Source organism: Centruroides vittatus, unplaced genomic scaffold, assembly GCF_030686945.1.
Source record: "Centruroides vittatus isolate TY-2023 unplaced genomic scaffold, ASM3068694v2 scaffold_752, whole genome shotgun sequence".
Classification (NCBI taxonomy): Eukaryota; Metazoa; Arthropoda; class Arachnida; order Scorpiones; family Buthidae; genus Centruroides; species Centruroides vittatus.
The window spans coordinates 1762829-1884724 of record NW_027122716.1 but is presented as its reverse complement, the minus strand read 5'-3'; the positions used below and the strand labels follow the sequence as shown (position 1 = coordinate 1884724).

General features: G+C 30.7%; 2 protein-coding genes and 1 long non-coding RNA gene across 6 annotated transcripts in view; 1 reads left to right on the top strand and 2 right to left on the bottom strand.

Annotated features, from left to right (window-relative positions):
- Positions 1 to 6006: 6006 nt before the first annotated feature.
- On the bottom strand, positions 6007 to 48931 carry Rcd1 (Reduction in Cnn dots 1). Of its 4 annotated transcripts, none has more exons than XM_067287930.1 (13): positions 48616 to 48931; positions 36403 to 36626; positions 33935 to 34093; positions 31515 to 31689; positions 25339 to 25440; positions 24929 to 25057; positions 21674 to 21892; positions 17198 to 17269; positions 14284 to 14358; positions 13149 to 13370; positions 12617 to 12817; positions 8749 to 8875; positions 6007 to 7912 (listed from the first exon to the last, which is right to left on the bottom strand). In XM_067287930.1, exons 1-13 carry the CDS (start codon positions 48721 to 48723, stop codon positions 6387 to 6389), a joined length of 3339 nt encoding a protein of 1112 aa, XP_067144031.1. In that variant the 5' UTR covers positions 48724 to 48931; the 3' UTR covers positions 6007 to 6386. The 4 variants fall into 4 exon arrangements, with proteins under 4 accessions (XP_067144031.1, XP_067144029.1, XP_067144030.1 ...); XM_067287928.1 differs by having other exon boundaries at positions 6007 to 7915; positions 48616 to 48930; XM_067287929.1 differs by having other exon boundaries at positions 6007 to 7915; positions 36403 to 36623; positions 48616 to 48930.
- An 18417-nt stretch (positions 48932 to 67348) lies between these two features.
- On the top strand, positions 67349 to 107571 carry LOC136989674 (uncharacterized). Its single transcript, XM_067287896.1, has 10 exons — positions 67349 to 67844; positions 79083 to 79226; positions 87519 to 87661; positions 90861 to 90988; positions 97278 to 97424; positions 99871 to 99936; positions 101499 to 101570; positions 101638 to 101773; positions 102712 to 103112; positions 107312 to 107571. The coding sequence occupies exons 1-10, from the start codon at positions 67620 to 67622 to the stop codon at positions 107374 to 107376; spliced, it is 1527 nt and encodes a 508-aa protein (XP_067143997.1). The 5' UTR covers positions 67349 to 67619; the 3' UTR covers positions 107377 to 107571.
- Positions 107572 to 111327: 3756 nt separating this feature from the next.
- LOC136989685 (uncharacterized) overlaps positions 111328 to 121896 on the bottom strand; it is a 14882-nt gene continuing 4313 nt past the window's right edge. Inside the window, exons 2-3 of the long non-coding RNA XR_010882940.1 lie at positions 119541 to 119773; positions 111328 to 112501 (exon numbers count right to left, since the gene is read on the bottom strand). This is a non-coding gene — a long non-coding RNA (uncharacterized lncRNA). The remainder of the gene's footprint in view (positions 112502 to 119540; positions 119774 to 121896) is intronic.

Here is a 121896-nt window from a genome sequence, read left to right as displayed (position 1 = left end):
TCATCTATCTGAGAAAATGAGAAAAGAATTGATAATTCTTCCTTATTAACATTATTTATAATAATTCACAAATTAGCCTAATAGAGTCAGGTTGAAATCTTTCAAAAATCGTTTCCATTGTTACACTTTGCGATGAATCATTTCTAACACGGCAAATGGCTCGAATAGATGGAAAATACTGACAAATACGTCACTGTTCAAACTGCATCTTGTCGTAACAAATCCGATGAGAATACGTATAAATGCAAAAAAAAATTATCGCCGAATATCAATAACGTTTGAAAACGTCTTTTTTAAAAGACGTTTTCAAACGTTATTGATATTCGGCGATAGATTTTTTAAAGCATTTATAATGAAAAACCATTTATTTAGCATTTATTCGAAAAGAAAAAGATTTAGTGCTTCACAACAAGTGCGCGAATTACGCTATTTTTACATTTTGGATGCTCGATAGTAAAAAATGGTCATTTTTTGGTGTTAGCTGTGGAGACTGTCAGGACCACTAGAACTAAAAAATATTAAAGATTCGGCCAAATCTTTCCCATTTCTCAAGTTTTGTGCGGGGGTCCTTTTCAAGTCGCAAGTCAAGTCATCTTAGTGATATTAGAGGTTGAGGCGCACGTATTCAGCCCAAAACGTAAACGGCGGACGGACGAACACCGCCATCTGGCAATTCTATACGGTCGATAATAGCGTTCGCTACGTCTAGCATGGCGAGCGGAAGATCGGTTTAAACTTCATTTTTTTGTGTTTGGAGTTAAAATTATGACGTATTTTATTAAAATAATGATTATTTAAGCATTTGTGAATAATATTGAACAGACGATTTTAATCCAGAAATTATTTAGTTACTCAATTTTTAGCAAGTGATGCGAAGTGGCTATAGAGTTTACATATATTTGTCTTCATAATAGCTTATCTTAAGGTAGGTTTGTTCTTCCACGGCATCTTCTACCATCGACAGCGTAATACGTTTGTAAAATTTCTAAAAATGAATTTTCCAAGCTGCTTTCGAATTTACTTAAACCACTACTTCCCTCGACAACAGTATGATGTAGTCCTATCGTCCGATCGTACGGTAGGAGACACCACGCTAATTAAAAATAATTATTTAGTGTTATTAAACATCCTATAAATACTTTAAAATAGTTTGTTTATTTACCTTCGGTGGTAACATTCCTGGTCGTTAAACGTTTCTGCCATTTTTCAACAATATCCCATGAGTCAGTGCACGATGTTCACGTCGTGCACTGACTCATGGGATATTGTTGCGAAGCTGCGCCGCGATATATTTTACTTGGAGTTCAAACATCAAACGTGTACTTCTGATTGCCGTACAAGTTTAACGTTTGTACTTGTGCCTCAACCTCTCTATTAATTCGACTCGATAACACTAGTCAGCTTATGAATTCTGCTTCTAATTCATTTATTTCAATAATTAACATCCTATGTGCAAGATACAGATAATGGAAACACCTTACGTTATCATTCTTAACTAAGTAGTAAAGCCCATTAACATGTTCTACCGCCCTCCCTCTATCATACCCCACTGTGTAAGTCAACACACCAATCTTTCAGTGTATGATACAGGCAGCGCCGGATTAAGCCTCTAGCGGGCCCTAGACAAAATTTAAATTGGGGCCCCATTTAAATAAGTTGCATCTAAACAAATCTTATATAAAGTGACATTAGCGTAGCTAGTATGGGTGACACCCGGTGCGGATATCGTAGTGTCACCCATAACTTTTTAACTCTTTTATAAAACACTATTGAATTGTAATATCTTCGCACTCGAGCAACTTGAACGCTATATCGAATATGCGATGTCGCGGCGTATAGGTGTAGATTATGATTTATTTTCTAAACCATCCATACATCAGTACTACCACGAGACGCGGCCGTAGGAATATTTGTAGATGGCGCGAGAGATCCCGTGGCGTACATTACTTCTGACGCATGGGTGGCTGTTGACCTTTTTTTTTAGGTAATGGCTAGTCGAACGGAGCTTAGTAAGAATTGTTAAATACAGCCTTTTCTGTCCTATCGAATTTCGAATTCGAAACAGAGCAGTCTTCTGCACTGAAGCCGGGCCCCTCCGGATTACGGGCCCTAGACATTTGCCTACTTTGCCTATTCGATAATCCGGCCCTGGATACAGGGAATACTCACGTCTTTTTAACCTCTCCTATCTTGTCTATGTTCTCTGTACTGTACTGTACATCTCATCAGAATTATTTCACACCCTACAGGTATTCCGTTATTGATTTTATAAAAATTCCACCTCTTAATGTATACTTAATTTTAGATTTAAATTTACCTTTTTTTATTTAGCACATGTTATACTGTCCTAATGTAAGTGTGGAGCCAAAAGAATTTTTAGCTCTAATTTTCTCTCCTTTTTTCAACTACGTGTATATCTTCTCACGAGTCATGTTGGTTTGGCCGGATGGCCGAGCGGTCAAGGTGGCAGCTTACCGCTCTGGGGGACCCGGGATCGAACCCGAACGGGTCGAATAATCCCCAGGAATTTTTCGGGGGGTGGTCCGTTCGGATATGTCGGGCCCCGTCCCTCACCACCCGGTCGCCCCATTGTGGGCCTGGCCGAACCCATAATGGGCCTACTAAAAAAAGGCCCTCTTAGTGCCCACAGCGCGGAAAGAGTTAAAAGAAAAAAAAAAGAGTCATGTTGGTTTAACTCTCACTATCTCAAGTAATTAAGTTTTATTGTATAAACTCTTGTATGCGTATCCTAATTTTTTCAATGCATTCTGTAAATTTGTAAAACTGTAATCAGTTTGCTGATCAATATGTAATAGGACTGAAGAGGGACGTTAAGCCCGAAATGCATATCCGTTCACACCAATAAACTAACCTTTTTCCACTGAAAGTGTTTCCTGTGTGATATGGTCTCAACGGCAACATTGTGCTAAGAAAATACAAATAGAGAACAAGCAACTAAGATCTTCAGTTGAATTTATCTGGAATGTCAGTCCCAGTATCTCAAATATACTTTCCTTATTATGTTTATAAACAAAGTACAGTGGAACCTCGCTTAATGAGCATAATTCATTCCAAGATCTTACTCGTAATGCGAAACATTTTTTCCCCATAGAAATTAATGTAAAATACGATAATGCGTTCACTGCCAAAAAATACTCAAATATTTCATGTATAACGTTTATTCAAAGAAAATTATGCAATATACATTGTTAAGGAGCGTGAATCAACATCATCGTTTTTTTTAGTGCGGAATGAACCAACCAGGAATGCGAATTCGATTTGCCGAAAAAAAAACACAGATAACTTCGGCTGCAACTTCTATTTTCATCTCTAAAACGTGAATGTCAAACGTTGAGCGCCGCCATCTTGTAAGCCTAGAAGTTTGACAATGGAGTTTGGAACGTCATTGGAATCATGCTCGACGTTCCAAACACCTTTTGTGAAACTTTTAGGCTTACAAGATGGCGGCGCTCGACGTTTCACATTCACGTTTTAGAAATAAAAACTTCAACCGGCCGCAACCTCTCCGATAAACACGCCAAATGATATGCCAAATTCTTGGGCTATCATTTGGCGTGTTTATTATATAACGGACTATGGTTGTTGATGTTTATACGTAAATGTCTGAACACAAGTGACACTAAGATGTTGCTGGCCGGATAGCCGAGCGGTCAAGGTTGACAGCTGCCGCCTTGGGAGACCCAGGATCGAATCCGTACGGGTCGAAAAGAAATTTTTCGGGGGTGGTCCGTGCTGGATACGTCGGACCAAGTCCCTCACTGTGGGTACTAAGAGGTCCTCTTAGTGACCACAGGCCAGAGTTAAAAAAAACTGAGATGTAGCGAAACGAGTGCTAAACAGTGACTGATGGAGCATGTGCACAATCCGGGACTTCCCCTCTCCTCGTCACTCATTACGCGAAACATCGCTCGTTAAACGAGTCAATTTTACAATTTGTTTTGATCGTTCACTGTACTTATATTCTTTCAGTAATTTGACTTTTGTTGTTAACATTTAAAATCAAAGAATCCATTTTTAAAATTATTATTTAAGTACCACCGATGATGTTAATAATACAGGGTGTCCCAAAAAATGTACACACACTTTAAATAATTATAAAGTCGGTGTTTATTAAAATATATTTTGTAGATTCTATTACATTTTGAAAATAGACATTGTTTTTTTAACGCGTTTTCAGACTGACGTCCGTTCTGGACCAGGCACTGCCGACAACGCAAAACAATAGAAACACAAACATCACGATACATTTCATTTGGTATTTGTGTGCATTCTCCTTCAATAACTGCTCTCAATTCAGCAACTGTTGCAGGTTTCATAGCGTAGACTTTTTTATGGGAATACAGTCAAACCTGTTTTTATGCGCTCTTTTTATGTGCGATTTTTTTAATGCGAATTTTTAATTTGTGCGGTATAGTTGGCGACTAGTCTCGTGCGATTCGTCATGTCTTACGTTGACTTATTATAGCTAAACAAACTTATTATAGCATAAATGCACTTAGTATAGTAATATTATTGCATGAATATGCGAAAAATAAAATAATTTACTTTTTAAGTCAACAAAACACCACCTGGACAAAAATATGTAAAACAGACGATAGACCAGACGATGCAGTCAAGTGCTGACATCTGTTGTCAATAAATTCTATTTCGTACGGTTTTGAGTTATTTTCTATGTGAGACTTTTTTTATGCGGTCCCTGTTGACCGCATTAAAAAAATATTTTTTAATTGTGTCGCGAAAACTATTATTTACAGCCATTCGTGAAGTTTCGTGAGATTTTTTTTAATGCGGTCCCTATCCCCCGCATAAAAACAGGTTTGACTGTACTTAAAAGACAGTCTAGAGATGTGAGGTTTGGTGAACGCGGAGGGTATTCTACGAAACCCCTTCGTCCGATCCACCTGTTTGGCAAGATCTCGTCAAGGTAGGATCTAACATCGTGATCGTGGTGTGAGGGTGCCCCATCTTGCTGAAAATAAAACTCATCTTCAAAGTCCTCTCTATGCCAAAGTCTGTCATGCCAAGCATTAGAATGCCTGGCATGACAGACTATTGCAAGAAGTTCATGTAAATGGGACCAGTCACAGTAGTGTCAAAACAGATTAATTGGACCAATCCTCTCCTCTTGATGATAAGCCACACCACGAAACTCCTGGTAAATTAACTTGATGTTCCAACGTAACATGCAGATTATCAGGTCCCCAGTAGGTGCAATAGTGGAGGTTAATTGTACCATTTAATTTGAATGTAGCCTCCTAAACTGTCTTTGCACACTTCCAGTAGCATTTTAGAATGAATTTCTTTTGTTCAAAGCTTAGTCTGACTTCCATTATTAATTCTAATGTTTTTTATTTCAAGGTTAAAACCATCAACCGAGCTTGCTGTTAAAGTGTGTACAGTATACATTTTTTTGGGACACACTGTACAAATCTTTACAAGATAGCACACAGCATGTCACTATATTTCTATTTTGATTTTCTTATTTTGAATGAAGCTTTGAATAATTTCTTATCAATAAATAAACTGAAAATAATTTTATTAGATAACAATTTAAGATATAAGTTTAATCTCAGAACAAAGTTTCTTAATGCAAATAAATTCATACTGTAGATAAAAATGACTTAATATATCTATTAGAAATGCTTTTTTTTTATAAAAGAAAATTACACACACATATAAGATGATATCTGACAAATAATAAATTCAATCATCTTTTTCTTATATTGATAACACTACTTTATTTTCATAATCACTACAACGTTTTATACATTGCAAATTTTAAGTCATTCAAAATAATTTTAACTAGAACTAGAACTGCAACAAAGATAATGTAGTAATAATTTAACTAATAAAATTCAGAATTTATTTGAAAATATTAATATAGTAAATAAATTTTTAGAACTTCAAAAACAATATTGTTATAAAATAATTTCAACAGTTTCAAAAATATTTATTTTAGCATATATATATATTTTTTTTTAACAAAGAAAATTGTATTTCTTAATACATTACAGGTATTTCATTGGAGAAAATATATTTCACAGATACACTAACATATGATGATATATATTATTATTTTTTTGCAATCATCAAGTCTTTTGTTTTGTAAATATGATGAAACACAAAACACATCAAACTAATGAACAGTAATGATATATACTTGAATAAAATTTGTTTGAACATTGTATGAACTGAAATGATTGGAATAACTCAGAAAATAATTTTCATATGTGTAGAATTTTCTTCTGGATACAAAGTCATTATTTATGTGCAATATAATCATTAAATGCAATTCAGATGGATGACTAGAAATATCTGATGGTCCATTTATTGGATTTTATGTGCAGTCTTCTTGGCAATAAAATCTAATTTATATTGTCTTTAATATTTTCATTGATTTCAACTTCTTGAACCCTTTGTGATGTGTTCAACACATTCATTTTACATTTTGAAATAGAAAACTTATTATCTACTGTACTAGATAATAGAGTATTATTAATAATATTGTGCTGTTGTATCACTATGTCATCTTTCATATCATTTTCTTCAAGCATACCGTCACACAAATTACTTTTGGAACTTATTTCCGATACTCTTTCGTTTATTTTTTTGCCGGCATAAATTGCCGAAGATTCGTCCATTTTTTGATCGTCATTTTGTTCTTTTATAAATAAATATTCTTCGACCAAACTTTTACTTTCTGGATCCTGGTAACTTTCCTCCTTTTCCATACCAGACATCTGACTTTCATTATTCTCCAGTAAATTTGATGTATGACTTATAGATGTAATCAAATCGGTTTCATTCTTCGTACAATTTTCTATTTTTGATGCCGTTGATACCTTTGTAGTTGTTAATGCGGTCCCTTTCAGAATCATACCTTGAAACTGAAAATTTTTCCTAGATTTTGAATCACCAGATATCACAAATGTTGTGGGTTCTAAATCGGTAGCTGATAATAAAACAGTTGAAGACGAAGGCAGAGATGAAGCTATATGTATGTCTGATAAAGAGGGAGTTGACTGTTGATTTCCAATATTTTTACAAGGCAAATTTGTTTGCATAATGCTGTGCAACTTTGATAAATTTAAATTACCACTTGTGAGAATTTTTGCTTGGGTAACTACGGGTGATGCACCAGAGTTCTTTATAATGCAAGTTGTAGTAAGTGGAAAATCATGATATTGCAACTTTTGAATTGCTTCTACTTGTTCTTTATCAGGTTCTACAAAAGATATATCTTTGGAGAGCATATCAATTTTTGATAGTATGTCTGATTTGTCATCAACTACATGGATTGTTGTGGATGTTGCTGAATGAGAAGTGACCGTAGGAAGAACAACCGAACTAACAGTTGACGAACTAGGAAAAATGAGAGTTGCCGCCTGTTTAGAATTTGATTTTCTTCCAACATTTGTTACAGGAGTTAAAGTAACTGTACCAGGGTGTCTAGGGCTATTAAACATTTGTGAATTACTTGAAAGTGAAGAAGATGCAGTAAAATTGGTCACACTGCAGGGAATAGAAAACTTGCCATCTTTGAGTGAATTATCTAATGGTATGCATCCTAAATCAGGAATCACATTGCTTAAACAAATTTGTCCAGAAGTTGCTAATGCTTGTACTTGTCGAAACTGACCAAGACTAGAAATGGAACCTATATTTAACGATAAACCACCAGATATTTTAGCCGATGGATTAACAGACGGTGAGTTCTTGAAGAAAGATATTTCTTTTTCCTCTTTTGCATTTTTACAACTTATAGGAACAGAATGTTGAGTATGTTTTTTAGTAAATTCATTTCCTATAAAATCTGCATTTGGAGTTATTTTGTGCTTGTGAATATTTTCTTCCGATGCCTTTGTTATTTTTCGACCAGTGTTTTTCTTTACTGCTGATGGAAGAAGGGATGAACATCACTTCAACACAAAATGAAAATACTTTTTAAAACTTAATTGTATACTTAATATATATTTAACCACTATGAATACTGTAATAATAATATAATAATAATAGTACAAAAATTCATCTTATATATTTTTTTCATATACAAAAATGACACAGTTTACTGATTTAATAAATTTATTTGGATAATAAAATTTTTAATATATATATTAGCAAGAATTCACACTTGCCAAGTTGAGTATGTATGTACTGTTTAAACATTAATTAGAATTAAAGTTTACAAATAAAAAATTACCAATGTATTATTGTAACACTATGAAAAATAAAACTTATTTTATAATTACAGTTATTCTTAAAAACTTAACAAATTTTAATGCATTACTAATATTTTACAGGTCAAAACTAGTTAAAATTTCAATCTTTATACAAAAAAAAAAAAATTTGGTTTCAACAATGTTTCAATAGTTTCAACAATGAGAATTTAGTAAAGAAAAAAATTTAATTTCTAATTTTATTAACTTTTTTTTATTAAAATTTACTAAAACAATTTAATTTTACATTATAATCACATCTGTTTACTATTTTGGTAGCTTGGCAAGCATGCTTAAGAAATACTGTAATTAAATAAGGATAAAAAGTGAAGGGAGATAACTGGACAAATATGAAAATATTGTAGTCAAAAATATATATTACATAAATAATAATAGAAATATCATGCAAAACAATAAAAAGTGATCAGTTTAAAACATTAAGTGCAGAAAGAGAGATATGAAAAGATAAGGGAAAGAGTCAGATGTCACAACCACCAGTGCTGACGCTTACTCTCTGACGATGTCCTATTATTGGTGGTAGTGGTAGTATCACTGGCGCTGGACCCAGTGCTAGATGAATCTGTTGAACTTGACGATGATGAACTGCATCCTTTTGGCAGAACATTACATGTTGTACTCTATAATGCAAAAGATGGGGATTGTTTCTAGTTTTCATGCTTTAATATGTTCATTTATAAAAATGATTTTTCATTGATATGCAAACAAAAATAAAATTGTAGATTGGGAAAAAAATTAAGAGAATTTTAAAATTAATAAAAGATAAACATAGTCACTTAGATTAATAAATAATATATGAATATAAAATAAAGCCTTCAACATCTATCAAATAATCTTTGATATACCCAATAGATACAGGTATTTGAATGTAACTCTTAAGCATTAATTATAACAAAAATAAAATTACCATCCAATGATATTCTACAAGTAGAATTTTGTTTATTAAATTTTATATATCCATAATCCACAATAGATGAACTATTCATGTACTTTATTTAAAATTATTTCTAATTGCCTTGTGAATTAACAATATTTGGAATAAAATCATTGTAATGAAATACTTACATAATAAATAGAAGTATAACTTTGAAATATATATAATAAGAAACTAAAAACACTAAAATAAACATAATTATTAAAACTTACTACAGTATTCAATATCAGCAACACCAAAAAAAATAATAAAAAATAAATAATTTACAGTTAATTTTATTTTATTTTTGTATTGAGACATTAGTTTTATTAATATTTAATGTGATTATAGATATTAATAGTGAAAAAGTTAAAAATTCTTAGTTTGAAGTTATGAAAATGTAATTCTATATAAGTGCAAGCATCCCATTCCATAAAAACAGTGTAATTGGTAAAGATGTGGTTACCAAAATAGAGATTATATGAACAAAAGGGGCTAGGAGAAGGATTACCTTAACTCTAAAATTTTTTTAATATGTATTGTTTACAAAAATTTTCATTGGACTGCAATTTAAAAAAGTTGTAGACCTATAAATTTCCATTGTCATCCCTTAATCTCAAGAATAGTTAGATAGATGAAAGCCAAGACCAGATAAGAAACATTGGGGGAGGAGACCTCAATTAACTATATAGGAACTCCGACAAATAAATTTTTTGATAAACATTGCCAAGTGTCCGTGTATCTAAACCTTATGGAGTTTATGAATCAAAAAAAATATGTATATATATAGGAACTTTTGATGCAAACTAGAAGTCATGTTATTTCAATTCAAAAATTTTCCCGAAATGAGTTAGATGGATGACCAGCATAACTATTGCTAACAGGAAAAGTATGATATATAGGGGCAAGACACTACTAATTTGATGTGGAAAGAATATATTTTAAATTAAATAAATTTTAAAAATTGCAGCCCAGCATTGTGACAATGTTGTAATAATTTAATATAAAAAATTTAATTGAAGATTTTTTACCAATAAATTACTTTATACTGAATTTCAGATTAATTATTACGAAAAAGTTTCCATCACTGGCATTCAGATGGCATTAGTTAAAGTGAATGTTTAGACCTGTTTCAATGTGTTTGTATTTTATGTCTCTTTCAATCAACCTAAATGAAAATTATTGCATGAAACTCATTACTGTTAACATAAACACATATTTAACATCTTTTGAAAAATAGAAACTGATAAAATGCATATTTGCCACTTTATGCTCTGTTTAATCAGTGCAGAACTGCAGCAAAAGCCACCAAATTAATTTGTAAAACTTAAACTTTTAGCTATAGAATCCTCACTATATGTTGAAAATTTAAAGCTGGTGATTTTATGGGAGATGAGTTCAGATGATTCAGGATTACTGCAAGATTTGACCCAATCAAGGGTAGAATTTACGAAATTATTAAAGGTTAACTAGAGTATTCTCATTCAAGAAATTACATGACACAAGAAAAATACAAAAGGAAGGAAAATGGGTCCATATGTAAGGTCTGAGAGCACCGATGTCAGCCAAATCATAATTTGTTTTTCACTGCTCAAGTGACACAAACAAAAGTTCTTTTTACATCAAATTGTGACTGGAGATGAAAAATGGATTTACTACAATAATCCAAACTGTAGAAAGTCATGGTGAACCTTTCAAGGCAAAATGGAACATCCACAGTACCAAGATACTCTTTTGGTGCTTTATTATGAGCTATTACAACCAGGCCAAACCATCACTGCAGAACACTACATCTGACAATTGGGGCATATGAATGAAAAAATTGATGGAAAAAGCAACTGTATTTTGCAACTAGACAAAAAAAGAATTATCGTGAAGGAGAATAACCAAAGCCCTTGTAGAACATAAAAAACTTGAAGGACTTTCCATTGCAGTTTCATTACACACCAATCACTCTCTCCAGATGTGGTCCCTTTGGAACACCACCACTTGTTTCATTTAATGCAGTATACCTGTCCAGTAGTTTTGAAATTCTGAGAAACAACAACGAGTCAATAAAATCATATGCTCTACAAGCAGACACTTTTATCTTAGTATCCATCTTTTGTCTAAAAGGTGGCAGATAACATTTTCTACTATTTCAATTAAAAAAATGTTTAATCATGAGATACTAATAATAGAAGCTGTCTCTAAAACAATGGAAACTTTAGATTTAATGGAAAGTAGACTATAAAAATGCCTCTATGTTGCCTAAATATAAATTAAGTGGAAAAAAATAAAGTGGTGTACCTCTAAAAAATACATTAACATAAAAATCAGTATGTAAAGCATTTCTAGTGTTACATTTTCAATTAGTTAAATCATAACAGAGACAGGAAAGTAATAAATTTATCAAAGGGAAAGCATGATCAGTCAAAAATGATCACCCAAGATTTTTACATTTTTGGACCTTGAAATATTAAGAAATGCAAAAAATATTCAGGGGAAGGACACGATTTTGTTCACCCTCTTTTAAGCTCAACAACTGCTGTGCTTTTTCTTGAAAATTTCTGAAATTTTGCAAGGACCTTTGTGTATTAGGAGATTAACTACCAAAATTTAATAGCATCAATGCTCAAGGGAATGGGAGATGAAATATGACACATGACATCCTTTAAATAGGGTCGAACTTAATGACAATTTTACTCATTATTAGCATTTACAATTTTTAAAAAATCAATCTCTACCCTCAAAATTATATTTTTAATTATTATAAAATGACAAAAAGCTTAAAGTCTTTAATAATAAAATATCATAAAAGATATCACCACATTCAGTTTTAAATCTTGCTAGGAAAGTTAAGCAACTCATTGCTGAATTTTTTTACAATGTTATATTAACCTTTTATAATATGACCTTTTTATAAAATCAATCCCTACCCTCAAAATTAAGCTTAAGTTCCATCTTTTAAGCAGTCTATCTTAAACAAAACACACAAAAAAAATTTGCTTTATACAATGGAACTTTTCAGTTCTATTATATATAGACATTGTATTGAAAAAGTTCCATTTAATCTAAATTGTAAAAATTATCTAAAATTAAAGAATTAATGTAATATTTTCATTAATTCAATTCTTGGTTATAAATTGCATCATTCAAAAACTGCAATTGATAAAGTTTAAAATATAAATACCGGAATCCCTTAAGTTATAACCCTTGATCTTAATTTGAAATAATTTTCACTTTCAATTTGGATTTCTTAATTTAGTAGAATTATAAAACTTTAATTAAATTAATATAAAAATAATGAGACTAATTCCATGTGATTCATTTTTAATACTAAGCTAAAAAATATTTTAAGCTCAATACATCATCTCAATACCAAATAGAATGTGTGTAGGCATAAGCATTGTGTAAAACTTATCATAAAAATGAAATGAAACAGTAATAATAAAATATTTACTTATACCTGTCTTCCACTAGAAATTCTTGGTTTCCGTTTAGAAACCGGGGATAAATCAGCCATTTCTATGTCTTTAGATGATTTTCTTTTCTTCTTTTTGGTTTCATTTTCTAAAGCATTATTTGATTTTCTTGAATGAGGTGAAAATGAAACAGGAGTGGATGGTGGTTGTGTTAATACTGATTCTAAGTAATCCCCAATTTCATCCTAAATTTAAAAAAATTGTTAATTTAAATTTTATTTTGATGACTGAATTTATTAGCAGTACAATTAATTATGTTTGTTTATAATTCTAATCTTTTAATCATTTTATCATTTTAAAAAAATTAAAATCCCTATTGTATTACTTAATACCATACACTGCATGTTCATTACATTTTAAGAGTAAAAATAAATTTATTCAGTATGTAAATGTAAAGTATAGTATAAAAAGTATAGTTTATAAATTATAATTTTATATAATAAAATTTGCAAATTAAATATTATGTTTTAATATTTTCAAATACTTATTACTATAATTCACAAAATAAGATAATACCAGTAAACATCTATCCACCATAACTTGTGTAATTCCTTCTAATTTCTTTTTTATTTGTGATATTCTTAATGCATCATCAGCACCTCCTACCACAACCAATCCACTTTCTGCTCTCATATGCTCTCGAAAATCTTCAATATCATCTATCATACACATATTTGAATTTTGACCAATTACAAATAAGGAAGGCGTCGTACTATCTAATAAAGGATCGTCTAAATCCTGTAAGTATTTTAAGTAAATAAATGTAATAATTTTATTCTGCAATATTATAAAATAAATATAATAAATATAAATGTTTAAGTAAATCATTTGATAAAATTAGTTAAACTAATCTCAGATTCCTAATTTGAGATAAAATGGAAATAATAATATAATAAACTAATTTAAAATTCTGTCAAATTTTATATTTCCTAGATCAAAGCATATTGGAAAAAAAATACAATGTTAATATTATAGAAAATGTAGTTACTGTTCTGATAAGTGAAATCTAAAAATTTTCTTTAAGATATAAAATATCTTAAAATGAAAATATTCTTGCTTTAAACTAAAAATGATGACAGTAATTTTCTATATTTTCTCCACTTAAGGTAAATAAAGATATCAAAGAAAAAGTACATCCCTCAACATTTTAGTGATAAAATGTTGAGGGATATCATTAGATTAAATGCAAAATAATTTTACTTTGAATTAAGAAATGGAAAATTTAATTTGAGATTGTATTTATATTCAAAATAACTTCTGTCGAAACTAACATCTCAAATACTATAGTAGAGATAACAGACTTATCACACTGCTACTGATAACATCAAAACGACATTTTTATCATTAGAATGCAACTTTATTACTGGTATGCATTTTGGTATACAAGACCCTCGTCGGCCATACATAAAAATATAGAGATATCTGTTGTAGAACAAATTATGCAGAGAAATTGTCAATTTGTCTGCATTCTAATGATAGAAGTGTCATTTTGATATTGTCAGTAGCAGTGTGATAAGTCTGTTATCCCTACTATAGTATTTGAGACATTAGTTTCAACAATTTTTGAGACAAAAAGCCTTTTTATTATAAATACAGTCATTTATTTGAATTAATATTAAAATATCTCAACATAAATATTGCTGTTACTTACACCACGAGGACCATTAATTCCAGTTAATGGAAATCCAAGACAAACTACAGCAGTAACACTTTCCACTAATGCAACCTAAAAAATATATTATTAAATAAAATTATTTAGCAAATGATTTGGTTATGTAAACATAACATTTATAATATGATATTTGACATGCAATGCATATACAGGATGTTCACTTAAACATCTATCCAGGGGCAAGAAAGATCTTTCCAGCATTGATTAGGTTAGGTTATGACCTCTGCAAACACAAATACACTGGCTATTATGTCACCTTGACAAGTATCCATTTTCTTGCTATTTGCAACTAGCATAACATGCAGATGGTGCCACACAGCAATTTGGGTGATACAGCACAATGTTAAAGTTACAGATGACAAACCATAACTCCTTAGCACATTTTATGGACTGACAAGGTACTGTTTTCTTGGAATGGAGTAGATTTTATGGACTCCATTCCAAGAAAACAGTGTCTCATCAGTCCATAAAATGCATCACTGGGCAGAGCATGCTCCACAATTCATGCAACATTTACGATACCAAGTGTATTTTACTCTAAATGTCTGATGTGGAATTTTGGGTGAGCAGCTTTTTGATTCATATTCATTAACAGCACATTGAATAGTGATTGATACATGGACATCCTCATCATAATGAACAAATGGCTTGATTTTCCATTGGCACAACTACAACAGGTTTGATACCAATATGATAGCACACTACCTTATTCACAGAACACATTTATCAGCGACTCAGAGTGATTTGGCAACTGCTGGATAGGACACACAATCCTGTTCCATGGCCATCTTATTCTCCAGACAACCCCTCTGGATTTTTTCCTTTGGGACTGCCTACAAGAATTAGTATATGATATGTACCCAACAGCACTGTGTGATGTTGGTGATCTTGTGGAAAGTATAAAAGATGCCCATGAAATGCTGACACCAATAATAGTGTGTGTCATCTGTCTTGCCACACTTATCAGGGGTGGCAAATCTGTGGCACATAAATTGAAATTGCATGATATTCAAGATGATTTCTTCTTATTTGTCTTTTTCAATAAGCTTTTTTACATTAATTCTAATTAAAACATATTCTTTTAATTTCTTTAAATATTGTTATTTGAAGTTTAAAACTTCAAATAACAATATGTTTATAATATGGGGGTGTGGACTCAAAAAAGTTTGCTATCCCTGGTCTATATTTTTGTACTGCTGCTGAAGGCAGTTTTTTTTAACATATTCTCTAACAAAATAAAACTCACTTTTCATATCAATTTCTACAATGACAGTAAAAGATAAAGACGACAGAGGTTATTTGTATGTCATGCTAAACTGTCTTAAATGATTTCCTAATTTTAGCACTGGAAACATGCACCACATGTATACACTTGTTAAATGTTGGAAAGATCCCTCTTGCCATTGGATAGATAGATGTTCAGGTGAATATCTTATGTACAGCATGCTTTAAAAAGATTTGACACTACCAGTTTATTACTGTATAAAATATTACTGTGTATAATAGTGGTGATCACCAAAGAATAGAACAGCTATCAAACTTTCACAAGATAAATGTGTGGGCATTTTTCTTTGTGGAGGACATCAATGAAATGACATGGCTGATGCCTCAGTCTACAACTCTCCCTCTTTCAATTTTCTCCAGAAAAATGAATTGAATGTGCTGGAAACAATGACCAACTTTCCTACATTTTCACCAGATCTCATACTTTGTGAGATCTGACAGCCAATGTAGGAGAGTGATTCCTTTGAGATATATGAAAGGCTTGTATTTATACTACCACTACTCCATGATTTCAATGAACTGAAGAATTGAATAAGTGAGGCATTAGCTACTGTCACATGGAATATGGTGCTGCAAGTTTGGGAAAAACTAAATTATTAGTTGGATGTCTGCCTTGTGACTAGTGGTGCACATGTAAAATCATTGTAATGACTGCAAAAAAACTGAGTTTTTCTTTCATGTAGTGTAAGTTTCATATTGCCAATATCTGTAGTTGTCCAAATGTAAATTTTTGAGAAGTGCAAAATCTTTTTAAAAAACATATTGAATATACATAAATAATTTAAAATTTTAAAGGATAAGTGTTAATTATCAGAAGTTAAAGATTTTTTTATTAAGAAAAATTCTTTATAAATTGAAATTATTAAAATGATATATGGAATATTGGTAATAATTAAAACTCTAGAATAGTCTTCAGATAATACTAATTAACAATCTGAATGAAGCAAAATGTGACAGACATGTAAAAGATGACATCAAGTAGAGAAACAAAAAGAATATAAGTTCTGTTACCATTAGGTTTTGTATATTTCAAAAATAACAGGTATGAAGTACAATTAATGGTTATTAATGTAATCATGAAATGCAAAAAGCATTTCAAAATAGTAGACTTCTCATGATACAGAAACAGCAACAACTTTTTGCTAAATTAAATTTAATGTTAATGCACAGTTTTTTTTTTGTACAAATCACAAACTACTTTTTGAATTGTAGCAAATCTGTCCTGCTAATATAATCATAAATTTCATATAGTTGCTGCATTTTTCCATAATAATTGCAATTTGATTTATACTAAAAAAGAAGTATGGTGAGAAATAAAAATTTTTTTCTTACTTGTAATTATTGAAATGAATTTCATTTTATTCTTATCTTTTAAAAGCAGTTAACTTCCTTGCAACTACATTTTATTATATTCATACACAAAGTATTGCTAATAGTTTATAAATTCTGTTAGTTTTGATAGCATAACTATTCCTCATTGTCTTAATATTTTCTTAAATACAAAATATTTTAAAAGTTTTACTATGAAAAGCTTGAAAACATATTTTCTTATAAAATTATTCTAAAGCAATGAATTTTAGATCTTAAATTCAAGAATATGTTCACTTACATGGCAAGCTATTAAAGCTCCAATTGTCCAGCCTATTAATACAATTGGTCGATTTGGAAAATGACTCTTCAGCTAAAAGTTCAAAAAATTAATATTAATTTACAATATTTTATGCACATTTCAATCACCAATTATTATATCTATAACCATTATCATAAAATTCTTAGCGTGTATACATAAAATAAAATCACTAAGAAATTTTTTTTTCAATTTAAAAGCAACAACATTATTTCTTAAGATACAAAATCTTAACAAATGATATTGATTGCATTTAAATTACTTTCTTGCTATAAACATCTATATTTAAAAATCTCAAAAAATGAAAAAATATCTTTCCATATATATTGCTATTTGGTGATTTTAACTCCAGGATTGCACAGATAATAGATACAGAATACAAAGGGCCAAATAATCTGATTCACTTTAACCGAGAATCAAAACAAAAAGCACAACAGATTGGGACTTCAATTAATAAAAAATACTCAACAATCACTATTAAAAATTTTAAACGGAAGAATAAAAAATGATTATCCATCTGAATTCACTTGTGTTGCTAATATTGGAAGTTTGGTAATAGACCTAACAATGTGTTCTGAATTGCTGTCTGACCTATGTATAGAAATTCAAGTACTAAATTGTGACCTATCTGATCATTTTTCAGTCAAGACTGTCTTTGAAGTGGCAAATATCCAAGTAAATAATAGAGAAGTTCAACCTTATCAAAAAATAATGACTATCTGAATTTTCAAATGCAAATTAGTGAAAAAATTAAAAATTTGTCTAAAATTATACCAGGAAATGGACTAGAGTTATATTCCCAATTGGAAAATCTAATAAAAAAAATTCATTCATATATAAAAGATTAATAATATAAAAACCAATAATTTTAAAGAAACTTTGGTATGACTTTACTCGCTATATCTCTAAATTAAAGAAAAATAAAGCCTTAAAGAAGTTTAGGAATATGTCAAACAAACAAATCTTATAAACTACAAGAAACTTAAAACAATGTATCATAATTTGTTAAAATCTAAGAAAATAAAATATTTTAAAAATCTAGATCATCAGTTAATGTTAAATTAAGATAATACTCTGTTTTGTCAACAGTATGAAAATTACGTAAACAGGATACTGAGAATCAATCGCAAATTGACTTTTTAACCTGGTCACTCTATTATAAAAGAATAACTGCTATAACTAATATAAAGTCGCTAAATCTGGTAATTACCTATGATGAATTGGAGGCATCAATCAACAAAATGAAAACAAAATTGTCACCAGGTAGTGATCTAATTACAGTTAAATTCTTAAAATTACTACCATCATCAGGAAAACAAGTATTGCTTGAACTATTCAATTCATTCTACAACTCAGCAAACTTTCCAGAATCTTGGAATACAGTAAAACTGCTAATGATCTATAAAAAAGGAGACAGAAAAGATCCCGGAAACTATCACCTATAGCATTATTACCAACATTACGAAAATGCTTTACTTCTATACCGGCACTACGATTTCAACGATGGATTGCGGAACTTAACTTAAACTCGAAATTTCAATTCACATTTATAAAAACAAAAGAAACAGAATTGGCCTTATTCTTCTTATTGTCAATAATACAAATTTACTTACTAAAAAAACATAGAAAAATATATTCAGCTTTTATCGATATATCAAAAGCTTTCGATTCAGTTCCTGTCCAAACTTTGATAAATAAATTGAAAATCTGTGGCTCTGGAAAAAACTAAATTCTCAGATTCAATTGTGCAATTATTTTCAATATATAGAATTAACATTATTCATGGTAACCAAATATTCCCAGATTTAAACATAAACCGTGGATTACTACAAGGAGAACTGCTATCACCATATTTGTTTAATTTTTATATAAATGATATGGATAAACTATTTCTACTCGATACTGAAGGAATTCAAATTTCTGGAAGAATTTACTACTATATATTATTTTCAGATGATCTAGTAGTACTTGCACCAACAAAATCACCTTGCAACAGAAAATAAATATAGTAAACAATTATCTGAATTCTGTTTTTAACGATCAATATCTCTAAATCCAAAATCATTATATTTAGAAATAATGTTAAACTTCCAAAACAAGAAAAATCATTCTATTTAAATAATCAATCTTAGTAAATGAAATAAAATATTTAGGCATATCATTCAACTGGAATTGCAATTTTCAATCACACTTGAAGAACCTATCTACAAAAATAAATACTTGAATAGATAATGTTATCTATTTATGCGCAACTTTAAAAATTACAAATATAAAACTACAGATGAAACTATTTAACCTTTTGATCATCCCTTCAATATACTATGTAAGCCCTATATCAGCACTAGATTTATTATACGATTTAGAAAAATTCCACGTTATTTACTTACGAAAACTATATAAAATAAAAAAAACTGTTCCAGGGTATGCAATTCGATAATAAAATGGATATAGTTGGAATCTATTTGTTTTTGCTCGAATTGAGCAGAAACAAGTAGATTCCAACTATATCTGTTTTATTTAAAGAGACTAAATTTTATTATAGATTAAAAAGTACTATCAAACAAAGATAACATAAGATTCTTACATCAAATAATGCTAAATCAAAATAATAACTCAGATAACAATAAAAATCTATGGCAATATAAATTTAATAAATTATTACAATCTTTTAGTGTATCAAACAGATTATTTGATAATTCAGAAACAGATTGGCAATATGGCTACTCATTAATGATCCAATCAGCATTTTCTCAATCAATAATAATGGATAAAAACTTATTAAATCATTCAGTATACCATCCATGGTACATCAACATTCTAAATATCCCGTCTACTTCGAATATCATAACCGCTAATATCAGTATGAATATAAAAAGATTATTAATCCAATTAAGACTCAATAAATATTCATTGTTTATTAATAATACTTATTTGCATTTTATCAAAGACAGGTGTTATTGGTGCGACTTAAGCAACTATTCTTTGAACCATTTACTAAGAGAGTGTGAAGGACTAAATAAATACAATCAAATATATGAAATTAAAGAACTAATATCTACAAAACAAAGTCAAGACTTTAGAACTAAACTAAACAATCTTATATTAAATCAAATGTATAGAATTAATGGTTTTTTTTAATCAAATCGCTAAAGAATTAAAAAATATATTAAAAATTAATTGAAGTAAAATATTATTTACTAATTAGATTACTTAAAGTAAAATATTTAAAAATAAACTAATGACAAAATGTACTACTAAATGATTATTGTAATGTTACTTGTGATCTTTAAGAAAATGTACGTACATTGAATGATTGTCATGTAACAAATGTATACTAATAAATTACTGGAAAAATAACCCCCCATAACAAGGCTTAGTCTAAATACAAATAAAATATTTATTATTAAAAAAAAAAAAAAACTATTAAATATACCAGAAGATGGTGCCAAATGTCTACTTATACGCCAAATTACTTGGAATTTAATTAGTAATTAGTAGCATTAATATAACTTGTTGTAATCCAGCAATCATTTAGCTTTAGTTATGTTAATTTAAGACGTACTTATCTATTTAGATATTTAACACTTTCCAGATGGGGGTAAGTCTTTGCATGTGCCTCTACAGACTTATTATTTTTTTAAAATAATAAATACTATGGGTTCTTTGGGGTTTTTGTCATAATATTTTGGGATTTGTTACTTTGTACTTTTATTAACAGGAAACAATTAACAAAATAATCATTAAGCAGACAAAATGTTTTTAAACACAAAGATATTTTTTGAATTAAATAAAATGTCCTAATATATATATGATTCCATGTGGCTTGTGGCTCTTTAAAAAAAGATTTGAGAATCAAACATTTTTGGTAGTCAGGAACATTTTTTAGTCAGGTTCCCAAGTTTTAGTTTAATAATAAAAATAAAAGAACTAAAATTATGCCTGTAGTCAGGATCATTTTCAGAGTTATTCATATGAATAGTTCTCAATTTTTGCATTTGAATATTCCCACATTACTTGGAATAACTTTAGATTAAACCCAGTAATAAAAAGTTTCTCCTGTATTTAATAAAAGTGATTTTACTATTAAAATGAACGTAACTATATGACATATATTAAAATCTTTAAACTGTACCAATAAATTTAAAAAAATTTTTAACCTGTCAAAGCTGAAGAAAAAATTTTGTACTATGTAATCCCAGTTTACACAATTTTATTGAATATACAAAATTTCAAACTAATTTATTAGTTTGAAATTTTGTATATTCAATAAACTCTAGTCCTAATGTTTATTAGGACTAGAGATATATTCTGTGTCCAGAAAGATTGTTCCAAGCTTATAACTTTGCATTTAACTGAAAGTTTGTAGAAAATGCAATAATTGAAATTTCTTATGTCAAAGACAAATGTGATTTGTTTAATGAAATATAATCATTAAAATACTATAATAGTTTATATTACCTCAAGAATTTTAGTGCGAACAGCACCTATGATATGTTCTAGACATTGATTAACAGACATTCCACTTCCTCCATTTGCAGCATGGTATGTTACTGGTACAACTTTTCCCAAAGCAGAAAGCTGAGTTTGCCAAAATCTCATGCGTCTAGAATGACTGACAGATGGTTGACTTGGTCCACTTGGTATAAGGACTAGTAAAGGTGCACATGACAATTTTTTCTATTCAATAAAATTTAATTAAAAATATTAGTAAAATCAAGTCTAGTTAAATTTTAAAATTATCAAAATATTCTGTGTTTTGTATTATCAAAAACATTAAAAGACAAGTAAAACAGCAAAGCCGTATTTGGGACAAGACTATGTCTCGGAGACTCACTACTAAGAGGAATCACTTTGATGCTCAAGCGGATCTTGTTCTCATTCTCCAATCTTCTTTGGTATCGCTGGTTTTGAGCGCAATCGTTCAAACTTTGCTGGCCACAACCACAAGGTCGTCCACGATGCATTTTTGGTAAAATTAACCTATCCAAGTATACCCTATGGTAGGGTATGGAATCGCCTAGGCAAGCGGTTTCCGCCCTGTTTTACTATAACGAACTTTCGTAACGGAAGAACTGTTAGGAGGACCGTTGAGTTTTAAGTCGACGATAGACGGACGATTGGCTGGCGGAAAGTGACCGTTGGCCAGATGTTGTAGAAACATTTGAATTTGATTGGCGGAAGATTTAAACGCCGACCGCTATATAAGCAACAGTTTTGGCGGGAACAGAAGATCAGATCAGATTGGATCGGAATCGTCGTTATTGAAGTGCTAACTATCTCTCTCGTTGGATGTTACGGAAATCTGGAGAAAGTGAACTCCAGTGGATTATTACGAACTTGTTCCTGACTTGGAGGTGTTGTTAATTATAAGTCTGTTGGTTGAAAGTCGTAAGGAGTTTTTCCGACAAGCTTGTACGAATAGAGTCGGTTGTCGTGTGGATTAGTGTTTGTGCATAATTAATTGTAATGCTACTTTGTATCATTTTGTACATTTGTATTATAAATATAAACTTGGTGTTTCGTCAAACCGACTTGAGTGGTTATTTTGAACATTACTCCTATCCAATGTCGAAATTTCTTTCCTTGCGTGATGGCCAGGGTTGAATTTTTGTTGATGCGTAACAAAAATTTCCCGTTTTTGAAAAAAATAAACGTGGCTATTGTATTGTCTGAAATTATTTTTTTATTTTGCACAAACAATATACAGTTTAACCTGATTACAACATCATTGGATGTAACAACAATCCTAATATAATGTCTTTAGTGGCGTGGCTAAAATCTGTACTTGGCACATTCTACCTTATCCACGATGTCCCCATTGACCTCGATCATGTGTTCTGTGTCTTTTGTTCTGCCAATAAAAATTAACTGAGAAACTGATAATTTATTTAATTTGTATCAGCTACGCGATATTTACAATAGTGTCGAGATATAATATAAATCCAAGATTAACACGGCTGTCAAATCGAAAGGTTAACTAAATGAAGTAAAAAGATATTTCTCCTTGTTAAGAGTTTAGGAGCAAAGTGAGGTCAAAGGGTGAAGGTCACGTGGTGGCACCCTGTGCCCTACAGGTCAAATTTTTATTTGTCCTACGATTTTACTATACTAGATAATGTTAAAAAAACCCACTTGTAACGACATAAAACCGTTTTAACATCATATTTGAAGCACTCCCAAATTTACAAAATTAGATTACAAATTTTATTTAACATAGAAGATACTACGTGTTCAGTCCTAAGGTCAGAGTTCACTTCTTAGAATGACTGTGGGTGGTACTCTCTCCACCTGACTTCGGTGGGTGAGGTGCCTGTTTTGCCTGTTTGTAGAAGAGGGTCGCCATTTTGTATTTTATTTTGACTCGGTTCTCGATCCCCTGACTACCTACAAGTCTGGATATTTTTATGCGCAAATGATTTGGGCACCTAATACTCTGTGCCAAATATCAACTCTTGACATGTACTCCTTTATACCTCTAAGCTGGTAACAAAAACGGCAGTACGATTTTATAAACAAGACATAGTCTTGTCAATAAATAATGTAAGAAAAACTTTAGAAATATTGAAATAAGAGTGATTTTCATTTTTCAAGAGTGCATTCACACTAACATTAAAAATAGATCCTAATTATCACATTCATGCAGTAGAGTAAGTTTTATTATAACAACCTAGCAATCTATGTTATGCATACGCTTAAATTTTCTGTAGAACAGTTAGTATAATGTAGAATATTTTTTATATTTTTGTTTATTATTATTATTAAAAACAATATTTTTAAGTTATCAACTCAATCTATAAAACTTTATATTCATAAAAAATAAATTACAGTAGAGCATCGATTATCTGACTCAATTCGGGACTGGGGTTGGTCAGATAACCGAAAAGTATAAAAAAATGCATTATTAGTATAGTATATTAGTATATCCCATGTAATTAGTATATCGCTATTAACCTACTTCGCATTGAATTTTCATTGATGTTAAGCCTAACAAAATTTTTTTTAAAATAATAATCGTCACTATTGTATCGTTAAAAATTATTTCTTTATTTTGCACAAAATAAATACAAAAATAAAGAAAAAAATAGAAAATTAACCACTCAGCAGTGAGGGATGTATATATATATGTCGAGGGCGATCGCGTGGCAGTGATGAGGGACGTATATATCCGCTAAATTCTTTTGGGGGTATCGTCAAAAACTACCACAAAAAAAAAAAAATTCACATAAAAAATGAATTATGTAACAAAAAGACTTTTCTTTACTAGACATAACTGTTTCGGAAAAAGATTTTGCAATGAGAAAAATCACATGTAAAAATACTTTAAAAATTTTCCAGGTATATTCTCCATTACTAAGGGATAGCACCATACCTGACCTCCCACTGCTGAAAGGTTAAGCCTGGTTTAAATACTGGCCTCCCTTTCATGGTTGAGCCAGTGCTGCCAGCTAAAACATGCAAACATCTAACAAAAATAATATTAAAGTAGCCAAGACATAGCCAAATATTGTAGCGCCACATCACTAGCGGACATTCAAATTTGCCGACTACAATGCAGTCAGTTAACCGATGTGACAGTTGATCGGGGGTCGGATAATCGATGCTCTACTGTAATAATTTATCAATTAATTCTTATGGAATAATATGATCAGTTACATTTGAATCTTTCATTTGCCACATGGCAGTAAGCTATAAAATTAAATAATTAAAACTTACAGGTTTATGCTGATTTAAAAGTGAAGCTACAGGATCCCATGGACGTTTAAGTAGTAAATTTAATGCTTCGTTATTTCCTGCTTTACTTGATGGTGGCATTGTCAGCAATTTATCAATTAAAGTAGGGATCTAAAATTAAATTTTAGATATTTAAGTATAATAAAAATGTTTTTTTTTTTAAATCTAAAAATTACATTGTTTTTAATTATTGCATTGTTAATATAAATATTTTTGAATATCAAATTATATATGAAATACTGTATGTTTTATGACAATATTTTGTTTGTAATTTAACTTATTAATTTAAAAAAAATTGTTTTATGCAGTTAAAAGTTAAATCTGTCTAAATTTAAATAATTGACATTTGTCATTATATTTGAATGATTAGCAAATAGATAGATTAAATATACCTTTGACTTTAATGTCTGCAATACATCAAGATAAGCTGTTAAATATGAAAAGCTTAGGTTTTCTAAAAATATTTGATGTAACCACTGTAAGAGTTTCATATCCTAAACAAAAAGAAAATTAAATTGTTAAAATTTTTAAACGTTTTTAAAAAGTATTATATGAAATTAAAATGATATTAATACCCAGAATGATATAAAAAATAGCCATTAAAAATATTTTCAAATTTTACAAAAAACTGTTTTAAATAATCTGTTTTAAAAACATTTATAAACTTTGTGTGAGAATCTGGACTAGATGGGAAATTTTATTCAACAAAAAAAATGTTTATATGATTTTTTCCAATGCTTAATAAAGATTGGAAGATGTGATTGTATCTTTCCTTGGACTCACTTCCATTCAAAGGTAACACATCTTCCAAATGTGTCAACAGGAACCAAAATTCGTCTATTGGACATGGAACTTTACATTACCAAAGACAGACATGAGAATAAAAAGGAGAAGACCCCAAATAAACGCAAAAAATCAAAAATGCAATTTGCTGTTTCCAGAGTTCATCACTCATCTCTCTTGGGACTCAGATACATCGCCCATCTTGCCGATTACCACCTAGATTGATCACCTTGGATTCAACACCCAACTACCTAAACTTTCATCCCATCAACATATCATAAAGTGATCCACATCAATCCTCTGGATGTTCAAGGTACCTGGCACTCTACGGACCAGATGTCCTCCGAACTACCTATTCACAGGTATCCTTGACATTAATGTCTCCAACAAGGAATTGACCTCCTCGGCTAGTTAAATACTCAAGGTATTCATCAGCATGCAATCGAATGTAAACTCTCTCTCTCATGGTTATGGACCTGCTACAATAGTCCTAATAACTCTATATTGAAATCCCAAATAACCTCCTATATATGTATAATCCTGTGTATATACAGGTATTCATTGATGTTAACCCTGTAGTTGAGTGCACTTCTTTCGGACGTGCTGTCTTTCAGACCTCTTACATCCCGAATCTGACCACTCACACATGAAACAAAGCATAACTGCCATAACAATTTCTATGTCCCTACAGACACAGTAATGTCAGTCCTGATGTGGCATCTCAATGTGGTGCTGACCCTGCAGTCACAATTGATATTTATTATATGTTTCACATATAAATTTTAAGCAAGAATTTGCTATTATTATTGTGTTGGTGGAGAGTACCCTATGCATCACATATACCAATGCTTAATGCTATGCTAGACCAAAGTCAAGACATATACAGTATGTAAACATAACATTTGTTTTCAGTAGTTGAGTATATATTTGTGTTTAAGAATTTCCTGACTTTATGACATGCTTAGTATAGCAGCCTTCTGTAGTGTGATGCTGCTTTGAAGCCCTAATGTTTCAAGACTTTTATGTAATGTACAGTACAGATGTAAGTGGTATGATTACTGTACACTATCCATTCTCCACAGATGCTTTATTTTATGGATGATTTCAGAGTATTTACTAATTTTACTTTTCCAGCTGTTATACATAACAGAGGGAAAGTATGGTGATCAGTCAAAAAATGACCCGCCCCAAAAAATGAAACATCAAGAAATGAAAAAATTGGGTTTTTTTTCTGTATGTGTGGATGTTAGTGTGTTTTACAATTTTTTTTATAAAACTCATCCCTACCCTTAAAATTAAGTGTTTTTACCATTTCATAATAATTAAAGATATAAAAAGTTCTTTTAACACAATATTGTAAACAGATAACTTTTCCAACAACATTTGGTGGTGCTAAGCAACTGCTGGTTTATTTTTAGTGTATTTATTTTGTATGTTGAATATTTGGAACATCTGTGTCTATAATGTATATGATTTTCTTTTGTTTGTCAATAAATGTGATGCTTGGTCTGTTGTGATGAATTGTTTTGTATGTGATTATGGCTCAGTCAGAAAATTTTCTGTGCTGTTTTCCATGACTGTCAGAGTTGTGAATTTCAGTGTGATTCCTGAGTTTGTAGTAGTTTGTGTTTGTGTGTAAGCATTTGATACATTATTATATTTGCTATTTGATTGTGTCAACGTTAGTAGTAAGTTTGTATTAAAAGCTTGCAACCCAATGTTGTGTGTTATATAGTCTTGTGGATCATGCCTTTCCTGTAAGTGTTGTCTATAAGTATTGTGTCCTTTATGATATTCTTTCTGTTGTTTCTTGTACTTTTTTTTTATCATCATCATTATTATTATAACCAAGCAGTCTACATACTTCTGTCAAATTTCTGTTAAATAATACAAAAAGTATCTGCATGACATGGTTTCAATAAATTCTTCACTACAGGTCCTTATTGTTTGAAAAAATAATTAAGGAATAAAGGCGTAAAATGACTAAAATATAAATATTATACACTAACAAGGGAACTGTCGGAGTGTCATCTAATAGATTTTAATAAAATTTAGTTAATAATTACATTAAAAGTATACGAACTCTATGACAAATTTCTAGTATTCACTAAAAGTGTTAATCAGAGTTATTAGCAATCAAATGTTGTGCTATTTTATAGTACTTAAACACAAATATGCAAATTTTTAGAAGTGAAAGGGTCGCGGAGGAAAACGGTAATATTACATTTAGAATAAATTCTGGGATTTTCGAAAATGGGAGAAGAATTAATAAAATTTAGTTTAATCACGTTAAAAGTATACAAACTCTATATTAAATTTGTAATGTTTACTAAAAGTGTTAATCAGGATTAATAGCAATCAAATGTCGTACTATTTTATAGTAGTTTAACACAAATATGAAAATTTTTAGTAGTGAAAGGGTTGCGGAGGAAGATATGGTAATACCTCGACTTTCGTTGACTTTGGTTTTCGTCGATTTTTTGCAAAAAATTTGCCTCGGATTTCGTCGGCGTGCCACATGATCTCGTTGCTAATTTTGCGAAAACAAAGAGCGACCCACGCATTTTTCTGCTCACAAGTCCTCGTGGCGGTGTTTTTTGTTGTACGAGCATTACTCCGCGCGTCTAGCCAAACAATTCCATTGCTTCTATTCTTTTTAGTTCCATCGTGGGATCAAAAAGTTTTTAGAGCCAGTAGCCCTCGAATAAGGCCAGGAACACGATCGAGTTGAAGGAAATCATTACAAAATACGTGACTGGCATTAAGATTGCTGAAATCGGTCACATGTACTGTACGGGAAGTCGGCATCCACGATAAGTTTCGTTGTGGCGAAAAAGGAAGCAAAAAGGAGGCTAATGTAGCGAAAGGCGTAAATGTGCTAATGAAACAGAGCCGCAAACAATTGAAGAGGCCGAACAGTTATTATTAATTTCAATCAATCAAAAACAGTTAGATGGCGATTCTGTTTCGGAGACCATTGTATTAGTTTTTTATACTCATTTTATATTAATTTCTTAATTTTTTTAGTATTAAACACTACGAAAACAGAGGTATCACTGTATTACATTTACAGAGTAGAAGAAGGAAATAACTCAAATAAATATTATAAAAGATTAGATATATATACTAGTTTAACAATGAAATTTAATATAAAAGTATTGATAGAATAAATATAAAGAAAACAATCGAAACGTAATAAATAAATACATTTTAATAGATATATTTAAAAGTTATTATATTCACAAATTATTAGATGGGCAACTATTTACATGATATTTTTCAACAAAGCAAAATAAGCAAAGAATCTGTTGGCATCGTGCACATTTAACAAATCGAAGATTTTCGCAATTACTCTCGACACAATTTAAACTGTCAGTGTTTAAAAAAGAAAAACAAACTTGTTTTACATTTAAGAATTGACACTTTTCATTTATGAGTCCAGAAGCGAACCATGCATGTTTAATCAAATTATTAAATATTGGCGCAGATAATTGATGATGGAGAATCGAATGTAATTTTATAATGCCATTTCTAGTTGTCCAAAACAATTTCATCGAAGAATCATTACAGAATAATTGTATAGCATTTAAAATTTCTTTAGCTAAAAGTTTTAATTGTCTATGAAATCCGACATCTAAAGGTTGGCATATAGACGTACACTTTGGTGGAATAATTAATATTTCGCATGAATTTTGATTTGTAGATGTTTGAAATACTGTATTATAAATATTAATATTTGTTTGTCCACTCCACGAGTCAATTATTAATAAAGAGTTTTCTGTTATATTTGGAGATAATACGTCTTTTACATAGTTTGTAATAATTGCTGTAGATAATTTGCCAGATGAGCTAGCTGTAACAGTTACGTTTGGGGCATTGAACAGCGATGCTTGAACTCTACGTCCAAAGGTTCCACGAGCCTCTTGTAAGCAAATAAATACATTACCTACAACTTGTCCGTTAGCATTAATTAAATATTGAACAGTGTAGGAATGCGTAACTTTATTACTTGGAGAATGTGCAAATCCAATAGTATTTTTTTCTCCTTTATATGAAAGTGTTCTTGGTGAAATCATTTCGTATGAAAAACCACACTGATCCGTATTGAATATGAAGTTACGCGAATAAGATGGCAATAAATTTTTTACTGTTGTTTGAAATTGCGCAGCTTTTACTAAAATATCCTTTTCGTTCACTATTTCTGTTTTATTTACAAGTTTTGTAATCTTTCGAGATACTAATCTATATTCTTTTTTAAATTTTGCAACCCAAGAATCACTAGCTGTAAACTTAATTGAACTATTCAGTTGAAGAAATTTCTGTAATGCCCATATTTTTAATTGATTTCCTTTAACAATTTTATAGCTGCCTCGAGCTTCGTCAAACATTTGTTTAGTATGTTCTTTAATGATTTTTAACGTTTCAATTCTATGCTTTCGAGATTTAAATTGTTTTTCCCATTTATATAAATCACTAAAACGTTTTAATTCTTTAGCTCCTTTCCGCTGTAATGTGTGTAATTTCCATTTTGGGTGTTTCTTATGCAAGTTAAGAATTTCTTCTTTTCATTTTGTTGAGATTATATTCTTATCGAATTTTTCATCATCTGAATATCTCGATTCACAGTCAGTGTCTGCGTTATCAATTTCTTTCTCTAGAAGCAGACGTGTTATTTTATTATCTGAAATAGGCCTATCTATAATCAAATTATTATTTTCCATCTGACAAAACTCTTCGTCATCTCTACTTACATAACTACTTAAAATATCGCTAAATGCATTAAAAAGCAGTTTGGCTACCTGTTTATCAACGTCTGAAATATTAGGCCTACAAATATTTTCTATAGGCCAAACATTATCACAAAACGTTTAAATTCTGCTATAATGTTTTGAATATTTACATTTAATTCTCCCATTTTCGAAAACTAGAATTCATTCATAAATGTAATAGCGCTGTGTTCCTCCGCGACCGTTTCACTACTAAAAATTTGCATATTTATGTTAACACTTTTAGTAAACATTACAAATTTAATATAGAGTTTGTATATTTTTAACGTAATTAAACTAAATTTTATTAATTCTTCTCCCATTTTCGAAAATCCCAGAATTTATTCTAAATGTAATATTGCCGTCTTCCTCCGCGACCCTTTCACTTCTAAAAATTTGCATATTTGTGTTTAAGTACTATAAAATAGTACGACATTTGATTGCTAATAACTCTGATTAACACTTTTAGTGAACACTAGAAATTTGTCATAGAGTTTGTATACTTTTACCGTAATTATTAACTAAATTTTATTAAAATCTATTAGATGACACTCCGACAGTTCCCTTGTAAGTATGTTTCTCTAAATTATTTTTGGATAATATATGCAGATATACCATGACAATTTGCATAATCTTGTAAAATCAAAAATAATCATTCTAAGCTATACTTTTATTTGAACTACTGCTCTATATGGTATAGTGACCTTTATTCTAACAGAAAGAAATGCATTAAAGAATTGTTCTGCTAGACTTCTGCAGAATCAGCTTTGTCACTACTAACTATTTTCATTTATCAATACTAATGCTATTTTCTTTATAATATAAAATAAATACTAAGTGGTAAGTTTTTAAACTTTGTTTGATACAAAATTATTTCCAATTAAGATCATTCAGTTATTGATTTATACTTATTTAAAGACATCAGGACTTTTAAATTATTTGTAAATATAACATGACAAAAAATAATATAAATGCAACAATATGAATGTAATGAACATAAAATTAGTAATATTACATACCCAGTTAAAAGATGAAAACACATGCCTCATACGTCTTGCAGTTTTATCAACTGCTATTCTACGTAAAACAGGTTCATGCTGATTACTTTCATATGCAAGTCTTGCTAATCTATCAGCATGAAGAATTTTCACTATTTTGTTGAAAAGACGATTTTGTGAAGTAGTCCATCCATTCCTATTTAATAACATTAATTTTAAAATCATAAACAATAGTTTACATATATATTTTTAATTAAAATTTTTCAAAATAGTATTTCAGCAACATTTTGCAATTTGTATCATTATAATTACCTTTTCTATTTTTAAAAACTTGTTTTAACTTTATATTATTATTAATTATAAAATTAATTTAATGTACAGAAAAGTGAAATAAATAAAACATGACTGTTCAAAAATGCATAAGACATTCACACAATAAAACTAATTTCTGTAATGAGGAAAATGCTTTAGTTTTTCATAATCATTAGGGGAATTCATGACAAAAGCCATCAGCTTAATGGAAAGCTGCCTTGGAGTAATAATTAGAAATTAAAAATACAACAACATTGTTGATGGATTTTGAAAAACTTACAGAAATGGCATCAAATAGTTCTTCTAAAAGACAATAATGCCATCAATAAAATGTCCAATAAAGATAAAACGAGAATTCTGATGTTTGCAGTTGACAATACAAAAAAGTTTTGTTTCTTCAAACTTCTAAAGCATCAAACATCAGATTTAAATACTTCGGATCTGCATTTAAATTTTCATAATATGTAGAAATATCTAAGATTAACCATTCATTATTATTTTTTTTTTTTCTACATAACTATCTGAAAATTGATCATTCAATAATCTTATTGCATTGTTATTATCTGGTTCATATGTGTATTCACAATTAATGGTTTTTGTATAATTAAGCTCTTTTAAAAGTGAGTAATGCTTTCATCATGAATACCACCCATAATCTAATTACGTGAATTCTAACATTAACATTAAGAAGAGGGCTTTCCTATTTCCCAAATTTTTCATTTTTGGGAAACTGAAAATCAAAATATTAATATCCAGAATTCCAAGAGCAAGAAAATTTGGCATAGTTTAAAGATAAAACAATTATACAAATAAAAGAAGATATATTAAAGATCTCTAAAAGTAAAATTAATGCTTTGTAGCCTATTCCAGCAACAAGTTTTTATTTATCAAACATTTTTCTGCTATCTTAGCAGTCATCATAAGTATCGAACAAACATGTAACAGAATTCTTTTAAAATATGTTTCAATGCTTTTAAGTGTTCCAAACACTTGCTGGGTACTATGCCAGACTAGAGTCAAGGCATAGTAACCAAATCAAGACAATAAATAAGTGTGTCAGTGTATATGTCTGTATTCAGAAATTTCCTAATTATTATTAATTAAGAAATTCCTGAATACAGACACACATTCAACAAATTTTGTGGTGAATTATCATAATGTTTTTGTATTTTATGCTTGCTTTATTATTATTTTATTTTTTTTTTGTATTTATAAATTTATGTTATTTGTTATTTATCATAGATTCATGTTTGAAACACTGTTAAGAACATTGAAATTTACATTTTAAAAGAATTCTATTATATGTATGTTCGATACTTATGATGACTACTAAGAGAGCCAAAAAATTTTTGATAAATAAAAACTTCTTGCTGGAATAGGCTATGACTCTTAAACTGGAGTTATGTGTAAAATTAAAGAAGTTTATTAATGATCTCTAAAAGTTTCTAAGCCATTTATTTAGTCACGAACAACAAAACAGAAAAAATTATAACTCTTGTAGTTACATTCATAGATAGAACAAATAAACTTAATAAAATATAGTTCCTATTAAGCATAAAACTGCTTAGGACAACCTATCACACAGGAACTTTGGCCCAATAGTAACTGGAGTCTGTTGTTAAATGCTAGCACTTTATGATAAAAGAAAGTGAATTACCTAAGGAAGAAAATTTCTCCTATTTTTTGATGTATTATATTTACCAGAAACTGAAGAAAGTAAAATTCACATCCGTAACAAAATTTGATTGTAAATAAGAAAAAGCTTCTCAAAGAACAACGAACTACTTGTGTTTAAATATCAAAATTTTGAAAAAGTGCAATAATTTTCAAACATAAAAATAATATTTTTCAAGTGAACAATCTTTATAAAAAACAACTTATAAAAAACTTTACAAAATTAACAAAAAATCATCTTTTATAAACATATAAAGAGAATTTGAAATAAAAATGCTTCAAAAATTAAAAAAGAAAAAATTTCATTTGCCTGATGATGATGAACATAAGTTCTTTGAAAGCATTAGCAAAAATAAAAACCTTAATGCTGCACTCAGTGTATATATTTACTTTAAATGAAATTAAAAGTTTTTTATAATAAAAAGAGAGTTTCTATACATTTAAAATCTATTTACCTTTTAATCCTTTCTTCCCAATCATCTGATGTATCGTCTGAACGAATAAAACTAATATGCCGTTCACATTCATTCATGAGATTCCGATTTTTTGTTGTATCATATGGTGGAATATGTTTAATAGGAATAGCATCAATACCAACTGTTGTATCTTGATCACTAAAAATAAATATAATAATAAGAAAATTAAATTTATAATTTTTTTATTCTAAAGCAAAACTAAAATAAATATTACAAACTTTGAAAAATAGACATATTTAAAAAAACACCTTTTCTGAATTATCAAAATATTGATTGATTTCATAAAAACAAAAAAATTCAGTTTAATTGTGTTCAGTTTAATACTCATTTCAAGATGGTAGTAGTTATATCAACTTCATAAAATACAATTTAATTAATGAAATTTATCATTTATATTTTATTTTTCTTAAAAATTAAATTCAATTGGTTATAAATCAGTTGCAAGGTGAAATTTGATTTGTTCTAATTAATATACAGCCATCTAAACATTCTATCAAGGTTCATGCTGCAGTAAACAATGTTACTTAGTATCCATTACAACATCCAATTAAATAATACCTATTCACAAAACACATTTATAATAAATTTGAAAGTCATACTAGTAAAATATATAGTATCATTACAATATTTTTATTACTTTACTACATATGAAAGAAAACACAACGCATATACAATTTCTAATAGGAATTTCTAAACAAGTTAACTATTGTTTATGACTGTATTCTTTAATGACTATTAAGTGTTTTAGCAAGGTAACTAGAATTTGTAAGATTTAGTACCATGCTAAAAAAAACATAGATTGATAGGTACGTAAGTTTTTTTGCAGCATTTTACTGCCATTTAGGAAAATTGATTAAACTTAATTGAATAGACATTTTTTTTAATAGGTGAAAGAAATTCCTACTCATAAAAAGAAGTAAGAATTTCTCCCATAAAAAAAAAACTTCCTAATATCCAAATTCCTGATATTGAAATTGTTTAGAGAATGTTTACATGGGGTTCCTACCTCATATAAGCATTCTGTAAACAATGTGTAAAGAAAAGAATGTATATATAAATTAAAAATTTTAAGAAAAAATATTTAACATCTTATATATAAAAATTAATTTATTAAACTATTCATATTCAAACTTGCATGTTAATAATAAAATTATTGTATATTATTATAAGTATTAAAATTATAAACACATTTCAGTTACCATAATTTTCTGCAGATAATTTTTTTTGTCAGAAGATCTCAAAATATTGACATTTGCAAAATACATGGAGGATTAAACCTGACATGATTACAATACTTTCTGGTTGGTTGGTTGAATTTGGGGTTTTGTGGCACAAGGGCCCAGTTAGGCCAGAGTGCCAGGTCTATCCCATTACATACAATACTTTCTCATGTTACGTTATAATAGCCAGAAAAATGAAAATTATATTTTATTCAAACTTATGCTTAGAAAAAATTTTTATCAGTATGAAATCAAATACAGCAGCATCTCAGTATTTGAACTGCTCTGAACTAGAATAATTTAATATTTGATCACAAGTTAAGAAAAAAAATCTGTACTTGACTGAACAAACGTGACCTGCTAGCACAAATTTTTGATTAATAACAAATATTTTTATTTTAACTTTAATTTTGTCACTTATAAAAAGTTCTCTATGATAAAAATGAGTAACTAATTTAAAAATAAAATAAAACCCTAGAGTTATCTACTCTCATCAGACAAAATTATATTTGACTCAGTTGCTTTTTCCCTTAATACATGCAAAACCCAATCATCCTGTTTTGCAACCATTTTAAGTCAAAGCATTTCAACAATACATATCTAACATAATTAATTTGTAAACTTTGCAACAAATCTTAATGTCAATTTTTAACAATTTATTCCTGCCATTTTTCTTTGTTGATAGTTTTTGAGCACTCTTCTATCATGTATCATTTAGTTAAAAATTTCCAGAATTTCCAGAACAAAACTTTTAAAACAACATTTGACACATTCAAAGTTTAAGACCATCTTCCTCATACACATTTTGAATCTTTTTACAGTTTGCACAGTGTTATATTCTTTCCAAAGCTCGAAGCATAATATGTATTTTATCTGCAGCTATTTTGACTTCATTTTATTTAAACAAAACATGAAGTAAAAAGTTTAAAATAAGCTTCTAAACAAAGAATACAATCTCACATTAGCAATAATGTGTTAAATTTCACAACTGTTATAATGAAATTCAAGTAAAAAATTTGTTTATAATATATTTTTGGGGTCTGGAAAAGATTAATCTAAATTACGTTATTCCTTACAGGAAAAGTTCATTTGGTATGCAAGCATATTAGCACTCAACAGCCTTCTGGAATAAATTAAGTTCAAGTACTAAAATATTACTGTACAGTACATGAAAAAAATTAAGACTAATAATTTTGTTTACTAGTTTATAAACATTCAAAATCTTACTTCAATGGTTCCACTTGATAGCGAGGTATTCCCTTCATAAACAGCATACGAGCAGGTTTTGCATGACTTGCATCAGGATGAGCATTCCATGGTTTTGCATAACAATGATCTAACATTACAATATCAGGATCTTTTTCCTGGCCAGATAACTGATGCAAAAACTGTTCGGTTGGATTGGACTTAGATGACTCATGTTGATTGGACTGAGAATGCTGTCCCAACTGCTAAATATAAAAAAAAAATTGTAATTGCTTTTTTATTAAGATTATTTCTCATAAAAAATAAAATGCTTGCAATAATTAATAACATACTTGCAGGATATTTTAATGGATTTGCATAATTGTTTTTATAAAAAAAATTTTGTTTGCTGACATGTAAGATGATACAGTGTGAGATACAAATAGAATTTTATAATTTTGTTAACCAGAAGAGAAGAAAAATAACTTATAGTACAATAGCTCAGCAAAGTATCTCTTATTATATTAAAGAGCTAAATATTAACTAATTTAAAATTTCATGCTAAAATGTTTTACTATTAGAGTTATATTGAAATTATACATAATTTTTATTCTAATAAATACTTTTTCATCAAGAGAAAAAAGTAAAAGGTGTGACTTTAAGAAATTTTAATTTATGATAGTTTATTCATTATATAAACACTAGCTCTAACCTGTAAAAAATATCACAGAAAGAAAAGAAACTTGCTAAGATCCAGCTTAAAACTGACAAAGTAATTTATTTTCTTAAATGCAAGAGAATTAAATTTATAATAATTCTTGAGTTTCAATAGTTAATCACTTAATCATTAAAATTTAAGAAATTTTTCTTGGAAAAATTTCTTAAATTGAATGCAGTTGTCACAAAAATGCATATTCCATCAATAACACACAGTTTATATAGACTATTTATGTACAGACAGGATATATTATTAAATATTTTCAGAAATGTGGTTCACAGAGACCATAAATATTCTTTAAAGAAAGATGTTATTATTAACTCTAACAATAATTTCATACTTTGTATGATGATAGTAAATTTATTTTACTGAAAGTGCTTGCAATTTTTTAGCTGTACTTTTTTATTATGTAGTCATTAAAATAATACTAAAAGAGTTTTCTAGTTGTATTTATTCTTTAAAAATAAAATTTGAACACTTCAAAAGATGATTCTATTTGACAATACAAGTTAAACATAATCCAAATTAAACAATTAATTCATTGTTTTTGAAAGTCACTTCCATGTACCAAGAATTTCTTTGATAAGAAATATAAATCCAAATGCTTTGAACAAGATTAAGTTGTTATTATACTCTATACTCCTATGACTCAAATTTGATAAAGTTATATATTATAAAATATGATGTGAATAACTGAATAACCATTCACATTCTTAAACACCCATGTTCCAAAAAGAATTATCAAAATGATTTAGTGTACAGTAGACCTCCCTATAACATGGGTTCATATAACACAGATTCGTATAACACAGCGAAAAAATTGTGATTGTGTTCATATAACATGCTAAAAGAGACTCATATAACACAATAAAACGTCATCGCCGACTCATGTCACGACAGGATTGGTCGAATCTCGACCAATAGCGGATATTGTACAAACTGCAGTTTAAATGAGCACTGGACCTATTAAAAAACATTTATTATTCAACGGCCATAAAAATTATATTTTTATTAATGATGTCTTCAAAGTTCAGCGAATTTTTCGCAGAAAAATAACTTATTGGGAAACACGTGCCCACCGTTCGATGAGCCACTCCGCGACGAAAACAAGCTTAAGCAATGGCATCATTGAATAGTGCAAACTCGATAAGTAATCCTACAATTTTTTGTTTATAGCATAGTTTATATGAATTATTCCCAAAAAATTATACGTGATTGGAAATGTTGAGTCAAATTAGTCTAGAATCAATTAATTTTATGGAAGAAAACCTTTCAAACAGCCGTAGCCCTTAAACTGCACAAGTGCCAGGCTGTGATTGGCTCATGTATTTAAGTGACTCGTACAACACAGATTCATATAACATGTAATGTATCTACCGTGTTATGGGGGGTCTACTGTATTATCAAAACTTTGTATATTTTTCCACAAATTGCAAATTATGAGTGCTCCTTGTAATAAATACATACTTAAATATGTTTAGTATTTATTTTTACCATTTCCTATCAAAATTCAGTGAATAAAAACTTTTTGCAAGTCAAACTCTATATCATATCATATATTGTAAATGATACAAGAGATAAATAACATAAATAAAAAGAAAAACATATCCTTTTCTCTCATTTAAAGTGCTTTATTGTTAAGAAAAAGAATAATATGACATTTTATTCTAAAGATGTATGCAATACTATCACTTTCCATATCTACTACAGCAAAATCATATAAAACCAAGAAAGATTCCAAATTATCATAAAAAAAAAAACAAACTGTATTGAAATATTGAAATGCAATACCTAACGAAATAAGAAAAATATAAATTTAATTGCCTTACTGTCCTTAATTGTACTTTCTTTTACTAAGTTCCCGAGAAACAATGTTTAAGTAAGTTTGTTAAATATGTGATATTTATTTGTAATTTTTTAGAAATATAATTTTAATATAATTGCCTTTGTTTTTAATATAGCAACATGTATGTATGCAAATTTAAAATAATACTCCTATGTATGATTTATGCATATTTTAAAGTAATTGGATACAAAAATTTTGTACGTTTTTTAATGTTTTATTGTTGGGATTTTATTGTAATTTATTTATTTATTGTAATATACATTTTTAGAACATTGTGGTAGTAACACTGCTGAAGAGGGACCAATTAGCCCGAAACACTTATGTTATGTGTACAGGAAAAACTACTACAGGTGATAAAGATTTTTTGATTTTTTTGATTATGAACTCCTCCTTGTGTTGATAATCAATAAACTGATGTAATAGTCCTATTAATCTGATAAATCCACATACACAATTTTTTAAAATAACGAAAAATATAACTTTTTCATACAACTCTATAAGAAAAATAGAACCACTAACCTCATAGGGATTAGGGGTTCTATAAAAAAAAAAGCTCAAAAATCAAATTTAAAATGCATTTTAAAATAACACCATCAAAGATAATGTCTTTCATTTTGATAATTACAAAACTAACTTTCCATGTAAAAAGATATTATACTAAACAAGTATCAGCTTCTTTATTTTTCCATTTCTACAAACCAACAACTCTGCCCAAAAGTTGGAAATCAAAGCCAATTTGCACAAAAACACTGAATATTTAGTGCAAATCATGAAATCCCAGTCAGAGTACTTTCCAGACATCAACATGAACACTGATTGGATGCAAAATTCAATTCTCAACCAAAATAAATCTCACATGCTGTCCATGCCACTGAATGACTTAATTTACAATGAATTATATACAGCTTATTAATAAAACTCAGTGTATCTCTGCCTTAAGAACAAAATTCGAATCTGCCATTGAATTACTTTTGAGTAAGATTGATAGACCATCAGTAAAATCAGACACAGATTTCCACAAAAAAGTCTTCTAAAGGATTTCACGAGAAAAAAGTTTGAGAACTGCTGGAGTAGACAATATTCTTTCTATTTTTATTATTGTAGCCCTTTATGGCTGTGATCAGGCAAAAATAACATTCTTCATGATTTACTGGCTCCCACCATATCATTGCAATAGCAATGTTTACTTGCTTACTAGTTTACCTGCTTTGACTCCATTTTCTCAGTTGTTCAAACAAGCACGTGAAAAAATAGATATATGACCCCTTCTTGTCCTGGTCACCATGTTTTATGTTGAAATATGCACGATACACCTTTTAGACAAATCATTATATTATACTGTACATAATCATATACAGTCAAACCTGTTTTTATGTGGTGGATAGGGACTGCATAAAAAAACGCATTAAAAAAAATTAAAAAAAAATTTGCACAAAACTTCACGAGTGGCTATAAAAAATAGTTTTCGCAACACAATTAAAAAAATATTTTTTTTATGCGGTCAATAGGGACCGCATAAAAAAAGTCTCACATAGAAAATAATTCAAAACCGTACGAAATAGAATTTATTGACAACAGATGTCAGCACTTGACTGCATCGTCTGGTCTATCGTCTGTTTTACATATTTTTGTCCAGGTGGTGTTTTGTTGACTTAAAAAAGTAAATTATTTCATTTTTCGCATATTCATGCAATAATATTACTATAATAAGTTCATTTATGCTATAATAAGTTTATTTAGCTATAATAAGTCAACGTGAGACATGACGAATCGCATGAGACTAGTCGCCAACTATACCGCACAAATAAAAAAAATCGCACAAATTAAAAATTTGCATAAAAAAATCGCACAAAAAAAGACCGCATAAAAACAGGTTTGACTGTGTATGTAATATTACACTGCCTCTTTTCACCACAAAACTATATCATATACTGTATAACAAAATGAATCTGGACTATTAACACATTCTTTTGATGCTATAATGCATTAATGAAGAACAGCACAAAAGTTAAAATAAGCAAAATATACTTCTGTGTTGTCACCTCAAACACAGTTCCAAATAACATTTTCACATAATATGACAATCATTAATAGTAGCACTATTTATTGTTTCACTGCTAAAATACTGTACTTTTATATTATTGAACTCATAACATTCAGTCAAAATGCATTTAATGCTTAGAACATTCTAGAGTCACAAACTTGACATACCAATCTGTTCCCACTCTTCAAAAGTATTGCTGAGATGGCAATATACGACCAATTTTCAAACAAGAATAGTTCCATATCTCTCTTACACTTCATATGGTGTCTAATTTTTTATCACTGGCTTAATCTCAGGCAATTTATTATAGGTTTTTTAATTCTACACATTTTGCCATATATCTGCTAGTTGTTCTTAATTATTGAAATCAATATCTTCACTAGACATCAAATGTCCAGAAAAGAACTGCATTTTCATACAGATATGGCCTAGGACAGGGGTGGCAAACCTATGGCACGTAAGAAATCATCTGGCACGTAATGTATCATATGATTTCTGTCTTTTTCAATCATCCTTTCTGTTTATCACCTAATTATCTTTTTTTTTTTCAATCAGATTTTTTACATTTATTCGAAATAAAGCATATTCGTTTAATTTCTTTAAATATCATTATTCGAAGTCTAATACATTGGCACGCATTACCATCTTTAAAGCTAAGTATGCTTACAACATGGCACGTGGACTCAAAAAGGTTCACCATTCCTGGCCTAGGACAACAAAATTTAAAAAATCATTAAAGAAAAAAGAAAAATTATCATATTTTATAGCATATTAGACACACCCCATTTCAGCATAATATTTAGGGAAAAAGTATTTAGTGTATTTATGCTAATCCAGTGACTTTGACAGTCTTTTATCCAACAGTTGAGCAAGGTATGTACAAGCCTTTATTTGGGGTTATATACAGCCTACTGAAAGCAGTTTGGAAAATTCATTAGCCTATACATCACAACATCACAAATAAGATATAGGGCAACTTTTTGAGCCTCTGGACAAAAGTTTCATCTAATTCCCATGCTATAAAATATAGTAATTTATAAATTTTGACTAGAATAGAATATGAAATGAATTAGATCATCATCATACTTTTTTTTTCACTAAATGAATCAGAATAAATAATGCAACAATGATGACTTTTCCCCATAAGGGGTATTCATGATCCATAGCTTTTGGCTATACCAGGTTTTGCAACTTTAATAAAGTAATGAAAGCACTTCTTTTCCCCAGGCCTCATTTTCATTAGTGTAGGTTCTATGGTAAAAGCCAACAGCTTAACAGAAAGCTTCCTCAGAGTAATGTTCCCTGACTGGTTCCTCGACTGACAGATTTTGACATGATTGCTGGATTAAATTGGGCTATATTACTACTGTTATTAATAATTAAACATTGAGTAATTTGGCACTAGAGATAGACATTAGATGCCATCTCTTATTAAATTTAATTATTAAACAATTCAGAAAATTCTGGAAGAAAAGAATCAGCCTGAAGCAGAACTCAACCCACAAATGCTGCATGCATTGTCAGTTATGCTACCCAGACCTCCATTGATCCTTTGATTCCAGACATATTTAATAGAGGTAATTTAGCCTGATTTAATTCAGCAACCATTTGACTTTAATGTAACTACTGGACTTAGAGATGTTTTATGTTATCTCTACAAATGCACTAGCTACTTTTGCTGTGATAATGACATTCAAGTTAAATTTGATAACGCCCATTTATTACACCACTGTGATGACCCAGCCAGCCTGAAATCTCTTGAACGAATAGAATTCAAAGCCTTTAAAAGGGATATGGAGATTAATAATAAGGATATGGACTCTCCTGTATGGAGGGCATTCCATGACCTCCCAAAAATCTTGAATTAAGACACATTTTGTATTCTGTAAAATTCTTTTATTTTTATATTGTAAAACCCTTAACAAATTATTGGGACTGAAGCACAAAGTTTAACTTTGCAATAGACATGCATGTGTTTCATGACATTTCCAGCTTTTAAATTTATGTTCTATTTTTAAAAAAACACAAGCATTTACATCTGCATTCTTTAAACCTGAGGATCAGTGTTTAAAATGGAAGAAAACATTTGTTTTCATTTTATTACTTTTATTTTTTCTGGTTTAGTGATATTTACATCTAGCTGTGGTTACTTATGTTTTTGTTGTGATTTAAAAAATGACAGAAAGAAATCCTCAAAAGGCAATGCCAACCAGTAAGGGTCCATTTACAGACAACAGTGACATAACCGTGCAGCATTTGTTTCGTGCTCTCGGTGAGTGGTCATGGACTTTTCCGAAAATAAATTGGCTACAATAGCTATATGTTTGGATGAAGAAGAAAAAGAAATTCAATCAAGAAAGTGCTGCAAGTGGGTACATCAAGCATGAACAAAAAGGTCAACAGAAGGGAGTTTTATACTCTTTATAAAGAATTAATAGATGACAAATCTAAATTTTTTTGAAAATTTTCGAATGTCCCAACATGCATTTCATGTTTTATTGAACAAAACAGAAATATTTGAAGAAACAAGACACTCATTGGAGATCAGCCATAACACCAAAAGAACGTTTAGCAGTTTGTCTCAGGTAAGTAAGTAAAGAAAAATTCAGACTTAACTAATTTAATTATTTTATTTATTTATTAGATAAACCTTTTTTCAATGAAATACATAAATGTAAATCTAGCAAGTTTAGCTTTCATCAAATTATTGAATTTAGTCCTGAATAATATGGTTTTCAAAGCTTTTGGTAGATGGAGACAAGTATTGACATTTAACATTTTCTTGTTTTATGGACATTGGTATTAGTAATGTAAATATAAAACGAATATAACAAAATTTCATCTGGATTGGACAAAAATTGCAGGAGTTATAAGGAATTCATATATACACACACACAGATGACAGTTTTTATATTAGTAATAGAGAGAGAACTGTTTTATGCTTAGTGACAGAAGTGGATTGAATGCATCAGTACAATATAAAGTAGAACTTCAGTATATGTGGTTAACAAGTTATAAGAAAAAATATGTGCACAAAAAACAATTATTTTACTAAAACTCAAATGCTTCCAACATTACACAATGCCTTCTACAGGATTTTAGAATACTGAAAGAACAGGACATTGACACATTTCTGACCAATCCCTCCAGGAGAGCAAGATGAAAGGCATAAAATCAGATTTTCCACTCAGAGTTAACTTTCCAAAATTTAAACTATAATTTTGGATCATATTTCAAAAATAAACCTTTAAATCCTATAGTTAAAAAACAAGATCAATGATAAAATTTAATATAGCCATGAATCTCTTTGTTTACATTTGTAGAAAAAAATGCTAAGAGTTGATGTTATATTCATTCAATCTCTCATGTTTTTTATTTTTATATATTATCATTACGTATTGAACAAATAAAAAATGGAAGTTAACAAATGTAAAATTACTAATCATTCAAAAAATGCTTTAAATACTATTATCAAAATACAAAGTCCATTTTATCACAGTTTTTTTTCTTTGAAATATATTGAATACATTCATTCATATGCATGGTATGTTCAAAAAGATTTTGTGGAAATGATTCTTATTGCCTTTTTTATTGATGCTATGTAATATACATTTAGAAAACTTTCACTTCTTCAAAAAACTGGTTGTATGTAATGAAAAACACCAAATATACCCAAAACCAGTAAAACTATTTAATATGAATATCTGTCCATGTATTAGATTGGTATGTACCAATGCACATATGCTCAATTCAAATCACTTTAAACCTTTATATTTAAATGTGTTCAATTTCTTAAAGTTGTTCTGTTTGGTATTTGTTAATATATATCCAAACAAAAATATCTAAGAGGTAAAAAATTTTGCCAAGTAAAAGTTTTTGACAATTTAGACGAGTCAAAATTTTTCTTAGTAGTTCTTCTTGATAAAAATAAGCTTGGCGCTTGGAGGCAAAATGTAAAAAAATAATAATACGAGCAAAAATCTTGTGGGTACTGCTTCCAAGTGTCAAGTTTATCTTTACCAAAGAAAAACTCCTAAGAAAAATTTTGACTGTTGTCTAAATTGTCAAAAATTTTTACTTGGCAAAATTTTTTTACATCTCAGACATTTTTGTTTAATAACTGTATTATTATGTCAAGATATAAGATCGGTCAGCACTTGGTGACTGCCAACTGACCATGTTGCTGACCAAATGTGTTGCCAACCGAACGCTTTCAATGTTCATTTCGGTCAGCACCAACCAATAAATGAATAAAACTCATTTCTTTCTGTTAGGCTCAAAGACCAAAATCACTCATTGATCAAAAAAAAATAATAAAAATAAAAAATAAAAAAAAACTGCAACAACGTATTGTCATTTCAAAATGGCCACAACAAGTTGTGGCTAACTCAAAACAACCACAAAGCGAAATTACTGTCATGGCTTTCATGATATTTGACCACAACGCATTCTGGTTAGGTTAGGTTAGGCTAGGTTACTCAGACAGGTTGAAATTGGTTCGAATGTTTTAGTTAGGGTGCCTGATGTTGATTGGGTATGTGCAGCTCCCAGAAATGTTTTAGTTGTTGTTATGAGCATTAATCCATCAGTCTCTATCAGTTAAGAAACAAGGGTCGTCTTGACCAACTTTATGTTCGTAATGAATTTACAATTTTTGAGAATAACTTTATTAACATTCAGGATGTACCTTCAACTTCACACTTCACTCAGCATCCACATTAACATCTGGAAGTAAGCAAGTTTATAATGTGTCACTGTAAAAGATACTGTATTGATAAAAAAAATGCAAATGTTGCTTAAAGAACATAAAATGCAACTCAAAATGTCATGGTAATAGTTCTTGTAAAAATAAATAACTCTGAAACATTCTTGATTCTCATAAAAAAGACTGATTTATTAATAAAAGTTCCTGACAAAGTAATTATTTTTAGTAAATTAGTTGTTAGAAAATGTTGACATATCGAGCACCACAACAGATTTTCACAAATGATTACATGTTGTTGAAAAGTAACCAAGTAACTTAACCTATCTAACCAGAATGCATCATGTCAAATATCATGAAAGCGATGACACGAAATTCACTTTGTGGTTGTTTTGAGTTAGTCACAATGTGTTGTGGCTGTTTTTACAAATGCTACCTGATCGTTTTTTTCGCTCAATGAGCGATTTCGGTCTTTGTGCCTAACATTTCCATGTAATTTTATCCTAATAAGCATACAATTAAGAGGTAAAACTGAGTTCTATGGAAACCCCTGTGAACTTTGACCTATTGACCCAGAAGTTTGGCCATCACCTCAATGATAACAAGAAGAGCTTAAGTTTAAAATTTGAGCTTTCTAGACCCAGTAGTTTTTCTCTAAGAGTGTCTGCAGTGCCAGATGAAAACAAAAGAAGGAGAAGAAAATACAGCTTTTTTGACAGTTTTTGCACTTCTTAATTATTTATATTTCAACAACCGCTTTATAGAAAAATCTTAAAATTTTGCTCACTATCTAAGAAAACAATTTTCTTTCAAACTAATTACTATAGGTGTTTGGGGCAGATAAATCAACCCCAAAAATCGGCAACTCTGATTCCTGTATATGTACTCAGTCTTACTTGGCAGAGACTGCCAGGACTCCTGACCTGATGTTTGTGGATAATGGATGAAAACATTCATATTTTTAAATAGTTTTACTGAGTTTGGATATTTTGGGGTGTTTTACAATTAGACAACATTACCTTCAAAGTATTCACTTTCTGCAGCAACACACTTCATCCAGCAGTCATATAGTTTTTTTGGAAACATCCATTTGCAACCATCTGAAGTGCAATTTTCACAGTGGCAATCACATCATCTGTGTTGACAAATTTTCAGGCTTTCATGTGTGTTTTCATGTGGGGTAAGAGGTGAACCCTGTAAGCTGTAGATAACATTTCCAGAGTTTATTGAGGTGTCTTCTTGAAAAGAACACAAAATTTAATCTTTCTTCAATACAGAACACTTTTTTGTTAAACCATACTCCAAAATCTCACTTTCAATATGTCACAAAAGGCATGCGAAGACACATCACAAACCAACTGTAATGTCGCTACCTCAGGTATTTTGACTCAGTACATAGTTGACATGTATTTTAAAAAGATCTGAGTCATTCTCATTCCACCTATACACATTAGAGACATTTCCATGGGCATCTTGAGCATACTACATATATTTGTATCAATCATTTAGAACTATTCATAACTTAATAGTTTTCACTCAATTTATTTATAATTTTTGCAATAACAAGCTTACTATAAGTTTAAAATCATTGATGATACAAGACAAATCAATTCATTATATAACTCTGTCACTTTTAAAGTAAAATCATGCAGACTTTATAAGGCATGAATAATCTTTTACAAATTATTAAGTATATAAGCTTAATCTAATTACATTTCTGTGACTATTGTGATAATTATTAATGGATTAAACATTACAGTAATTATAGCATACTTGCCAACCTTTAGAATGGGGAATAGCTGGGACATTGGTAGAAAAATGCTGATTTTTGAATAAGAGTGCTGATAGCATATAAAGCAAAATAATTCTTTATTAAATTATTTCTTTAACTTTATTCTTATTTAATATTGCACAATGCTTATATTAAATACCTTTAATAAACAAAATTTAATGTCGTCTCTGTATGATGTCTTATAAAGCTATTGCCATAAACACTGTCAAGAATATGACAATAGCTTTATATTCTTTCACATCACAAGTTAAGAAAGGTCAAATATTTTACAGGACATATCATAAATCTACACCTATATTTATGATGTGCTCCATCTTGACATGTCATGAATCTTGATATTGCATGACAAGTGTCTCCTGTGCAATGTTTTGTTGTTAATTTCTTTTATTACAGAATAATGTACTCATGACAGTTGCTATCAGCCAGTTTATGACTTTTACTGTAATTATTAAGGAGAATAATTTTTCTGGTTATTTATTTCCTATTCTGTCTTTTTTTTTTTTTACCATACTGAAGAATATCTTTTCCTTTTGCCACACAGAAATGCTATGTGGTAAAACCATCATCAGCATTACTATTTTACAAAGATTACAAATCTTCATAAAATAGAAAGGCTGATGACAGTTCTTTGAGATTTGTGGGACTTTACAAAGATTACAAATCTTTCTAAAAACCTGCAAATCTCAAACCACCATCTAGTCTCTTTTCTCGAGAAAGTTTGTACCATACGGCCCGTGTATTCTTAAGTTATAATCAGATGTTTCTTCTTTTTGGGCATTGAAACAATAGCGCTGCTCAATAATTTGGTATAACTGTAAAAGTAACTCATTTCCTTCCACCTACATGTCGGCCATAACCGACTTAGGCTCATTAAATAAATGTTTATACAACAATATCAAATTCTTTAAAAATACTGACAAAAGGGATAAGATGGTTGACAATTATGTTATAACCAAGCAAAAATGACGAATTTCTTGATTGTCAATAGCAATTCATTAACACTATTCTGCATGCTATCTTTCACTATAAGATTATATAATGTTAACAATCAAACTATATATTCAAATTAACCCATACAAGTGTATGAATGACAATTTAAATTAATTGTGATTAACATTTTTATTATAATTAAGAGAATATATAAAGAAATTACCTGAGAAATTGCAGTTTTTCTATCACTTCCATATTCAGGAATCTTTTTATATTGTTGCTTCGGATAGGAATTAGCCACAAAAGAAACAAATCGTGAAGCGTAGGACATTATTCGACTTATTCCTTCAGTTTAAAGTCCTTTATTACAATCACGATTAGTTTCCGATCATATACTTGAAATATTCACTTCTAAAATCTTACTTAAACTTATTTACGCAGTAATTAAGTGCAACAAAACCAAAGCCTAAGTCCCTACGCCATACTTAAAATTCCCCTATTGTTGCCATTTTAAGTGAAAAATAAGCTTCTTCCTTTTTCCTTCTTATCATAAAACCGCTTCTAATTCATTTCGTACGTTAGATTTTATAAATTAATATAAATATTAATCTAATTCAGATGTAGTTAAATAATTTAACAACTTATATAATAAATCTTTCGTGTTTAATTAAGTGGCGAATAGTATATTAATTAAATTGTTTAAATATTGATTATATAATATCAAGTCGGGCATTATATATAATATTTTAAAGTGAAAACTAGAATAAATTATTCGTTAATTAATATAACTGTGTTTTATGACGTATATATATATATATATATATAAATCAGAATGTTTATTCGTTTGTTTGTTTGTTCGCTATACATGCCTAGGCCGTTCGACCATTTGCTGCGAAACTCGGCAGATACGTTAACAAACCCCTAACTTAGATAATTTTGTACATTCCACCCCAAAACGTCTATTAAATTTCTGTAAATCGATTAATTTTTATCTACATTATATTTGCTGATTTGCACTTAGCGCCATCTATTCGCAAAAATTTAATACAATAAACTAAATATAATTCTTATTTAAAAAAAAAAGAGGATATAATTTTAAAATATATTATATTCACTTAATTACTGCAACAATGATATAGCGCGCTATATAATTACTGCGACAAGTAGCACATAGCACTTGCCTGTGTGCAAAACGAGTGTTACCCTACGAAAAATCTATATAAATATTTAATTTTCCACATTTAACGACTCGGGTTTTTTAATTTCTGAACGGTACTTTCTTAAATTACTTAATCTTTGCTGGTGCATTGTTGATCTTAAATAGTTTTTTTTATAATTTTTAAAGCATTAATTTCATTAATCGTATCGATATCGTCAATGTATGTTTCACTACTTGAATCATCTTTAAGCTTCAGATTTAAATCTTTACAATGTTTCATTAATTCATCATTGGAGTAATTAAATAAGTTATTTGATGACTTTGTTTTTTGATTATTAGTTATTTGATATCAATGACTTTGAATATTACGTGTGGCTTTATTAAACCTTATTTATTTTCTTTTCTTTACTTTCCTTATACTATCTTCCTGTAGTAACAATTTTACTTCCGTTTTCTATTTACTTAACCACGCGGTAGTTAGTCGACACATGTGGCCTGGACGGTAATAAAAACAAAAAGGGTGTGACACCGAGGGGTCGAGGGGTTACGTCAGAGGAGATAGGAGGACAGGAGCGAGAGGAAGGAAGATTTTTCGGAGAGAGAGAAAAACGGGACGAACAGAAACAAAGAAAGTTATTAAGGAACGGATCCGAGGTTTTTTTTTCTTATTTATTACCGCCAGTCACCCCTTCGAACCAATTTTCAGTCTTATCATCTCTGTTTAATTCTCTTCCACCTTATCTTTCTCTAGGGCCCTGTACTTAGTTAAGCTAGATATAAGTTAGAATAAGTTCTTTGTCTTGTCGGCACGCGGGGACTAATTGATGACATTGTTACGCGCAGTCCCAAATGTATTTGTATTAGTAATTAGTAAGTGTGTGTAATCGTTTCTTTGTAAATTATTTATGTTCGCTGAAATTAATAAACCTTTTTTTTTATTCTATCAAAGCCGAGCGACTCTCAGGGTCTTGTTATTTCATATACTCGGCTAACAATGGCGTCCGCGACAGGATTCTGTTAGTAACGGGATACGGTTTTTATTGTATAGAACGTAGCATTGTATTATCGTGCCTGTAGATTTAAGGCCCTACAATTTGTAATCAATTGTATTATTTTTATATCATTAATTATGGATGATTGTAACCAGAACAATCTTGCTACATCCTCAGGAGGCGAGGGTGAGGGGATCCCTCCTGTAGTCACAGGGTTTCTAGGAATGGTTCCCATTTTTTCTAATAGTGGCAGTGATTTGGTTAATGTCCGCCAATTCTTCAAGACCATAGATAATATATCTCGCCTGGCTGGGTGGAACAGTGAAGTGAAATTGGCTGTCTTACAAGCTCGGTTAAAAGGGGGGCCATTATCGACGTTCTTCAGCTTGGCTGACCAAGATCCTTGTACTTTTGAGGGAATTAGGCAAAAATTAATTCAATGTTACGAAAAGCGAGAACTTAAGGAAAAGAATGCACTCGACCAACTCTTAAGTATTAAGCAGAACCATGATGAGACGGTATGTGACTATGTCATCCGCATGAATACACTGTTGTCGAAGGCCGCTTCCAATAACGAAAAAATTGGTGCCTTGAGGGATGACATTATTAGAGAGAGATTTATAAAGGGCCTAAGGCCCCAGCTAAAGGGATACGTATTAAGGAGAGAACCCCAGACCTTAGATCAGGCAATTAAGGAAGCGGAGAGGGAAGAACGGGTCGAACTCGAGTGTAACGTTAGTAGAGAAAATAAATTTGTACACACCATTGAAATAAAGAACCCAACCGCTAATGAGGATCCGAATGGTGTGATGAATATTGTGAAAACAAAGGAAGACGATAGACTTGAAAGGTTGGAAAAAATGGTGGGGTCGTTATGTAGTACTGTTAATGGTTTGGTCGAAAGACTGGGTGGAAATCTAGATAAAAATAAGGATAGCCCGAACCGATCTGTCCTAAAAAGGTGTTACATTTGTGGGAATCCTCGCCACCTGGCCCGCCAGTGCCCTCAACGGAATATAAATGATTTAAACTAATTACGGGGCGTGATGATAGCCAGTATCACGTCCCATGCATCGAGCTAACCCTGGCCCCTAATGTGTTCTTCTCTAAAAAGGGCCTTCCCCTCATTCTTGGTGATGCTTATGGTACCAGTATCAAGTTTCTGGTCGATACGGGTGCGGAAAGGTCCGTGCTAAGCCTGAAGATCGCTCAGAGCGAGATATGGAGTAGGGGACCGAACGGTGCACTTCACAGGAGTTGGAAACGACTACGAGGAATCGGTGGGGAGGTTATCGAATGCGAATGGGAGTCTAATATCAAGATCGAAAGAGGAGGGAGAACTCAAAATGTTCAAATGACTTGCATGCACTTGCCATCCGAAGTCGAATACGAAGGAGTATTGGGTATGGATGTGTTAAACAGGTTCCCGGAAGTATTAATTGAAACAGGTGAGAATGTAACATCTTGGAATAGAACCGAAATTGATGACTTTTATCAGTGTTGTGGATTCAGAAGGGAGGAATCCGATAATACGATGGAGGTTAATTTATCCCATTTGAAAGACTACGAAAAAAAGGAAGTGGAGCGTATCTTTAATGAACACCCCGGATGTTTCGCACGGAAAATAGAAGATTTGACCGGTACTAAGGAATTTCTTCATACACCTATCATTAAGAGTAACCAAATAATTAATACAAAACAATATAGAATACCGCAATGTTATTTGAGTGAACTAAAGAAAATGATAGTTTCATATCTGAAGGCGGGGATTTGCGAGGAGAGTACTTCTGAATGGAATTCCCCCCTTCACATTGTCCCGAAGGAGTCCGGCGAGTTAAGGGTTACTCTCGATCTACGAAGAATTAACGAAGTAACCCAGTCCCAGGAGTTCCCTCTAGCCCGTGTGGATGAGATCTTAACGAAGTTTCAGGGAAGCAAATTCTTCTCGGTAATCGACCTAAAGTCTGGATATTTCCAGATACCCATACATGAATCAACACGTCATTTCTTTGCTTTCTCTACTCCTTGGGGAAAATTCCAGATGTGCCGCCTCCCGCAAGGTGGAAAGAATAGCGGGAGGTATTTTCAATACGCCATGTCTAGGCTGTTGGGGAGATTCATAGATATCAATTGTTTCGTCTTTCAAGACGATATTGTGTTGTTCTCCCAATCCTTTGAAGATCACGTGAAACTCCTAAGGGAGGTAATCTCTATATTAGACAAAGCCAACTTGAAATTGCACCCAAAAAAATCGAAATTCATGGTGAAAGAAGTGCGGTATCTGGGACACATCATCGATAGTAAGGGGATACGACCTGATCCCTGCAACGTGGATGCGATTAAAGAAGTCCAACCCCCGCGTAATGTGAAAGACGTCAGGAGTTTCCTCGGAATGGTGGGATTCTTCCGCAACTTTATCCCAAACTTTGCCGAGATTGCTCTTCCTCTTACATATCTGACTAAAAAATATGTAAAGTTCTTATGGGACGACCAGTGCCAATCAAGCTTCGAAAAATTTAAAGAACTATTATCTAAACCCCCTGTGCTATCTCATCCCGACTTTAAAATACCTTTTTTCATGCACTCGGACGCTTCAGATACCTGGGCTGGTGCGGTCTTAGAACAGGAAAGCGAAGGGAAACTCATTCCCATTGGCTACTTTAGTAGGAAGTTCCGTGGGCCCGAACTAAAATATTCCACTATCGAGAAGGAATGCTACTCAATAATCTTAGCCCTCCGCCACTTTAAACATCTTATTCTTGGTCAGAAGGTCACTGTGCTTTCCGACCACAAACCTTTAACCTTTGTGAAAAATATGAAAAATCACAATAACCGCCTCATGAGATGGGCCGTAGAATTATCTAATTTTGATTTGGTCATTACGCATGTTCAAGGGAAGAGTAACCCAGTGGCTGATTTATTGTCTCGACCACATGGTAGTAGAGAAGAAGCCCCCTCAAACAGCGATGTCATTAATTGCATCAGTGAAGAGTTGTGGAAAAAGGTAAAGAAGTCCCAGATTGGGGACAGAATTTTTGGTCCAATGAGAAATCATTTAATTAAATTCCCACCCTCTTACAATGATTACCCGAGTAGTGGCATACTTCCTGAGTATCAAGTAGATGGTGATGTATTAGTCCACGTACGACCGGGACGGTTTGGAATACGTCAATGGAGGCGTGTTTGTGTAGGGGAAACAGCAATTAATGACGTAATTAAAGCATTCCATGAATCACCATTAGCCGGACACTACGGCAAAGAAAAAACGTGTGACCTGATCAACCGTTACTACTACTTCAAGAAGATGAAAAAACTCGTCGATAGATTCGTGAAGTTCTGCAAAGTTTGCCAACAACATAACTTACATCAAGGAAGAGCCCCCTTTCAAGAAACGGAAGTCGCTAATTATCCGTTTCAAAAGGTGTCAATCGACATAATTGGCCCTTTAAATCAAACACATAAGGGTAATCGTTATATTCTCACCATAATTGACATGTTTACTCGATACACAGAAGCCGTCCCTTTAAGGGACCAATCTGCGGCCTCTGTAGCCAATGTGTTTTTCGAAAGGATAGTCTGCAGATATGGCAGTCCCGAGATCATCATCTCTGACCGGGGCACGAATTTTACGTCCTCCATCTTTAATGAAATGTGCAACATCCTTACCGTCAAGCACAATGTTACGACATCATATCGCCCTTGTTCGAACTCAGTTTGTGAACGTGTGAACAAATCCATCAGTAACCTTTTGGCCAGAATATCAGGCGGCAGCAACAACAATTGGGATACCTTCTTACAGACTGCTGTGTTCGCTTATAATAATGCTACACACTCCTCTACTAGTGAGTCACCTTCATTTCTTCTTTACGGATTTGATCCTAAATTCCCTCATGCGTTCCCTGTTGAACAGACAAATGACTACCCGGGTATTCGGGAGTATCGTGATTTCCTTATGGATAAGCTACGATGCATCCGTGAATCGGCATACGAATTAAGTCGCAACCGTAACAAACTTAACCGTAACCGCATCAACACAGGGAGGAAGGTGAGGAGCTTTGAGGTAGGGCAGAAAGTTTGGATGTTAAGGAAAGGGAAGAAGCAAGGCAAGTTTTCTCCAAAATATTTAGGTCCTTTCCGTGTCTCTCGCCTCCTGGGGCCTGTTAACGCGGAAATCGAAAATTGTAATAAAAAGGAAAAACTTGTTGTACACATAGACAGACTAAAACCGTGCTTCTCAAACTTCCGTGAGCCTAGACGGAAGCGTAACATCCCAATTGGACACGAAGGATCACAATCCGGAGAGATCGAGGAGATTGAAGAGGAAGAAGACATCCCTCACCTACCCACTGCGCAACGGGCGAGCTACAATAGGTATAATCAACATAACCAGCAGCATCAAGGAGACCGCAAGGATTCGGGTAATGAGACCATGCTGGAACAGAGGGGTAATATCTCCCACCCGTATAACTTACGGGGGCAGAAAGTGGACTATCGCCGGCTTCACTTTGGAAGATGAACTGTAGTTCATCATCCATTAATGGTTGTGTATATCCATATTAATGTTTCTGTTAATTGTTAATATGTCTTTTGGTGGGGACGTATGTGGCTTTATTAAACCTTATTTATTTTCTTTTCTTTACTTTCCTTATACTATCTTCCTGTAGTAACAATTTTACTTCCGTTTTCTATTTACTTAACCACGCGGTAGTTAGTCGACACATGTGGCCTGGACGGTAATAAAAACAAAAAGGGTGTGACACCGAGGGGTCGAGGGGTTACGTCAGAGGAGATAGGAGGACAGGAGCGAGAGGAAGGAAGATTTTTCGGAGAGAGAGAAAAACGGGACGAACAGAAACAAAGAAAGTTATTAAGGAACGGATCCGAGGTTTTTTTTTCTTATTTATTACCGCCAGTCACCCCTTCGAACCAATTTTCAGTCTTATCATCTCTGTTTAATTCTCTTCCACCTTATCTTTCTCTAGGGCCCTGTACTTAGTTAAGCTAGATATAAGTTAGAATAAGTTCTTTGTCTTGTCGGCACGCGGGGACTAATTGATGACATTGTTACGCGCAGTCCCAAATGTATTTGTATTAGTAATTAGTAAGTGTGTGTAATCGTTTCTTTGTAAATTATTTATGTTCGCTGAAATTAATAAACCTTTTTTTTTATTCTATCAAAGCCGAGCGACTCTCAGGGTCTTGTTATTTCATATACTCGGCTAACATACGTGATCGATCGCTCGATTTGCCGCCCCCTGGACCTACCGCCCGCGTGTGGTGCACGTCTTGCATGCCCGCTTACGGTGGGCCTGCCTAAAAGACCTAAAAGATTAAATTGGAGAAAACTGGTTTGAAATGGACTTTATTACACTTACATATAATAGAATGACTTTTAGCAAAACTTTTGTAAAGGTTTGGTGGGCATCAAAGCCGTTTATTTTGAATTCTTACTAGTATTTTTTATTTTTATTTTATATGCATGCAAACAAAGCCAATAAGAACAATTTATTTTAGTAGATGTGGATGATCGAACTGTGGAGATTGGATGGATGAATTGATGGAATATTTCGGCGTTATTCCACGAATAGTCCTCTTGAAACAGGACTTTCTGGAATAACGCCGTAATAAATGGGTATCCAAGGGATGTCTTTCGAGGGGAATCTGGTCTCTATTAAGGTGTTAAACTACTTATCAATATATCGACATATACACTGATGTATTTTGCAAAAACAATAAAGTACCATACTAAAAGATCTTTATTTTTTTATCCTTAGTTCATTAAAGAGTCTTAATAAATATTACGTGTATGACGAATAAATTTAACACTATTTAAATTTTTTAAAAAAAAATTATTTTCTACGTTATTGAAAATTTTTATCTAAGAACCCTGTGAACACTAATAGTGCGCTATTCGCATACCCACCCTTGGTCCAGATTGGAATAAGAATGGATTAAGAATTATAACGAATCGCACTTCTGCTTCAATGACTTAAAAGAAATATTCGTCTGAACTTTTCATCTTGCTCGGCGACATATTTTCCCCGTGGGAAAACTTTGAAAGTAAAAGTTTATTGCAGTGGCGTAGCGTGGTTGTCAGCCGCCCGAGGAGGAGGAAAATTTCGCAGCCCCCTTATTTAGGTATTTTTACAAGATATTATTATTTATTGTGAAATTTTTCCGCCCTCCTATACGTGCCGCCCCCACTACGCTACGCCACTGAATTACCGGTATATACATATGCCTATTTACTGACAACTAAACCTCGCTAACAGCATTTTCATGGTCATTCTCGAATTCGGTGCACAAGGTAATTTCGCACCGGAGGCAAGAAAAAGTTTTAACGAATCTAAAAATGTGGAATTTTAATATTTATTTCGATAAATATCGATTCTTTAAATATTAAATTTTATTAATTGCAATATAAAAGTTGTAGTACTATTTGTTCATAAATATGAAAAAGTTGTTATAAAAATGCACAGTATGGCTGATAATTTGATTTCACTTTCGCGATTTTTTTTTGGGCCAAGGAAATTTATCATAGAAAAATGATATCAAGGTTCAGACTTATTTTTCGCTAATCTATCAATAGTTTGCAGGATTTCACCTCGTACTAAAACACCCTGTATATCTACCTACGTAAAAAAACAACGTTTTTACGTAGTTAGATTATTAACTGTAGGTAAATTATTTAACGGGCGAAAAAACTCACGTCCAGGGAAATTAAAACATCACGAGTAATTATTAACAATATTAATTCAAAATAGCTACAGATAAAGACAGATTTAGAATTTATTTTATTATCTTAACATTAATGGGAGGACTGCGTTTGCATGTCTCTAACCAAGGAGTCATAATTAGATGTATATCCTGACGAAGATAATAATAATGAGTCTTCAATATGGGAATTAGTCAGGACAGAACGTTGTTTAGTCTTCGTTAACTTTAAGTATGAAAATGCCAATTCACACAGGTATGTAGATCCGAAACAAGAATAAATATATTCGCTACATTCGGTGATAGTGGGCTATTTTTCTCGGTTGACGTATTTTCAAAAATCTCCTTCAAATTTTCTGGCTTGTAAGATTAAATCAGTTTGTAAAATTATAATTTCATTTTCTAATGCCTTTTGCTCCACATGAAATATGTCTGAAATTTTTTGGCTAATACGTTTCACACAAATCTCTGTTAAAAGGAAAAGATATAAATTCCACAATTTATTTTTTCAAGAAAAGAAGCTACCGTATGACAGTAACAAATATCCAAGTTAAATGGCTGTTTTTCTGAGTCCAGTCACAACTGCATGCATACTGTTACGTTTGCGCGTTATGTTCGATTACAAGTGTAACACATTAAGTCAAGACATCGCGAGCAAAATTGGATTCGCGATCGACTTGTTGGCCACCCCTGCTATATACAATATTATATTATATATAATATAACCTCTTATATAATTATTAAAAAACATTTATTTAAGAGCAAAAAGAAAAATGTGTAAAATTTTAAATATTTGCAAAGTCTTAGCTATCCCCGCAAACTTTCATCGACCCCTGAAGAGTCAACCCCGTCAAGAAAGCCGGAGTTATTATAACAGAATGTATTTAACAAAATACTCCGGTTTTAGAATTAATAAATCACAGGAGGGACAATCGTAAATTGCTTATTAGCAGTTAATGATAAATTTAAATTTAATTTCGTACTCGAAACACCAATACACTTTGGGTTTCAACGTCAAACTGCGTAAGAAATGCAGCAGCGGCCGAATAGATAAAAATGGAACAAGCAGCTCTTCGCCTGCCGTTCGTCATTACCAGACGAACGACAACCCAGAACTCACCACGTGGAGGTGGCTGCTTCAGAGTTCCACCAAGAGTTGGAAAGAATCCTACTCCACAAGTGACCAACATCGCTTGTCGAGTCGAGTTCTTCCTAACTCGCACGATGAAAATATTCATAATTACCTCTGAATACTCCAAATTCAGCTATTCAAAACTCGCTGTATTATTACTAACTAAACTAAGGGGTACAATATTACAACAACTAGTAATAAAGAAAGATGGAAATCTATAAATACACCTGGTCGTAATAAAATACACGTTACGGCCAAAAAATTTAGTTCAATCTCATACCGAACTTCATTAATAAAACAAAAGAAAAAAATACTCGCCCTGCGCGGGATTTATTAAATCGGGACACAGAAAGCCTTTTCCATTTCTGATTGGCCTCTTTACTCGAGCGAACCTTAAAAATACAAAACACAGAGTCCTCTAAGCCTCACCGTCTTTTGTCTTCACTCCAGCGAGCCTTGAAAATGGGACACAGGAAACTTCGCCTCTCCTGTCTTCGCCCGAGCGGGCCTTAAAGCCCCGTGTCCCGCATCTTCAAGGCCCGCTTGGACGAAGACAAGAGATTTGACCGGAGGCAGAGAACGCTCCCTGTGTCCGCATCTTCAAGGCTTCCTCGGACGAAGACAGGAGATTTGACCGGAGGCGAAGAAGGCTCCCTGTGTCCCCCATCTTTAAGGCCTGCTCGGACTTGTCCGAGCAGGCCTTAAAGGACAAGTTCATGGGGGACAAATGATCCCCCATGAACTTGATATTAATGTCTAAGAAGTGCACACTCATGGAACTTTTTTGCTCTAACTTTAATCTAAGCCCATCCTTGTTATTATTGATTTTATCCAAAAAATCATGTATCTTGCTATTGTTTCTCCATAATATAAATATGTCATCCACATATCTGATGAAATGTATGATATCTTCCTTAAAAGTTTGTAGAGCTTCCCTTTCCAATCTTCTAACTACCAATTCGCAAAGAATTCCAGAGAGGGGACTTCCCATCGGAACCCCTCTTTTTTGTCTGTAGATTCGACCACAAAAGGTAAAACAAGATTGATAACATACCAGGCTAGCTAGTTCTTCTAGGTCTTGGGTGTGACTACGCAACTGAGGGTTGTTGTTGTACATGAAATCCAACAATGCCTCCATACAGTAGTAGAGAAATGTAGGGGGCCCACCTTTACCTTAGAAAAAAGGCTACATGAATACTTATCCACACAGATGGAAGAAGATAAACTGGTAGCAAAAGATCCTCTTGTCGTAGTAAAGGAAATACAAAATATTTCTTTAATGGAAGAAGAAGTGGCGACCATTTTAGATTATGAGAGTATGTATCCTTCAATAAGAATTGAGTCATGTGTGGAGGCATTGTTGGATTTCATGTACAACAACAACCCTCAGTTGCGTAGTCACACCCAAGACCTAGAAGAACTAGCTAGCCTGGTATGTTATCAATCTTGTTTTACCTTTTGTGGTCGAATCTACAGACAAAAAAGAGGGGTTCCGATGGGAAGTCCCCTCTCTGGAATTCTTTGCGAATTGGTAGTTAGAAGATTGGAAAGGGAAGCTCTACAAACTTTTAAGGAAGATATCATACATTTCATCAGATATGTGGATGACATATTTATATTATGGAGAAACAATAGCAAGATACATGATTTTTTGGATAAAATCAATAATAACAAGGATGGGCTTAGATTAAAGTTAGAGCAAAAAAGTTCCATGAGTGTGCACTTCTTAGACATTAATATCAAGTTCATGGGGGATCATTTGTCCCCCATGAACTTGTCCTTTAAGGCCTGCTCGGACAAGTCCGAGCAGGCCTTAAAGATGGGGGACACAGGGAGCCTTCTTCGCCTCCGGTCAAATCTCCTGTCTTCGTCCGAGGAAGCCTTGAAGATGCGGACACAGGGAGCGTTCTCTGCCTCCGGTCAAATCTCTTGTCTTCGTCCAAGCGGGCCTTGAAGATGCGGGACACGGGGCTTTAAGGCCCGCTCGGGCGAAGACAGGAGAGGCGAAGTTTCCTGTGTCCCATTTTCAAGGCTCGCTGGAGTGAAGACAAAAGACGGTGAGGCTTAGAGGACTCTGTGTTTTGTATTTTTAAGGTTCGCTCGAGTAAAGAGGCCAATCAGAAATGGAAAAGGCTTTCTGTGTCCCGATTTAATAAATCCCGCGCAGGGCGAGTATTTTTTTCTTTTGTTTTATTAATGAAGTTCGGTATGAGATTGAACTAAATTTTTTGGCCGTAACGTGTATTTTATTACGACCAGGTGTATTTATAGATTTCCATCTTTCTTTATTACTAGTTGTTGTAATATTGTACCCCTTAGTTTAGTTAGTAATAATACAGCGAGTTTTGAATAGCTGAATTTGGAGTATTCAGAGGTAATTATGAATATTTTCATCGTGCGAGTTAGGAAGAACTCGACTCGACAAGCGATGTTGGTCACTTGTGGAGTAGGATTCTTTCCAACTCTTGGTGGAACTCTGAAGCAGCCACCTCCACGTGGTGAGTTCTGGGTTGTCGTTCGTCTGGTAATGACGAACGGCAGGCGAAGAGCTGCTTGTTCCATTTTTATCTATTCGGCCGCTGCTGCATTTCTTACGCAGTTTGACGTTGAAACCCAAAGTGTATTGGTGTTTCGAGTACGAAATTAAATTTAAATTTATCATTAACTGCTAATAAGCAATTTACGATTGTCCCTCCTGTGATTTATTAATTCTAAAACCGGAGTATTTTGTTAAATACATTCTGTTATAATAACTCCGGCTTTCTTGACGGGGTTGACTCTTCAGGGGTCGATGAAAGTTTGCGGGGATAGCTAAGACTTTGCAAATATTTAAAATTTTACACATTTTTCTTTTTGCTCTTAAATAAATGTTTTTTAATAATTATATAAGAGGTTATATTATATATAATATAATATTGTATATAGCAGGGGTGGCCAACAAGTCGATCGCGAATCCAATTTTGCTCGCGATGTCTTGACTTAATGTGTTACACTTGTAATCGAACATAACGCGCAAACGTAACAGTATGCATGCAGTTGTGACTGGACTCAGAAAAACAGCCATTTAACTTGGATATTTGTTACTGTCATACGGTAGCTTCTTTTCTTGAAAAAATAAATTGTGGAATTTATATCTTTTCCTTTTAACAGAGATTTGTGTGAAACGTATTAGCCAAAAAATTTCAGACATATTTCATGTGGAGCAAAAGGCATTAGAAAATGAAATTATAATTTTACAAACTGATTTAATCTTACAAGCCAGAAAATTTGAAGGAGATTTTTGAAAATACGTCAACCGAGAAAAATAGCCCACTATCACCGAATGTAGCGAATATATTTATTCTTGTTTCGGATCTACATACCTGTGTGAATTGGCATTTTCATACTTAAAGTTAACGAAGACTAAACAACGTTCTGTCCTGACTAATTCCCATATTGAAGACTCATTATTATTATCTTCGTCAGGATATACATCTAATTATGACTCCTTGGTTAGAGACATGCAAACGCAGTCCTCCCATTAATGTTAAGATAATAAAATAAATTCTAAATCTGTCTTTATCTGTAGCTATTTTGAATTAATATTGTTAATAATTACTCGTGATGTTTTAATTTCCCTGGACGTGAGTTTTTTCGCCCGTTAAATAATTTACCTACAGTTAATAATCTAACTACGTAAAAACGTTGTTTTTTTACGTAGGTAGATATACAGGGTGTTTTAGTACGAGGTGAAATCCTGCAAACTATTGATAGATTAGCGAAAAATAAGTCTGAACCTTGATATCATTTTTCTATGATAAATTTCCTTGGCCCAAAAAAAAATCGCGAAAGTGAAATCAAATTATCAGCCATACTGTGCATTTTTATAACAACTTTTTCATATTTATGAACAAATAGTACTACAACTTTTATATTGCAATTAATAAAATTTAATATTTAAAGAATCGATATTTATCGAAATAAATATTAAAATTCCACATTTTTAGATTCGTTAAAACTTTTTCTTGCCTCCGGTGCGAAATTACCTTGTGCACCGAATTCGAGAATGACCATGAAAATGCTGTTAGCGAGGTTTAGTTGTCAGTAAATAGGCATATGTATATACCGGTAATTCAGTGGCGTAGCGTAGTGGGGGCGGCACGTATAGGAGGGCGGAAAAATTTCACAATAAATAATAATATCTTGTAAAAATACCTAAATAAGGGGGCTGCGAAATTTTCCTCCTCCTCGGGCGGCTGACAACCACGCTACGCCACTGCAATAAACTTTTACTTTCAAAGTTTTCCCACGGGGAAAATATGTCGCCGAGCAAGATGAAAAGTTCAGACGAATATTTCTTTTAAGTCATTGAAGCAGAAGTGCGATTCGTTATAATTCTTAATCCATTCTTATTCCAATCTGGACCAAGGGTGGGTATGCGAATAGCGCACTATTAGTGTTCACAGGGTTCTTAGATAAAAATTTTCAATAACGTAGAAAATAATTTTTTTTTAAAAAATTTAAATAGTGTTAAATTTATTCGTCATACACGTAATATTTATTAAGACTCTTTAATGAACTAAGGATAAAAAAATAAAGATCTTTTAGTATGGTACTTTATTGTTTTTGCAAAATACATCAGTGTATATGTCGATATATTGATAAGTAGTTTAACACCTTAATAGAGACCAGATTCCCCTCGAAAGACATCCCTTGGATACCCATTTATTACGGCGTTATTCCAGAAAGTCCTGTTTCAAGAGGACTATTCGTGGAATAACGCCGAAATATTCCATCAATTCATCCATCCAATCTCCACAGTTCGATCATCCACATCTACTAAAATAAATTGTTCTTATTGGCTTTGTTTGCATGCATATAAAATAAAAATAAAAAATACTAGTAAGAATTCAAAATAAACGGCTTTGATGCCCACCAAACCTTTACAAAAGTTTTGCTAAAAGTCATTCTATTATATGTAAGTGTAATAAAGTCCATTTCAAACCAGTTTTCTCCAATTTAATCTTTTAGGTCTTTTAGGCAGGCCCACCGTAAGCGGGCATGCAAGACGTGCACCACACGCGGGCGGTAGGTCCAGGGGGCGGCAAATCGAGCGATCGATCACGTATGTTAGCCGAGTATATGAAATAACAAGACCCTGAGAGTCGCTCGGCTTTGATAGAATAAAAAAAAAGGTTTATTAATTTCAGCGAACATAAATAATTTACAAAGAAACGATTACACACACTTACTAATTACTAATACAAATACATTTGGGACTGCGCGTAACAATGTCATCAATTAGTCCCCGCGTGCCGACAAGACAAAGAACTTATTCTAACTTATATCTAGCTTAACTAAGTACAGGGCCCTAGAGAAAGATAAGGTGGAAGAGAATTAAACAGAGATGATAAGACTGAAAATTGGTTCGAAGGGGTGACTGGCGGTAATAAATAAGAAAAAAAAACCTCGGATCCGTTCCTTAATAACTTTCTTTGTTTCTGTTCGTCCCGTTTTTCTCTCTCTCCGAAAAATCTTCCTTCCTCTCGCTCCTGTCCTCCTATCTCCTCTGACGTAACCCCTCGACCCCTCGGTGTCACACCCTTTTTGTTTTTATTACCGTCCAGGCCACATGTGTCGACTAACTACCGCGTGGTTAAGTAAATAGAAAACGGAAGTAAAATTGTTACTACAGGAAGATAGTATAAGGAAAGTAAAGAAAAGAAAATAAATAAGGTTTAATAAAGCCACATACGTCCCCACCAAAAGACATATTAACAATTAACAGAAACATTAATATGGATATACACAACCATTAATGGATGATGAACTACAGTTCATCTTCCAAAGTGAAGCCGGCGATAGTCCACTTTCTGCCCCCGTAAGTTATACGGGTGGGAGATATTACCCCTCTGTTCCAGCATGGTCTCATTACCCGAATCCTTGCGGTCTCCTTGATGCTGCTGGTTATGTTGATTATACCTATTGTAGCTCGCCCGTTGCGCAGTGGGTAGGTGAGGGATGTCTTCTTCCTCTTCAATCTCCTCGATCTCTCCGGATTGTGATCCTTCGTGTCCAATTGGGATGTTACGCTTCCGTCTAGGCTCACGGAAGTTTGAGAAGCACGGTTTTAGTCTGTCTATGTGTACAACAAGTTTTTCCTTTTTATTACAATTTTCGATTTCCGCGTTAACAGGCCCCAGGAGGCGAGAGACACGGAAAGGACCTAAATATTTTGGAGAAAACTTGCCTTGCTTCTTCCCTTTCCTTAACATCCAAACTTTCTGCCCTACCTCAAAGCTCCTCACCTTCCTCCCTGTGTTGATGCGGTTACGGTTAAGTTTGTTACGGTTGCGACTTAATTCGTATGCCGATTCACGGATGCATCGTAGCTTATCCATAAGGAAATCACGATACTCCCGAATACCCGGGTAGTCATTTGTCTGTTCAACAGGGAACGCATGAGGGAATTTAGGATCAAATCCGTAAAGAAGAAATGAAGGTGACTCACTAGTAGAGGAGTGTGTAGCATTATTATAAGCGAACACAGCAGTCTGTAAGAAGGTATCCCAATTGTTGTTGCTGCCGCCTGATATTCTGGCCAAAAGGTTACTGATGGATTTGTTCACACGTTCACAAACTGAGTTCGAACAAGGGCGATATGATGTCGTAACATTGTGCTTGACGGTAAGGATGTTGCACATTTCATTAAAGATGGAGGACGTAAAATTCGTGCCCCGGTCAGAGATGATGATCTCGGGACTGCCATATCTGCAGACTATCCTTTCGAAAAACACATTGGCTACAGAGGCCGCAGATTGGTCCCTTAAAGGGACGGCTTCTGTGTATCGAGTAAACATGTCAATTATGGTGAGAATATAACGATTACCCTTATGTGTTTGATTTAAAGGGCCAATTATGTCGATTGACACCTTTTGAAACGGATAATTAGCGACTTCCGTTTCTTGAAAGGGGGCTCTTCCTTGATGTAAGTTATGTTGTTGGCAAACTTTGCAGAACTTCACGAATCTATCGACGAGTTTTTTCATCTTCTTGAAGTAGTAGTAACGGTTGATCAGGTCACACGTTTTTTCTTTGCCGTAGTGTCCGGCTAATGGTGATTCATGGAATGCTTTAATTACGTCATTAATTGCTGTTTCCCCTACACAAACACGCCTCCATTGACGTATTCCAAACCGTCCCGGTCGTACGTGGACTAATACATCACCATCTACTTGATACTCAGGAAGTATGCCACTACTCGGGTAATCATTGTAAGAGGGTGGGAATTTAATTAAATGATTTCTCATTGGACCAAAAATTTTGTCCCCAATCTGAGACCTCTTTACCTTTTTCCACAACTCTTCACTGATGCAATTAATGACATCGCTGTTTGAGGGGGCTTCTTCTCTACTACCATGTGGTCGAGACAATAAATCAGCCACTGGGTTACTCTTCCCTTGAACATGCGTAATGACCAAATCAAAATTAGATAATTCTACGGCCCATCTCATGAGGCGGTTATTGTGATTTTTCATATTTTTCACAAAGGTTAAAGGTTTGTGGTCGGAAAGCACAGTGACCTTCTGACCAAGAATAAGATGTTTAAAGTGGCGGAGGGCTAAGATTATTGAGTAGCATTCCTTCTCGATAGTGGAATATTTTAGTTCGGGCCCACGGAACTTCCTACTAAAGTAGCCAATGGGAATGAGTTTCCCTTCGCTTTCCTGTTCTAAGACCGCACCAGCCCAGGTATCTGAAGCGTCCGAGTGCATGAAAAAAGGTATTTTAAAGTCGGGATGAGATAGCACAGGGGGTTTAGATAATAGTTCTTTAAATTTTTCGAAGCTTGATTGGCACTGGTCGTCCCATAAGAACTTTACATATTTTTTAGTCAGATATGTAAGAGGAAGAGCAATCTCGGCAAAGTTTGGGATAAAGTTGCGGAAGAATCCCACCATTCCGAGGAAACTCCTGACATTTTAGATCAGTAGTGTCTAAACCAGTGGTTCGCAATCTTTTTGAAGTCGGGGAACACTAAACTTTGACATTTTTTCCGCGGAACACTTACAATACATCAGCTTTAAAGCAGGGTTGCAAACCTTTTTGAAATCAAGCGCACTCGGTCTAGTAGATGACGACATTGGACTTTGCTGATTACATTCCCATACAAAAATTATTTTACATTGTATTGATATTTCTTTTGCAACAATTTTTAATTGTATATTTGATTTTTCGAGGAACACTTGAAGTGGCTTTACGGAGCACCCATGTTCCGCGGATCACTGACTACGGCTCCTGGGCTAAATCCGTCCAGCAGCACGCAACATATTTGGCATATCACTCATAAACAACAGAAATAGTCCTACTTTTTAATATGAAATATACAAAATATTTGTGGCCAATTATTCCAATTTGGCCCGCCAATCGAAAGTGTTAGGCACAACTATTTTAGATGACACAGTAGAAATTTAGGCCGGATGTCCGAGCGGTCAAGGTGGCAGCCTACCGCTCTGAGGGACCCGGATTCCTGAGGATTTTTCGACTTTTCTGAGGGAATCTTTTGGGGGATGGTTCGACCGGATATATCGGGCCCCGTTTCATTGTGGGCCTGGCCGAATCCATAATGAGCTTGTTAAAGGAGTGCCCACAAGGCGGAAAAAGTTTAAGGAAAAAAAAGACACAGTAGAAATTACTTCTGGTATTCTTGAAACCGTGTTTTCTTATATGTTGAGCATCAAACACAAGACCGTGTTATTTATTAAACACTTGGCACTTTTCCACTTCTATTAGTCAACTAATAGAAGTGGAAAAGTGCCAAGTGTTTAATAAATAACACGGTCTTGTGTTTGATGCTCAGAAATTACTTCTATTAAAAATATAATAATAAAATATAAATTTAAATAATATTTTAAAATACATAATAATATTTTAATTATTATTTTAAAAAATAATTTATAGTACTATAAATCATCGACATCATCACTCATACGAAACAACTTCCATCTTAGAATAGTAGTAGCCTCTTCGGGCTTTCGTCATATCACGTGATTGATTTAGTAAGAGACGAACAAATCTAGTACATTTGTCAACGGCAGGTATTTAAACAGTTTATTGTTTACATCGCTTGTTGCAATGATTTAAAGGGAATGTCGTTTTACAAATAACGATAGTTTGATATAATAAAAGTGCCGTGTATATTCTGGTGTTTACGTTAATGTAAATACTAATTATACTTGTTAATCTGAAAAATGGAAGATTATAAAAATGTGCTGTGTGCGGTGAACGATAAAGATGATGTCTTAGTAAATAGGGATTATTCTGTAACAAGTTTACCAGCGATATTGGATGGTGAATTGTTTCGTGTAATTGAACGTAATGGGTTGAAGATATCAGCCAAATGTTGCAACTGTCCAGGTGAGAAGATAATTCTTGGCACAAAAACATCAACAGGAAATTTTTTAAGCCATATTAAAGTGAGTAAATCTATGATACTTTTTACATTTATAACCATTTATATATCTTTCTGGCTTAATTCAAGCTCTGAATGAGAAGGTTGGGACCTTATCGGATCTGTAGAGTGTACTCGTAGGAGTAAAAAAGTCAAAGGAATCGTATCTTGACGAGCGACCGTAGGGGTCTATGATTCTCGGAGGTGTGAAACTCCTCGTTCGGAGCATGAATCTTACTGTATTTCCGTTATTGAAATTAGTTGAAATTTATGTATTGGAAATACATTATATTGTCTGTATTCTATATAGTATTATTATGTCGAGCAAGTTTATTACTATAGAAATGTCTGTGCTACAATATGGTATTATGAATTATGGTATATATCACTAAATGATTTTTAGTTGCAATTTAATTTTTTTTAAATAAAAATTTGTCCAAAAATAAGTACAGTATACTTTCACTAATCCAAACTCTGTTTAATTGCAACTAGTTTTGTTTGCCTGTTGGTATAAAACCACCAAATATTGGTAATAAGTCATGGGTTTGTGCTTCACCAACAGCTGGCCATCTGACATTTTCTAGTCTTCTTCACATGTCTAACACCTAAATAGGTGTCAGTTTCCCTGTAGAAAGTTCTTCTGAGATGGCATTTTTGGCAGATTGTTCACACATTGTGTTCCTGTATCCCATCATACAAATGGAAGAAGAAAATATTGCCTTTAATGAAACAAAATAACTAATTTTGTTTCATTAAAGGCAATATTTTCTTCTTTACATTATAGTAGAGTTAAACTTTACTTTTCTGCTATATATTCCAGCAAAAAACAAGAAATCTTAGATTAGTTTGAGGAACAAACAAATTTATAAAATATATTATATACATTTTAACATAAATATAAGCACCAAATATATTTAAAAAACATTTTTATATATTTTTATTTGTAATCTTATTTGACTTTAACTAAACACCTACTCAAAAACCTTTAAATAGTGCAGCCAAACTTTAACATTTCAAACGTTTTCGGTCTTGTTCACTATTTGGCTGCAATATTTAAAGGTTTTTGAGTAGGTGTTTAGTTATTATATTATTCCATCCCAGAAGAATTATTTGACTTTATTATATATATATATATATATAAAACCTTACTAATCCAAACTTTTTGTTAATCAAAACAACCCTATGCAATAATTATTTTAGATCAATGGGTTTACTAAGTTCTTAAAATGACAGTGGAAACATTTCAATACAAAAATGAAAATGCCTTTATATACAGTAGTGTTTCTGCTATCAGTTTATATATCATTGATGAAATAGTCAATTGAAATAAATGATCAGTGTTGCTTTTATTCCCTATTCTTTCACTCATTACTAGCTTGTTTTTATATCAATAATTAAAATCATGCACATAAAAATATTAATGATTTAAATATAAACTGAAATTATAGTTTAGAAGCATTTTAGTATGTTATAATGATTTAATTTGAAAATAATAGCAAATTTTCATTGCCAAAGTCATAGTTGATTCAATTTGACATGTGTAATATATAATAATATATTTATATTTTAGAATTAGATTGATGATGAGTATAAAGAACATGAAAAACAATAATCCGAATATTTTCTGCAGGCCTAAATAAATGTTAGTTTTTCAGGAATATTCCAAAGCTGAGAAAGATTTAAGAGATTTGAAGAATAATATATTTATAAGAAAGACACGAACAAAGCTGGAACAGCATTCAAATGAGTAACTTTCACTTTTTACTTCTTTTCAACATGTAGCTTACTATGTGCTAGAAAGAAGTCATGTTATGCTGGCTTACATAAAATTTTACTGATTTATAAACTTTATAATATTGCTAAATATAATAAATTATATAAATTATTCATGAATTTAATATTTGATATTTATTAAAATTAAAATTTTGTTGTTTCATGCAATGCAATTTCTATTTACCATCAACCTAATTTATGCAAATTACAGAATTACTAAGCTGAAAAGAGATAACTGTTGAGATGTAATAAAATCAACTGCAGAACTTCTTATTTGTGAATTTATTTCTTTACCCTATGCAACTAAAATCATAATTGGGCTGAAATTTGAAAAAATTGTAGACCTATAAATCTCCACTGTCGTCCATCCGTCTGTCTTTTCTTAATCTCAAGAACAGAGTTAGATAGATGAAATCTGAGACTGGATATGGAAACCTTAGGACAGAGGTTCCCAACTTATTTTTATTACAGAAGCATTTTCATTATAATAAAAAATGTTGATATCAACAAATTAAAGCATACTAGGTAGCCGCTTTACACCAAAACCAAAAGTAAAACTCCAATTAAATATAATATAAATTGAAATCAAATCAATTGAAAATTAAAACAATGTTTTTAAAAAAACATTTAAAAGTTGATTTTAAATTTTCAAATTGTAAATCAACTTTATTTTTAAATTTAAGTTATTTGTGTGCAGTGGTGACAGAACACTTTGCTTTTAATATATATAATGTTGTCTTCTTTTAATTATTCTTTACTTCACAACTGGTTGTAATTTTATTTGTGTAGGTTACTTTTTTAAGGTTATGAAGTTTTAATGATTTTATACTTTTGTGCATGTTTTACTGGTTTCCATTAACTTGTCAAACATTATATCATGATTTTGGTTTGTTCCATTACTGATAAATTAGTCCCCACTGTTTATAAAGCTGTAAATAACTTTAGCATGTGTATAGTCACAGATTGAGTTTTCATATTCTCATACAAGGACTCAATTTAAGTCTAGAACAATTACACCTCACATCCAAAATCTGCATTGGTGAATTCATACATGACTAGACTCAATGGATTTAATCGTGGAACCTCAAATTTTTATTGGCAGAACCCTAGGAAGTTGGGCCTTCTGCCTTAAGGGCAGGAGGCCCAATTAACTATATACGAACTTTTGATGCAAACCAGAAGCCACATTATTTCAATTTAAAACTTTCCCCTGAAAGCAGTTAATAGAAGACCAGCAAGACTCCTTTGTTAAAGGAAAAGTATGATGTACAGGAGCAAGCCACTACTAACTTGAGGTGGAGAGCATATATTTTAAATTAAATAAATTAAAAATATGATTAAAAATTGCAGCCTGGCATTTTGATAATGTCACAATAGATAATTGCTTATTAAAATTTTATTCTACTTCACAAAATTCTTCACTATTCACTGAATTAGAATTATTCAAACATAGAGAAATTAAACATGGATTTGTCCTGGGGCTAGTTTGTGTACTACTGTTCTAGGTTATTTCTATTCCCCAGGTCAAGTCTAGTCCTTGGCACGTGTTAATACAGCCAGTGAACATATTTGACATGTCACTTAGGAATACATATGGAATATACAAAATATTTGTGTGGCCTGCCTGCATATAACTTATGCACAATTTGGACCCCCAGTTATAAAGTTTGGACACCAATGACATAAAAATTAGTCTAGAATGGTTTTTGTGAAATTTAATATTTTAGTATTTAGAAATTTAGAGAAATATATAAACATGAATTGTATCTTACACAAACATAAACAGTATATGAGGGTTGTTCAAAAAGTTCCCAAACTTTATTTATTACAAAAAAAAATACTTCACTTACAATTTATTTGTCAGGGTTCACTTTAAAGTAGTCTCCTCCTCAATGTATACACTTATCCCAACAGTGTTTCCACTTTTTGAAACATTCCTGGAATGCTTTTTCCGGAATGCTCATAAGTTCCTCCATTGTTTTTTTAAATTTTTCTGTATATCTTTTTCCTGTGAGTGTGTTTTTTAGTTTGGGGAACAGGAAAAAGTTGCATGGGGCCAGGTCAGGTGAGTAGGGTGGGTGGGGAAGCACAGTGGTCTTGTTTTTGGCCAAAAACTCATGAGTTCTCAGGGACGAATGAGCCGGCACATTGTCGTGGTGAAAAAAACCATTTGCCACTCCTCAAAAGTTTGGGCCATTTTTGCCTGATTCTGTTTCTTAGGAATTTCATAACTTTCAGGTAGTACTCCGTGTTGACTGTCTGGCTTGTAGGTAGGTATTTGTGATGCACAACCCCCTTTGCATCAAAAAAAACAGTCAACATCACCTTAACATTTGAGTGAATTTATTGAGCTTTTTAGGGTAGGGGGATGTTTCACACACGTGGGAAGTTTCCGTAAAGGATTTCCCGAGTTTCACACAGAATTTTACAGAACAATGCTGCTCCTTCATAGAGCTCATTTCTGCGGATCCAATTTTTCGCCGAACCCCACAAACACCCCTTCACATAAACAACCAAAACTTATCACCAAAACAAAATAGCAACAAACGAATTGAAGGAGGTTACTCGGGAGGTTTCTGCAGACACAATGCCTTTAAGTGAATTAAAATATAACCAACTGAAGGCACACTATTAAAAAAGTTCAGGAACTTTTTGAACAACCCACTATTACAAGAAATAAGATACATTTCTTTTTATTTTCTAAATGCTGGATCTTCATTCTTCTAAAATATTTCATAGAACAAAAGAAATTTTGAAAAAATTTAGAAAAGAAAAAAAAAATTGCCTTCTTAAAAATGTTTTTGCTAGCATTAAAAATGGTAAAGATAGATGTAAATGAAGTCATATGTAGACATAATGGAGAATATGAGAAGAAATATGTATGTATCAATGATTATGATCGATTAAACTGAATATTGCTGAAGATTAAACTGATAGTTTGAGTTTAAATGGGGTGACATACACTTCATTGATTGAGAAAATACATGAAGAGAAATAAATTAATAATATAAGATTAAACTGATACTTTAGAAAAGTTCTGCTATAGAGATAATTTTTAAATGTCTGACATTGTGTAGATAGATTAATAAAGCAAAGGAAATGAAGATTAGATAACACAAAAAGACATTGTTTAAGATATATCAAACATTGTTGCTTATTTTTATAGATATATAGTTAGTTTATCCTTCTATTTTAAAACTGTTGGTATATATCACTTTTACTTAAAATGAAATAATATAATTATAGATGTTAACCTACTTATATACCAGCAGATGTTTAATCTTTTCTGTGGATGTTTACAAACAATTTCAACCTGATTATACTGTAGATCTGCTTCAGGTCTTAAACTTTTCATTCCATTTTGGACTTTGAAGAACAATATAAAATTTCTAGCTTTGGAATGAAGCTTTGGAAGAACAATATTAGGGTTTCTCATTTCCCGGTCTTTTGCTTGTCCTGGAATCCCAGGATAAAAGTGAACTGTCTCCCGGGAAATCCTGGGACAAAATTAATTATTTTTAAGATATACAAAATGTCATGAAATCAAATGATTTAATTATTTTTCATTTTTTAAAGTAATTTAATACGTTCTGCATCCTCCAAAATCATATTAATAATGCTGTATAAGATATATATTAAAAATTACCTTTGAATTACGTAGAAATTTTCACAAATAGAAAAAATTTATTAAAGTTTGCTGGAAACTGCATACAACAATGACAAAAATGCCTTGAATTGAGTTGAAAATTAAAAAAAATGAACTTAGATCAAACTTCTAACTTAGAAGGTAATTTTTGATTTTTTAAATAAAATATAATGCAAAATATTGTAAATTTTTATAAGATTTTAAAAAGCAAAGATGGTCAATACTCCGATCACTCAATCTGTTTCTTATTTTAGTAATGAAAAGTCTTGCTACCAAGAATGCCTTTACCAATTCATTTGATGTGATTGGAATCGTGTTTAATGCATTTAAGAGAAGACAAATATTATGTGTTTTATCTGTATCCTGAAAGATTTCTAGTTCGTTTTCAAGATTGTAGTACTTCTTTTGTTCTCTAGTATTCTTGATTTGTCTACCTCGGCTGCATTAATAGAAAGATCATAGCCCAATAATTCGGCAGTTCGTTTGTCTTTAATAATCAGGTTATGAAGAAAAACTTCATACTTGCAGACTTCGTACTCGTTTGTATCCTTGCTCAATTTGCACAACTTGGTGTTATGCAGTTACTAAGCATGGTTAAAAATTAAGACAGCATAAGCACACTTATTCCAGATATTACTGGTAAAGAATTTTGAGAGTTCTGCCACAAATAAGCTACGTATTGATTATTGACCATTTGTGACCTGCCATAACAAACAAAAGTTAAAAAAAACTAATAAGTAGGTTTAAAATTAATGAATACAAATGTATTCTGACAGTTTATGAGTTACTGATACTTTTTATTTGCAAAATTTCCTCAACCTTAACATAAAATAAGAAAGAAGTGAATTTTTAAAAAATTTGCGGGATTTCCCGGGATAAGAAAAATTTCCCGGGTTAAAAAAACAACTGGGATCCTGGAATCCCATTTGAGAAGTCCTAAACAAAATAAAATTGGTCATTTAATGAGATGGAGTAGATTTCCGTGGCCAGGCCAAATTACGGTTATATTGTTTTTTATCGTTCCTTAAAATTCTGAAAATTGTAGGGTTGCATTGATATACTACTTGGAGATTATTAGCCTTATTAGATTATTAACTCAAATTTCTATACCTTATTATTTTATATGCTAGATACATGGACAATATATTCATCCTATGGCAGAGTAAACCAAATCTACAGCAATTTTTGAAAGCGATCAATGATAATCCCGACAGATTATTCCTACATTTAGACCAGGAGAGTGAAACTACAGTAAGACCCTGGATAATGCTGCCTCGATTGATGCTGATTCAATATAACTCAGTCTGCTTGGAGCATAAAAAAAGGCTCAAAATTTACGCTGGCAAATTATCATGGCATTCCGTTGATTCATATATAATACGATTATTTATGAACACGAACCAATCAGTAAAAGGTGGAAATTCATCGTAGTGCTGTACTTTCCTTAAATCTAAGTTTGTTTTGTGCAATTTTAGAAAAACTATAACATCATGGATGCCATAAGCAATATCAACTTCGCTTGGCAAGAATTAACCGATGAATGCATGAATGGAGTGTAGAAGTTATGGCTGGAGGTACCCAAGAATTCTCAACAAGAAGAGATTATTGTTATATCGTTAGGTTGACCAAATTGTCAACCTAATCGGTAAAGCAGGACTAGTAGGAGATGTAGATGAACAGGATATTGAGGAGTTACTGCAGGTTTCTGGTGAGAGCCTTACCAAAGACGACTTTCAAGAACTGGCAGAACAAGGAATTCATGTAGAACTGGAAAATAGTGATTCTGAAAATGAAAAACCCAGAGAATTTCTCTACAGATTTCCTTAGTAAAAGTTTGGTAACAATAACCGAAATTGTTGATCAAATTGTAGCGAATGATCCAGATTTTGAAAGGAGTGCAAAAGCAAAATGAAGAGTTTTAGATACGATCTTCTGCTACCAACATTTGCTTAAGGAAAGATAAAAAGCGACAAAAGAAACTACACAACTATATTGCAAAAACCAAGATTTTCAGAAAAGCCAGGACCTTTGTCACAAAAAATGAGCTTTACATTTGTGTGCATATGATTGTGTTATTTAACATATGTTATTATGCAAATTAATATAAAAATAACTTAAAATTAAAGTAAAATCTGTTTATTTTTGGTTGCATGTTCCCCTTTCCCTATTTAATGTGTGTTAAAATGACCTCGTTTAATGCTGTTTTGTTTAGCACTTTGTCATCTAGGAATGCATCCCCCTCATTAAGTGGGGTCTTACTGTACTGTAAATTTTTTGGACATTTCCATTGCTTGCAAACATGGAGAAATTTGGACCAACGTATACAGAAAACCATGTTTTCAACCCATTTTAATTCTACATAACTCTGTCGATCCTTTTTCACATCAAACTGGCAGCCTTTAGATCCTGGACAAGAAGAGTTTATATGCATTGTACAAGCATAAATGACATAGTAACAGAGCTAAATTACATCTTAAGGATTGCAGAACAACAGAGATTCCCGAGGGAAATGATAGAGAAGTTAATCACAACCTTTCAAGCAACAAAACATCAGCATATCTCATTGGACTGAAAACAAAGGATGATTTTAAATTATATCACATTTTTAAGGGGAATACATAAGAAGGCAGCCAAGGATAATAATCTCCAAGTAGTATATCGACGCAACGCAAGTAGTATATTCAGAATTTTAAGAAAAGATGATAAACAATATAACCATAATTAGGCCATGGAAATCTACTCCATCCCATTAAATGACCAACGTTTCGAATCTAAACTAGTCTGTGGGTGCCAAGATGTGCAACTTACAATGATGACTCAAGGAGCATAAATATACAATTGATAAGAAGCTTGATAACACCATGTTATCAGCTTACACATGGCAACAGGACATTCATGTCCAATGGGAGCAGGCATCAATTATCAAACAAACAACAAATATATATATGATGAAATATCTTGAAAGATTGGAGATTTTTAAAGCACACAAAAGAACCGGTTGTATCAACCATAGAGATGTAGACACATTGGCTACTGCATGGTGGTCTTTTTATAAAGATTAATTTTTATTAAGAGACATTTATTTGTTATTTGTTTTATTTCTATAATTATTTATTTTATTGTCCACAACTACATTTTCAGTTATTTATTTATGCATTTATTTTGGAATTCTCATTTTCATTTTATTTTTAAATTTATGTTCTATTTTCAAGTTCTATTTTATTGTAACTGAGGAAGATCGGTTAAAACGATCAAAAACATTTTTATTTTAGTAAATTTTATTTGCTGGATTGTTAAAGGTGTGTTTTTTATTGTATTCTATTTATCCAGTATATACAATATATGAGTAAGAGCATTTTTAGAAAATGTCAAAGGACATGCTGGATCCTTTTCTAACAACTGCACCTTGGCAACTGTATAAGTTTGATCTTGTGGCTGTTATTGGCACACAATGTAATTGGCACACCAAGTGTCATGCTTTCAATGGCTGCTGTGAAGGTGTAGGGTATTGGGTTTGGGTATTAAATACTAATATTCTTAATATATTCTTAGAAAGATATATTACTCTGTTTTATAATTTTTGCTATAATTTTTATTAAAACTTTTATATATTAGTTGTTATTGAATTGAATAAATTTTAAGTCTTAATCAGTTTATTTAGTGTTACAGTAAAACCTTGATTTAAAGGACAAAATTTCTGGTCCATATGCCATATGTGAAAATTAATACCCTTTTAGTTTTAAAACGTTAAATTAAGAAATTATTTTTTTTTCAAATCCAAGGATCATCGCTCATAATGTGTATTTTCCAAAAAATGTTTGTTTTTTGGAGAATACACATTATGGTTTAGTTTTTTGAAGAAATTTGTATAATTCGAAAACTGGGTTTTCCAAAACAAAAAAACCGGTTTTTGAGCCTATACCTAAAACATAAAAATTAGTTAATTATTTGATTAAGAACATCAACATTTTGACACAAAACCATCTCTGGCATAAAATGGGAATATTATTAAATACTAAGTTTCATAAAACTAACTACAAAACAAAAAATCCCCCTACACCTAAAATTCAGCCAATTTGGCTCAGTTTAAGCTCTGAATGAGATGGTTGGGACCTTATCAGAGCTGTAGAGCATATCCATAGGAGCAAAAAAGTCAAAGGAACATACTTCTACTAGCGACCTTTTGCGAATATAGCCCTTCAAAATCGGATTTCTCGAGATCAATTACACAAATATCTTCAAAAACTTGAAAAAGTGACTTTGTCTATCCCTAGGACATTAAACAAGTAGTTTTTAGTATTAGAGGGTACAAACAGAATAATGAAAAATTTTGATTTATAATTTAATTGTGAAATCCGAATTTTAGCTAGTTTTTCCAAATTAATTATTCTTATGATTTTGGAAAGTGGACAACAGAATTTGTGGGAAATTTTATAATTCTTCCTATTAAGGCAACTGGTCTCACTCTGTAACATCGTAAAATTTACCCTTACCATCTGAATTCGGCATTTTCTCCCATCCAGACAACAATTTCGTGACATAGTTCCCACGATGAATCTATAAAAACTGAGTCTTCCCCCCCTCAAGGGAGTCTCATTTGATCTGCAGTCAAACGTGCTGAGTAATGAACCTCGGGTTACTTATTCCTCGTAGTTGCGAACAATCGACTGAGTGCCTCGTGGATAACCAGTGCCCTGACCTGGAACCATGTAGGACCTTCTTCAGCCGAAAGTTCCTTCCGAAATTTCAAAGAGGTATGATCACTGATTATTGTAACTCTCTCTCAACCTCTTACATGTACTAGAGAATTAGCTTTACGTAGAGAGCTTAGAGTTGTAACTAATTAATTTTTTCGTTGATTTCAATAAATATTGTTTTGTTGTTAAAATAGTGTCTTTACTCAACTGTCTGCCACACCTTATCGTCGACTCCACTGACCTCCTCTACTTGCATAACACGTAACAAAACATAACCGCCATCCTTGACAAGTGCGTAGGTCAATGACCTGTTGCCAGAAGGAGCAGTCAGACTTCCTCCAACCTCCCCGGCTCACATAATGCTTTAAAGACAATTAAACCCAGCTCAGTGGCAAGTGACAGTTTTTTCTGTTTCTGGTAATTTTGTGAGCAAAATAAGAACACTGTTGAGCAGTAGACCTGTAGATGTTCTTTGCTTTCTAAAGTCATATTTTCTTAGGAAAAATAAGAAATAAAATAATATTTTGCAGGCATTCATTGTTGTTCTTTTTTTTAATGGTTTTCTATGGAGTAAATTTTATATTTTAATGTAATATTCTAGCATTTTTTTGTTTTGTTTTGTGACATCGGTTGATTATATTTTGTTATATTCTTGAAATGTTATGAATATTAAATACATTAAAAAGTTTTAAAATAAGTTGTAAATATCTCTTATTTCCTTTTTTTTGGGTAAAAATTCGAAAACTGGTTTTAACCGGTTTCATAGAAAAGTTGAGATTCGAAAACCGATGTTTTAAAAAGTCGGTTTTTGTATAAACCCTAATAGAAAACTTTTATCAGAAATTAAATTTTTCATGCATACTTAATTTTAATTACACAAACATATCCACATAAGTAAAAACAGATAAAATAATAAATTTGTTAATTTTTTAAACTCAGACACATGCACTCAGAAAATCTACTTCATATTATGGATTTTCAGCTTTAACAGACACCCCTCACCCAAATTAGTCCATTAAATTGAGATTTTACTATATGTAAAAACTATTTACTTGGTATGATTAATATGAATTTTATATAAGTTTTATGTTTTATACATAAAATTTTGAAGTGACTTTTCACATTGGATTAATTTATTTTATTCTAGAGAGTACATCCAACATTATTAGAAAAAGCAAGAAACAAGAGAACCAGAGTAGGTCTAAGAAAATGGCCAGATGTTTCAATATCTTCCCAGGATAATGTGCCTTTATATTTGACTGGAAACAGTTCAAATGTTTCACAGAATGAGGTTTGAATTTTGTATTAATTCATTTCATTATTAATAACATAAAATTGCTTTAACATTTATTAAATAAATCAAGTTAATTCTCTGATTAAAGACTAATCAAAAATGATTATTTTCATTTTTTTTTGCTCATTAAAAAGTTCATCTTTTAAAATTAGGTAAATATTAGATGTAACAACAAGCTACTTTGACATTTCACTGATAGATATTTTTCCATGATGTCTGAGTTTAAGAACTTTTTAAGACACTAATGTAAATATTTAAAATTATTTGTTATAGTTTGTAATATATATTAGTTTAAAGCCCAATTTTAGTTCTGAACAGTAATAGTAGTAGTAGTAGTAGTAGTAGTAGTAGTAGGTTGTTGAATTCTGTTAAGTTTGCTCTGATTACATTTAACAAGATGTCCTATTTTGTTTATATTGTTATTTAATTCAACTACCTTTTATCTTGAAGTAGCTTTTATAAAGAATTATGATCTAATACATGTCTCTGAAGTTAAATTCATAAATCAGCTACTTTGATACTCTATGTTGGTATTGCACTATAAATCAGTTCTATGAATGGATAAATCTAATCTTATACTGTATATTTTAATTTCTAAGATATTATAAATAAATAAGAACTGCATCTTTTTTGTATATAACTTATCACCTATTGAATCAATAATATAGATGAGGTTCAGGATGAACCATATAAGTTGAGACATCAGCATATCCCGGAAATAAAACATCTAACAAGTAAGACAAAAATGCTGTAAACAACAGCTATTTGATTGTAAAAGAGAAATGAAACCACATTACTGAATTTTAATTTGGTGGACATCTCTAAGGTTAGTTGAAGATCACCTTGTAAATAACAAGCACAATTGTTTTTAATGGCATCTTACTTAATGTAAAAAAGAACAAATGACTTTTGCTAGAAACACTTTTCCTTTTTTTTATTTTATTTTTTACATGAAGTAAGATGCCATTAAAAACAATAGTGCTTCTTATTTACAAGGTGAGTTTTAACTAATCTTGAAGATGTCCACTAAATTAAAATTCAGTAATATGATTTCTTTTCCCTTTCACAACCAAACAATTATTACTTACAACATTTTTGACTTGGATGTTTTGTTTGTGGGATATTCCAGTAGCTCAACATAAATGGTTTTCTCTGTATATGAAATATTTATTTTGATCTATTATCTGAATTATTTCATTTATTTACATATTGGGTTGTTTGGAAAGTAATTTCGTTTTTTTCCATAGAAAAATAAATGCAATATTCTTATAATAAATAAATATTTTATTGAATTATATATTTACCATTTTGGTCAAATACCTGTTGTCATTGTTTCTGGTAGTAGCATGATTTCACATTCATAAAAATTTTGATCGTTGTTTACAAAAAACTGATCCAAGTGATTTTTGACATTGTCATTTCAAGTAAATGTCTTACAGTTAAAAAAAATTTGTATAGACCAGAACAAGTAATAATCTGAGTGTGCCTGATCTGGCAAATATGGTTGGTGTGATAACACATCCCATCTAAGCTATAACAGTTTCTGACAAGTTACCAAACTTGTGTAAAATTTTGTATTATCATGGCAAAACACTACACTTTGTTTGTTGATCAATTCTGGCCTTTTCTGTTTGATGATATTACTCAATTTGTTTACTCGATGGCAGTACACTTTCAAGTCAATTGTTAAATTGTCTGGTAAAAGCTCAAAAAAAAATTTCTTTAAAATCCAATCATAGAGAGCATCTCTCGCTAATAACATGTGGAACCCATATGTCGAGCTTTGAAATGAAACCAATTCGTTTTAAGTAATAATAAATGGTTCAATTTAACAGATTTAATCTCTTAGTGATTTCACGTGTTGTTATACGGCAGATTGCTTCAATCAGTACCTTTATTTTGTTTTCATTGGCTTCAAATGGCCATCCAGAATGTGGTGTATCTTTGATGTTAAAATTGCCAGAATGCAATTTTGTAAACCAGTTTTGGCACTGTCTTTCTCTCAATACATCTTCTCCAAACATGTACAGTAATACCCCGAACTTACGTGATAGGTGGGCCGAGCAATTACCGTGCAAGTCGAATTCGTGTAAGTCGGTATAATTTCGCATTTAAATACATACTAATTATTTTTAATTGGGGCCGGAGACTAAAGAAAACAATAATTTAGAAAAAAATGTTTAATAAAATCTGAGATAATACATATGTATAACAAATTATATTATTAAAATCGTAAACTGAAGTTATTTTGATGTAGAAGGCTTCATAAAATCTAACAAATTCATCTGACGGCTCAAAGATTTTTTCTCCCGCAAAATTTTCTCGTAGCATGCTAATAATTTTTTTATTTCTCTCTTTGTAGAAGAAATACGCTCTTCGTTGGAGTCTATATTTTCTAAAATTTGTAATCACATTTCAATTGAACTCAGGCCTTTTGTGAAGTTTTTACAGCTTCTAGAATTTTTTCTTTACCTTTTATAATTGTTCTGATCGTCGATTCTGGTAGATCAAACTTCTTTGCCAATTCACAAATTTTCATTTTTGTATCGAAGTCTTTAATAATGTTATCTTTACATTCCAAAGATAAAGTTTTTTTCTTTTCTTGTTTGATGCAGAAGAATCAGTTCTACTTCATTTGGATGACATAGTAGAGTCTCTCAAGTCTCCATAGATATAACAAACACAGAAATAAATAACACAAAATAAATTGTAGCTATGTGTCGATTCTGTGTGACATGTCTGAACTTGTAAGTTGAGCGATAGTGTGGGGGAAGTGAGTAATCAAGAGATGTGTGGTGCTCAAATAAAAGACAAATCGACGAGATTTGAAAATCACGTAACTCCAGGTTTGCATAAGTCAGGATAGTGTAAGTTGAGGTATTACTGTACCACAATTTTTTCTTGTTTGAACAGCAGTTTGATTTTTTAGTTATAAAAAAGCAAAATATGCTGAAAATGATGCTTTTGATTTTCCATATTTGATAGGTCACTGAAAAAAAAACAATTGTATAGAATCAAACAAAATTTTTTACAAATAAGCCTTAAAATGTCAGCTGCCAAAGTATATAATGAAAATGTGGTTTAAAATAAAATTGGCTGATAAAAATACATCTAATTCCTCTAGTAATAAAAAAAACGAAATTACTTTCCGAACAACCCAATCGATATTTTTTATTTATTGTTGCTTTGTTTTGAAAAGTTCATTAGATGTTTTGAATTTTTCTTTCTTTTAACACAACAACCTAATGTTTGTCTTTAGAACTGTAAAATTCAGAACTGTAAAAGATGTAAACTTTCTTGATCATACTATGTATTTAAATATAAAAACTAAATGGAATTGTTTATATTTTTATTTTTAAAAATAAATTTAATAGAATAATATGCATTGTATTTGGTTCAAATATTTCAAAACCATTGTGAATTTTGTGTAGTTTTAAAATTAAATAAATATAAATGATCTAAATATTAAAATTATTATACCACAATGTAGCCTACATGACCATTAATCATTCTTTGGGACCTGATCATAACCTAGTTATAAAACTTATAGATTTGGTTTATTTATTTGGTATAAAACCATGTTGTTTTTATTATTATGTTAGTGTAAAACAAGTTTACATGCTAGTACTGTAAGTGCTTATTAAAATATTACATGCCAGCAGTCAATATCAATTTCAAACAGTGCAGCTATCTGATAGAGATTAGATTCAAACGAAATAAAAATATTGAAAAAGATGCAAATTATTATAATAGTATATTTTTCCATATTAATAATAATTTTTGTACCCAATTTTAACTGTATTGTTATATCTAAGACATAATTTTATCAGTATCCTTTCTATTTAAAAATAGAACTACAGTAGAGCATTGATTATCCGACTCAATTGGGGACGGGTTGGTCAGATAACTGAAAAGTCGGATAACCAAAAAGTATGAAAAAATACATTATTAGTATTAGGTGTATTAGGTCTGGTTTAAATACTAGCCTCCCTTTCATGGTCGAGCCAGTGCTGCCAGCTAAAACATGCAAAAATTTAACAAAAATAATATTAAAGTAGCCAAGATATAACCAAATATTGTAGCGCCACATCACTAGAAGACATTTGAATTTGCCGACTAGAACGCGGTCGGTTAATCGGGGGTTGGATAATTGATGCTCTACTGTATTTGTAAATTAATTTCATTAATTAGATTATTATGTGTCATGACATCAAATTACATCAAATTTTCAGATATTTATTGTTTAACAGTTATAATATATTAAAATTTGATGGAAAATCTAATATATATTTTTTTAAATATCTGTTAATATTAGTGCAACTAATAAAAGTTAAAAGTTTATATAACTTGGCACCATTTTGCAAGTAAATAAATTATTGTTAATTTCAGAAGTTAACTTTTAATTAATGAAAGTTAGCAATGATTTATTTATTTAATAAACTTAAGCTAGTTATATACAAACATCTCAAAACCCAATATATTAGTAATAAGCCAATGAATACTGGATTAAATTGGGCTACTTTTTCACAATTATTTAAAATTAATTTCTAAATAATTGTGACTAGAGGGAAGCATTAGGTGCTATCTCTTATTAAAATTAATAATTATAATTAAAGTAAATAATTTAGAATATTCTGAAAGAAAAGAATCAACCCAGAGGTTCAGGTAGGGTAACTGGCATACATCTGCACAATAAGTGAAGTTTCAGGTTCAAGACTAATTCTTTTCTCCCAGAATATTCTAAATTATTTGATAAATATTAATTATTATTATTAAACTTAATAAGAGATGGTGCCTAACATCTTCCTCTAGGGAAAAGTGGCCTGATTTAATCCAGTAGTTGTTTGGTTTATAAAGCTAGTAAAGTCCATAAATATGTAAGCACAAAAAACAGATCAAATTAAAAGAAATCTTACTTTAGATAACTAATTTATTATAGAATTATGGTTTTTAGTGCTTTGTGATAATTTTAATTTAGTTCTTATTCACTAAACTCTACTGATATAAATTTAAAAATTTTTTAATAATATAATTCTTTTAAATATCTAGAAAAAAACAAATAATTGACAGAATTGCTGCAATTTCATGCTACACAAGATATATGTTTTATGGAAATGTATTAAACATTCATTAAAGTAAAACTTAGTTATTTCCTTAAAATATTTTTAATATATGATAAACTGTAATTATGAATTTATGATCTACTATTTTAATAATTTTTATTAAAAATTTTTAAATAACATTCTGTCAACTAATTCACTGGAAGTTAATTATTACAGTTTTTGAATTAATATAATTTTTAAAAGTGATTAATAAATTATCACCTGGTGAAAAATTATGCTTACTATAAGTAGAACGATGAGAATGAACATTTTAGTAATGTGATTTTTATAATAAAATTTTATTTTTCAAATTTTAAACAACTGTTATTGAAAAAGTTGCATGGGATGAATAGAAACAGCCATTTTTGTCGTATTTCTATTTAGTCCACAAATCCAAAATCATTACATTGCAAAAAGAAATCAGTGATTATAAAAAAAGTATTCAAAATATTAGAGATCTCAATGAAAATTTAATGAAATGATACTAAGACAATACCCTAACACAATTTTTTAATAAGGTGAGTCATAATACAACTCACACAAAAGAAGTTTATTAAACATCAAAAACATGTATCCAACTACCATAACATTCAAATGAGACTGGTGTCTAAAAATGTTGCTAATGTTACATAATGTCCAAAGAGATATAGGATAGATAAATTTATAATTTGTTGGTTTGTGATCTTTATCAGACATGAACAAAATTTCCATGAAGGTTTGTTTTTTGAAGTACGTTACAAAATTAAAATTTTTTTATGAAAATGTGCAGATGTGAAGAAATTTTTAAGAATTGTCAAGATTTTTTCTGATATACAATAATGTAGCTTTAAAATTTTCTTTTTAAAGTAGATTGAACTATATTCAGAATGAAATTCAAAAATATATTTGTTTTGTTTAAGTATTTCATGAGAAATAAAGCTAAATATAAATTTTTGTGAAATAACTGAAATGTGCTTTTGAAACAAGAAGTGTATTATAATATTTTTCTGAGTTAGAAATATGCTCTCCTTCACGCAGATGTGTTCTTTAGTTTGATTTCAGATGTATTGAATTGATTTATTAATGAAAGTATAATTAAGTTAATTATTTATTATATAAAAGATAAATGTATCTATTTAATTTAATAAATGAAATTTTTTACTACTAGTAACCTTACTAGTTTTTTAATAAACAATTTACTTATTAATTAATTAATTATTATTAATTTATTTATAAAATATTATTTTATAGACTTTTTTTTATAGACAACATCAAAATTTGTAGTTTTGGATTATTTTAAATCTAGAAATTGATAAATCTTTCATTATATTAAAATTTATTTTTAATGCTTCTTATAATATAAATTCTTAATTAAAATTTACTATTACTACTATTGAGTTGTTTTTACTATTTGCAATCCAAAAACGCTTTGGTAAAACAACTAACAGCACATTCTTCATCACATTGGATAAGCTAAAATTGAATGGTGTAATCAAATTTAAAAATTTACATATTTTCTAATTAGTTGTATTGGACAATAATTGTAGATTATCAATAAAAGAGTTCTAAATAAGGAACTAATAAATCAATTAAGCTATTGAAATTTTTTCAGCCATAAAAATTTAGTTCTTTGGATAAAATAAATTCATTCTTTCATAAGTCATTAATCCTTTTCATTCCTAACTTAATTAACCATACTTTGAATAAGCTTTCTATTATAATAATGACAATAATAATAGTGCAGTAGAAAAAATAAATGAATTTCAAACATAACAAAGATGCTATCATATACATCCTGCAGATTATTTTTGAAAACATTTGATGATAAATAATGTACTATTTATCAATGGAAGAAAGTTAATGTCAATTGAGAATAAAGGAATATTATACTTTTGCTTATTTGCAAATTAGTGACTGATGATAAATGTCCAATTCATAAATCTTTAAGCCAGCTCCTGATTAGGGATATTTATGTTAACCATATTAATATTTGTATTAAAAAAGAATAACTAAGCCTGCAATTCCAGAGACTGAGTTGGATTTGTATCATAAAGAAAGTTTTGAATTTTAAAATATTCTTTTTACAATTTTATTTTGGAAAATTACTAATTCAAATCTAGAATATATCTACCAAGTATTATATGCCAGGCTTAAATGTTTGCTGATAGTAATATTATATATTCAAGGAATTATGAATAATTTCCTTTAAAGAAGGAATTATAATTTGTGTTTCTATGTAATATGGATTTCATCAATGTAATATTATTAAAATAAATTTTATGTAGCATTGGTATATTAATGAGTAATTTTAAAATTAGTTACAATCATTACATTCCTAACTTAAATTTTAAAAATTTGACATTTTATTACATACAGGTAAAATTGTAAAGACATAAATTCTTATTTATAATATTATAAAATAAGTCATATGTAAACATTGTATAATCTGATTCTTGATTAATACAATGATCTTCCAGATTCTTTTCTTTCAGAGCTTTCTAAATTAAATATTAATTTATTTATAATTAATATGAGATGGCAACTTAATTGTCTACATCTATGCAAAATTACTTCATATTTAATTATTAAATGTAAAAATAAGTCAATAAATTAATCTTTTTTATATAATTTTTCAGATTAGTATTAATTGTTTTATTTGTTTCGTAAAGAGCATTCATAAATACTTTAGAACCGCAATTATCTGTGCCCCAATTAACCAAGGTTCTGCATTATCTCAGACAAATCTGTAAGTGAATACACTATATTTTTTTATGTTGTAATAAAAAAAAAGAAAGTTTAAAATGATAATATATATTACAAAATTATTTGTTTTTGTTATTATTTATAATTTAACTTCAATGTGAGACAAACAAATTCATATTAAAATGTAACTACAGTAATACACAGTTTTATTTTTAAAAATATTGTACATACTGAATTAACTGTATAATAAATGACATAAAAAATGTTGTTCTATATGATTAAAGTCACTAAGATACAAACATGTTCAAAAGTTATACCATATAAATCTATAATATTTGTAATTTTTAATCCAAAATAGCCATGGCCATCCATTTTGTTTGTGTTTTTAGTTGTCCGAGATAGCATTGGTCCACATTACCTTGGATAATTGGGGTTCTACGATTATTAGAATAATAATGGTTTTCTAAAGTTAACTAAGTTCATAGTGGATTCATTTTTATTACAGGCAGATAATGTTATTGTCAACTATATAGTAAGTGACATAAATCCTTTATCAGTTATGGAAAAACCATCTTCTAAAAACTTTATCAAAGAATTTTCAAAAGGATCAAACAGTGTAGTGCCTTCTCAAAAAAATGTGTATTCAAGGTATGTGCTAAGTAAAATAAATGAATAATAACTTAGTTATTAGATTTATGTTTTAATATCTTTATAATCACAATAAAAACATAAGAATACATTCATAAAAATTCTATGAAATTATTCTTAATTTCATAAATTAAATTTCTTAAATTTTTTTATTTATTATAAGCCACATGCCTCTAAATATTCTATAAACAGTTAAATATTAGTTTATTGAAAACTTTCACATTGACAAAGCAGAGTATGCAGTGGCCCATACATGAGATGACGTCTGTTACGAATAGTGAGATCAGCAAGAGATTGCACTTGGTTCTGTCACCATTTTAAGGGAGATAGGGTGACTTTAAGGTTTCCATCCAGCTAGCTTGACTGGTAAACTGTATTCTGTATCTACTGTATACTCTGTCTGTGTGTGTGTTTGTGTGTGTGTATATGTATGTATGTATATATATATATATATATATTAAGAGCAAATGTTCTGTCACCGCCACACACAAATAATGTAAATTTAAAAATTAATTTGAGTACAATTTGAAAATTTCAAAATAACTTTTAAATGGCTTTTAAAAACTGTTTTAATTTTAATTATTTTGATTTTAGTATTGGTTTTGGTGTAAAGGTCAGAGTTTTAATTATTATTATTTTTTATTTTAATTATTATTTTTAATAATTTTTATTTCTTTGATTTTGCCTGCAGTTTTTGAATCCTTAATTACAGTTTTTAAAATTAATTGCAACTCTTTTTTTTCAACATAACTATAGAAATTGTTTTAGTGTTGTTTCATACAAAAGATAATCACATTTAAATTTATTTTAAGTTTTTAGTCATTTCATTAATTTTTGTTTCTCAAATTGTTTTTAAAATTTTTAATAATAAGCGAGTAAACATTGATTGAACTATCGGGTTATCTAGTTTCAAATCATTGACAAAAATGTTTAAGTGTAGGCAAAACAGTAAAATGTAAACAAAATTATATTTTAATTGAAAAATATTATATGAAATTATTTTTAATATTTAGTATTTATGTTTAATAATATAATAAATATAATTACAACTTTTAACAAAGATTAAACTTTGCTTCAGTCCTTCATTCCGTTGTTTGCACCATCTGCAGTTCATAAAATCACAAAACTCTCAGAGACGACCTTTCCTTGTAGGCTACTGCCTCCGTAGTAAAAAATGTAAAGTATGATAAAAGCGTCATCTGGTGTTCTAGCCACAATCACAATAATGCATTTTAAGTAAAATTAAAAATAAATTTAACATGGCCAACGGTAATTTATGTTTAATAATATAATATTAAATATAATATAATATTTAATATGTTTACTTTTAATGATAAAATGGCTATCTCATTATAATTATGAAAGTTTTTGTTATGATTCACAAATGATGTCATAATACATTAAATTTTAAAATGCAATTTGTGCAATTCTGAGTAAAAAATACTCATTTGTGCTAAGTTTAATGTTTTGGGTTTTAAAAATTGATTTTTCAAGATGAGTCAGTCTCATCAGTCTCAACATTCGTGGCTCAAGAGAATAAGTTCAAAAATCAGTTAACTCATGATGATGATATTTATTCAGCTCATTGCATCATTTGCAGAACCTTATTTAGTATTAAATACAGTAGAGTGTCGTTTATCCGAATCAATTCGAGACTGGGTCATTCAGATAACTTATTTTTCGGATAACCAATTATGTATGAAAAAATATATTAACCTATCCCATGTTGAAATTTTTCTCCGTTGCGTATCGCTACGTGTTGAATTTTCGTCAGTGTTAAGCCCAATGTAAATTTTTTAAAATAATAATTGTGGCTATTATATTGTTAAATATTATTTCTTTATTTTGTACAAACAAAATAAATATATTGAAAAATATAAAAACAAAAAAAATTATATTTTGGAAGTTAATCTAGTATCAAAAATGTTCGATTCAGCATGACACAGTCCGACTGAAATGCTTTCTGTTAACTGTCATTTTGATTGATTGGCTTTTGGATAAACGACGCTCTACTGTATAAGGAAAATAAATCATTTATGAGCCATGTCCATTGCGAGAAGCATGAAAAAAGTGCATCATCTCATTTACTTCCCCCGCTCGTTGCATTTCCCAATAACGATGAGATTGTTGAGTAAAAAGGGATTTAACTGTAATTTGCGTGAGGGTGTTGCAATATTAACTTCATCTGAAATAAGATTACAAACTTATTTTGTAGTACACAATAAAAGCATGCATATCTACATATAAACGGAGAATTTTCACGTTTCTTTCAAAAGATTGATTCTGGATTTTCCGATTGTTTTCCATTCTTAACCTTGATGTTTATTAATTAATAAAAGTACTGTGCTTTTAATGTAAATTATTAATTTTTCTAAGCTAAACTAAACTTTAGAAAGTATTCAAAAGAATCGGAAAGAAATTTTGGTACAATCCTATCACTAATGTGAACTGATGAAGAACAACTAAGTAAGATTTTTCTAAAATCCAGAAATTCATGTTTTTCAATAGTCTCATAACTATTAATAGTCAATTATTTACAGTTATCTTGATTATTATTACTGCAACTATAAATTTCCATTTCGTTAAGTTTAATGTTATATTTGTCTTACAGAACATTAAATGTCAAAATACCTTTCCTATAAGTTAGTTCAGGAAATATTGTTGGCAAACATCAATATTTGATAAACTGATTTTCATTATTGAGTTAAGTTTGTTAAATTATTGTATGTATAAATTTAATTAATATATTCATTCATTTGTATTATTAATTGTTCATGAACGCTAAAACCTTTTTATCAACCTTATCCTGACTTCAGCCAGGTTCACAATGCAGTGGCCAGGTGGTGAAAAATGGGGCTTGGCATATTCAGGACAGATCACTTCCTGAGGTTTTTTGATCTATCCAAATTCATTTCCAACTTTCCCAGAGTCATAGGCTGACTGCTTCAGCTATTTGGCCATAATTTTAGCAAATTTAATAATAATAAAATTAATAATTAACAAATAAATAATGAAAATAATATTTGAATTTTTGTTAAAATCTTGCTATTATTGTATGAGTATAATGTGAAACAATGAACAAGGATATATACAATATATGTAAATTTTTATTATTTTGAGCATATTTACTTTTTTAGAAGATAAATTTTAAAAAATAATTTGAATTTGATTAAAATAACTATAGCTTATTTGATTTCAGAAATGGTACATTATGGAAACATACATCAAATAAAATTCTTCCACCTGATAAAAATCCAAATGAATTAAGGAAAAGACTTTTAAAATTGAAAAGAGAGTATTATGAAATAAAACGTTATTTAAAATTTAGTAAGTACATTTATTATATAAATTTTTTAAGCCTAAGAACTTTCTAAGAAAAAAAAAATTGTTTCTAAATATTTTGCTTTATAGTTATCAATAGTTTAGTGATTTGTATTAATTTTCAACATTATACAATAATACACTTTTTGTATTTTATAATTTGCTGTAATTGTTTATTATATAAACTAACTAATGTACTCAGCAATACTTGGGTTAACATAAGAAAAAAATCAAATAGGATCAAGAAGTACATATGATTTTGTTTAACATTGGTATGGTATACATGGTATTCAGCAACCATATATATCAAATAATACTTCTATCATAGTGTTAGAAATTGTTTTTGGGCTACAATTTGAAAAAATTGTAAACCTATAAATTTCCATTGTTATCTGTTTGTCTTTCCTTAATCTCGAAAACTGAGTTAGATAGGTGAAAGCCGAGACCAGATATGGAAAGCTTAGGGGCATGAAACCCCAATTAACTATATACAAACTTTGATGCAAACTGGAAGTCACATTATTTCAATTAAAAAATTTCCCCTGAGAGGAATTATCCTTTCAGGGGAAATTTTTTGATAGATGACTGGCACAACTATTGCTAACAGGAATAGTATAATGTACAGGGTCAAGACACTATTAATTTGAGGTGGAAAGCATATATTTTAAATGAAATAAATTAAAAATATGATTAAAAATTGCATCCTGGCATTGTGACATCATCACAATGCCAGGATAGTTCTAAGCTATGAGCTGTTTTTTCATCGCATTTACAGGAAGATTTCCAAAGATTTAAACATACTTGTATCGTACAAAAGGAAACTCAGCATTTTCCACCTGCTATCTAACACTAAAGACAGCACTGAAGACGCAAGAGCAGCAGGGGTGTACGCATCCCACAGGATGATAGGTTCAACAGGATACTAACATATATTAGTTCTATGTACATATCGTTGTAAGCCAGGTTACGAGATTACAAGTATGATGTAGCAAAAGGAGACATTAAGATAGCTCTGGCCTGTTAGGCCACCGATCCAGGGATTTCCCCCTGTTGGGACACCTTACCCTAATACACAGGGTCTTTGACCGACAACATGTAAGATTATTGGAGGCTGAACTTTTGAACATGGCTACATTATATATACAGAACAGTTATTTCGTTTTACATTTCCTGAAGATGGCTGATAAAGTAGTGGTCAAAAACATTCAAATATTGAATTTGGGCATTTCTTTGCTGGAAATTTTGCATGTAGGTGTGATTCTCTGTCAGTATGAATATTGCTCCTTTTCATATTTTTTTAATAAAATAAATGATATTTGATATTTTTTTAATAAAATAAAGTTTGTTTTATTTATCTATCTTTGTATAGACTTGTTCCATCATATTTTACAGAAATATTCATGAAGGTTAAAATATTTTTCTCAAACAACAAATAAAATAATTCTTAGTAGAGCAATTGGCAACAAAACAATTTAAAGTGCTATATTTTGAGAGAGAATAATTATATTTTAAAGAAATATCAAAAGTAGATGGAAAATAATATTAATAAGATTTTTTTTAAGAAATACTTTTAAAGTATTTACATGTCATTAGGTTTCATATTAGAAATGATAAACAAAAATAATTTGTTTGCTAAAATGAACTTTTATCATTACTTTAAAGAAATTTATGGGCTTTCACAAATTTTCTTATAAACAGGTTTGTAAGAAAGTATGTAAATAAAATAAAGATAAATTTCCCAAAAATGTTGAAAGAAAAGATGAAATTTGATCACATGCCAGTCCAAACACAAACATTTCTACCACAGTTTTGCACAAACCTTTGTAGAATGGTGGGCATAAGCATCATACTACACAAACTTGTATTTGAAAAACACTGTTAAGGATTGTTCAAAACATTAATTTCTGATCTATGCACACACACACTTACACACTCTCTCTCCATTGAAATATTTCTCATCTGTAGCTGCACTTCTGCCAATATATACAATTGCTGGAAGCAGTTAGCAAAGCCAATTTTTGGAACTACCTTGAGATCTGCTATTGTGACTACTTGAACTTCATCAAATGTTGTGAAACATTGTCCTTTCAGCTGTTCCTTCATCTTGAAGAAAAGAAAGAAGTCTTCAGGTGCTATAGAGTTGTTATAGAGTAGGGCAGTTGTGGGAGCAATGACATATCAATTCTCAGACAAGTACTTTGACAAGAGCAGATTGCTGTGCTGGTTCATTGTCATGATGTAATTACCAAGTTTTTGAAGCCCATAACTCTTGTCATCATGAAGGCACTTCAGAATCTCCACATCAACATTTTGCATCAAGTGTTTCATAGCAGATGATGAGGTTCAAGCATCCCTGACAGGAGCTCTTGGTTGCAAAAAATGGCTTTGCTGACTGTTTTCAGCAATGGTACCAACATTGGCAGAATGGCATAGCTGCAGAAGGAAAGTAATTTGAAGGGTGGTATAATATAACTCTTTTCCTCTAATAAACAATTTTTTTATAATCTCTGTCTCAGAACTTGTTGGCTGAAGAGAGAGAGTATATGTGTGTGTACAGTGTTAACCAGGCTAATCACAGGTAATGGAAGCATGGATAATCTGAAAATCTGTTTTAATGAAAGCTAATTGATTTTTCTTTCATTTAGTTTTTAATTTCATATTAAATTTAACATAAGTTTATATATTATGCAGTGGCGTGCCGTGACATTTGATGATAGGGAAGCTGTGTTTCTGTAAGAAGCCGACTTTCAGGGGCAATCAATTAATTGCGCGTCAGGGGCCGTTCGTATTCGTTTGTTCGATAAGCCAGTAAAAACCGTATACTTCTTTAAATGTATTTTTAATAGATTATCTGACGTACTTAATAAATAACAGAGGTAATATATATCGAACTTTCTTATTAGATTCAATAAATTCCCTACGCCCTCTAAATGCCAATTCTTGCTTTGAGAAAAAACATATCACATCTATTAATTTAGATATACCTATTAATCGTAATTATCTTGTTATAATTTTCAATATTTATTTTATATTGTCTACCAAATTCTGTTCTATTTTGATTTCCAAATTGCTTCAATTTTACGAAAGAATCGTCATTCGTCATAAATTTTATCGTCAAAATGTTGAAATTTTTTTGTCGACGTATTTATATTTAATTCAGGCATTGGTCTTTCTCTTTTAATAATGTTTTCTTTTTCATTATACGGTCTCGAGCCAAAACTTTTTTAAAATAAATTTTTGAATCACTAGCCACGATATAAGGGCTAAAATTAAAATTATCAGAAAAAACTTACTTGGTAAAACAAAATGTGTGATGAATATACATACCTAGTACAAAAAATTCTTCAATTGTATGAATATACTTTTAAAGAAACTTATAATTAAATATATCTTTGTGAAGAAACGTACATAAAAATAACAAAATATTCTTTACTTTTTAAATCTTAAAACAATCCACTTAGTCAAATAGCTCCCTACGAGTGGCTAATGAATGAAATCAAAGACGGTTCAGGTAGGTGTGTGCGTGCCAAATCCCGAGGGTGCCGATACCGGTCAATGTCAAATGCCTCTTTTGTCGCGTCACTAGTATATGTCAAAGGACGCGACAGGGTTGTTGTAGATTTTAAACGTTTCTCACCACAGCTGTAAAAATCTAAATATGTTAAACTTAACAGATTGTCCGTCGTTCGTTTTCTAACTAATTCGTTTTAGGACCAAGTGTTCACGGAAATTTCCAAAATTTACAACTTTTCGGTCACTCTCATTGAACTGGAAAAATTTCTGTCTTTATTACATCTAATATTACGAAGAGATCAGACCCCACTGTACTCGGCAAGAGATTGGTTCAGTTAAGCTTCTGTTTAAGTAAAATTTCGGCTCTTTCATCAGGGTTTTCTTTATGTTTCTAATTCCCTAGTTGCTTAATTATTTAACTTCTCTTCTTAAGTAGAAATAAGTCGAAACCGGTTACTTTGTACTCGAATACATGTAGCCTTGGGAAAGAAGTGGAAAGAAATTTTTATGACAACCGATACATAAATCGTAAATTTAAGGAAAATAAATTCTAGAGCTTTTTTTGTACCATTGTACGTCTCATTCATTAAATTTGGTTGTAAATGATGCTGCCAAAGTAACAGTTAATTTTTTAACACTATACTAGAATCGTACACGTTTTTTCTGCATCCCCTTACGGATGGGATGTACTAAATCGTAATATCACCGGTTTCACATTGAAATCCGTAAGTAATATAAGATGGGAGAGCGGAATAAACGCATCAAATATTTTAATGGATTTTTTTTAAACTCCTGTCAACTATACAGAACTATCATAAAAACATGCCAGTAAACTCCTATCGGTTGGGTTAAGTTATAAATGTAGTCTAGGGTGGGCAACCTTTTTTATAACATGGGCCAGAATAAATTTTACGTTTTTTCCGCGGGCCTTAGTAGTTAATTGACGCCTTCTTGTGACTCGTAATTTTTTTAGTCTGCAAATATGAAATAAATAAATAAAAAGTTAATTACTACATTTATTTCTCTTATCGTTTTCGAAAATTACAAAGAATTGGAAAAATAACCAATTTAATAATCTATTAAAGATCTCGTGGGCCGGATAGAAACTGTTCGCGAGCCGTAGCTGGCCTGCGGGCCAGGGGTTGCCTGCCGTTGATCTAGTCTGCTCGTGATTCACATAATCAGGCAAGGGTGGCCGAATATCTAGCAGGCGGCTAACAGCCCACAACCGCTCCGGGATATAAGGTTGGACTCTTTACGCGTGTGTTGCTTCTACCAGCTAAACCGTGACGTTGGTGCTCTGTAAAGCGCATGCGCCAATGCCTATAATCTGGCTGCTTGGAAGTTGACAGGCAGGCGGCTAACAGCCCACAACCGCTCCGGGATATAAGGTGGACTCTTTACGCGTGTGTTGCTTCTAACAGCTAAACCGGGTGAGGTTGGTGCACTGTAAACCGCATATGCTAATGCCTATATAATCTGACTGATTGTAAACTGACCCGGTTTCGACATTTCTTCCGCCACCGAATTATTCGATTATACAATAGCAATCTTATCATTTTTTTCACATGTAGTATAGAAATTTGTAAAAGATACATAATGCAGTTATAATAAAATATTAATTTTAATTAATTCAAAGTACGTTAAAATATGAAAATTTATATTTTATAAAATACAAGGGAAGGTCATTGGAAGGTGGAATCGGTGCTTCCATCGCTTCCAATGACGGCACACCACTGATATTATGAATAAAAGTACTTTGGCAACAGTAATTAATTTAATTAACAGAAAATGTAGAAAAATTTATTGAACTAGTGCCATTCACTTCATAATCAATTTTTTTGTACAATAAAACTCCTCAAAAATGAAACCCAAGTAAACAGAAACCTGCCAAATCAGAAAAAAATATTTGGTACAATGTGATTCCAGTTTATATAGGTTTTTATTAACTGAGAATGACAGGTTGCCAGCTAGATATTGTTGTAAAACATCATTAATTTTGCAATATTAAAAATTTATTGATAAGGAAATAATTCAAAATATTTTCTTCAAACAATTTTACAACTTATTTAATAATAATATAAAAAAAATACAGTATACACATATGTAAAGCCATATTGTTCAAGAATCAACTGTACTTACTTTACTTGTTAGGCCATTTAGTTTGTCTTGACATTCTGGAAGTAATTCAGGCACTCAACATACCATTTTAAATGGCAAGAGTTAACAATGCAGATTTTTAAAAATTTTAATGTTGATATTTGTATTCCCAATGTAAATTTTTATTGAGATATATGCATGCTCAGATAATTTGCACATGAATAATTCAGAGTACACTATATATTGATAAGAAATTAAATGCTTTGAACTGTTCTAATAGTTCTTTTCCTTACAATATTGCTTAACTTTAGAAATGATAAACTTTAATTAAAATTACAAGTTAAATCATAAAGCATTCAACAATTAACATTTATTTGAAGTTTATTATTTCTACAGACAAGTAATGTTTTGAGTTTGTTTTTATTAAATTTATTTTTCATTTTGTACTATCAAAATTGTAATGTGGAAATGAAATTTGCTTCTGTCAGAAGATGTAAGATTTATCTTATAGTCAGAACATATTCTGCCCTTCTGCTTTCTGTATACTCTGGCAAGGAGTAAAGGCAAAATAAAATAAAATGTATCATTTAATATTTAATAATTTGTTTTACAGAGAAATTTCATGAATTAATTTTAATTATTTTGAATAAATAAAATATGTATAATTTTTTTTTCTATTTAGGTAATCATCCAGAATGGAAGTATATGAAATCAATTAGCCAATCATCTCATTCTAATCACGTACAAGAAAAAAAGTGTGATCTAGATAGTTTAGAAGTTGAAATAGACACAAAACATTCATCAGAAATACCAAGAAATTACAATGAAGGTATTTTGAAATTCTGTAATATAAATGAGTAAAATTAAATAAGTAAAAGGAATCTTATATATATATATATAAATAAGAACTTAAGGGTTAACTAATTTGTAGTTTATACTTTGTTGTGTTCTTAATTAAGTCATTCTTAAATTTTTGTGGAAAAAATATTGAAATATTTTATGTAATTATTAATAAAAGATTTTTATGAAATAATCTCACTACTAGTTAACGTTTTATTTATATTTGTTATGAAGTTCAAAAAGATGAAAAAGAAACAAAATTAAATGTTTTAATGAAACATTTTATTTGAAAATAGATGGTCATTTTTCCAATTTATTTACATGATTATTAATAATTACTGTTATATTCTCCAACAAACATTTATAATTATTTATTAAAATGTAATAGGAATTTATTAGTAATGACAAATCATCATTTTTATATATCCTTCAAATGAACTAACTTATTTAGATTTGCTGGCTTATTTGAAGGCCACAAAATAATGTTAATTAGTATAATTTCTTGCAAATAACCCATATATTATCTGTGTTTTAGTCATTTGAAAGAGGATATGAATTATTTGTCTATTTTAAATTGCAATTATGAGCTCACCAAACAGCTTTTCCTTTGTCTAAACTTACCAAGAAGGCATTTAGAAAATGTAAAAAGTCATATTTGTGTCATCTTGATTTTTCTAGAAATTAGCAAAGACAGATAAGTATGCATCATCATTAATTTGCTCACTTTTTTTATGTTAGTTGATATTTAATTGATATTATTAGACATTTCTACTTAAAATTATATCTTGAAAACTAATAAAGTTTTAATAATTCATCTATATATATATTTACAATGACTCTCAGAGAGTTGTTTATTTAGTAGAAGCAACCTATTGATTTTGTACATGATAATTCTCTTTAGTGACTAAGAACTAAATGATCAAATTTCAAACCAATGTTGTTGAATATTGTAAAGTCTATGTGCATGTGTCTTAGTAAAATTAACAACAATGACATCAATAGAAGTTTTTATTTACAGCTTATTTATACTCTGTATCTGGTATGATGATTATTCTCACCCAGTACCATACTAGCCATATTGCCACTTGAACTTATCTTGATTCTAGATAGCTCTTCAAACATCAAATATACTATGTTTATTATCCATGTTAAAATCTTTTTCTATTTTATTTATTTTCAGTTTATTTTACATTTATCATCATTATCATTCATTATCTATCCGAGTTACTTCCTAAACTGTACTAATTTACTTTAAACAAGGTAAATTAGTTCTGAATTGAAAATGTTATCATGTAAAAAACATCAAAAGTTAAGCTGTCAAACATTATTTACTGCATAATTTTAACATTTACACATCTTTAATTATTAAAGTATAAAACTACATACTGACATTAGGAATACCTGATTTGTCTAAGTAGATGAATAAATTCAAATGTATCTTCTTTGTAAGTGCATGATGAAGAGCTATCATTGAGAAAAAGTGTGGTAAATTTTTATACCTTTTCAGTTCTTAGATTCTGAAAATATCAACTTGTCTCTTGTAAATATTTATACTTTTTATCTTAAAGCTTTTGTATCTCTAATTATGATCTCTGTAGCTATATTTAGAAAACCTAGTTAGCACATCTCTATCAGAAAAAAACAGTTGAACCTTGACTTTGGCAAGTTTAACTTTATCAGAAATGATTATTTGTGAATTTTCCATCAGTAACTAAATGGAAATTTTTTAGAATTTTGTAGTCTACTGTGAAAAATCACAGATGACACACACAAACTAGAAAATGTAAAGAAAAATTAAGTTTAATAATACATATAAATTATTTTATTCATTTATAATTTACTAATCTATTCTATTTTTTACTACCATAAATATATACAAACATATTTATCATCAGTATAAAAAGTTAAATTTTGTAAAAAGTTTCAATGTGCTAAAGAACTGTGGACTATGCATTCTATTTAGAGATGCCAGGCTCTGTCTCAGTATTAGCCAGCTTCATTCATGTTTTCTCTCTCAATGTGCAGTGTATCTTGCATTTTTTGCAACTTTAATTATAAAAGTTTGTAAAACACAGTACTGTAATATGTATAATTGTGTTGTAAAAGTGTGTGTTACAGTACAGTATATTGTTTGACTTTTTGTGTGTTAAATGTAGTCAACAGGTTAAAGAGTTAAGGTTTAGAGCCTCAAAATATTTATGGTCTTTTCACTTTCATAGGAGTCCTGTGCTCCCAAACCCTGTTATTGTGGAGGGCCAACTGTATTTCCAATCTACTCTATATATCATGAATAGAATCATATTGGATATACCCTTAATTTTCTGCTTTAAAACAACATATAAAAATATATATTAGATTATTTTATTACAAAATTATAATTATAAAACTGAAATAGGTGTGTTATTAGAAAAGTTAACTTATTTTTTAATTTTTAGATAAAAGAAGTAATGAAGATGGTATGGAGCAGTCAATGTCAGAATTTCAAAGGAGTATTCCAGAAGGTAATAGTAAAATTATGTATATTTTATTATAATAATTGTAAATTTTATACAGTTTTTAATAAAAGAAATTATAAATTCTTCTATGTAAACCAAAATGAATAAATAAAAAGTAAAGGATTAAAATATTGATTATAGTAGTCAATATTATAAATAATGTATGCCATATAAAATAACAAATTGGTAGTACTTGTAGTACTAAAAGAATAGTTGCGTATGAACTTTTAAGATATAATAATGTGAGAACTGAAGGGACTCCAGAATAACCTCGTCCTTCATTCAAGATGGAAAGGTAAAAAAAAAGATTCAAGAAATCTTTTTCTAAGAGTTCTGACACCAGTTAAGATAAAACAGTTTTGCATCTTAAGGTGCAATTAGACTTTTTCGAGTGGAAAAATATATTAAAATTTTCTAGAATTTTAGGAGGTAATTTGAAACATGGGTCAATGATAGACTTAGGTATAAAGAAAATTAGATGAAATTAATGATTAAAATACATTTATTAACAAAATTAATTATACTTTATATATATATATATATATAAAGGAATAAATTTGGAAATAACATAACAATTTTAAGGGATCAAAACATGTATTTACAATAAATTTTGAAAGGAGAAAATTTAAATATCAACACACTAGCTTATATACTATTTTGAGAGCAAATTTACAATAAATTATATTATTTTCTTGTATGTGAAAGTTCAATGTTGGATGATAATTATTATTCAACCGAAGCACAAAATTAAAATTATCTTTAGTCTGGGATAATATCCTTCTGGTTCTGGGATAGTCCTTTCATAATGATTTCTAAGTCCGGGATAATATCTAGCTAATATTGCCAGCTAATATTTATTGTAAAGCAGTGACGAATTTAACTAGATCCAGAGCTAAGCTAGATTTTTTAAGGTTTTCTATATATACAACCCAGTGTGTTCGGTAGTTGAATAATATACAGTGATAGAGTATTTAAAAATAACTATGATGTTAAGTTTCATGAAATATGAAGCATCTTTTATTTTTAATAAGCAAAATTTATTAATTATTTATTGCTGAATAATCTAAGATGATAAGTTATTTTTCATGTAAAGACACAAAGTAAAATAATGTGTTTATTTTTAGCATGATTGTTTTTACCTTTTAAACATGATTTCAATATACAACTTTCTTAATGAAATGCAAGCTTTATATTCAATATCTCAGTACTTGGAAATTCAAAAGTTTAGTATAATTGCAAACTTTCATTATATTAAAAATTAAATCAAATTTTTAAATTTATTTTTTATTTCATATTCTATGATTATAGTAGAAATATGTTAAGTGTATTGCAGGTATGCTATGATAATGTTACGTCTTAGTATTCAGGAAATTTTTAATTTTCTGAATATTAGTAGATTTTTAAATTTCTAAAATCAGATTTTAGAAATAAAAAAAAAAAAAATTAATTCCAGCTGCCAATAATTTTCAATAAAATTTTTAAAAAGTTGTAAAAATCAATGAGGTAAATTATGTTTAAAAAGATTTTTATTCATAATTTTAAATTAAATTTGAATTTTTATTTAATAGATATAAGAAATCCTGAAGACAATTTAGAATTTGAAATTGGGCAGATGCCAGATATGTTAAGAAATACAGAAGGTAAGAGTCATTTACATAATTTTCTAAAAATTTGTTGATTTGTTTAATACAATTATAAGTATATTAGGAATACCAGAGACTGTGGTCTGTAATACAGTTGAAGGTAGAGAACCAGATTCTCCCAGTACTTCAGCATCACAGCTTTCAGATGTTTTATTTTCTACGTCTTCGACGTCGACTGATGAGGAAAAACATTCTTCTCCGTATGTACACTGTTTTTTAATTAAAATAATGCATTACAGATAAAAACATAGTATTATTAATATAATTTTTATGGTTCAAAATATAATTATAAAAGTATGTCTTGAAATAGTACTAGTAAAGTAAGTTACATCAAGAAACTGGAAACAATGTTTCTCAATGTAGTTAGCCTGGGTGAGCAGTTTGAACAGTAATTTGTCACAAATAAAAGACCAGTTCCAGAAGGTTCCAGAACTATGTCACTACCACAAATTGCTAGTGAGATATTCCAGAAAGTTCTAGAATATTTTGATTGAAGAAAATTGTGGAAAATTTCCCCCTTATTAGAGCTAGTGAAAGGTGCCATCTAGTGGGGATGAATTAGATTTATGAAAATTTGAATTAAAGAAAATAATCAGTTTTATAATTGAAACGATGTTCAGTTCTTATTTAATTAAATGTTGAATGCTTACCAAAATTATACTAGTAACAAATGTTTGGTTAGAAAGTTTATTAATAATTAAAATATATTCACATAAACTTTAAGTATAACAAAATTCATACCTAAATGCTAATTCCAGCAGTAAATGAACAAGAAACTTTAATGTTTGAAAGTTTTCAGCTTTTTTTAGAGGCCCTCCTCAGGAATGTACAAAAATAAACAGTTCTATCTCTAAAAGAAGCCAAAAATGTTGGAACATTAAAGTTTCTTGTTCATTTACTGCTGGAATTAGCATTTAGGTGTGAATTTTGTTAGTATAGTTCCAGTTTATATGTGCTGGTTTTTTTAAGTATAATTTGGCAACTCTAATATTTAATTTATTCTTATAATTATTTATTGATACAGTTAAGTGATATTCTGTATTAAGTTCACATGGAATATAATTCTATTTCTAAAAGAAGAAATTTGTTTTATTCAGGTCCTATGTTTTTTAACTAGAATTCTTTTCTTCTTATACAGTTCAAGTAAAAGATCCAAAATATTGAAAATGAAAGGAAAGTACAAGAGCCGTAAATTAATTGAAGCCGAAAAAAAGTCATATGAATTAAAATGGAAAAAACTGCAAATGGAAATTGAAGTAGCACAATCCATGAAAACATTAATTACATCCCTTGCTGATTTAGTAAGTCGAATCCAACCTCCATTTCCTGGACAATCTTCTACAGTTCCAAACTGGACAATGCCAACCCCTTATTCTTTTGTACAAAATTATCCACAGCCAATGCCTTCTTCCCCCGTATCTCAACAGTGTGTATGTAATAATCGAAAATCATCTCAATCCATAAATGGAATGCCATCATCTAATCAACCTTTTGTAAATCATTCTAAAGACTCATCATTTAATAATCTACACAATAATGGTATAAATGAAAATACTTGAATAACAATTTAATAGCAGTTATTTTAAATTTAGTTTATTTTCTAATGTTAGATCATTTAAGAAAGGGTAATTAATAACTTTGTAGAAAATTAAATATTGTGTAAAAATTCATTCCAAAGATTTAAAGAAATTTTTTTTAATATACAATTTATATATACATACATATATATATATGTATAAATCTCATCTATATATAATCTATTTCTTTAAAAGTTTTATTACTATTCTCTTTTTTTTCCCATATTTAATACCATCTAAATGATATATTTTTATACTCTTTCTAGAAAATAGAAATTTCCTGTATGTTAAATATATTCATGTAAAGTAGGATTTAAATGTGAATTATTATTCAGATTTTGTCAGATGTTGATAAAGTGAAATGAATAGGTGTACTTGGAATTGAAGAATATATGAAAAACGTCAAAAATATGAAGAATATAATTTACCAAATGACCAATAATTGAATATTAATGTGACTTGAATTGAAACTGATTGAAAGGAGGAATGAAAATTTTTTTAAAATTAAGTTATAACTGCTTTATTAAACTATACTGGTAACTATACACTTCAGATCACATTCAAAAAAACTAATAATGACTGTGATAATTAAATGCACAATATAATTGAATTGAGTGACCTGTATGGCTGTCTCTTAAGCTAGGTTTACATTGGCATATGAACTGCTATTAAGTGGATATAAACTTCCACTTTGTCTCCTTTTAGCAAATGTTTGACCAGTTTGTTAGGAGTTGAGAATATCTCAACTTTTGCCAAAGTTTGGTCTAAAACCTTTGAAAGTTTAAGGTTTGAAACCTTTTTAACTTTTTTCTGTGAAACGTTTTTAACCCAAAATTAAATTTAATTTTGTACAAGTTAGCCTATTTGCTTACTTTTCAATCAATTAATTTACTATTATTAATAATCAATCCAAAGTTTTAGCCTGAAATTGATCCAGTTTTAATGATTTAAAAATGCACAGTAATTTGATAATAATTCAAATAATCTTAAAATGTTTAATGTTTTAAGATTATTAGAAACATTTTTGTAGGCTCACTTAAAATATTAATCACTGCAAATCTTAAATACGAGAAGAAATCTTTGCCAATTACATTTTTCTAGAAATATAATTACAATTCTGAAATTTCAAAATATACATATGAGAGGGCAGTTTCTTTTGTGTTACCTTAGCAGTTTCCAACATTTTCTGATGAAAACACAATGGAAATACAGGCATTTGGATGGTGTTCTGTCAATTTCCAAGCCAAAGAACATAACATAAAGCATGTGAAATTTATTGAGAAATGAGTACTATGTATGGAGACAATTGTTCATTACAGTGTTCAGGGAGAAAAAAGAGCATCCTGGATGCTTTGCCATACAATCCAAATCTAGCATATTTTGATTATCACTTGCTGACCTCCTCTTGAGGAGGCCAAAAAGACTCCTTAAGAAGGGGTTAGCCAGTCACCACTTTTAAGTTGATAACAATGTAAAGACTGCAGTTTGACTGGGTTTGTATAAGTAGCTGGACATTTTATGAGAGTGGTATCCAAAAATTTGTGCCATAATGGGAGAAATGTTTGGCCTCTCTTGGAAACTACGTGGAAATGTAGGGTATCAACTTGGCTTTCAAATGTATATTTTGAAATTCTGAAATAATAGTCAACTTTTGAGAGAAAAACAGTTGGCAAAGTCCTTCTTGTAATAGGTCTCAATCTAAATTAATGGATATGTATTGACTTACGTTAGGCATGGGAAATCTTTCTATAGTGAAAGGTCACATGAGTGTTTGACATGAGATGGGTTGAAACACTAAAAAAATTAGATTTTTTGCAGCATTATAATATAAGCAATAACATTATATAACTTTTTATTCATTTAAAATTGCAGAGGAAAAATTTAACAAAAATATTTGTATTTACTGCACTTAATTTTACTAAGAACTTTGAGATTACAACTTTGATCAATTTTTCAACACAGTTAATTAAACTTGTTAATTAATTACAATTAGCTTTCACAGAATTATAAATGGGACACAAATACTAATTTTGTGGATAACTAATTTTCAAATTTACTTATAACCTTATGACTTGTTCAATGGACATTTGGATTTACTCTAAATTACTTATGACTAAATGAAAGACATCTACAGTAGGTATTAAAATTCATCTAAATTGTTATATAACTTATATGATTTTTAGTGTCTGTCCCAACTCTACTTATAACAATTATTTCTATGGATCTTGAAAGTATACAGAGGATAGAGTTATATAGGGCCACAAGTTGCCACTCGCTGTCTTATGTATTGCCTGTTATGTTGAGACATTTGACTTTTTTCCCTTGTATACAACTTTAAATTTAATTTTATTCTTTTTAGAACTAAATTAAAACTTAAAACAGCAGATTAAAATGTTTATTATAAAATATATATGGTTGATATATATTTTATAATATAATTACCATAAAATATATAATTTATTAAATGAACTAATAGTGAATTTATAATTTAAGATAATTCAGTTATGCTTATAAGTTGTAACCTAGTTCTGCTTAGCTTCATGTTACTGATTAGTTTGGACATAACATTTAATATGAATAAGGATAGGCTTTAACTTGATTTCAAAATAAGCAACACACAAATACTGCATGATTATTTTCCAAATAATGCTGTATTAAATGTATATTTTGAACCAAGATAAATTTTAAAATATTTCCTTCCTCCACATTTTATGCATGGAAATGCATTGTATATTATGTACTTGAACACTTCATGTTAAAAATAAATAAATCTTTTATTTATATCTTGAATAGATTGAAGGACTTAAGTTATTTGCTTACAATAAAATCTTTTCATCGAGTTGCAATTTGAAAAACTCGTAGACCTATAAATTCCCACTGTCTTTCCTTAATCTTGAGAATGAAGTTAGATAGATGAAAGATGAGACCAGATATGGAAACCATAGAGGCAGGCCCGATTAACTATATACAAACTTAGTAATTTAACGAATTAAGTTTTTGTTCCTGTATTAATGGTTAATATTTTACTTAATTGTTTAATTTTATTAAAAGAATGTAACTCTATTTTATTTATAGTATTTGTTTATTTCTCATATATTTTATTAATAAGAACAAACATTAAAATGAATAGCATATTAAAAGTTTGGTTATTTTAGCCTAATTATCACTAAATGTTGAGGGGGTGAAATCAGAAGTTTTACATAGGCTATATTGGGAGTAACTATGAAAACTTTGAAGCAGATCACTCAAAGGATTTAGAACTGTGTAGAGAACAGACACGTGGATAGACACTCTATTTTACATATTTATAGATATAACTTGCATAAAAAATAAACCAAAGATAAAACATTTATTTGAGATATACATGATGTCTGATGAGATATACATGATTCCAAAAGTCTGTTCACTGAGATAGATTTTAAAATGATTTACTTGGAAGAGCTGCATGTTATTATTTTGTGATTCTACAAATTTTATATATTAGTAACATCAGTTGGTCCAGTCAGCCTTAAATATCAATTCAAATCACATTACTATTTAATAATTGAGACATTTAGGATTTGTTATCCGGTTTTTAGCATAATATACCAATTACAATAGAGTCCGAATTATCTAATTTAAAACAGGACTGATAGAAGATCCAGTATCACAAATTCTGGATAATGCAATAATATAAATTTTTAATATTTTAACTGATTAAAATACAATATTGTTAAACACAAACTGTCTTAAAATTTAAATAAAAAAGTATGTGGAAAATTTTAAGCATGTTATTACTGATGTCAGATAATCGGGTTCTGTTGATTATTCAGTTTTAATTGATTAAAGCCAAGCTTCATTTTATAAAATATTTTTAGTAAAATGATATAATGATAAAAATTTTTAAGGATTTTTTTAATAGTGAATGATTAATTTATAATCATTAGAAAATTGAACTTGTGCGCTTTATGAATTATTTTATATTCCAATCATTGGTCTTTCCTTATAGGAAAATAAATAATTTATTATTATTTTTGTGTTGTTTTTGATCTTTACACTATTTTTAAAGGAAGAAAAATATTTTACTTAAATGAACTTTTTTTTTAATGAAGAAAATATAATCTAGGATAAGTTTTTTGACTCGATTTATCTTTTTCAATTATATGTATTATTAAATTTCAGGAAATGACAATTTCAAAAGTAAACAAGCTAACGTGCAATTTTTTCCAAGAAGAAGTATTCACTAAATTGTTTTCATAAGAGTAGAGAAGGGACAGGGAAGAGCATACAGGAAGCTAAATGAGAAAGGGTGCATTGAACTCCACTAATACATGGTAAATATGTAATTACAAAACTAACAAACTTATCAACAAACAGTTAAATGTTAATTCAATATTAATATTAGCCATAAATTAAAAATGCTGCTGTTTCATTCATCATCATTACAGGCTATTAGAATATTAATATATATATATATATACTCGTACTATCCCCAGGTGACTAAATTCACAATACACCTGTTTCTCTCATTCGCATTAAATAAAAACTACTACTACTACCACCAAAATAAAGTATATTGATCCATATAAAAGAAATGAATAAGTGTTATACTACTGTCTACGACTGGTATAAATTTAAATACAGTACTTCAATAAGGGTTTTCAGATATTGTCTATACCAAGTGGACGACCTATTGTACTTTTGTGTATTTAAATTTGTGTATTTTATTATATGAAATGCCTCCTTTTTGCCATTTCGATGTGGAATTATATAAATTGTGCCATTTTTACAGGCACGCCGACTCTGGATAGGATTGATGGTATAAGGCAATGCAGTATATATGGGCTGTCAAAGGGTGCTTCAAGGGAGGACTTTATGCTTTCAGAAATTGGCCCCCTGTTTAAGTATTAAAACGTGAAAAAAACCCGGAAAACTCCACATAGGCGCAACTCGATTTATGACGTTGCTGCTATGGAAAATTCGATTTTTTACGACGGTTTTCCAGCAGCCAATTAAATCGTTAAAGCGAGGGTGTATTGTGTTTTATAAATCTATAGTCGCTGTTATAAATCAATATAAATTCATAAATCAAAAAACATTAATCGATTATACTTTGAAATAATAATAATAAAATTCGAAAACTAGTATAAATTTAGCATTGATAATTCGCTATTCGATGAACATTTCTTCGAGTTTATTTATTTCGATTTTCTTAGAAAGAGTTCGAATAAAAATAAACGTATATTTTCGCTTATTTTTATTAATCATATGTGTAACAATAAAATTAATGAATTCATGCATAAAATATACTTTCATAACATAATAATTTCAGATTCCCGAAACTAAGTTAATAATTTTTTTTTCGAATTATGCATTATAAATATCGTAATCGTGTTTGGGATTTATGAAATAAAATATTTAACATTGTGTGCTTTAAAATATATACCGTATTTTACGGCATATAACACGCACCCCTATTTCGGCACAGAATATTTAGAGGAAAAAGTGTTTAGTGCATCTCGCCTTTAACCAATTTTTTATATTTTTTTTTATTGTATTCCGGTTTAAAAATAAATAAAACGAGTAAAAATTATTGACGACGTCATAATGCCGGGCTGCAATTTTATATTTAAAATATATGCTCTCACCCAGTGCCGTAACTAGGGCGGTGTCCAGGCACAGGGAGTAGACTCTGGGGGCGCAGAAATGACCTGGACCAAGTTTTGGGGCGTAGTTACAGATGCTCGCACCGGGCGCATAAAAGGCTAGTTACTGCGCTGCTCTCGCCTCAAATTAGTAGTGGCTTGCCCTTGTATACATCATACTTTTTATAAATTTATGGTAGGTTATTTATATAATATATCAAATTAGTTTAGACAGCTTTTGGGCACTCCCTATGTTTTGTATACTTTAGTTCAAAATTTTTCGAATGGAACTTTTTTAAATGGCATTTGACACGTTGAAGTTTAGGAGCATACATTACATTTATTTTTACTGTTTGTACGGCATTGTATGCTTTACGAAAATCATAAAGCATTACATGCCGATATGCTTTTTATTCGAAGACATTACAATTCGATTTTATTCAGACAAAATGTGAAGTACAAAAAGTTTAAAGTAAAATTCTAAACAAAGGATAAAATCTCACATTATTTGTAATATGTTAAATTTTGTGTTAAGCTGTTAACACACACGTCAGTGTTAACATGCCGAAGTTATTGTTCGGGGTCTGGGAATGGATTAATTCACTTTCCATTATTTCTAATGGGAAAAATTGATTCGGAGTTCGAACGACCTCTGGAATGAATTAAATTCTAAGTACGAAGCACCACTGTGTATATTTTTCCTGGAGTTATTAAATATTGCGTTAATTATAAATAATTTCCATTTATTCATTAATAAAACTAACAAAAATACAAATATTTATAAATTCTTAACGTAAGCGTGTAAATTAAGGTTATAAATCCAGTCATAAATATACATGGCGAGTCAAAGTTCCTAACGCCCTTTTCATTCCAAAAGAACTTAAAGATATAGGCCTATTAATTTTGTTAATGTACTGTAGCTGCGAACTTTTTATTGAGCTTGAAAATCATTTCAAGGTCAAATATGTAATTTTAACTGGAAAAGGTAATGTTAAGTTCCAATAACGGGGCTAAAGAGAACTAATTAGTCTTATATTTAGGACTGTATAATACAGGGGTGGGCAAGCAAGAGTTCAGTGGGAGCCGAAGTTCTGTACTGTCGTGGTGGATAGTATGGTAAGGTGCGCGATTTTATTATATAATATAAATATAATATAATAAAATTGTAAAAAATCATAAAAAATAAAATTGTAAAAATAATAATAAAAAACAGAAATTAACACTTTCAGCGAGAGCCGCATTTGCCCATGCCTGGTATAATATTTTGATTTTGTCTTCTCCTAGGCTTTTAATTTAAAGAAATAATCAATGTTAAATGTTATATAATTTAATTTACTTTCTCGGCTGTTATATATAACAGAGGGAAAATTATGGCAAGCAGTCAAAAAAATTACCCTGTAGATTTTTACATTTTTGGACTCTGGAGACCTTAAAACATCGAGAAATGAAAAAAATCGTGTTTTTTCTGTATGTATAGATGTTAGTGTGTGTGTGAGGGACACGATTTTGTTCACCCACTCTGAAGCTTAACTCCTGTGCATTTTGTGGAAAATTTCTGAAATGTATAGGGATTTGTGTATTAGGGGAGTGATGCTATTAAATTTTGGTGGTTACAGATCGGAGAGGTGAGGAGATGGAGGGGGTCACGTGTCGTATCTCGAGTGGGGTCGGACTTAATGAAGATTTTCCTAGTTATTAGCATTTACATTTTTTTTTTTTTTTTTTAAATAGAACATATCTCAGTCCTCGAAATTTTATCCAAGTAAAGCACAAATTCCAATTCATTTTTTAATGCTAGGTATTTCAAAATATGACTTGACTCAGGATATAATCTAAGAGCCTAGTCTTGATGATTTTGAGTTAGATATTCGTAAATATTTTGGAATAGACTATAACTCCGACGAGAATATGAAAGAATATTGCGCTTCACTAGATAGGTGATTAAGAAACTAAATTAAGAAAGGTAAACATTGAAGTGTTAACTTTATTATTTTTTACCACAATACAATTTTTATTTATTGTACAACTTTATCTGTTATTTTATACATTATAAATTCTTAAGAACAATAAAATTAGCTTTCTTGTGAAATTTATTATAGATTCCCATTTGTTTGGTTCGATTGCACCCGCGGTATTTTGTTTCAAGAGAGCAAGCATACGATTTACATCAATAATCAAACTCGTGTTCCTTAAACGGAGTTGTTACCATTTGTATCATCTTTTATCTTCACCAGAATAAATAACAAATAAAAACAAGGGAAACTTCAAACTACCCTAAAAATGTAGTCTTTCAAATAGTACAGCTGTTGCGTAGGTCTTAAAAGAGAACTTAGGAATATCTCGTCGTACGCGGACTGTAGTTACTTCAGTGTAACTACTATTAAAAGTTAATTTATTCTTACAAAACATTTTACTTTATAAAATTGGTTATTCGAAAAAAGCAAAGAAGTGAAAGGGTGCCCTTTGTTTATAGCTTTTGTATAAATTTACCCACACACGTTTACACGGTATACAATACATAGTTATTTATTTTTATTATTACATAAGTTAAATCTACAATTGCACCACAATCACAAAATATGTTATTATTGTGCTAAAGACACTATATATAAAACTGAGATTAAAACTCACAGTTTTTCCAACAGTTAACTGGGGTGGCTGCCATGTATTTTTTAAATACATTGCAGTAGCATAACGTGAAGTGAGTGGACATTCGGACACCATTTTCTCGGATAAACACGCAGTTATATCACTGGCTTCGAGTGGAATGGCTGCAGCTGCATAACTCATATCGACAAAATTGACAATAAGAAAAAATATCAAAGCAGAAAAATATAAACCCCAACTGTAATCGTTGTTAACGATAAACATTCGAATTCCAACGCTTCCGTAGAAGATCCCTTGTAAAATGATGATAGACATCCACCAGAAAACCGTATTGGAATATATAGCATCGAATTCGTTGAAAATATTACACAGTTTATTATATAATTCAAAAAGATTTTTAATTTCTGAATGAGACATAACGAAAAGCTTTTTGTAAGCCCTCATATCGTTCCTTAAAATGCGGCATATGGTGGAATAAAAGAGGAAAAATAAAACAAATGGTATCTCGATAAATACAATCATACAAAAATCAAAAATGGCGGCTAAAACAATTGAATATTTACTATTAAAATAAAAGTATTCATTAAAATTAAATCTATCGAAAATTAATCTTCGATCGTTATCGAAAATGAACCAGAGAGAAATTAAATAAAGCGCTATTCCATACAAAGTCACTATAATAACTCGAATTAATATAGGCTTCTTGCTTGACTTGTACTTAATATTTCGGCCGTACGTATCGGGCAATTTGGCCAATATATTTCTTATCTCAATTTTATTCCGATTAAAATGATGGTAATTTAAAATGAGTAGGATCTGCCCCAAGACTTTTATAAATAACGTTGCCTTATATACAGTATCATACTTTAGAAAAGCGAAATGCATCGCGTGAAGGAAAGATAGAATTACTAATATATAAACAATTATCATGATAAATATTTCGTAAACAGATGTTTTCTTCGAGTCGACGTTCAAACCCCATAATTTTGTAATTCGAGTTAAAAACGAAATTTCTTTTAATCTGTCGATGTTCTCGTTTAAATAATCTCTCCCGGTCTTGTTTGATTCTTCTTCCATTTGAAACCGTACAATTCCTATGGAATTATTCATTCTTCAAAATCTAAAATAATTAAAATAAATTTTCGATTATAAATTTTGTTTTTGAATATTTTGTATTCGTTAATCTAAATTTATTTCATTCATTCATGTTAACGCTTATTGTATACTAGCGGATGAGCCCGGCAAAAAACAACAGCAAAGATTATTTCGTACTTCTAACCCTTACATTATAGTACAGTAGAATCTCGATTATTCGGACCTCTATTATCCGGATTGTTCAAAATAAACAAAAATTGTACGAATTTGCTGATTTGCACTTGGAGAATCGCGACACTGTTTATGTTAATGGAATGCATGGAACAAAATTTTGAAAAGACCATTAGTAAATTCCAGTAACACAGTAGAAAGTGTTTAGGAGACATCGTGGAAACAATAGCACAAATTTCAATACGTGCCGAATGTGACGATGATGATGTAAGCGAGTGGTTAAATTGCGATGCGAACGATCCTAAATTCCAAATTTTGAATGATGAGGAAATAAAGAAATATCTGCCTCAGATGAACAAGATCGAGAAGACGAAGAACGAGATTTGCGAAGTAAGATATATTGGTCCTGCACATTCTGAAGCTTTTCAGTGCTTAGACGTCGCCATGAAGTGGTTTGAGAGCTAAGAAGAGTGTAACTCAGGACAACTTATATGTCTTAAAAGTATTCGCGATTTAGCAGCTTCAAAAAGAACAGCTAGCTTTAAACAAAAATCGTTAATTCAATTTCTTAATAAAAAAATAATTTAATATTGAAGCTATATGTAAATCTAGAGAAATAAAAATTATTCATACTGTATGTACAGTACATGTCTTTCACTGTCAATTATTATTTTTTCGATTATCCGGATTTTTCCTTATCCGGACTACCTTCATCCCCAATTAGTCCGGATAATAGAGGTTCTACTGTATTTGATTTATATTTACAAAAGGTTATCTTACGTAATAGTTCATCACATCGAGTGCCTAATCTAACACATTTTAAAAATTCTTTACATTGTGTAGAGGAATAAAGAATTTTTAAAATGTGTTAGATTGGTCACTTGGTGTGACCAAGTGTCAACCCTTAAGAAAACCCTTAAGTAGAGTGACCTTTATAGTTATAAAGCCGATCTTATCCGTGCAGGAATTAGGGCCCCCGTCTTCTGAGCTTAATTAGAGAATTTTTAGACTGGTCTAAAAATATGTTCGATTTCGAAACCAACCGCATCTAAAATAGGACAGTAGAAGCCGAGTTCTTCAGGGTAATCCTTAACCCTCTCCCTTTCTCCTGTGGGAGAATTTCCAAAAATCTCTTCTTAGTGTGCATTCTCATCGCGTACCGTAACTGTGTACCAAATTTCAACTCCTAATTGTTTGGGCTCTGCGCTTATCATCATCAACCCATCTCGATTGTATTATAAGCATTAGCGTAGCCAGGGTTTTGTTATGGGGGGTCTAGTAGAGGTTGTAATTTTCTGGGGAGGGGCACCAGGTTAACTGGGGGGCCGTGCCAACCCATGCCCCTTCCTGGCTACGCCCATGACTATAAGTTTACACATCATTCTAGTCTTCCATTTTTTCAATAGTATCTATAAACTATTATAAATTAAGCAAAGAAATGACATACAACATTTAATTTTCATTAAAAATCTTTTTTAAGCAATTTGACGTGAAATAATGAGGAATTTCTGATTAATCTCTATCAGAAAGTTCTGACCATTTAACAAAGGCCTGGTGCCCAGCAGTGGTCGACTGGATGAAATCACTGAACACTGGTCGGTCATGGGTTCGTGCCTCGCGCAAGGGCTGCCCACGTGGAGTTTTCCGGGTTTTCTTCACGTTTGTAACACCTAAATAGGAGACAGTTTTTCTTATAAGTCGTCACGAGAGACATCGCCGATGACTGCGTTTCCGTAACCAAATAAACCTAAAATTGTTTACATTTCTTGTGTATTATGTAAAAAATTTGAGCCCTCGTTTGGGTTGTTTTTCTTAATAGTAAACAGATGATGATTGGTCGTTTCCTTGAACGGTGCTTTTCCAGATCTTCGTCTACTCGAATTTGCATATTTTTGAGACGTAAACGAATATTACATTTAAAATAATTATTTCTGAATCAAGTTCTAAAGATGATTAATTTTTTTTAAAAAATTTTTGCAAAACTAAATGCAATAGTTTAATTGACACCTAATTTATAACAAGATAATGCAGAATGCCATAAGACTGGGCATAAAAGTTGGAAAAACGATCAGAAAATAACCCAAACCAAAATTTATAGTCAATATACAGATTTAAATCCACTAAGATTTGTTAGGAATTTTTAAAATGTAATTTTTACATTTTACACCCATATTACATACACCCAATTACATATTTACATACAAAAAAAAAGAAAAAACAAATTATAATAATTTTTCGAATGAAACTGCTCAAAACATTAGTTCAATTCAAATTACTATTAGTAAACTGTTTCAACAATAATTCTAGTTTGAAAGAAAATATATATTATTATTACCCACTCTTGAAATTTCTTTTCTTCCAACAGATAATATGCGTTAAGGCACTTTCAACATTATTAAGTGCACAGAAACTCATAGGCCTATCCGAGAATTAGAAAAAAAAACCAGAAATTAATGAGAAATGAATCGATTTTTTTGTTCTTACGTGTTTATATTTATTAACGATTTCCAGGAAAATTTGCATAACATGTTCCTTAATTTGATAATGCTATGTTTTTAAAATGATAAAGTGGGGGGAAATATATTTACGAAGTATATTGATAATTAGAAAATGAATATCTAATTTGATTAATTTTGTTTTAATTGAAGAAATTTAAGATAAAATCTAGCTACGAGTTGCTTAACTTTCCCTGCAACATTTGGTGGCGCCATCCTTTATCGTATTTTATTTTTAAAACTTTTTATATTTTTAACTATCATAAAATGGCAAAAAGCTTAATTTTGAGGTTAAGGATGGGTTTGATAAAAAGTTGTAAATGCTAATAACGAGTAAAATCGTCATTAAGTCTGACCTTACTGGAGATACACACGACCTCCTTTATGTCCCCCACCCCCTCGATCAGGGCCGGTAGATTTTCTCAGTATGATGCAAGTGTTCGAAATGCCGCCCCTTAAATGTTTTTGTTTTTTTTAAATAACCTTCGATTGTGATTTAAAAAAAAAACGGCACAAAATGTACAAATACTATTTTTATTTTGAAAATATAAACTACTATAAAATATTGATATCAACTATCAACTACAGTTTTACTCTTCTAACTTTAACATTAGCAAATTCGTTAATTAGGGATGTGTAGTTTAGAGTGGCAGCCAATGTAGATTCAATACAAATTAATGCTAGATTTCTAAGTTTTGTTTGGTCTATTGAACTTCGTAAGTAGTGTTTTATTAATCTTAATTTGGAAAAACTTCTTTCCCCACTAGCTAAAAAGACAGGGAGTGTTAATAAAATTCTCAGAGCTACAACAGTATTCGGATACAAAGTAATTAAGTTATTTTGGCACAAATTATTTAAAACATCCAAAGGTTTCATAGAATATGGTAGCATTCGGGATATATCACGTGATTCTTCTCGAAGATCATTTGCATTTATATCTGATTCATTTTCGACCGAAAATTTTGACTGGAGACTGGTACAATAATTTTCTAGCCTTAAGGTTTAAAAAGTCATATAAAAACTGAAAATTTTTGCTATGGATTTCCAGAAGCGTGTCTCCTGATATGTTCTTCCATAACTGGATCAAACTCAGAAAGCAATTCTACCAATTTCAGCAAATTTCCATTATTAGGCTGAAACAAATGTTCAGTTGTTCCACGAAAAGCTAAGCATTGTCAGGCCAAGAGTCTAATTATTGACAGAACTCTTTTACCACAACTTTCCAATGCTGAATTTCTATATCCATAATTCGTTGATATTCAGCGTCAATAGTTTTTTCTGTTTTAATCGAATGTCCAATTCTTTCCATGCTCTAAAAGCATTTCTGTGATTTACAGATTTTTCGTGCATTGTGAGGGCTCTTTGAAGATTTCGCCAGTCAGAATAGCCTTTTTTGGGCCAGTCAATAGTAGCAGACGAATTATCAAATAAAATATAATATCAAAAAGCAGCATCATTTGCAACAACCAACTTCTCTCAACGACTTCACCATTGCTCAACACTTACAAATAATGCGAGGGCGAAAATCTACGTCTTCTTTTATTAATAGAAAACTCGAATTCTTTAAGGATTATCGTAAATAACTCGGCTTTACTGTACTATTTTAGATGCGGTTTTTTGCGTTTTTGCAGAAAATCGAACATATTTTCAGACTATGTAAAAATTCTCTAATTAATCTCGGAAGAGGGAGACCTAATTCTTGCACCCGGTGAAAACGGGTAAGATCGGCTATAATGTAATAATCTTAATCTTTGCTATTGTTTCTTTTTGTTCGAGCAACGCCCGGGCTCATCTGCTAGTAAATAGATAACTAATATCTGTCAAATTGACAGCTAGCAGCCGTTTTGACATTAACTTGTCATTGTATTGTCTTCACTTCAACGTATATAAATTTAGTAAAAATAGAGCAAAAAAATAACGAACGCAAAAGTAAGCAAATGTAAATATTTCCTAAGCAACTCTATCACTCACAGAACGTAAAAGTAATCCAATATTACCTAAATAATTATCTATCACACAGGCATACATTCCGCACCCGATATATATCCAGTCCATGCAAATGCTACTTTTTAATTCGAGTCCCTATTGTCAGAACATAATTCTTTTCAATGATAACAAGTAACTACAATTGCTGTAAAAAAAACAAAACAATAATTCTCTTACCTGATCTACAAAAACTGAACTAGTATAAATGCAAAAATATTATACTGATACAGATATATATTTGATTTACTGATTTAAACGCAGTACAACCACTTGCTACTTCTGGAGACAAACTAACGTTAAAATCAAATATTGTCAATTATTTAAGCTCCAAGCAGAACTATCAACACGTTACACGTGCAATTGTCTTTTATGATAATTGCCGCCTCAGCTTTTAGGAGCGGTCGCGAGGTATATTACAAACAAACACAATAGCTATGCGCTGTCACGTTGGCGAGCGCTCGCCAACAATGCACCTGCACCATAAACCGAAATCAAAGGATACCGAAAGCACTTAGGCAGAGGCGTGCGATGAATCAAATCGTATACATCAATATGGGAATAACATAGACCAATATAGAAAAGCGTTGTGTAAAAATTTTTAATTATTGAATGGTTCAAATAATATTTTGATTTCACTGCTTATGCCGCCCCCTTACAGTGCCGCCTGATGCGGCCGCTTCTCTGCGTCATAGCACGACACGGCCCTGCCCTCGACCTTTAACCTCCAAAATTTAATAGCAATAATTTACTTTCCCGACTATTATGTATACATAACTAAGTGTCAAATTTGACTCTCCGAGCTTTTTGCAAATCTCAGGCGGAGTAAAGATTAAGAAACGAAATTTGACATGGTGGCTTGTATATGAGGGGCACTGATATAATTTAATTTTGGTGGTTAAAGACCGAGAAGGTAAGGAGATAAAGGGATGTCATTTATCATATCTCGAGGGGTAGGGCTTAATGAAGATTTTATTCGTTATTAACATTTATGTACTTTTTTTATATAAAAGTCATCCCTATCCTCAAAATTAAGCTTTTTGCCATTGTATAGTAATTAAAAATATAAAAAGTTTTTTTATAACAAAATCTCATAATAGATGACGCCACACACACATTTTATTTATTATGTTTAGCAATATAAACGTTTTTTTTTAAATAAAAATTCATAACAGCCGGGAAAGTTATGCAACTCTCGCTGCTGGATTTTTTATTTTTATGATAAACTTTTTTAAAGTAAATTACTGGAATATTTTAATAGGAAAATAACTGAAACCATCACACATGAACGCATTACAGTATATCATTGGAAGACCATTTTGTTCTTCATCTTCTGATGACTTCAAGAAAAAGAATTAACGGATAAAAATCCAGTGTAATACCTTGAGAGAAGTTATAAAGTGTAAAAAATTATTATATTGGTATATAAATAGTAACTACGTGATATGAATCAAGCACAATGGCATTTATTTAAGTCGTTTATGACATTGAATAATATATTTCTAGGTTAATCACAGTCAAATCGGACATGTTTTCTTCCTCTTAACGCAATTTGTTTCTGTCGCATGTGATCAGATAATTCGTCTGTATTTTTAGACATAATACAATAGATTTATTTTAAATAAACATTTGATGTTATACACGCTAATAAATTCAGAAATATTTCCTAAATAACTACAATACATATTTCATTATTTATATTTCGTCTTCTGTCTCTCCTCATACAATAAATTATGTATAAAAAAAATCGCGCTGTTTATGCCGATTTAATTTTGGGTATTTTAAAACTAGAGATAGATTTAATTATTTTATTATTTACTGTAATCATTAATAATATGCAAATGATTGAATTTCACGAAAATATTATCCAAGTTTCTATAATAATAATAATTTTTTTTTTACTTATTCGCTACTAGTTTCTATTTTAAAATTAAACATTTCTCGTATTGATTTGAGTAGTTTAACAATGCGTGTCCCCACACGTACACGGAAAGGCATCCGATTTGAGTACTGTACACTGCATCAAAATTGCGACCTAATTATTATACTCAAACCTCAAAACAACGGTCACCTCTAAATAACGGCCAGTTTTTCGAAAAGTTTTTAACAAAAATGCCACAAAATAATCTCTAAACAATGGCCATTTGTTATGTTCCCATCAGTGGCCGTTGTTCCGATGTTTGACTACACATCGATAATATTCATTGTAAAAAGTTTATAAGTAATTGTTAAATAATAGTTTTTAAGTTAAACTGGAAAAGAAGTAAAAAATAATATATTAGAGCTGTTATTCGAATTATTTAATAAACTTAATTACCTCTAAATAAATTAGTCGATGGTAAAAGTAAGTGATTATCTAATCTAAACGAACTGGAAAATAAATAAAAATTAAATCAATAAGTAACAAGAGCTTACCTTTACAGGTTGTTTTTTCTTTTTATAAACTGCTGATTTTGAGGAAATAATGAATAATTCACTAAAAAATTGTCTCCGTTTCAATGGAAGGATTAAATTATTGTTATTTTTTCTTATTACGGAGCGGCTATTCGTAAACAGACGTCGACTAGTTACAAATTTTACGGTGTTGACTCTCTGTCGTCATTAACTTGATTGATTCGAACGTACTGTTAGCTTTTATTATTAGTTTTCTGTAGAAGAAAATTATTTATGTTTCAGAAACTTTCTTCTGGATATTAAAAATTAATTTGTCATTCCAGTAAAAAAAAAAAAAAAACGTAAAATGTAGAATTTTAATATACTATGATTAAGTAATTACTGTAATTACATTAATGTCTGTCATTTTATTATCGTTATTATTGTTATTATTATTTTTTTCCTCGTCCAATAAAAATATCAACTGAGAGATTTAAATATTTAATTTTTTAAAAAAATAAATAATGTTAATAAATTTAAAATTTTTGTTTTAAATTCGTACGTTTTAAAAATATTCTAAGTTTTTGCACTTTATTAAAATTAAACTTCTTGAATAACCCGAAACGACAGATATATATATATATTACAGTATTTGGAATAATTACATATACCTCGTATATATATATATATATATATATATATATATATATATATATATTAGATCTTGCAGCCATTAAAACCTCTTTTTAATGCCCATTACAGATTCGACAAGGTCCACGATGAGGCAGTCAAGTAGACCTTGTCGAATCATACCACGAATCAAATCATTACGAAAATTCCTAATGATCCAATACGGCAAAAACAAGGGTTCTCCAGATTGGCAAGGTGAAACCAATTGTTAATCTGTGCTTCAGTGATGTAGAAGAGGAGTTCCCAACTTGTGAGGAAACTAATTTATTAAGGATCTTTTAATTGTGTTCACACAGGCACGTCTTATATTACATTAAGTCCGTTATGCGCAATTGCTTATACGGGTGTATTAACTCTTAGGGGCCGTCCATAAATTACGTAAGGTATTTTGGGGTGGGTGGGGGTCAAGGATTTCTTACGATTTCTTACTCGGGTAGGGGGTAATAGATCTCGTCTTACGTAATATTCTTGTTTTTATTTTTTGATCTCGTTGAGTGGTGGAGTTTTGAATTTGGCTTTAATTTGGCGGTTTCTATTAAGAACGCTCGTTGTACTGACGCCATCAGATGTGACGTGATAGAATAATAACGTTAGCAGACTCACTCTCTACACATTTTTTATCATGGGAGAAAGGCCATATAGGTGTTTCTCACTGGTTTTTTTTATTTGAATAAGTGCACCACTCCTATGGGTATAACACTAAGAATACATAAACCAAAATACATGATACAAAGTAAACATAAAATTAGTATTCGGTTTTTAGCGAAAACTAAAATGTAAAACTAGAAATTAGAAATTATAAATAATCTTATCTTCCATATTTTTTTAACATAATTGTAAAAAGCATCAAACAGTGGCTTCTGAACAAGCTTATGGAGTAGATATGGCCACCTGAAACCAAGCGTAAAGATTTCTAATTTCAGAATAAGTCTATCTTGATCGTAAATTGGACAATGATAGATCATATGGTCGACGGTGTCTAGGTTTTCTGTAGAGCAAAAGCAAGTGGCAGTTTCTGTCCGGTTATACATGCTCAGTAAGTAGTTGAGCAGTAGCAAACGTTAAATCTCTAAATGGTGATGAGAACCTGCATTCAACACTAGGAAAATAATCTTCTTATTCTACCAGTATTACTGCTGAACTTTTGTTGATTCCACTTTTGCATAGTGTTGTCATAAATATAATTTTTAAGGCTGCTGCGTAAGAGAGGGATGTGAGTGTAGTCCAATTCAGTGTCCTTTGCAGCTGACTTAGCCTCAAAGTCGACTTTTTCATTTCCTAGGATGTCAGTATGACCACGAACAATCATAAAAGTTATCTTATTTACAAGATTTTTAATATGTTGCTGGATATATGTGATTTTATTGCTATTGAAATTGGTATTTATTAGAAATTTTAGGACGGACTAAGAATCACTGTAAATGTTGATAGACAGTTTTGTTTGGTAGTGAAGTGGCCCACTGAACAGCTTGATAGACAGCATCTTCTTCAGCTTGATATGTGGGGATATCTTCTAACATATTTTGGGCAAAATATGCCATTTTGGAGGAAGATACAGATACTTGAGCGGACATGAAGGGGGCTTTTAGACCCATCTGTGTAGATATTAATGTCTGCATAGTTATCCATGGAGGAATGTATCCTGTTTACAGAGTGACGATCAGAGATAGGGTAATTGCAATATGGTAGCATTTGAACAGCCGTAGAT

Bases quoted from the DNA above. Each gene is read 5' to 3' on its own strand.
- Rcd1 (XM_067287928.1), bottom strand. From the start codon at position 48,723: ATGTCCTACGCTTCACGATTTGTTTCTTTTGTGGCTAATTCCTATCCG. The intron at 25,058-25,338 runs GTATATTTAATC...ATTTAATTTTAG, and splicing joins TGCAGACATTAAAGTCAAAG to ATCCCTACTTTAATTGATAA. The intron at 13,371-14,283 runs GTAAGTAACAGC...AAATACTTACAG, and splicing joins GAATTAATGGTCCTCGTGGT to GATTTAGACGATCCTTTATT.
- LOC136989674 (XM_067287896.1), top strand. From the start codon at position 67,620: ATGGAAGATTATAAAAATGTGCTGTGTGCGGTGAACGATAAAGATGAT. The intron at 67,845-79,082 runs GTGAGTAAATCT...ATTTTATTCTAG, and splicing joins ATTTTTTAAGCCATATTAAA to AGAGTACATCCAACATTATT. The intron at 87,662-90,860 runs GTATGTGCTAAG...ATTTGATTTCAG, and splicing joins CAAAAAAATGTGTATTCAAG to AAATGGTACATTATGGAAAC.